Source organism: Balaenoptera acutorostrata, chromosome X (assembly GCF_949987535.1).
Source record: "Balaenoptera acutorostrata chromosome X, mBalAcu1.1, whole genome shotgun sequence".
Taxonomy (NCBI): domain Eukaryota; kingdom Metazoa; phylum Chordata; class Mammalia; order Artiodactyla; family Balaenopteridae; genus Balaenoptera; species Balaenoptera acutorostrata.
Window position 1 is genome coordinate 96,321,369 of NC_080085.1, and position 144,179 is coordinate 96,465,547.

Sequence of the window (144,179 nt, forward strand, 5' to 3'; positions counted from 1 at the left end):
AAATATAAACCCTATAATATAACCCTAAAATTTTCTATTGAAAAAGCTAACAACCTAAAAATTGTGGCAAATGTTGTGAAGAAGCAAAATCACAGAAGTAGAAATACAGATACCCAGCATGAGAAGTTTCCAACCTCATAGGTTGTCACGGATATAAAATATTATAAATGATGGGATAGCATTTTTTTTACCCTTCTGACTGACACCATTTTAAAATACTGATGGTGTTCAGTACTGGCAAGAAGATGGGCAAACAGCAACTCTCTTACACCTATCTTTAGTAGAAGAAGGTGTTGCTACAACCATTTTAGAAGGTAATCAGAGAGCAACTCTCAAAAATTGTAAATGTGCAAACCTTTGATCTGGTAATACCTCATACAGAAATGTAACTTAATATGTTATTTTTACAAGTGACCAGAGACCTATGCCCAAGGATGTTCACTACAGTTGGCAGTGGCAAAATAAAGGAAAACAATCTGAAGGTCCATCAAAAGCGTAATGGTTGAGTAAGTTATAGGAATATTGAAAAGCTGAAATCACGCATGAGTGCTAGCTTTGTATCTGTCGGCCAGGAGAGCTGTTCATTATACATTGTTATTGTTTTTTTTTAAACATGCAGAGTATGGAGCATAATAAGATGCAATTTTTATTTTACAATAGGTGGGGGAAGGGGCCATATATCCCTGGGCATTGAGCTGAACTCCTCTGAATTCGACCCAATGCAGTTCAAGCTACAACTGAACATTTGTATGGGAAACGTGCCCTTGTCTATCAAACCAAAATGCTTCATTTCTGCCACAAGATTGTGATATTGTGGGTATCTTGCTATATTTATTAAAGGAACACGTAATAAGCCAGAAGTTTTCAAATAACGGAGAACATCTGCAATTTTGGTAAAGTCTTCGAGTCTAAAGAAAGTCTGTGTCAAAACTTAAACTAAGGTGTGTGTGTGTGGGGGGGAAAGTGTTAAAGGACACACAACAAACTGTTAACACTGGTTGTACTCCAGAGATTGTATAGGAAGGGGAAGCTTTTTTCCCAATACATCTTTGAATTGTCTGAGAGCAAGCATGTAATCTAAAAAACACTTGGCAAAAAGAAATTCTGGAAGGGGAGAAAAAGAGAAAGCAAGACAGAAGCCAGCATGAAAGATGAAAGGAGAGAGAGAAAGGGAAAGAAAGAAAGAAAGGAAGAAAGGAAGAAAGAAAGAAAGAAAGAAAGGGAAAGAAAGAGAGAAAGGAAGGAAAGAAGGAAGGAAGGAAGAGGAAGGAAGATAGAAAGAAAGAAAGAAAAAGAAAGAAAGAAAGGAAGAAAGAAAGAAAGAAAGAAAGAAAGAAAGAAAAAGAAAGAAAGAGGGAGGGAGGAAGGAAGGAAGGAAGGAAGGAAGGAAGGAAGGAAAAGAAAAGTGGATGGAAGAAAGAAAAGAAAAGGGAAAGAAAGGAGGGAGGGAGGGAGGAAAGAAGGAAAGACGAGCGGGCAAGGCGCGCAGAGGCGGGCGTGCGGGAGGACCGGTGCGCGGAGCCGAGCGGCGCTGGAGGTTAGCCGCAGCCTGGGAGCTGCTAATCCCCGCGCGTCTGGGGCCGGCTGCCTGCAGCGGCCTGGACCGGCGGGCGCTCCAGTAATGTGGGAAGAAGCGGGACCTCATAGAGTCATTTTCTGAAGGGAAGGAGAGCAAGCCTCTGAATGCAGGCAGCTGCGAGCGGCTGCTGCCGAAAGCAGAGCGAAAAAGACAGGCAGGTGGAGTCCGGCCGCCGGTGCGCAGGAGCCGGGTCGCCGGAGACGCCCCCGTGGAAGCTCGGACTGCAGCACATCCTGCCACCCACCCCTTGAGCCATTAAGCACAGATACAGGAAGCACCTTTTGTCACAAGAGGGTGAGAATCTGGAGGAGGAGGTGAGGAAGCGCAGAGGATCACAGAGGACGGGAGCGGGACCGAGGCAGGCCGGCTATTCCCGCTCCGCTCCCCGCTGAGCCCTGCCCTTTGGAGGGGAGTCGTGGAAGTCTCCTCTCTCCGCGCCCCGGCCGCGGACAGGCCCTGGGGCCTGAGGATGGGAGGACGACTACTGGGAGACGACGACAGGGAGGCCTGACTCTGAGAAGCAAGAGCGTGGAGCCGGAGGCATCATTTAGGAACTGAGCCCCCTCATCCTGCCAACCCTGACCCTCCACGCTGAGGCCTTTCGCACAAGGCAAGAGGTTGAGCGCGCAGGCGCTGGATTCAAAGCCCAACTCTGCCACTTGCTAACTGTGACCTGGGGCGAGTTAGGTAACACCTCTGGGATTCAGTGTCTTATTTGTAAAACGAAGGCAATAATATTATTACCCATCCTCTGGGGTATTGAGGAAGGCGAGAAAGAGAGAGAGATTAAACATGATAACGCTTACGAAGTCTAGCTCCTGGGAAAATTTAAGTGCTCAATAAATCTTAGTTATTCTTAGAACATTAATTAATGTGTCATTTGTGGGCAGAGCCCTAGACCAGGTGCTGAGTCTTAATAGCCGCAGCGGCTCCTAGATTCCATCTCCTTCCACCATTTCCAACCCCTCCCCATCTCTTCTTCCTGCCCGCACCAGTGCCGGATCTAAAATTCTCTCTTGCCTTGGAGCGTCTCCAGCTCTTTGCTCATTTTCCACCAGCTCGCTGTGGGCCCCCCGCACACATTCCCTTGGGGCACACCTTCACTTGGAGGGTGAAACACACACATCCCCCCCAAGCCTCCTCTCTTCCAAATCCCTGTGGAACCGTGGGGAGCTGGACGGATTGGGGGGGCAGTCTTAAGCTGCCAACAGACACCCAGAGAAGATTGAGAAAGGATACCGAGCCCCTCTTGTGAAGCCTTCGGGGTGCTCAAGGCGGCCAGCAAAGAGCAAACGCTTAAGGTTGGTTTTTTTCATCAAGCATCTGCAGTTGCTGGATGTAACCCTAGCCTCCTTCCTCTGTGAAATGTGTGAATGTGCTCTCGTCAAGCATTCCGCGTATCGATTCTCTCACATTTCACTGACTTGATCCCTCTTGCCCCCATTAACCCCGCGTCATGGGCACTTGCTCTTTCAAATCCAACTCAACCCCACTGATGACCAAGTGCTATCATGGTTAACCAGCCATCCCGCGCTCCCCATCTCTGCTCAGAATATGCCATCCTGTAGACGAAAACGTGGGGTGTACGAAGGAAGCCAAGGATTATTTCTTTGAACCTTCGCCTGTTTTGTCAAAGTATAAATATGATGCTGCAGAATATGTCCAAATGTTCCCAAAATAGACCCAGTGCTGAGGCTGTGTTCATGCCTGGACATTCCCAGAACTGGTCTCGCTATCCAGCTTCAAGTCGCTATCTGCGCAGAAGGTGGTGAGGAATTCTCACTTGATGTGGTGCTGAATAGTCAATCCTTCGAGATTAGAAAAGCTTCTTGATTTAGGAGACATTTGTCATGGGAAGATCTCAGTCCCCTTTGGGGAATCTTCTTCCCTCAAGCCCCCACCCCCAGCCGCTTCTCAGGCAGGTTATAGGCAAGGCAAGGATGTCCCCGCGTTTGGTCAGCCTGGACCACTCTGGGCAACCGTAACTGTCCACATATTCCTTTCTTTTCTCCAAGTTGCACAAAGTAGACGTGCTCCTTTTTAGTTATTTATCGTCCGCTGCCTCACCCTCATCATCACCACCTGCCATCATGCCTTTAGAATATACATCTTTATTAAGTCGGATTATGAAAGTTAAACATGATTATTATAATCATGGAAAAATTACAACACCACAATCTAACCGTGAGAAACACATCAGACGAGCCTAAATTGAGGGACATGCTATAAAATAGTTGACCCCTGCTCCTCAAAACTATCAAGGTCATCAAAAACCAGGAAAGCCTGTGAAACTGTCAGAGCCCAGAGGAGCCAAAAAAAAAAAGAGATAGGATAGCTAAATATAATGTGGTATCCTGGATGGCATACTGGAACAGAAAAAGGGCATTAGGGGAAAACTAGTAAAATATGAATAAAGTGTGGGCTTTGGTTAATAATAATGTATCAGTATCGGTTCATTAGTTATCACAAATATACCATAGTGATGTAAGATGTTAACAGTAGGGGAAACTGGGTGTGGAGGTATACGAAAATTCTGTTCTACCTTTGCAATTTATCTGTAAATTTGTGAATATTCTAACGTTAACAGTTTATGTAAATATTTTCAATGTTACCAAAGGGGGTGGGTTGGAGATTGGGATGGGCATGAGGAAACTTCCTGGGGTGATGATAGCATTCTCTGTCTTGACAGACATTTGGGTTACACAGGCATATTCGTTTGTCACACATGTGGAATCATTTACTTAGATTTGTGCAATTCATTGCATATAAATTTTATCACAAAAGGAAAAACTGTAAATAAATATAAATCCAGTAAATAATATGCATGCTGAAGTATTTTGGGGGAAAATGTGCTCATGTCAGCAACTTACTTTAAACGTAAACTGAATTTAGAATATATGATGGATTGAAGGGATGGATAGAGGGATAGGTAGTTGGAGAGATACATGTGACAAGGCAAGTAAAGTAAAATGTATGGCAGAAACTAGGCGTGAGAGAACAGTGTTCACTGCACAAGTCTTTCTAATTTTCTGTACATTTAAATTTTTTCATGGTGCAATGCTGGGAAAAATTGCAGACAGACGTTAGGTAGAAAGTCATTATAATTCCCCTCCCAGGAGTAACCACTGTTAAGTTTGTTGTGTATTCCTCCACATATTTTCCTACTATATACATATATTTTTAAAGGAGATACAGTTATACATATACTGTTCTGCACTATTTTCATTTAATCATTTATCTTGAGGCATTCTTTTTAATATGGCTGCATAATACTCCATCATATGTTACATAATTAATTTTCTTTTGAAGGAAATTTTAGTTCTGTACAAGGGTTTTTGTCTGTTGGCTTGTTTTTTAGTGTTACAAACTTCGAAGCAGTGGATATCATTACACATATATCTTTGTGTATTTGTGTGAGTCTATCTGTAGAATAAATTGGTAGAAATGGAATTCCCGGCTTAGAGATATTGTGCCAGCCTGCACTCCCACCAACACTAACTATTAATGATTTGTTTTAATTTTTGTAAATCTGATAGGTAAAAGTACAAGAAATTGTTGTTTGTTTAAATCTTAATTTTTTATTAGTGAGGCTGAACATCATTTCTATGTTTATCGCTCTTTGTAGTTCTTCTTCCATTAATTGCCTACTCATTCTTTTTGCCCATTTTTCTACTCTTTTTTTGATTTGTAAGAGCCCTTTGTGTAGTAAACCCGTTGTAGTATGTGTTGCAAATGTTTTCTTTTTTTTAAATTTTCCCACAATTTATCTTTCAAGGTGTTCATGATGGAGCTGTTTTTCCTTTTCTTTGGTTTTATCAGTCTCCTTTCTTTCACATAACAACCCTTTGAGGTAGATAAGATAAAAGATAGAAAAAGGTCACGTTAGCTGTCGCACGGTCACACAGATGATGATGAAACGCTGCACTTGGACCCGGGCCTCTTCAGTCCTAGTCCAGGACCTTTTCCATGACCAAGAAAGAGCAGAAATAGTTACTTCCACTTGAGACAAGGGCAAACTTCTTTCTCCATGCTTGTTGCTAAGCGCTGCTGGAGAAATACACAACTGGGCAGCCTTTTACATACCATCCAGTCATGACTACCAGTCTCAACTGGGTCCTTCCTGCTGCCACATGATCTTTTTGGTTCCCTAATTAGCTTCTTCAAACCTCCTCCACAACGTTGCCGTCTGCAAGAGAGCACTTGTTCCCTGTATCTCTGTGAGGTGGGCACTGACGTTGGTTGACAGTCCCAGGAGATGAACTTCACAAGTGCCACTGTATGCCCTGAGCACTGGCAGAATTTTCCCTGGGGAAAGCGTGTCTCTGATAAACCCCTGTTGATCCTGAACTTGGAGATCTCAAATAACCATAAGTCTGTCTTTAGGTCATTATGCACTGAAGTTTGAGGAGAAGTTAACAGGAGAGACTTTTTTTTAATAAAAGCAAATTTCAGATAGTGACTTGAGGCTGATGCAGATTGTGGAAAATTTTCTGCAACTCATCGAACCTCTGATCTTCATCCCTCGCCTCCGCCTTCTCTCGTTTCATAGAGAGAATAGAAACTATGGGGTGGGAATGCTCAACTCCCTACCCCACCACTGCTAAATGGTCCAACCAGGTAGGTCCTCATTTAGTGCTCCCTCCCTCCTGTCACAGAGGGGAGAGGGGGTCCCACCCTTTGCCTTCCACCCCAGGTCCCGGCTCCAGGTATTACCCCCTTCATTCCTGTGTCTTCACCTTCTCCCTGTCTACTGACCCTCCTCACAACATTGAAACATGCTCAAGCCTCTCCCTTCTTAATAGAAGCAAACATGACATCCATTTTCAACCCTAGGTCCTCCTCCAACTTGTTCCTTATAACCATACAGCTGTAAAAGCCAAGACAGACCCAGCCTTGGAGTGGACGTGTCTGAGATGTTTGTGTGTGTGTTGCTATAAACCTGCTTTGAAGGTGAAGGACAAAATAATTGCTTCTGGTAGCAGAGGCGAGGCTGCTTTGGCGGGAGAAAATGGGTTTTTAGCTGGGCAGAGAGGAGGCTGACTTGGGAGAATGGTCGGGCTTCTGATCCCCTTCTGGCCCACTGAGCTGGCTTTAAGCCCCTCTGGTGAGAGGAGCGGCCAGAAACCAGCAGAGTCTTTGTAAGTGACTGTGTGAGCGCTGGGGCTCTGAGGCTGAGAGAACAATTCACTAGGGAATTGTTTATGAGACTTTAGGCAATAAGCAGGCCTGCCTTTGGGCACCACTAACCTAGTGTGGAAGAGAATTGGAGAAGGATGGTTTGTCCAACCCATAACTCAGCTCTCCAGTGGCTCACAGAGGAGCGTGGAATACCAGGCAGTTCCCTAGGTGTGGACACACACATGCCCCTGATGGCTACCCTCAGCCACAATAGCCAGTGTGGACAATGGGTTCTGGAGCAGAAGAAAAAGAGCAGGGTAGTGAGTACAGGTGACAGAACTGAGTACAGGCACATAGCAGGCATCTCTTTGGGGGATTCTCAGAAACAAGTGGGGGAGTTTCTGAGGGGGCCAACTTACTACCTGGAACAGCTGAGGGGTGGGGAAATATAAAAACTTGAGCATATCTGTAAATGTGACCCAGAGTCACAGGCTGGAGGTGCTGGGAAGCCCTTGAGTCACAGGGCCACGCTCAGCCACTCAGAGACTCTCCAAATGCAGAACTGACATTACATCCAGGGTCTAGGGCTCTACCTCTCCAAGACATCCTTTCTTCTTTCCCAAAAGGTGACTGGCACACGTTGAAGAGAGGACCCAGCAGCCTGTAGATGGACCTTTCTGCTCCCCAAAGGAGAGGTAGACTGCACATTGTATTTGGATTGGGCCTGGGCTTGGAGGAAAAACGCTGCTTTTCTCTAGCTAGATGAGAGCAGGCTTGTTTCACCAAAGCCTGGGACTCCCTTCTGATCAGCTGACAGGGCTCAGTGGCAGGGTTCCCTGAATCTGCTATAGAAAACTCTTGCCTCTACATCCCCGCCTTCCAGGCATCTTGCTTGAATTCCAGTTCTCTGCCAAAACAGAGTCCCACTTTAGGAAAGCTCTAGTCAGTGTCACCAGATCTGCACAAGCAGCAACTTCAGCCATGGGAAAGAGGTCTTTCCAACTGGAAACATCTCTGAGACTGACCTAGGTGAGAGGGCAGGAAGGGTTGTAATTGTGGGTGGTCACTCCAAAGACTCAAGGGAAAGGAGCAGAAGAACAACGACAAGGGAAGTAAAGGAACTGGGGTGGGGTTGAGAGGGAAAATGCCCAGAAGAAGCCTAACATCCCTGTCCATGTTAGTTGCTTTTAGATGGAAGCTTCTAGAAGCCACGGCCTACATGTTGCTCAAAGATCACTGGGTCAGCACTTGCTCTCTGTGTCTCTATGAGGTGGGCACTGATGTGAGTTGCCAGGCCCAGGAGATGAACTTCACAAGTGCCACTGTATGCCCTGAGCACTGGCAGAATTTTCCCTGGGGAAAGCGTGTCTCTGATAAACTCCTGTTGATCCTGAACTTGGAGATCTCAAATAACCACAAGTCTGTCTTTGGGTCATTATGCACTCAAGTCTGAGGAGAAGATAGCAGGAGAGATTTTTTTTAATAAAAGCAAGTTTCGAAGAATGACTTTAGGTTGATGCAGATTCTGGAAATTTTTCTACAGCGTATAGAGATACAGACCTGAACAATAGATGCTTCTGACCTCTGAGATCTTGCAAGATCCTTAAGTGCATTCGGAATCCTGAAAGAAAAACTCAGTAATGTTTAGGAGAGTTTTGGCGTTACATGTATCCCATTGTATTGTCATGTTTTTGAAAACATTTGCATGGAGTTCATGGAGATTTTCAAAGGAAAAAAAGAGAGACGGTGGGGAGAATTTCCCATGTTGCAAGTGGGCAAATCTCCTTAGATACCTAATGCCAAGAAGCTTTAGGTTTTATTTGCTTCCTCAGATGCTTAGAGAAACCAGGCCAGGAAACGGTCTGTGGTAAGTCACTTCCCCTTCAAAGCTCTGGTTCTCTACCTAGTCACTGTACAGAGAGGTAACGAGTTGAAGGGCCATCTGTCTTTAGCTGCTGTGGTTTGAGTTTAGCCTCTGTGACTTGACTTCAGTCTGAGGTGACCCCAAGAAGATGTTCCTATCGACAGCAATTGCTGACTCTAGTCTGGTCATCACTAATCTCAAAAACCTCGAGGAAGCTGGAGTCAGAAGTTTCCTGAATTCTCAAGATCACTGAACTAGATTCATTGACATTTATTGAGCGACAAATAACAATAGTTAATTATGTACTCACTCTCTCAGTATGCATTTTACATGCATTATCTCACTTTCTAACCCTATTATAACAGGTTGTTGTTATTATTATTATATTTATTTATATATATAATTCTCATTACTGTTATTATTATGAGGAAACTGAGGCTCCAAGAAGTTAAATCACTTACCCAAGGTCACCCAGCAAGTAAGTGGCAGAACGAGAAGTCTGATCTGTCTGCATGATCCAAGATGCTGTGCTGATTTCTTCCAAAACTTTATCAATCAGTTATCATTCCCTTTCACGTCATTTCCAACATCCCCAAAAGAATAGTCCATACCAGCTGCCTTCTGTTCCTACCACCATCTCACTCCTTAACCTTGTCCCTCTGACTTTCCCTGTCCCCCACTAACTAGCCTAGCCATCTGGAAGGTGACCAGTGACAATCACCAGCAGATCAAATGGCCTCTTCTCAGCCCTTCAGTTGCAACACATCTGCAGGATCAGACACTCCTTCCTTCTTGAAACTTTCCTCTCCTTTGGCCTCTACGATTTCCCCATTTTCCTATTACCTTCCTATGTCTTCTTCTCTGTCTTCTTCAGTGGATTCCTCTTATGCTTTTCTCTCCTCAGATGTAGATATTCCTTAAGGCTCTGCCCTCAGCCTTGCCTCTACCGTCTTGGATTCAAGTATTATCCCTCTGCAGACGAAATGACCCCTGCGAAAGGCAGCACAGTATAATGGCTGTGAGCACTGACCCTAAAATCAGTCTGCTTGAGTTCCAATCCCTTCTACCCCTGTCACATGCTAGTAACTTTGGCAAATTACTCTGTACCTTGGTTTGCTCATCTGTAACATGAGGATTAATTGAGATCATGTATATAGAGTACTTGGACCAGTGTCTGACAAGTAGTGAGCCTCATGTGTTTGCTGTTGTAGAGTCTGGACCCCCAGGCCCTAACTTTCACCTGTACTCCAGATTCACTCCAACTGGTTGCTTCATATCTGCCCCTGCAGGTCTCAAAGAAATTCAACATGTTCATAATTGGCCTTCATGTTTTCTTCATTTCTACCTGTGCAAGGTCTCACTTTTTATTTACTCACCTCTATTAGAGATCACCATTATCCTGATCAGCATGCCATCCAAACCTAATGAACTTGACCCATGCCTCTCACTCACCATCAATATTCCATCCATTACACAGCCCTGCCAGTTCTACCTTTTCGAATTCTCCAATCTGGGTGATGAAAATGTTTTGAAAGTGATAGTGTTGGTGGTTGCACACCACGTGGATGTACTAAATACTACTGAATTGTACACTTTAAAATGGTTCGAAGGGTGAATTTATGCTAAGTGTATTTTACCACAATTAAAAAAAAATCTGTCTACGGCTCTCCACCTCCATAGCCACCACCATAGTCCAGGCCACTGCCATCTCCTCTGGAATACTGCCATAGCCTCCTAACTGGTCTTTCATGCTTCCACTTTAGCCTACCCTCAGAGGTACTGATCTGGTAGGTCTGAGGGTAGAGCCTGGAATTCTGCCCTATTAACAAGCACCCCACAGACGGCTGACTAAAGTTTGGGAATCACTACCTACAGGATGAAGTTCAAACTCCTTAGTCTGGCAAGATCCTTCATGGCACTAATGTGTCTCTCTTCCCCTTTATTTTACTTTTTCCTATAGTTACTTTATATTTTGGCCAAAGATGATAATTGGCCATTAACTGAGGACTAGGGTTAGGAGAACCCTCTGAACTTCAAGAGAGGGAGAGCAAGAGGGAGAGGGAGAGGGAGAGGAAAGAAGGAAAGAGAGGGCTCTGGATTTAGATCTTAGCTTAAATCTTAGCGTCACCATTTACTAGCTCTATGACCCAGAGTAAGTTACTTAACCTTTCTGATCCCCAGTCTTCTTATTCGTTTTTTTAAAATGGTACTACGCTGCAAGCTGGCTGTGAAGATTAAGTTAGATAACACATGCCAGGTGCAATGCTTTTGTAAAATAAAATGTGTTTTTAAGCTTACAGGAAAAAAAAGAGAAATGAGACATGTTAAAAACATAGTTTTTCAACAAAAATCAGAGTTGTTCTATCAGTACTTATCCTAGTGTATGGTCCATATCCAGAGCTAAATCCTTTTTTTTTTTAAAGCTGGGGCTGGGATCAAGCACACCGGCAGAGAGCTTAACCTTGGCAAGGTGAGGGAGCACGTCTTCCTGAGAGCCGGAAGCGTCTGAGATGGCTATGTGGAGATGGCTCCAATGGAAGCCGAAGAAGCTCCTGTCAGTTGGCCTCAATCTTCTCAGTAATGAAGGAGGTGAAGTCATCTCCTGAGAATGAGGGGGAGGGCTGGGGCTGGGGGCTTGAGGAGAGGGCAGGAAGTTTGGAGCAGCTGCTGCAGGGAATGTGATAGGGAGCCAGCAAGCGAGGAATGAACGGATTGTTGAACAGCCAGAGGGGCCAGCTTAGGGTAGAGAGCATGCGCTGGCAGTGAACCCAATGAGCAGGGCTTCTCCAACAAGCCAAGAGTGGAAACACTCACCTTCCACTCAAGGGGTCACCCAGGGCTGCAGATTGGAAGGGCAAGAGGAGGATACGAGTTATGGTGGTGAAGGATTCTACAGTGGGCACAGGAACGGTGGAAACATCCACAAACCTGGGCTAAAAAGGAAGGCTCACTCATTCGTTCAACAGATATTTAACCACCACATGCTGTATAAATATTATACAGGTACCTGGGCATGGGAGATGTTGCAAAGAACCAGACACATAAAATCTCTGCCTTCAACATATATCTACATAAAGACTTGTAGACAAATGTTAATAGAAGCTTCGTCCAGCATTGTGAAAAACTGGAAAAAACCCAGATATCCTTCAACAGGTGAATGGATAAACAAACTGTGGTACATTTCTACAATTACTCAGTAATAAAGATAAACAAACTCTCGATACATGCAACAACATGGGTGAATCTCAAAATCAGTATGCTGAGTAAAAGAAGTGCATACTGCAGGATTACATTTATATAGAATTCTAGAAAATACAAATTAATCAATAGCGACAAAAAGCAGATCATTGATGGTCTGGACCAGTAGGAAGAAGGCACAAAGAAAGGATCACATGGAAACTTTTGGTGGTAATGGGTACGTTCATTAATGTGATTTTGATGATGATTTCATAGGTGTATACATATGTCAAAATCAACCATGTTATGTGTTTTAAATGTGTGCGCTTTTTAATGTTAATTATATCTCAAAAAGTTACAAAAATAAATTTTAAATGTTTTAATTGACCTAAAAAAGCCCTGCTTTCATGGAACCTACAGCCTACATGGGAAAGATGGACAATAAACTATGATATTTTTAGACAGTGCTTTGTGCTGTGAAGTTAAAATAAATAGGGTAATGGAATAGAGAATAGCGTGGGGCAGAGAAAAAGGAGCAACTGCTTATAGGATGGTCGAGGAAGGCTTCTGGGGAAGTGATGTTTGAGCTGAGACTGAATGATAAGGAGGAAACAGCCTTGAGAAGATGTGGAGGAAGAATATTCCAGGCAGAGGAAACAGAACATGCAAAGGCTCTGAGGCAGGAATGAGCTTGATGTATTCAAGGAACAAAGAGAAGACTAGTGTAACTTGAGTTTAGTGAGCAAGATGGAAGAGTATCAGAAGATGAGGTTTAGAGAGGTCAGCAAGGGTCAGATTGCATGGAGTCTTGTAGGCTAGGGGTCTCCAACCCCCGGGCCATGGACCGGTACCCGCCCCCCCCCCACGTCTGTGGAAAAATTGTCTTCCACGAAACTGGTCCCTGGTGCCAAAAAGGTTGGAGACCGTTGTTGTAGACCACGATAAGGAGTTGAGATTGTATTTTAATTGGATGGGTCATCCAATGGAGGGCCTTAAGGAGAGATGGAACATGATCTGCTTTATGCTTTAATATTGCTTTTGCTGTTGTGTAAAGAACTGACTGCAGGAGGACCAGTAAGAAAGTGTTATATTAGTCCAGGTAAGAAATGATGGGGGTGTAGACTAGGGTGGTAGAAGAGAAGATCACAAGAAGTGGTCATATTTAGATTCCTTTTTGGAAGTAGAGTTGAAAGGACTTGGCTCCTAAATTGAATGTGGAATAGTGAGGGAAAGAGCAGAATCAATATGACTCCTGTTTTGGCCTAAACATTTATAAAAACGGGGGGGGGAGGGAGATTAATGCATTAATGCCTTCCAGCTAACAACCACCAGGAACAAATCTGCAGTTGAACAAGTTAGCTTTACTACTCATGGCAGAAATGAAGAATTCACAGCATGGTGAACCATGGGTATCTAAGTAAGAAGTGTAAGAAATATTAGAAAAGACTTATTATTATTGGGTTGGAGCTTATGTTAGGTGTTTTTAGGGTGGGTCCAAGGAAGCAAGTGTTCACTCTAGGTTGGATGCGATTACGCAATGAGGCTAATTCTGTGATTGGGTATCTTAATAAATCTTATCCAAAATGAAGGAAAGCTAGAGCAAGACTAAAGCTGTGATGGGTAGAGAAGTAGCGGTCACTCAAATTGGCTGGGAGAAGAGGATGTTTGGTACTTTGTGAGTTTCACAGTAACCTTGTTTTTGTCTGTACTTAGATAACACTATTAAACATTCTTGTTTTGTCTCATTCCATCACAGTCACAGAAACATGTCTTGTCTTGTCTTGTCTGATGTGGGTGCTCTGTGAGATGATTACTGTCTGACAGGAGAATAACATGGCTTACGTGTGAACAGCTTCTAGCCAACAGTGAGGCCTAGATGCAAATGTCAGACCAGTTCCCAGATGGCAGGAAACTTTCTTTCTAAGGTGGAGGAGTAAATTTTGAGGGAAGGGACTCAAAAGCTCTGATTTGGGCATGTAAACTTTGAGACAGGTATAGATATCTAGGTAAAGATGTTAAGTAGGCAGTCAGATATGAAAGCCAGGAGCTCAGAGTAGTGGGTTTTAGGGATAAAAAAATATATATCATTGTAAAGATGGTATTTGTATATGAAGATGATATTTTGCATGTTGGGACTAGTCGACATCACCAAGGGAGAGAGAATAGATGAAAAAGAAAAGAAGTCCTAGAATAGAGCCTGGGGCAACTCAATATTGCGAGGTTGAGGAGATGACAAGAAACCAGCAAAGGAAAGACTGAAAAGAAAAAGGGCTGGTGAAGAAGGAGGCAAACCAGGAGACTAAGGTGTTTTGGAAGTCAAGAAAAAAGTTTCAAGGAAGGAGTGATCGATTGCATTAAATGCTGCCAAGTGTCATAGAAAATGAGGGCTGAGAATTGAGCATTTGATTCAGCAGCATGCAGGTCATTGGTGACCGTGACAAAGCAGTTTCATTGGTGTAGTATAGGTGACAACCCTGCTTGGGTTGGGGCAAGATTGGAAGCTACCACTACTGAACTTTTACCCTGAACCAGGCACTATGTTAAGTATTCAATCTTCACAACTCTGGGAGGTAGGTATTATTTCTTCCATCCATTTTACAGATGGAGAAAGGAAGCTTAGAGAAAGTCAAGTAATGTTCCTGACATTACATAGCTGATGAAAGGCAGACGATAGATGTGTACCTAAGCAGTCTGGCTCTAGAGCCCATACCCTATGCACTACACTATCTTACTTTACTGGATGAAGGAGAAAGTCAAAAGATGGGGGCTTTTGAACTGACCAGCCCCCTGGACTTGCTAGAAGGAAAGCCCAATACTTTGAAGGTTAGTGTCAGTTACTTGGGGCCGGGATGGGGACTAACCCAGCTGATTCTAGAGCAGCTTCCGCCAAGCAGGGCTTGTCATTTGGCTGCCGCCTTGGCTTGGTACAGATGTATAGGGAGATGGCAGAAAAATAATAGGAATTCCATCTTGACAGTTCTCCAGGGATCCATCCTAATATTTCTTTTCTCACTCACCTCAGCCATTCCTCTCTGGTGTCCTGTTTGTTAAGTTAGCCTTCCAGTGTAGAGAGACCTAACTGGGGAGCAGGCCAAGGGTTTCTCACCCATCTGCCTGTCCTAGTTACCCCTATCCTCACCCCCATCCCACCCTCCACCCCAGAAGGCTCACCTGGAAATGCAGGTGCCCTCCTAGATGGCTAAAGTTTACAGTCTTCTGAACACCCCCAGAAGGAGTGGGGATAAAGAAAGAGCCAAAGTTCTGTCCTTGAGCTTACCACAACGATGTGACTGTCAGAGACGCCTTACCCAAATCAGATTTGAGAGTCCTAGGGCAAGTCCCCGTTGACATCTCTCTCTTTCATCCAGTGTCTGAAAGCCACCATTAAAGATACACTCCTTGGATCATCGCTGGGATGAATAGCAGATTAGATTAAATGAATAAGATCATTAGACCCTGGCAGTAGGGAAGAAAGTTTTGGAGGACTGAGAATGTCAAGGGGAAGCTTGGAACAAGTAGGGGGAAAATGAGATGAATCCCAATTCCATAGTTTTGCCAAGGGCTGGTCCTGACCACAGTGGCCCCCAGAGGAGTGGCCCCACAAGAAGAGGAGCAAAATTAATGTGCCCCCTTGTCTCCATTCTTTCTCCTCCAGGCTTGCGGGAGCTGCAACCCCTGCTAGATCATATCTAGATCCTACAAAGAGCCAGGGGAAGGCCTCTTGTCCTTCCAGAGACCTGAAGTGTTTTCATGAACGGACATCTTGTGAGTCAGTTATGTGGGAATTCAGCGAATTCGTACTGAAATCCAGGCATCCATGGCCACCCTGGTCCTCCCCAGGGTTCTAAGAGCATCTGGCAGTAGGAGTAGGATGTGACTTGAGAAGTTGTGGGAAGTTCAGTACACCTCTCCCCCAAGGACCTTCCCCAGCGTGCATAGACATCTCCAGATAGCTCTCCTTCCAGATTCCACTGAAATTCACAACTCAAGAGTCTTTCCTTGGGTTTCACCTTTACATCGCCCTGAGTGGTCTATTATAAAGTGTGAATACCCTAGAGGGGGAGTCATCTGAGCATTGATTAAGCCCTGCTGCTTCCATATAATTTAGCTGCTTGCATTTTTCTCTGACTTCAAGGGCACTGTGACAGAAACAATATGAATGCACTTAATGCTACTGAACTATATACTTTTAAAAAAGGCTAAGATGGTGAATTTTATGTTATATGTAGTTTATCACAATTTTTTAAAATAAATAAATAAATTTATTTAAAAAAATGATTGACTAGGTGGGACATCATTAACTTTTTTTTTAACATCTTTATTGGAGTATAATTGCTTTACAATGGCGTGTTAGTTTCTGCTTTATAACAAAGTGAATCAGCTATACATATACATATATCCCCATATCTCCTCCCTCTTGTGTCTCCCTCCCACCCTCCCTATCCCACCCCTCTAGGTGGTCACAGAGCACCAAGCTGATCTCCCTGTTCTATGTGGCTGCTTCCCACTAGCTATCTATTTTACATCTGGTAGTGTATATATGTCCATATATACACTACCAGTCTCCCATTTCGTCCCAGCTTACCCTTCCCCCTCCCCGTGTCCTCAAGTCCATTCTCTACATCTGCGTCTTTATTCCTGTCCTGCCCCTAGGTTCTTCATAACCATTTTTTTTTAGATTCCATATATATGTGTTAGCATACGGTATTTGTTTTTCTCTTTCTGACTTACTTCACTCTGTATGACAGACTCTAGGTCCATCCACCTCACTACAAATAACTCAGTTTCGTTTCTTTTTATGGCTGAGTAATATTCCATTGTATATATGTGCCACATCTTCTTTAGCCATTCATCTGTCGATGGACACTTAGGTTGCTTCCATGTCCTGGCTATTGTAAATAGAGCTGCAGTGAACATTGTGGTACATGACTCTTTTTGAACTGTGGTTTTCTCAGGGTATATGCCCAGTAGTGGGATTGCTGGGTCGTATGGTAGTTCTATTTTTAGCTTTTTAAGGAACCTCCATACTGTTCTCCATAGTGGCTGTATCAATGTACATTCCCACCAACAGTGCAAGAGGGTTCCCTTTTCTTTACATCCTCACCAACTCTTGTTATTTCATGTCTTTTTGATAATAGCCATTCTACCAGGTGTGAGGTGATATCTCATTGTTATTTTGATTTGCATTTCTCTGATGAGACTGGCAGATATAGAGAACAAACTAGTGATTACCAGTGGGGAGAGGGAAGGGAGGAGGGACAGTATAGGGGTGGGGGAAAAAGGGGCTTATTATGGGATTATGTGAAATCATGTGTGTGAAACTTTTGAAAATTGTAAAGCACTATAGAGTTGAAAGAATCTTTCGTTCAATTAAAAAAAAACACATCTGATGAGGGACTGGTGGGGTCACCTGGTCCCATGCTCTGAGATCTAGCAGAGAAAAAAAGAGTTGCCTTAGTCACATCATTTGTCTTCCTGGATAGGCTGTAGTGTAGGTTAAGTAACAAAAGGGGCTGCGAAGTGACTTTCCAACCAACTTCTTCTCTCAAAGCCATTCTGATGGGTGGTTCAAGTTCACCTAGGCTTGGCTATTGACCGATCTAATCTATTCACCCTTGGGGGTCCTCGTTCATGCTCCTTCACAGAACATTCTAGACTGCCCTCCCTCCTACCTCTCTCATGAAGCCCACAGCCTGTGATTCTTTCCCTTCATTCTCTTCTCTTATGCCCTCTCTCAGTCCCTGGCCCGTGTCTTCAGTGTCTAGACATCAGTTCTGGTGGAGCCCTGAAAGTACAGTACGTATTGTCTTTTTTTTTTAAAGGGCACTTGCAAGCCTACAGGTAAAGGGGAGTAGAGTAGGATGGTGAGACAGTTATGCACAGATTCCTAGTCATCCAAGATTCCGAGAATCGGGGGGAAAGGCTCAGAAATCTGGGAGCTAGTGGCCAAGTCACTGCAATCTTCTTCTTTATAAAATAAGAGTAGACTATGCAGTAGAGAATTTTCTCTTCCCCACTTTCCCCGCACTGCCCAAGGGCACTCCCCCCAGGAAGGAAAAGGAAAATATAAACGTAACACCTTATACTTCTATAGCTGCTGTACTTCTCCTTTCCCATATGTTATCTTGCTTGATCCACAGATTCCCACAGCTGTGGAGACAGGCCCAGAGAGGTTAAGCAGCTCACCCTGAGAAACAAAGCTTGTTAAGTGGCAAAGCCAAGGCTGGACCCCAGTTCTCCTGATTCTCGTCTTACGCTCTCTCCACGACACCACAGTGCACTTGCTTTAGCCATCGGGCAAGACTGTTTGGAAAGCAGCCCGTTCCCTTTTCTCTTTGTTAATACAAATCATGTGCAGATCTTTGGTTTCTAAAGGATATGACAAATTGAAAAGGAGATGGTAGCTACAAACAAATGAAAGACCCCATTTATATCCCTCTAGGAAAGTGACTCGACAGCACAGAATTATGTCTGTAGTGGGAGAAAAGCTTCTGTTTATTTTTGCACCGTCGATGAGCACTTCCAGACATTGGAACTCAAAACATCTCCTAGCCCCACTTGGCTGAAAGCCTCAAGTTACAAGTAAGGAAGCGCGGGTCGTCTTCTTCGTTATTATTATGGAGCAAAGATCTGAACCTGAACTGAAACGGGACCTGCTTACACAGAAGAAATAGACTGCTGGGGGAGGGAGTTGGAAAAAATTCACTCTAATTGATTAGAATCACATTAAGGAGAAGGCTAAAAATTTCCCAGTTTGTACTGTCAGCTCGCGCTATTCAGGAACACATTATTAAAACTGCAGGCTGGCCAGGCCTCCAGTTTTTCTTTCTTCTATCTCTTGCTGACCACAGTGTGATCACTTCAATGCTGTTGACACCCACACTGGTTGGTAGAGAGTCAAGTGTCCAGACTTCTGGGAAACATCATTATCTGGGACACAGTTGCAACCCTGAAAGTGTTTGGGGAAAGTGGGCAGTCGAGCAAATCGCTCTCCCCAGACCAGCTCACTTTTCTCACTGGGAAAACTCTGTGGCTACTCTCACCACATGTGCTTAATGAGGAACGTCATCATCATAAAAAAGGTTAAAATGTGTTTAAAAGCAGGAATATTTTGGCAGTGGGATTTGTTTCCCACAGCTGGCACGTTCATGCTTATTATGGGCATTATCCCAACTGCTCGCAGCTGCCTTTTTTTTGGCAATATATATTTTTTAATGTCTATGAAAAATAGTACAGATGTTTACAAAATTTCAACAGCTAAAGCAGTGAGGATGCTTCATTATCAAACAACCTCGTGTCCCCAGTTATGCCAGATCAATGAGGGACATTGTTGTACCAGGAATACAAGGCTGAAGCCTGCCCTCCCCCACATGCCCCTGGCATGGCTGGGTATCTGTGCCCTCCCTCCGCATCCCACTCAGGCCTCCCTGCCTGGCCCTGAGATGGCTCTCACAGCATCACCTCTCTTCGTCTCGTTATCTTGGACCACTGCCCAATCCCTGGCCCACACCTGCAAGGAAAGGGGTCGACCTTAGGGCTGGAACTAGGACTGGAGAGGAGCCAATGGGGTAAGGCCAGTATATCTTCAAGGAGTGAATCCTGGGAATGAAAGTAAGTTCATTTAACTTATTAATAGCTCCAGTAAAATACCATATGGGCTGCAAGGTCAAAACCAATGCCTTGAATGAGGCTTGTGTATTATCAGTGCATTTTAAGTAACCCATAATATCTTTGTCCTGCTATTACTGAGAAACCAGTTGTCTTGAAGCAAGTTGGCTTAACGCTAAGAGGTGATTTTATGTGTGTTTGAGGAGGCCCAAACAGCCACCATCAGGTATAAGCATTTAAGCCCTAAACAGGCAAGCTTCTGATGACCTTCAAAGAAGGAGAATAAATCAATAAGCATACACCTCTAAATTTACCCATCATTGGTTAAGACAGCTTAGTTCAAGCATCTCCTCTCTGACTTAAGATTTACACTCTTTGGTGGCTTTTTCTCTTTTAATAAGCCGCTTCTTTGAGAGAGTTACGAAGGTGGCTTCTAAAAATTAACTTTGATAATAGCTAATAGTGATGGGTGTGAGAGGTTGTTTTTTTTTTTTTTTTTTTTTTAAATTTATTTATTTATTTATTTTGGCTGTGTTGGGTCTTCGTTTCTGTGCGAGGGCTTTCTCTAGTTGCGGCAAGCGGGGGCCACTCTTCATGGGCCACTCTTCATCGCGGTGCGCGGGCCTCTCTCACTATCGCGGCCTCTCTTGTTGGGAGCACAGGCTCCAGACGCGCAGGCTCAGTAGTTGTGGCTCGCGGGCCTAGTTGCTCCGCGGCATGTGGGATCTTCCCAGACCAGGGCTCGAACCCGTGTCCCCTGCACTGGCAGGCAGATTCTTAACCACTGCGCCACCAGGGAAGCCCGAGAGGTTGTTTTAATTTAAAGTGTACCCTGAAAAACTGCAAGAGGTAAGTGGGAAATCCTTATTTAGCATTGTGATATTTGAAAGTGCTTCAGAATTAAGGGGAAAGGAGCGGAGAAGTAAGAAAGTAGTTATAACTTGGAAACACTTGAAAAAACAACCCATTTAGCCATACATAAACCCTTTTCTTCACGCACAGTGATATCTGTTGCATTGGAACTGGATATATAGATATAGGTAACAAAACAACCCAACTCCCAATCTAAACATTATTTCCAAAAGCAAAAAGGGTTCCTTCTCTATATAGTACTGGGTCTCAAGGCTGGGATCTTTGAGAAAAGAGTCTCAGGTTATTGTTTAAACGACCTTTATTACCTGCCTCTGACATTCCCCAGGTTACAGAGCAGGAGACAACTGAGCCTCATGTTCCATGGATGAAGCAGACAGCTGCCATGACAACTGAATCGATATAGGAGAGGCATTGGGAAGTATTAGGGTGATACGCCCAGCAATGGTTCCCCATGGCAAAAGATGGCAGAGCTACTCAAAATTAGGCAAGTTACCTTCAGGACGACAACTGGATGCAAGAAAACCATACAGTTGGGGGTAATAGGTCTTCCCCACCCTCTGAGCCCTCCATCCCCCTCCAGTCCCATTAAGTCCATTCTATGCCACAGACTGGTCCTAGTGTCCTGCTAGCTCCCTGCTGAAGGAGGAGGGAGGGAAAAGATGTCTGAGTTCTCTTCATTTTCTTTGTCTCTGTCCCTAAGGCAACAGGAAGCTGGAGCTGCCCCAGCCAGCCTGGCAGTGATGGCAAGCCCGTTGGCTCTGCAGAGTGAGCAGTCCCTGGCAGCCCCCGGAACAGCTGCCAGTTAGACGGCCCAGAGTTCGGATAGACTTCATTGCTTCAGTTCAATGCCAAGTGTTGGACGTGTTGGATTCAGTTCCCAGAGGGCTGGAGCGTGCTGTCAGGGCCGTCTGAAGACAAGAGAGCAGAGGCAGTTTAGTGCCGTGGGTTGTGCGGGGTCTGGGGGAGGCGGGGGAGAAGAGGGAGAGGCTGGCCCGGAGGGGGTAGGGTGGTGCTTCTTCCAGGGCCTTCCAGACAAGGTCTCCTGGCCTCTCAACGTTGTCCGGGCCTCAGGTGAGGAGAGCCCTGGAAGGGGAGGAGAGGAAAAGGCGGCAAGGCAGGCGGGTGCCGCGCCCAGGGATGAGCGAGCTGAGGAGGGCGCGGGCGAGCCAGCGAGCTGGGGCGGCGGTTCTAGACCCCCTCGGCGCCCCGGGCGAGGGCCGGGGCGGGCAGCCCGGCGGGGGCGAGCTGGCGGCGGTCCTCGGCGGGCGATCCGGCGGCTGTCTCAGCGTCTGCGGCGGCCGGGGCACCGCCCGGGAGCCACTCGTGCTGGGCGCAAGCCTGGGACGGCTCGTCCTTGGCCTCGACGAGCTTGCGGGAGCGGGTGTAGGCCAGGATGAGGCCTCCGGCCAGGCAGGCGTAGAAGATCATGATGAGCAGAATGTAGAGATAGGCGTCGTTGCCCTTGGCGCTGGTCACCTCGCGGCCCACGAAGGGGTCGGGCACGACCCCCATGCCCATGCTCGGGCCGGGGCCGGCGCCCAGGCCGCTGGCGTTGCCCCGGTGGTGCAGCTCCAGCAGCAGGCGGCTCAGCAGGGTCCGCAGCCGCTGGCTCTCGCTGCAGTTCATAGCTGTCGGGGAGTGACACGGCGGCTCCAGATCGCTGCTGATCTTGCCCCCGGGCCGGGCCGAGGGGATGCGGGCGAGCGGCGGCGGCTGCACCCGGCTCCCGGGCGGGCGACGCAGTGGCTGGGGGACCCAGCCGCCCGGGCCTCCTTATCCCCTCACCCCGGCGCCTCCTCCCCTTCCCCACCACGCCCCCTCGGCCCGAGGCCGCCTCTTCCCAGGCTCCGGCTGTCTCGCCGCCCCGGGGAAAGGGGACAGCTGGTGGGGGGAGGAGAAGGGGACGCGGGAGGGGGCGAGGCCGGGAGAGGGGCGGAGGGGGCGGGGGCGCGCGGAATGCGCGGGGCCCCGGGCGGCAGACGCTGGCAGGGCGGCTCGCTGGGGCCAAGCGTGGACCCCGGGCTGCGGAAGAGAATTCCTTCCACGTTCTGGCCACCTGCCCTGCAGGCCCAGCTTTGGCCCAGATACAGCATCTGGCCCCCACGAAGCGGGCCCTGCACCGGGGTTCCATCAGCACTCACGAAACGTGGCAGCCGAGACCGCGGGTCCACATCTCAGGGCAGGTGATTACTCCCATAAACAAGAACACTGGCCTATCTTTCCAGCCCTCACTGCTTCCCCTGGACCGAGGTGAGCATCTTATTCAGAAGATGCTCAGGACAAATTTGGTGACTGAAGTGGAGTAGGACGCCCAGGGCTTCCAAAAAAGGTTTCTGATATTATACCAGCCTCCTGGGAAGCACCCCTGCTCTGATTTCCTATCACATTTTTAGAGGGGCCTCCACATCTTAGCGTGTGAGTGTACCATCCATGATATGACCCTGGTTTCCCGTGGGCGGCAAGCCATCTTCCCAGAAATGCAACCAAGTTCTTCCATTAAAAGGAGCAGGGACATTTAAATGGCCCTTTGGCTACACTCCCTAGACGTCTCGGGATCTGAAAAGTGCCAGTTCTAGAGAATATGCTTACCTCCACATCCAATTAGCCAGATACTCAGCTCTGTGCCTCTCTGGGGCTTGGGAACAGGTCTAGGCCCTGCTGGCTCATGAGGCAGCCATTTTTTTCTCAGAGGGTATCTTCCTTTAGGGGAAAACAAGTCACTAAGACAGAAATAAATCCATAGTATGTCAAACTGGAAACAGACTGGGATTCACAAAGGGAAAGTGCTCAAAGGATTGATTTCTAGACAGCGAGTAGGAAAAAAAAAAATGAAGTAGTGCTGGTCAGGTTGGGTTGTATATGATTGCCAAGTAAGAACAGAAGGAATGAAACAAAGCTATATGCCTTTATGTATCCCTTGCAAACCAAGGTGCCTGTTCAAGACCATTCGGTCCAGGGACCATTCAATCTTCAGGGACCATGGGTTAAAAAAAGAAGAAGGTTTTCTGATGCCTCTGCTTCAGTCACCCTTCAGCCCTCTGTCCACTCCGGGCTGTAGCCTTCTGTGTGTTGGAGTGAGGTTGGCACCAAACTATATTCAGGGTCTCAAACAGAGCCTTGCTTAACAGCCTCTGCATACATCTTAGAGACATTCCACGTGCCCCTGACCACTGGCTCCCTCCTAATCACCTTGCCTCAATGCCCTAGCCTCAGAGGGGCTCAGGGAAGAATTGTTCAAGTGAGTTGGCGTGACTAAAGACAGAGGACACAGCTAGGAAATTCTCAAAGCAGTACCAACCTAGTGACAGGACTGTTAAGCTAAAAGACTCCTCTGATCTGTTAAAACATGCCCAGAATCTCTAGGTTTTTTTTTGTTTGTTTGTTTGGGGCAGTGGGAGGAAGAAGCCCCTTCACTGTAGCATAAAAACAATCATTTAAACGTGTATTGTACTTTAAGCAGCCTTATGACCCAGTAGATTCAAATGGTGAAGCAGCAGAACTAGAATAATAAAGTTTGATCTTGTTCTATGTCATAACACGTGACTCTTGTCACATGGGCTGCCTCCATTTCCCCACCACTCCCTTCCCTGGAACCTTCTAGAGTCCAGCGCTTTCTGCCCAAACCACTCCCTGTAAGTAAGTTCACCAGCGGCCTCCCGGCCAAATTTAAGGGTCTCTGCTCAGTTTGCATCTTTGACCTCAAGGATGAATTTGATACCATCAACCACCCACACCTTCCTGTCCTACCCTTGGCTCTCATGGCATTGAGTTCTCAAGTTTCTCTTCTTATCTCTCTGACGCATCACTCTCTGTCTCTTTTGCTGGCTCCTCTTCTTTCCTCCTCCCATTAACTGTTGGAATTCCCGAAGACTCAATCCTCAGCTATTCTCTCTTAACATCCATTTCCTTGGAAAGTGTCTCCTTACAGGCTTTCACCTACCACCTGGCATATATTTAGCCAAATTTGAATCTCTAGCTCTGATTCTTTCTTGGTAACATCTCTCAAATCCATCCGCTCCTTCCTTTCTGGTTTTATTGCCACAAGCTTAATCCAAGCTCTCGTTACCTCAGGTCAAATATGCAAACTGAGAGTCTCCTGGCAGATCACCCTGCCTACAGCCCCGTCCACCCCGCTATGGCTGGAATAATCCTCTGCCAACACCACTTCCATCCACTCACCCCTGTGTTCAGAGACCCAGAGTTGCTCCCCACTGCTTCTTTAATGGAGCCCGATCTTCTTTGGTGGACCTGAAGTCCTCACCACCAGTAGACACCGCCTTCTTCCTTTGCACTTGAAAAACAGCATATTCCTCGAGTTCCTCTCCAATACTCTGTGCCTTTCACCTTCCTCAAAATACACTCACAAAAGGAAGTCTTGCTTGATTCCCCTTATTTGTGCTCTCAGAGCCCCTACAATGCACCCCTCCTGATAGCGCCCCAATTCAGACTGCAGCATTCATTGCAGAAAATTTGGAAAACACAGAAAAACACCAATAAGAAAAGTCAACAATAGCGCACATGGGTGGCATATGGACACACACACACACACACACAGGCACTATACATCATTGTTTTGTAGCCTATTTTTTCACTTAACAAGATACTGGGAATTTTTCCCCATGTCAATTACTATTTTTTACAACATCATTTTACTACCTATACAGTATTCCAGACTATGGATCTGCTATTATGTATTTAAATTAGCTCTTATTGTAAGATTTCTGATTAATTTCCAGGTTCTCGCTATTAAAGATAATGTTTTAATGAACACATACAAGGCCAATTCTAATTCCATTAAAAGAAATAATTACCAGAGAGAAAGCAAATTAGAAATTTACAGAAGACTGCCTTAGGGAGCAAGAGATGTATAGAAGGGGGTGGAAACAGGAATGGAGACTAGTCATAAAATTTAAAAAGGCCCAACCCTCAGAAAAAAACAACAGGTGTGTGTGTGGGAGACTCTGGCTTTCTTTTCACTCAAGGAGCTGCTGGACATCCCTTCAATCCCAGCCCTGAATGGCTGAGATGCCAACCCCCTTTTCCTCCCCACACTTGATGAAAGTCCGAATCCATCAGACAAGGACTGAGTCTCATTCCTCCCCAGACTTCCAGCCCCTCTACACCTGTCCCATACCTGTCCCATCATCATCTGTTGATCTCTTGTCCCGAACTCACTTATTTCCTGAACGGTAATCAAGTGTGTTGACAAAGGGAAGTAATTTATAATCATGTATTTTAGACTTTCAAAAAGTCTTGGAAAAGGTTCTGTTCCATGCCAAGGTTGTTTTAAAAGTACAATGGAGGCGCCATGGGCTAGGAAATGCTTTCACCATTCCTTGAGACTGTGAATGCTTCCTGCCAATAGTACAGCTCCATGGAAGTTGGTTGAATTGAACTGAGTTGAGTTTGGCTAGTTGCCAAAGGACGGGCACAGATGGTAAGCACTGTTGGAGTCCAGGAGGTTGGCAAAGCCACAATGGGCTCTGAGGGAGGGGAGGAAAAAAGTCTTCGTGAAGCACCAACTACAGACCCAGAAAGGATCACTCATTCATCCATTCATTTATTCCACAAATACTTGTTGCATGTTACACTGTGCAAGGCACTGTGCTGGGTCCTAGAGACACATCAGTGAACAAGTCACACTGGTGAACTGTCTGTGGCTTTGATGGCTTACAGCCACTTCTTTGTGAACTGGGGAAAAGCAGGGAGTGCCAGGATCTGGAGTGGGATGAGCAGTGGGCATGAAATCCAGCGAGAATTCTGATTTGGAGAGAATTTTGACTCTGGACCCAAGTACTAGAGTCCAAAGCCTTGTTCGAAAAAGGAAGATCCCTCTTTATTCAAAAGAGGGAGGAGAATAAATGGGACAGTTCCTCGGTCCAACTGGGGCTTCTCAGTTGCTTCATGGGAATATATGCTATATTTGGGGTGGGGGGACTGGGGTTTGATAAAGATCGATATTTATGGGTTGGAATGGACCCCAGGGGCTTCGAGTGCCTACCTTAAAGATTTCTTGGTGGTCTTGGTGGGCTTGTGCTGGGGTCACCCTATATCAGGCCACATACTGGAGCATTAAATATAGTCCCTGATCTCATTTATCAAATGCCTAGCATGTGCTATTAATTAACCTTACAGCAACCCTATGAGGTGGGTAGGGTTGATATTAAAACTATTTAACAGGGACTTCCCTGGTGGCACAGTGGTTAAGAATCTGCCTGCCAGGTCAGGGGACATGGGTTCGAGCCCTGGTCCAGGAAGATCTCACATGCTGTGGAGCAACTAAGCCCATGCGCCACAACTACTGAGCCTGGGCACCACAACTACTGAAGCCCATGTGCCACAACTACTGAGCCCGTGAGCCACAACTACTGAGCCCGTGTGCCACAACTACTGAAGCCCATGCGCCTAGAGCCCGTGCTCCCCAACAAGAGAAGCCACCACAGTGAGAAGCCCATGCACCACATCGAAGAGTAGCCCCCGCTCGCCGCAACTAGAGAAAGCCCGTGTGCTGCAACGAAGACCCAATGCAGCCAAAAATAAATAAATTAATTAATTAATTAATTTTAAAAAATCTACCTAACAGCCTTATGTCTTGGACACTGACCAATCAGAATGGACTAGCAAACAATCAGAATAGATGCTGGCTGTAAACAACCAGTATAGCCTTACAGAGGCACAACATCATGGGGCAAAGAGGTAGGAGAGGGGCACAGACCAAATAGCTTCCCGTTTCCCAGAAGATGAAACCAAGATCTCATCTCCTTGGACTTCAGAGCTGTCCCAGGTCTTTCTGAACCCCCTTCCTCCCTGTGGATGCCTCCACTTCTCCCTATGTTCATAGCAGGTACGTGAAAAGATCCCTCGCCTGCTGACTCCTCTAAAGCAATGATATCTACTGCAGCTGCCCCCTTCTCCCAGCAATTTTCTAAGGATGCCACTTGTTGGCTCAAAATTCTTGAATGTGCCCCATCGGATTGACAAATTATCACCTTAGTGTGGACTTCAAGACTCTCTGTGCTCTGGCTTGAAGACACCTTCCAATCATACTTGCAGCAATAACTACCCACATGTCTCCAATACCAGAAATCTTTTCTTTTTTTTTACAAATTATTTTTTATTCAGATATAATTGACATGTAACACTGTGGAAATTTGAGGTGTCAAATGTATTGATTTGGTACATGTGTATTGCAATATGATTACCACCGTAGCGTTAGCTAATGCCTATATCACTTCACATAATGATCATTTCTTTTTTGTGGGGAGAACTTTTAAGACACTCTTTCAACTAGATGAAATCTCACTGTCCTTAGCAACTCGACAGCATAGGATAACAGTGATATGTGTGCTTGTCAGATGGCCCCGACAATCCTTTTGAGGGCAAGGGCCGTATTCTTCCTCTTCGTATTCCTCACCTAGCCTGGAACAGTGCCTGGCATTATAGTAGGTGATCAGGAAATATTTACCTGGGTTTGAGGTCTGCCTTCCTCCAACGAAAGCTTTTTTTTTTTTTTTTTTTAATTTTTTTATAGCTACTTTATTTATTTATTTTATTTATTTATTTATTTGGCTCTGTTGGGTCTTCGGTTCGTGCGAGGGCTTTCTCTGGTTACGGCAAGTGGGGGCCACTCTTCATCGCGGTGCGGGGACCGCTCTTCATCGCGGTGCGCGGGCCTTTCACTATCGCGGCCCCTCCCGTTGCGGGGCACAGGCTCCAGACGCGCAGGCTCAGTAGTTGTGGCTCACGGGCCCAGCTGCTCCGTGGCATGTGGGATCTTCCCAGACCAGGGCTCGAACCCGTGTCCCCTGCATTAGCAGGCAGATTCTCAACCACTGCGCCACCAGGGAAGCCCCGAAAGCTTTTAAGTTTGAAAAAAAATTGGCTCCATTCAGGATATGGAACTTTGTGGATACATTTTTTTCCAAAAATTTATGCAAATTTCAAACATACAGCGGAGTTGAAAGAATTTTCCAGTGGTGCCTTGTTACTAGCCAGATTCTACCATTAATATTTTCCGATACTGGCTTTATCCATCCCCCACCTATCCATCTGTCTGTCTATCCAGTGTCTTTTCTTTTTGAAGTTGCAGACATCAGTACACTTCACCCCTAAGCACCTTCCACATACCCATCCTTAACTAGAGTTTAATATTTGTTTATTATTCTTTTGTTTTCCTTTTGAAGTAACATATATGTTCGATGAAATACACAAACATTAATTGTATATTTGCTGAGTTTTGACAAATGTAACTGCGTAACTTAGCCCCCTACTAAGATGTAGAACATTACCACCACTCAAGAAAGTTTCCTCTTGCCCCTTCCCAGGCGATCCCCTCCCTTCACCCCTAGAGGCAACCACTGCTTTGATTTTTTTCCATCATTGATTAGTTTTGCCTGTTACAGAACTTCATATATATGAAATCATATAGTATGAAGTCTTTTGTATAAGACTTCTTTTACTCAGCCTGAGGTTTTTGAGAATCATCCGCGTTGTCGCATGTACCTGTAGTTTGTTCCTTTTTACTGCTGAGTAGTACTCCATTGTATGACAATACCAGTTTGTTTATTGATTATCCATTTATCCATTATCCATTCTCCTACTGATGGACACTTGGGTTGTTTCCAGTTTCTGTCTATTAAAAGTAAAGTTGCTATGAATGTTCTCAAACAAATCTTTTTGTAAACATATGTTTTCCTTTTTCTTGGGTAAATATCTAGGAGGAGAAATGCTGGGTCACAGGGAAGATGTAGTTTAGTTTTATAAGAAACTGCCAGACCTTTTCCCAAAGTGGTTGTATTTTTCTATACTCCCACCAGTAATGTATGAGGATTCCATTTGTTTGTGGTTACTTTTGCAGCTCTTTGCTTCAATCGCACACTTAACTTTGTCTTGTACACATGACATGCGTTTACTCTTATGATAGGGCCAACCCTGATTGTTTGTGGTTTATTACTTAAAGCTCCCCCCCATTTTCCTGACTACTAAATGCATAGCCAAACTCTAGATGGAGTTGCTAAAATGTGAGTCAACTCTATGAGATAATAGCTTTTCCTGAAAGCTTATGTGTGCCGAGCATTGTGTTAAGCACTTTATATGTATTATCTCACTTAATCCTTACAGGAACCCCATTATACAGATGAGGAAACTGAGGCCCAGAGAGGTTAACTTGCTCAAAGTCACATAGCTTGTAGGTGGTCGAGGCTTGAACCAGAGTCCGTAATCTATTACCATCATGCTATAATGCTGCTGCCTAGGGTCCTTTGTCCAGAGCTAGCAGGAAAAAAAAAAAAGAGCTTCTGTGTTCCCTCATCTAACCCCCTTATTTTTCAGCTGAGGATACGAAGGTCCAGAGAGGAGAAAGGACTTGCCTGAAGTCCCCTATTAGTTAATGTCAGAGCCATCAGAATCCAAGTCTCCTGCCTCCCAGTCAGGAAATCTTTCCACTCCAGTGCACAGCCTCCTTCAATGCTTTGGGCAATTCGGATTTTATTTCTAGCTTTTTAGTGTATGACAAGAGTCTGAAAATCACTTTGAGATCTTTGAAAGAAGCCCGTGAATATAAGAGGGTGGAGTAAGGTCAACCTTCCCTTTGGGGCCAAAACATAAGGTCATAAATTAAATTGTCAAATTTGTGTCAATTCATACCTAAACGTTATCATGAAAAATGTTTCTCCCGCCCACTCAGTCTTCTCTGGAAAACAATGTGAAGACTTGGGGTATTCTGTGGGAAAGGAATGGGAAAGGAAGAAGCCGGAGGGCACTTTTCTCTTGGACTCCCACATCGCCATCTGGTGGAAGCCTTGCGTTTTTGTTTTTCTTCGTTTTTCTGCTCACACGTTTGTTGCCCTTTTCTGTGCCACGCCCTGCGTTAGGAGCCGGGGATCCAGATGAGACTTGCTTCCGGACGTAATGGAGCTAAAACTCTAGGGGGCAGGGGGGAGGCTACCCAAACCCTTACAACGCCATGTGGTAAAGGCCCTATTAGAGGCAAATAAGGCAAACGTGCATTTCCGTTCTGGCTTGGCTACCTAGCAGCTGTGTTACCTTGAGCAAAGTCACTTAACTTCTCTGTGCTCCTGTTTCCTCTTCTGTAAAATGGAAATAATAATAGGAAGCGCTCACTGTAGGATTTTGTGGCAAGGACTGAATAAGATAATGCTGGGAAAGCACTTATCAGAGTGCCTTGAACATACTAAATGTTCAAAAATGTCAGCAGTGGTTACTTCACTATTAACAATAAGCATACGGTGCTGTGAGGCCCAGAAGAGAGGCATTTAACTCAACCTCGGAGAGCTCAGAGAAGACTTCCCCGCGGATTTGACATCTGAGATGTTTTGAATAGGAAGTAGCCATTCGGACCCTTTCTCCACGTGGAAAGCAATATCCCCAACGTAGGAATAAGGAAAACAACAGCGTTCACCTCCCCTCACCCCTGCATCACGAGGGACGGCACAGCATCCTTGCCTCGGGGTTGCCAGGGGTTTCAGTGAGGGCCTCGGAGCTGGAAGATGATGTGGGAACATTTAGGAATTATTGGAATCGGGACCCAGACCAAGTGAGAAATTGGTTCCCACAGTGGGTAGGCAAAGCTTGACTTGAAATTAGATGCTAAGAGAAAAATCAAGACCAGTTGTGTCAACTACCACGTGTTTGTTTTAATTTTGACTTTGTTTGGGGGCAATAATGCTTCAGTGGCTCTTTATTCACCCAACATTATGTTCAATAGGCCTGATGGAGCCTGCTAATTTCCCACTGCCTCAAAACATGAATAATTCTGGGCCCCTCAGCTGCTCTCGAAATTTTGCCAGGCACACGCCATGACCACATCTGATTCTGTTCATACTGTTTTTCCCTGCCAACGCTTAACCCTTCCACACTGTCCAAGTTTTACTCATCCTTCAAGGTCTAGACTTTCTCATTTGTTCATTCATTCATGAAATATTTTTTTTTAAATTAAGGTATAATTGACCTATAACATTAATTAGTTATAAGCGTACAACATAATGCTTCAATATTTGTATATATTGTGAAATGATCACCACAATAAGGCCAGTTAACATCCGTCACCATACAGAGTTAAAAATTTTTTTCTTGTGATGAGAACTTTTAAGATCTACTCCCTTAGCAACTTACAAATATGCAGTACAGTGTTATTAACTATAGTCACCATGCTGTACATTACATGCCCAGGACTTATTTATTTTATAACTGGAAGTTTGGACTTTTGACCCCCTTCACCCTTTTCTCCCACACACCTCCCAGCAACTACCAATGTTTTCTGTATCTATGAGCTTGCTTTTTTTTTTTATGTTAGATTCCACATATAAGTGAGATCATGCGGTATTTGTCTTTCTCTGTCTGACTTATTTCACCTATTCCATTGTATATATACACCACGTTTTCTTTATTCATTCATCCATTAATGGACATTTAGGTTGTTTCCATATCTTGGTTATTGTAAATAATACTGCAGTGAACATGGGGGTGCATATATCTTTTCAAGTCAATGTTTTCATTTTCTTCAGATAAACACCCAGAAGTGAAATTGCTTGATCACATGGTAGTTCTATTTTTAATTTTTTGAGCAACCCCCATACTGTTTTCCACAGTGGCTGCACCAATTAACATTCCCACCCAACAGTGCACGCGGGTTCCCTTTTCTCCACACCCTCTCCAGCACTTGTTATTTCTTGTCTTCTTGATAAAAGCCATCCTAACAGGTGTGAGGTAGTAGCTCATTGTGGTTTTGACTTGCATGAAATATTTTCTGAGAATGTACTATGTGCCAGGCACAGTGGCAGGCGCTAGAGATATAGCAGTGAACAAGACAGACACAATCTGTCTACCTTCCCAGAGCTGACAGTCTGTCTGAGACTACAGACATGAAAACAAAGCATTGTGACCATGTGTTACCAGGGCTTTCTCAGACGAGGGATATATCTAGAATAGTGCTTTCCAATTGTTTTCACCACATAGCACACATAGATAACATATATGACCCCCTAGGATAAATGGATAAGAAAGCAGCCTGCCAGGGAGCTCTGGCCACTCCAAGGGCAGAGGGCATCAATACCTCAGGCACACCTAGCATCTCTGGGAGATCTCTGGTTGAGAATCTCAAGCTATGGCCCATGGCATTGCTGTTGCCCTCACCCCACTTTGTCCTTGCAGGCTGATGGGCACAGAAGGGAAGCTGCTGCAGATGAATACACACTCTTTGTTATTAGCTAGAAGTTGGTAAGAGTCACTCTTGCCTCTTCAGCACTAGGCTCGGACTGGAGGCTCCAAGGAAGCCTTCCCAGACAACTGAAGCCTAAAAGGATCTCTGTCTTTTCCAAATTCCTACATATTTAGAGTCTTCAGCTCACAGTTCAGCTTCTAATTCACTCCCATAGTCTGACATTGTATGCTGAGAGCATAAGACCATCTTTTGTCTCCTCTATAGCAATACTACATATGAGAGGGCTCAGAAGTACTTAAGTGTCATGTTTCAAGACAAAAGAAATCTTATTGGAACTTAAGAGGGCCTTCAAATGGAAATGGCTTTGCTATCTAAGAAAAGTTCAGTGCCCAAGCCATCTTTTAAAACTTCAGAGAGAAAATCCCAAAGCTGTAAGAGAATGAGGTCATCCAGCTCCAGGCCAGTTTGGAGTTTTTCTTCTCTGAGCGCAACCAAAGGCCAACCAAGATATCCCACAACCCCAGGAGATGGGGTCGAGAGAGCTATTGTTTACATCATGAGCAAAAGGGAAGAATTCACAAGCAAAGAGAGCCAAAGGGGCGTCTTGCAGAGAAAACAAAGACTCCTGCTGAAATGAAACAGAAGAGCCCACATCCTTTCCTTCACTGGGACTCCCTGAGAAAGGTTAATTCTCTCACCATCAAGAATCCTGATGGCTAATGAAATGCAGATCCAAAAGGTTAATTCTCTCACCATCAAGAATCCTGATGGCTAATGAAATGCAGATCCAGTTTAGAAATGATGCAACCTCCAGGAAGGCTGGGGGGCAAATCCGACAAATTTTAACTCTTCTCTGTGCATTGCTTGCTCAAATAGTTCGTGATTCAGTCACTAGGCAGGAAACCTTCCTGATTTCCCTTTCTGGCTCCGTCTCTCTCCCACTCTTGGGGAGCTACATTGCTACTTTCCTATACTGATGCGTACAATTCACCATCCCAAACGGAATGTGGGCATTGGAATGCCTTATCCTAAGGAATGTCAAAGATACAGCTAAGGTAGAGCTGTTGACCATAAAGAAGAAAATATGTGCGGACATGTCTGTAACATATACATATGTATACATATATATATATCTTGTTGAGTTTCTTATAACTCCATGAGCTAGAAAAAGCTGGGCACAAGAAGAAATACCTGACTTCAAAAGAATCATTTTCGTAATTCTGCTTCAAAAGTCACTCTAAAGACATACATGGGTGGGTCAACATATTCTCTCTTCTTTTCCCTTGTCCCTAGGAGTCTCTTGACTTTTTTTTATTATTGATTTCTCACAGCCCCAAGGCAAAAATATGAATTAGGTAAAGTTGATGTTTAGCACTGCCAAGCGGTCCCACCACTAGAGCCCATTTCTGATTCTTGATACCCTTAGGAGTGTCTTCCAAGAAAGTAAACTGGTTCTAGATCTCATTCTCTCAGAATCTCTCAGGTTTTCAAGTGTCAAAGGAAAGAGCTAATCTATCAACACAAAAGAAAAATCAATCCCCTATCAACAGGAGAGGGTTAGGGGAACCAGCAGTTAACCAGGAGCCGCCTTCCTTGGAAACCTGTGAAGACTGCCCTCTCTTCTGTGAATTATTTTGTAGTTTAATCCTAAGGACAGGTGTTAATAAAGGAATTTACAGATCTAGCAAACAGGTCACTGTTGGCCAGTGAGAGAGGACGAGGCACTGGTACTGTTTTTTGTTTGTTTGGGTTTTGGTCGTTGTTATTGCTGTTAACCTTCCCATGCGATTCCTAAGTGCAGCCAGGGTGAAGAACAACTTGGAGGGATGAGCTTGGCAGATTGGAGAACACAAAAGTGAAAGAGAATGGAGTTAAGGTAAGACAGGTAAAGAGAGATCTTCTGATTCAGGGACTTGAATACCAAGCTGACATTTTGATTTGAATAAGAACAGCATCAACAAGGTGGTATTTTAAGAAGGTAAGTTTGGCAGATCTCTATACAAGATGGAGTATACTGAGTATAATGGCAGTGATGGAAAGAAACTAGTTAGGAGGTCGGTATAGCTCTTCTAGGTGAAAAGGGGTGAAGGTCTGATCTAGGGTGGTAATAGCAGGAAGAGAGTAAGAAATGAACTTTAGGCACATGTCTCCTCTCAAAAACTAAGCCCAACTGAGACTGAAAGTGGGTGCAAACACTGAAATATACTGACCTACTTCAGGTATTTTAAGTTCACCCAAGTTGTCTGTGTCCCTTACTTCACAGCTGCCTAGGTCTACTTCCTCCCAATCAAGCCCACAAAGATGCTTCTCATCAGATGAACCTTTCAGGTTCTCCCACACCCTTAATTAAACACACTTGTTCCAAAGACTGAACAGCTTGATGATTAGTACATGCTGGGCAGAATATGATGTACCTGATTGGTTCATCCTCTTCTCCTCCAACACACCCAAATACACCCAACTTTCAACTTCTCCTCTATACTATCAATCTTACCTGCTCGTGCCAGACATGTCTGACCCTACCTACCCAGGATGCTCATGTAAACAAGATATGGGATATTTTCAACATGCCAGAAGATTCCCTCATGCCCCTTTCCAGGCAATACCACTCTCTTCAGAGAAAACCATTACCCTGGATTCTATCACCATAGGTCTGTTGTGCCTATTCTCGAACTTCATATAAATACAATCATAATGTACTGTGAATAGCTTCTTTCGTACATCATAATAACGTGAACATAATTTATCCATGTCTTTGCATGTAGCAGTTTACTCTTTTTACTTCTATGTAGCATTTCCTTGTATGGATATACCACAATTTCTTTGTCCATTCTCCTGTTGATGGACATTATAGTTGTTTCCAATTTGTGGGTCATTATGAATAGTGCTGACATGGGATCAACTTATAGCAAAGCTTTTTAAACAAGCCCCACCCACACTGTTCTGGGAAATTTTCTTCAATTCTTGTATTCCCTTTTTTTTTTTTTTTTGTTCTCTCTCTCTAGAACTTCTGTTATTCAAATGAGGAATCACTTGGGCTGATCCCTTAATATTCTTATCTTTTTGTTCCTATTTTTCATCTTTAAAAAAATACTGTTTGGAATTAGATAATGGTGATGATCGTACAAAATCGTGAATATAATTGTCACCTAACTGTACACTCAAAAATGGCTAAAATGGCAAACTTTATTATATACATTTTACCACAATAAAAAACATTTGGCCCCTCCAAAAGTTCTACTTCCTGAGAGATTTCCTCTACTGGCTATTTCAACCTTTCTCTTGAATTTTTCATTTCAGCCATCATGTTCATAATTTCTAAGAGATGTTTTGTTTGTTTGTTTGTTTTCTATATATTCCTTTTTTGCAGCCTTATGTTCTTGTTTAATGGTAGTTTTAAAAGTTTTTTTTTAAGCTTTCTTTATTTACCCTGCAGAACCAATTTACTCCAATTTGCTTTTTTCTCCTTGCTTTTATCTCTAGTCTTCCAAGGTTTGGTAATCCTTGCCTTCTCATTTAAGAAGAGAGTACTAGTATTGACTGGGAGGTCTAAGAGTGTGGTTGCCACTGAAGTAGAGGAGGTGGGAGTATGATGGCAGGGGATAGCTTTCTTTCATGGACATTGTAGGATAGCTTTCAACCTGTGCTTTCCAAACTGTGGCTTGCAGACTCTCTAAAGCCGTCCTGTCCAACATGGAAATGAAATTAAAAATTCAGTTCCTCAGTCACACTAACTACATCTCAAATGCTCAATGGCCACACGTGACTAGTGGTACTATAATGGATAGCACAGATATGAAACATTTCCAACCTCACAGGAGTTCCATCGGACGGCACTATCTTGCGGGGTCATGAAATCAGTTTAGAGGGTGACAACCAATATTTAAATAAATGAAATAGAAAGTCTCATTAGTATTGTTTTTTCACATAAACATTGTCATAAAATATTGTTTTATATACACATAAGCGTGTGTGCACAGCATCGTGGATCACAGTAAAAAAAAATGAAAGCACTGCTTTAAATTATATGTGCACAACTCTGATTTTTAAAGAGAGAGAACATGAGAGTAACAGAAACTCCTTGTACCTAGCAGAATCCTCACTTCTTGTGATGGCATCAGCCACAGCCTCATATCCCTATAGGAAACTTGGGACCTAGGGCATCATTAAAAAACAAACCAAAAATCACCTTGGGACAGCAAAATCACAATATGAAAGCTATAGGGACAATTACACTCCCTATTTCTTCTGTCATTCATCTTTCCCTTTTTACAAAGAGCATCTTTTTTTGAAGTCCAGTCTCTCTCTCTCTCTCTCTCTCTCTCTCTCTCCCTCTCATACAGGAAGAAGAAACTAAAGCTAAGGGGGGTATTTTGAGATTTGTCCATGGCTACAAACCTAGTAATAGAATGAGCCCAGGTCTCCTCACCTCTAAATCCAGAAGTTTTTCTTCAAACTCTTCAGGGGCAAGCAATCCTTTAAGGCCCTGAGGTGCGAACCAATATGTTAAATAACTTGACTCATGAATGTTACCTGGATACAATGATAATGATAACAGCTAACATATGTTTTCTATGTTTTAAACACTTTATATGGATTAACTCATTTTTACCCTCATAACCATCCTCTGAAGTAGATCCTATTTTATCAAGCAACCCCATTTTTCGGGAAGGAGAAACACAGTGGAGGGATGTTAATGAACTTGCCCAAAGTCACACAGCGAGTGAGTGGCAAAGCCAGGAAATAGATTGAGGCAATGGTTCCAGAGCTCTAATACCATTTTACATACACCGTTGTATAACTCAGATAAATTAATTTCTCCCTAAATTTTAATTAGCCTAAAGGTAACAGTTACCATTTATTAGCACGTACTAATAATCCACACAACATGACTATGTTTTGTGCCACAGTATCAGTGCTGCAAAGGGACTCTACTCTATTAACTGTACGAAAGTAACAGCTTTGGGTGCAAATCCTCCAAACTAATAGATATGATTTATACAACCCAGGTTATCTGCTTAATGCAATTCTATAAACCTAGAGATGAGTACTTCTGAAATATGTGTTTAAAAGTTTGGCTAATATTCTTCAAACTTGCAGATTTTATCTTGACGCATAATTAAGCACAAATTGGCTTGATAACGTGGGTGGATTTATTTCTTAAGATTTGAGTGCAAACTTAAAAACCAGAACAAACGAAGCTTTTCATCAAGGAAAACATGAAAACCTAAGTAACAATGCTGCAATCGTGCATTTTAACAGAAAGTAGAAATATGAATACATTCTAATTTGTAACTACATTTGAAAATTAAAATATTTCTCTCCAAATCCCAAATACCACACAATCTTTAATCTGTTCTCATCTTGTTACTCCAGAAACATCTGTCACATGCTGTCAGGAAAATATAGGCAAGGATTATTAATCAGTCTTTATGACCAAAGAAACATTATTCTCCTTAACTTCTGACTTTTTGAATCATTCATGTGTATCTCAGTTCCAAAAAGTGACACAATTATACCTCTACTCCAGAAAAAAAAAATCAATACGAATATCAAATATCAAGGAGGCAAGGTACTTTCATGTAATTAAAGCAAAAGTCACAAGTGTTCGACTTAGAAATGTACATAATTGTAGGAAAATTTTTAAGAACAACTTTATTTGATGGCTGACATGTAATAATAACAGTGAATAATTTAAACAGGTATAAAAATGTAGGATCAAAATCTTTACGCTCAAATACTTGAAAAGTCACTATGAATATGGAAAGATCTGTTTACATAAACACGTATATTTGTTGAGGAAAAATCAGGGGGTAGTGGCATCTCCCTGGTCCCTTAATAATATTTGGATTTTCGCAAAGAATTAGCAGCACCCAACCTTAAGTGTTAATTACGCGTTTCTAAAGGACCCATACAACAGATTAGTTGGCAGTGTTCTAGCTTTTGGGAGATGGGAGCGGGTGAGGGTTCAAATATCTGAGTACGCATGCACTCACACATTTAAAATCACCATTCCAAAAGGAGGGGACTCACCTACTGAAAAAGTCGAAGAACATCATCCTTAGAGGATCAACAGTGGGCCAGGAACAGTGGAAGCTGAATAGTAGTCTACTTGGTAAGAAGGATTTTTCACTCTTAGAAGGCAAGTTGGGAAGAATGAGAATACTCACATACACATAACTCAGGGAGACCTTGCTTCAAATTTTACACTGCAGAACACTGAACATTCTTTACAAAAACCTCCATTCGTGCTTATAATAACACCAAGTGATTTTTCCTTTTTACCACCATATACATAACATTTAAATATTTTCTTTATAAATATTCTAGAGCAAACAGAATGTGTTTTGTTGCAGTGGTGGCCCACATCTGTACAAAGCAATGTAAGCAACATATATATATAGGTATATATATATATATATATATATATATATATATATATATAAAATGATTAAGAAAAAAGTGCAAAGAATAACAGTATTAAGAATTTTTGTTTTTTTTTTACAGTAATTATGGTTCAAGTGTGAATACCTATCAGGGATATATAATCCCAGATTTTAATTAAAGATTCAAAAAGAAGCCCACATACCAAGTTACTGCACAAGTATCAGTCCCTTAGTAACTTCCCTTCTCCCAAATCCAGCATTTCCAGTTTCTAAACTCTTCTCAAACAGAAAAAAAGTGGTAACAGTGTGTTCTTCCCTTTAAGTTTCCAAAACTCATCCAAGTTAATTAATCATTCATAGATTAAAACAAGATAGTAGGGAAGTCATTCATCATAACCCGCTTTTGCTAAAATTAAAGCAAAATGAAAGGCTTTTGGTAATACAAACAATTGATCAAGAATCAAATCAGCAACAGCAAACAGATCTTAAATTACAAGTGTGATTTAATACACTTTAAAATTAATCCCTGTTATCAAAGATAAATTCAAAGTCTAAATCCTCTCCCAGGTTCAGTGCTGTGCAAGGGTTGGAATTCTAAATACTTATGATTTTATCACCTTTTCTAACAGAGAAAATGCTTCCTGTTAAAATTTGATTAACTTTCTATTATTTTAACTCTTGGTTTGTCTTATTTTGAACAAACAGAAACGCAATGTTCAGCATTTTTTAAGATGTACTTTTACTCTTAACTCATTCAAATAATTACAGTTACTGATTTTACATCTCCAAGTTTCAAAAAAGCAGTTGAATTTCCCTTTAAATATATTACTAGATATTTTTTGGTGCGTTTATATTGTTTTATTCTTACTTCAGGCACTGTAATTATTCACAATATTATAATGATTCTATGAGTAACCTACACAACAATTATGAATGCTAAAATGGTTTCCAAGGTATTATTTGATTCTGTATATTATATTATGATTCAATACAAATGATTGGAAGAGAATTTTAAAGCCCTGCAGCACTTCTGCTTTGAGTAGTGTTAATATATTTTTTGGTCATGCTTAATATTTGATGCATCTTCTGAACTAGGAAGACAATAGACCTAGGAAGTTGCAAATTTCCTCAAACTACATTCTACTCCAGCTCCAACTTATTTTGTTCAACATTAAATATTTTTTCTTTAATGAAACAAGTATATCTTAGGCTAATTTTTAAAAACAGAAATTTTGCTCTAAAATTAATAACACAGCTACAGGGAAATAACTTTTCAGTTTCAGCTTCACTAGAACTATGCAAAACTAAGTTAAAGTAGACTCGACAACTATTTTAATCACTTTGGGTTTTGTTTTTTTATTACCATGTTTTTAGAATGATACACTTTACATTCTAACAGACAGCTCAACAAGGCTGAAAACTCCAGAACTGAAAAACCACCAGGTCACCTCCTGCACAACTGTAAGTAAGAGAGCAGCATTTTATTTGCCCCCATACATTCGCTCAATGTCCTTGAGGTAATGGTTCTTCAGTTCCTTCCTTTTCAGTTTGAAAGCATCAGTGACCAAACCAGTTTCAGGGGTCCAGGGCTCTGGGCTTAAGCGAACCTTGATTGGAGTTTCAAATCGCTCCAATTTCACTGAAATGAGAAAGGGGGGGTAGGAAAGAGGGAAAGGGAGGGAGAGAGGGGAAAGGAGGGGGAAGAGTGACGAGGGTTGGGAAAATGGGGGCGAGTAGGAGAGAGAGAAACAATAAAACATGAATTTTGCAGGATTCACCTAGATGATGCAGGTGATGAGAAAAACTTAATGGTATGTTATAGTTAATTAATGATACCACCACCTTACAATTTCATTTTGTATTTCTCAAAGTACACATCAATTGTTTCAGTTGGATGGTTCTGGACTATGCAGTATTTTTTCCTAATATATATGTAGACACCCTCCTCTTCAGAGTCTTTCTATCTGTTGCGCCCTCTGCCTGGGATGGCCTTCCCCACTGTAGTTGCATGGCTCGCCTCCCTACCTCATCCAGGTGTCTGTTCAAATGCCACCGCCTCAGAGACGACTCCCTTGACCACTCCTAACAAAACAGAAGTCCCTTTGTCTCTCTGTATCCTCTTATGCTATGTCTTCTTCAAAATACTTATCACCACCCCATATATTATATATTTATGTCACCTACTAGAATGTAAGCTCCATGAAAGCAGGGGCTTTGTTCTGTTCACTGCCATCCATAGGCTACACTGAGCCCTCAAGAAACATACATATTTATTCATCCATTCTACAGAAAATTAGCCTCTAGACAACTGTTCTTCGTAAGCTTTATTGTAATTCAAATAAGAATCAAAAGGGGGGTTGTGGGTTTCATACTCTTAAATGATATAAGAATTGATGCAGCACATATTGGATTTGAGTTAGACAACACAACACATGTTGAAAGAAACGTAAGAAAATGGTGAAAATAAGGACATAGAAGCAATCCATACAGTACTCAATAATTTTAAATTCAATAAATTATATTTAGTGAAGTTACTTATTATTAATACAAGGTCATCCTTAAAATTCTGAAGGCCTACTAACAGTAATGTTAATCTACAGATGAGCTTTATTTTATATGCAATTATTTAAAATAGCAATTTCGAAGAAGCAAACATCTGCATGTTTTAAAACTACTGCTAAACAGCCTAGGTAACTTGAGAAACAACTTGGTTTCAGTGATAAGCACAAAGAACTCAAATTCAATGAAGTTTTTGTTCTAAGGCTAGTCTGAGTTTTACGAAAGCTTGAGTGAATTAGCGAGTTTCTCATTAAAATAAGACAAAAATATAAAGCTGAGTGTGAAAAGTAATCTTTCAAATTACTTAGAACCAACTTCCTAAAAGTAATGCCTAAAAAGGTAATAAAGGAATATAAAACTTGTTCAAATTAACCATATCTACTCTGATGATAGATTATAGCTCAGTTATACAGAGGTGCCTGAAATAAGGTCACATTTGGATCTCAAGGGAAAAGTTAAATTCTCAAATATTGATCTGGCTCCAAAACCTTTTATTTCATATTACTTTACCTACTTACATAGGTCGTATTCCAGAAACACTGACAACAATGGGACAAAGCAGGCACATTATTTCAATTGCACACAAGCAAATTAAGCATTTTTTTTTTAATGCTGCATTAGAGGTTTCATAGTTTTGGAAACTCCTAAACATTATCTAGAACCACAAGCTATAAAGAGCAACGGGCAATCACACAGTTTCCTATAAATTAAATAAATTTATAAATTGCAAACAAGTGAAAAAGATTAGGGGAAGAAAAAAACAAAAACAATTTTACACGTGGCATTTTATCAGAATTACCTAGGACATTATGAAATGTGACCTGCAGGTGACAGCAAATGTCAATTTTTCTAGCCACTGATAGTTGTCAAAACACCCCAAAACCATCATTTTGCATTCTTATGATACTACCTATACCTTGCACTTATATTTAAAACATGAAGAGGTCTGCTATGAACGATGTATGATTTCAGGCAGATTTAACTGAATACAATCAAAACTATTTTATACTTTTTGGCCTAAGTCTCTGAAATTATAATTTGAAGCAAAAGGTTAGCAAAATAAATCTTCTGTGACACAGACGAGCTTATGAGTTATTTAGATTTAGCTCATGATTAGTGTTCATTATCCAAATCATGAATTGTTCGATTTCACGCCTCAATCCAAGCACAGGAAAGTTATGTAGGCCTAGCAGGTCCTAGAATTTTATTCCATTTTCCAGCCTGAAAAACTTTCCCCACTGTTGCTTTTACACAGGTGAATATTCAATGACAAATTATTCAAGTCACATTCTGCTCCATTAGTACGTTCAGAGAGTGACTAAGAATAATAGCCTATTGGCTGAAATACTTTTTAAAATACTACATTTAAAGAAAAAATGAGGATTTGTATCAAAGAAAATTCTGGAAGCCTGGTGATATTAACATTAAAAAGTGTGATATGTCATTAATACTATAATTAACAAAACCAACTTTAAGAAAAAAATTAAGCTACTGTCTTTATGCTTATACAGTAACTTACTTTGCAGATTATATTAATAGGTAACTGCTATTTAAAACTTTACAGTGACCAGAGTTAACTAGAAGAATGTTCTTGGGGAAAATAGTTTTTCAACTTGAACTTGCTAACAAATGTTACAAACTATATTTTTTAACCAAAATGGAACCCAAGTAGTTAATTTAAAAAATAAATAATAGTAGCCTAGTTAGGGAAATAGGTGTGCTCATGTATCTCTGACAGGAGTATAAACTAGTCCAGTTTTTCTGGGGGAAGAGGGAGTTATTTGGCAACATAAGGGAAAAAAGCTTTTAAAATATACATTTTTCTTGACTCAGAAATTCCATTTCTAAGAATCCATATTAAGAAAATAATTACATAAGAAAATAAATTAGAATAAAAGATATATATTCTATTTGTTTACAGTGGAGGGAAAAAGTCTAACAATAAGGACAAGTGGACACTCCTGTACTGGAATACTATTTAGCTTAAAAAAATGGTAATTCAATTCTATATCTACTGACTTAGAAGAAAGTCGATGACGTTGGTAAGTTAAGTATATATAACAGAACGTAATGTCACCACCCAAAGGTAACTACTGTCAAGTGATTTTTACTTCCTCCTTTAAACTTTCTGTATTGTCCAGTACTTTATAATGAATATAGGTACCTGTAATCAGAAAAATGATATTTTCATTTCTTAGGAGGGAAAGCAATAGGTTAAAACTAGGTTAACAGCTTCCAATTAAACATGAAGAGTACACAGTTTATCTCTGCTCCCCTGGAAAATAAACAGTTTAAAAATAATTTTTTAGGGCTTCCCTGGTGGCGCAGTGGTTGAGAATCTGCCTGCCAATGTAGGGGACACGGGTTCGAGCCCTGGTTTGGGAGGATCCCACATGCCGCAGAGCAACTAAGCCCGTGAGCCACAACTGCTGAGCCTGCGCGTCTGGAGCCTGTGCTCCGCAACTAGAGAGGCCGCGATAGTGAGAGGCCCGCGTACCGCGATGAAGAGTGGCCCCCGCTTGCCGCAACTAGAGAAAGCCCTCGCACAGAAACGAAGACCCAACACAGCAAAAATAAATAAATAAATAAATTTATAAGAAGTTCCTACCAAAATTCTAAAAAAAAAATAATAATTTTTTAAATTAGAAAGGTATTAACCACAAAGAAAAAATAGAAATGAGAGAAAGAGGACACTGGGTGAGAAGGCCCAACAAAATCTTAGAAGACCAAAAGCAAACAGGCCAGCAGTAACTGACTGGGAGCCAAGAGAGCTAAAAGCTAACTGCCCAGATCAAAGAACGCTAACAAGAGGCAAACCAATCTCCCGAGCCCACAGACAGAAGCTGAGGGACAGAAGACAGAGATGAGGGGCATGCTGAAAACAGCAGGGCTGGCCCTCATCTGTTCAGAGGACAGTTCTCCCTCATCTTGCTCTTCCCCAACCAGGCTGGAGATAGATTTACCTTTTGGAAAAACTGAACTAGAGAGACTCTGGACTCAGGACACTTACAATAGAGGGAGGGAGTAAGGCTGAAAACCTAAGGGTTCAGTGAGGGGAAGACCTACCCACCCCAGCCCCAGCCCCCTTCCAATGCCCTTTTTTTTTGGCTACCAGAATATTGGCAGTCATGCCAATATCCCCCAGGTAAGAGACTGCAGAAGTCTCTGGAGAAGTGGAATGACTCAAGACACTAACATTTGAATAACTTTTCAGTGAAGCCTAGCAAGCTTTCCAAACAGCTTTTTAGAAACTCATTCTCAAATATGAATGGACAGACAAGGATCAGCAGATATATGCGAGGCTGACCAAAGCAAGCAGAAAGTGGAACTTGAAGGAAACAGAAACAATAACAGGAGAAGGAAACTTCATAAAAGGAATCCCTTCAACATCCTCAGAGGATGACTGCACCCATGAAAGAGCAACAGGATGCTATTAAAAGGACACTAAGAAAGCAGGAAAGAGCTCTTGAAAACTGAAATTCTGATATTGGAAGTTGGAAGTTCAATAGACAGAGGCAATGATAAAGTTGAGGGATCTGCCAGAATATAAAACAAAAAGGACAAGATATAAAGAAGATGTGGCACATATATACAATGGAATATTACTCAGCCATAAAAAGAAACGAAATTGAGTTATTTGTAGTGAGGGGGCTGGACCTAGAGTCTGTCATACAGAGTGAAGTAAGTCAGAAAGAGAAAACAAACACCGTATGCTAACGTATATATATGGAATTTTAAAAAGTGGTACAAATGAGCCTAGTGACAGGGCAGGAATAAAGTCGCAGATGTAGAGAACAGACTTGAGGGCACAGGGTGGCAAGGGGAAGCTGGGATGAAGTGAGAGAGTGGCATGGACATATATACACTACCAAATGTAAAATAGATAGCTAGTGGGAAGTAGCTGCATAGCATAGGGAGATCAGCTCGGTGCTCTGTGACCACCTAGAAGGGTGGGATAGGGAGGGTGGGAGAGAGACACAAGAGTGAGGAGATATGGGGATAAATGTATATGCACAGCTGATTCACTTTGTTATAAAGCAGAAACTAACACACCATTGTAAAGCAATTATACTCCAATAAAGATGTAAAATAAATAAATAAATAAATAAATAAATTGCAATCCTCCCACCCCCAGCAAAAAAAAAAAAGGACAAGATAGATTACAAAAGAAAAAAAAAGATAATAAAATTAGAGGATGAAAGTAGAAGGTCAACAACCATATAAAAGTAGTCCCAGATAAAAACATGAACACAAAACTTAGAGGGGAAAAGCAATGAAAGAAAAGCAAACAAACAACAAAAGGTAAATGGAGATTTCCCAGAACCAAAGGGCAGAGATCTCTAGATTGAAAGGGCCCACACCAAGTAAGTATACGCAATGGTAAATGATAAAACATTCACACCAGGGCACATTAGTATGAACTATCAGAACAAAGATGGACCATTCCAAACACAGACTAGATGACCACCTAGCAGGGATGCTGTGACATGCAATAAGAACTAGTTAGGTTATTCTACCATATAACATTTAAAGATCCTTCCAACATGGAAATTCATTATGTATATTTAAGAGGCAGGTTTTTTAAAACACAACATAGTAAATCGACTATACTCCAATAAAAATTTAAAACAAACAAAACCAAATAGACATCTTGAAGAATCTAATGCACAGGACCTCATTAAATAACTTTTAGGGACATCAACAGATAAGCCATTTCTTACTTACTGGTATTTGCAGCTTCTCTAATCTCTTTCAGTATTTCAGCTTCCATGGCAGGGTCATTGCAGATATCAACCCAAGTGCCTTCCACCCCTTTCTGTTGTGCCAAAAGCGTCAACCTTTGCTGATTAGGAACCACAAAACTTATCACATAGGACTGGTCACTAAAAAATTAGAAAATAAAACAAACTAGAAACTAAAACATTAAGAACAATTATTCATAAATTATTCAAAGAAATAGTACACATAATTCTGAATATATATTTCTCTTATTTGTTACAGCTTCATTAAGAAGTAATAAAGCCCATAGTACTGCCATAAAGACAGACACATAGATAGCCCAATGATATAGAGAGTCCAGAATAAACCCTTGCATATATGGTTAAATGATCTTCAACAAGGGTTCCACGACCGCTCAATGGGGAAAGGACAGTCTCTTCAACAAGTGGTATTAAAAGAACTGGATATCCATATACAAAGGAATGAAGTTGGACCCTTACCTTATAACACATACAAAAATTAACTCAGAATAGATCAGAGACCTAAATCTATAAGAGCTAAAATTATAAAATGCCTAGAAGAAAACATAGGGGAAAAGATTCATGACACTGGATTTGGCAATGCTTTCTTAGATATGACACCAAAAGCACAGGAAACAAAAGAAAAAATAGATGAAGAGTACAACAAAAATAAAAAATGTTCTGTGTATCAAAGGTCACAACAGAGTCTAAAAAGGCAATCTATGGAACTGGATAAAATATCTGCAAATCATATGTCTGATAAGGGGGTTATATCTAGAATGTATAAAGAATTCCTACAACTGAACAACAAAAACAATAACAAAATAACCCCATTAAAAATGGGCAGGGGGCTTCCCTGGTGGCGCAGTGGTTGAGAATCTGCCTGCCAGTGCAGGGGACACAGGTTCCAGCCTGGGTCTGGGAAGATCCCACATGCCGCGGAGCAACTAGGCCCGTGAGCCACAACTACTGAGCCTGCGCGTCTGGAGCCTGTGCTCCACAACAAGAGAGGCCGCAATAGTGAGAGGCCCGCGCATCGCCATGAAGAGTGGCCCCCACTTGCCGCAACTAGAGAAAGTCCTCGCACAGAAACGAAGACCCAACACAGCCAAAAAAAAAAATTAATAAATAATAAATAAATTTTTTAAAAAAACTGTAGGGAATTGGCTTTAAAAAAAAATGGGCAAAGACCTGAAACCATAAAACTCCTAGAAGGAAACATAGGGGGAAGAAGCTCTTTTGACATAGGTCGTGGCAATGACTTATTGAATTTGACACCAAAAGCAAAGGCAACAAAATCAAAACTAAACAAGTGGGAGTATATAAAACTAAAAAGCTTCTGCACAGCAAAGGAAACCATCAACAAAATGAAAAGGCAACCTACAAAATAGGAGAAAGTATTTGAAAATCATATATGATAAGGGGTTAATATCCAAAACACATAAAGAGCTCATACTACTCAATAGCAAAAAAAAAAAAAATCAGTTAAAATATGGACAGGGGAACTGAATAGACATTTCTCCAAAGAAGACATACAGATGGCCAGCGGGTACATGAAAAGGTGCTCAATATTACCAGTTATCAGGGAAATGCAAATCAAAACCACAACAAGATATCACCTCATACCTGTTAAAATGGCTATTATCAAAAAGCCAAGAAATAACAAGTTTTGGTGAGGATGTGAAGAAAAGGGAAGGGAACCCTTGTGCACTGTTGGTGGGAATGCAAAGTGGTGCAGGCACTATGGAAAACAGTATGGAGACTCCTCAAAAAATTAAAAATGGAACTACCATATGATCCAGCAATCCAACTTCTAGGTATAAATCCAAAGGAAATGAAAACAGGATATCAAGGAGGTATCTGGTCCATGTTCATTGCTGCATTAATCCATAATAGCCAAGATATAGAGACAACCAAGTGTCCATCAACAAATGAATGGATAAGGAAGATGTGGTGTATATGTTCAATGGAATAGTACTGAGCCATGAGAAAGAGATTCTGCCATTTGCGATAAAATTGATGAACCTGGAGGGCATCATGCTAAGTGTAACAAACCAGACACAGAAAGACAAGAACTGCATGGTATTGCTTAAATGTGGAATCTTAAAAAAAAAAAAAAAGTCAAACTCATAGAAACAGAGAGTAGAAAAGTGGTTGCTAGGGGCTGGGGGTGGAGGCTGATAAAAGGGTACAAACTTTTAGCTATAAGATGAATAGGGTCTGATGATCTAATGTGTAACATGGTGATTACAGCTGATAACACTGTATTGTATAATCAAAAATAAGAGGGAAAAAAATTTTAATGAGCAAAGGACTTGATTAGACATTTCTCCAGAGGTGATATACAAACGGCCAAACAAGCAGATGAAAAGATGCTCAAACATCACTAATCCTTAGGGGCAAGATATCCCCTCAAAGTCATTACCATGACTACTATAAAAAATTTTTTTTAAAGTAGAAACAAATGTTACTGAGGATGTGGAGAAAGTAAAACCCTTGTACACTGTTGATGGGAAGGAAAAAAAATAGTGCTGCCATAATGGAAAGAGTATGGCAGTTCCTCAAAAAATAAAAATAGAACTACCATATGATCCAGCAATCCCACATCTGGGTATATATCCAAAAGAATTGAAAGCAGGATCTTCAAGAGATATTTGAATATCCATGTTCATAGCAGTATCATTCACAATAGTCAAGAGGTAGAAGCAACCCAAGTTGTCCACTGATGGATGAATGACTAAACAAAATGTGGTCTATACATACAACGGAATATTATTCAGCCTTAAAAAGGAAGGAAATTCTGACACATGCTACAATGTAGATGAATCCTGAGGCGCATTCTGCTAAGTGAAATAGCCTGTCACAAAAAGACAAACACTGTATGATTCTATTTATTCAAGGTATCTAGAGGAGTCAAATTCACAGAAACAGAAAGTAGAATGGTGGTGGCCAGGGGCTGGGTGGGGGGAGGGGAAATGGGGAGTGGTTTAATGGATATTGAGTTTCATTTTTGCAAGTTGAAAAGTTCTGGAGATTGGTTGTACAACAGTGTGAATATACTTAACCCTAGTGAACTGTACACTTAGGATGGTTAAGATGGTAAATTTAGGTTTTGTGTTTCTTATAATTAAATTTTTTAAAGAGAGCAATAAAGCCCAGAAAAATAAACCACATTAACACATAAAGAAAGAAAACGGTTCAATCTCTCAGGTTTTTTTATTTAGAAAACTTGTACTAGCTGTGTTACCCTCTTGGGAAAATTACCTATGCTAAGTTTCAGTTGTTATGGATGTTAAATGAAATAACTGTTGTGGCATAGCTAAGTATTTAGCAAGACATAGTAGGTGGTCCAGTAAATAGTTAAAATGTCTGGATTATCTCAAATGACCTTTAAGCTGTTGAATTCAAGAACTTTCATAAATTTATAACATTCCCCAACTCTGAAAGTTTGATGTTTCCCTTATGATTGTATCAATTTTTCCCCATTATCCTTTTACTTTAAGTATATGAAACACAAATGCAACTTTAAAATTACCTTTTGGCAAAAGCACAGATGTTGTCAATAAGCGGACAGTTCTTCAGTGCAGCTTCTACTTTCCCAAGAGATACATATTCCCCTGCTTGTAACTTCACCAGATCTTTCTTACGATCTGTAAGTCATGAAGCATGTTATGTTATCCATAGTACATTTATTAAGGTATGTCCAATTCTGATTTTCTTTCAGTCTCATCACCTTAATCTTTATTTATAAAGATACTTCTTTTAAAATCTTGTTATATCTAATGTTTGCCCATACACATCAGTTAAAAAGAAAATGCCTAGTTAAAGAAGTATTGGCTAAAATGTTCTATCCTACACCAAAAGCTTTAATATCTTACTATAATGTTTAATATTATAATGAATTTAACAGAAGGAACAAAGACTTTGGGGCATTAGATTTGAATGGTAGCTCTGCCCGTTACTAGCTATGTGATCCTAGACATGTCATTTGACCGCTCCAACCCTCAAATTTTATCAGGGATAATGATGCCTACCTCATACTGGCATGTAGCACAATGTCTGACATACAGAACACAGTCAATAAATGTTAATTCCCCATTTTCCGGGTTTGTCATTATCTTGGTGCACTAATAACGCGCTGGCATAGGACGGCACATCGTCAGGTTGCCTTACATCCTTTGTGTGAGTGCTGACTTGCCGACCCATAGGCTGGGAACCCAGTCCACATGCCACCAGAGCCAGCCTTCGATTCCAGCACAATTAAGGATCAAGGGGAAAAAGGCGGTGGTGGTGTAGGTGGGGGAGTTACTGGTTCTAGACTGAGCCATGTTTCCTGGGAATTTCGCTGGCAGATCAAACTTCTAGGCGAAGAACCAATTTTCCCAGGAAATCTCTAACTATATTCAGGTCACATATGGGTCCAGAGACAGACTTAAATGGACCACTAGAGATAATGACTGAGGACATTTTATGGCTTGAAAAGGATCTGAATGGGACCCAACAGAGTGGTCCTTATTGGCTAGTCAAATTTTTAACTTTTGCCTGATTAAAATGAGTAGTGTAAGGGCTATTTTGGAGTAGCTCTGAACTTAGTCTATTTCAGTAGGCTCAATAAGGGCAGTGCCAAGCCAACTGACATTCTCAGAAGAACAGATTAATGTTGAGGACTGATATTATAATTTTCTAAGAGTCCAGGCTAGTTAGAGTCATATAAATGGCCACTAGGGAAAATAACATGTCCACAATGCTTCTTGGGTGGGGAGGTAAATGGTGAGGAAGGCCTAGAATAGGGTATGTTACAGTAGATGGTTATACGGAACCAAATGTATCAATAGTTGACCAAAAGAAAACAAAACAAAGAAACAAACAAAGAAAACCTCTTCTGAGCAATTTTTGTTTTCTCACTGCCAACTGCTATTTTCCTGCCCACCCTCCCTACCCCAATGCTGCTTCTGCTACCACTTAGTAAGGTGCAGGCACTGCCCTGCTCTAAACATTTTACATGTATCAACTCATTTAATCCTAACAAAACCCCTACCAGGTCAGTATTGCTGTCCCTATTTCACAGATGGAGAAGCGCAGACCGAAGTTAAATAACTTTTCTAAAGTTTAAACCAATGGAATCATCAACCCTATTAATGACTTGACCAATATTACCTTTCATATATGTGGAAGTTGCGAAAACTAAAGAAAAGCACAAAAAAGAGAATACACTGACCGATAATCTGTAAACACCCATCGGGATGGAATTCTCCAATATCACCAGTGCAAAACCACCTTTGGCCATTTTCGTCCACAGAATAATCCTCAGCTGTTTTCTCTTCATTTTTAAAATATCCCATGGAGATATTCTGTCCACCGATTACGATTTCACCTCTGGGGTTTGGCTTGTCGTGAACTGTATAACCACCTGGATGTCATAAAAACAAATTAGTTATTGTTCTAAAACAAATTTACTTGTATTAATTCTTAAAGATCCTTTGCTACTATTGTTCCCCTAATCAAATTTTACTTCACTTTACGGGAGCATATTAGTTAATATTTCCCAGGACCATAAAATTTCACACTTAGAACATCATTAAAGCTTAGGGTTCACAGAGTTCTGTTAAGATAAAATCACCCCCAAGAAGGGTAACACTTGAAGTTGTTAGAAGTAAATTATTAATATGTTGATATCAAATGTGTTTCAGATATATTCTAAGGAGGTTTTAATCAAAGAGCATAGGTAGTTATAAATTTAAAACTATTCAATATTTCAGCATGACAAAACCCACTGTACATAAAACATTAAACTCATTATTATATAAAGCAAAGGTTCTTTCATAGCAAGGAAAACTCCAAATATGGACCCACTCTCCAAAACTGACATTAAAGCCCAGTACCAGAAAAATCAGAAAAATAAAAATTAAAGGCAAAATTCTCCTTACCAAGTTTTACAATATACCTTGTTTCTCTGATTCCACTGCTTAATAAATAACCCATTTAGTAAAGCAATTTTGATGCTGATGCCCAATATACATAGACACACACTCCCTATATTTTTTAAGATTTTCATTCTAAAATTGGAAAGGCATTACCACGGGAGAAAGGAGGACTTATTCCCAAGATGTAAAACGCTTGGGAATAAAATTGGCCTTTCAGTGTGGTATTTAAAAAGGAACGGTTGTTTGCTCATAGAGCACCACAGTAATGCACATAATAAAAAGTCACATAGGAGAAACACTTTTCGAAACTTCGAATTTATGTCAGACAAAGCCCATTCATTTTCTTGGGTTCAAACAACCTAAGGGATGTGTCCTACAAGGTAACTGGTCCTTTAAAGGGTGAGTCTATGGCTCTTTACACACAACAATATTGTACTATATTCATCAGACTTGTTTAGAGACTAAAACTTAACTATCCCACCCACTAAAAAGGCAATTATGTAATGTAATAGAGATGCTAAATATCGCTATGGCAGCGATCACATTACAACATTTAAATGTATCAAATTAACATGCTGTACACCTTAAATGTACACAATGTTGTATGTCAAATATACTAAATTGAAAAATAAAAGAGGGACTTCCCTGGTGGCTCAGTGGCTAAGAATCTGCCTGCCAACGCAGGGGACACAGGTTTGATCCCTGGTCCGGGAAGATCCCACATGCCGCAGAGCAACTAAGCCCGTGCGCCACAGCTACTGAGCCTGCGAGCCACAACTACTGAGCCCACGTGCCACAACTACTGAAGCCCTCGCGCCTAGAGCCTGTGCTTCGCAACAAGAGAAGCCACCGCAATGAGACGCCCGCACACCGCAATGAAGGGTTGCCCCCTCTCGTTGCAACTAGAGAAAGCCCGCACGCAGCAACGAAGACCCAAAGCAGCCAAAAATGAATAAATAAATAAATAAATATTTAAAAAATAAAAGAAAACCTTAAGCTTTTTAATTACTCTTCCTTTATCTGGCATGGCTAGGCTATTAATTATTTTGCAGTTAATGAATATGTTTAATATTTCTCACAGTTTCATCATAGGAAGACTGCTTTACTTTTGCAGATTATCACCAGTGTCTGTAAAGCACAGGTTTCCTCTAAGTGGCTCGCCTCCTGCAGTTACTTATAAAAATTAAACTATACAAATAGCTGGATAATTGATTCTCAACTATAAAAATGTTTGCTGGGGGCGATTGGGATTGACATGTATACACTGATGTGTATAAAATTGATGACTAATAAGAACCTGCAGTATAAAAAAACAAACAAAAACAACAAATACTAAACTTTCTTTGGGTTATTTGCATGGAAATATGTTAATATAAATGTTTCAGACATTACATGAAATTTCTAAAAATCTTATATGTTCTGGTATAATGTTATAAGTCATAATTCTAGTTATTACTTTAAAATGTATATCTCAGAAATAACTAAATTTCCTTGTCAATTGCATTATTATGAACTTTCATCAAATCTTTAACCGTGGTCATTTTTAAGTCTTTTGGCATTTACAGACAGTTCTGGGTGTACTCTGATGCTTTTGCAAAAATGTTCCTATAAAAGGGTTTCATCTTCAAGGAATTCATGGAAAAGACTCTGACAAGTACTGGTTTCTAGTAACTGACTATACTGCTGAACTGAATGAATAAGCATTTTCAGAACTCTAATGAAAAACTGATGAACTCATAAAAGTGCTAACAAAAGATCAAGATGAAAAAAAATTAATTACATGGGACTGAGTGAACTGATGAGGATGAGTATAATTTTTGTGACTTTCTGTTTGAATTAAAAAAAAAGAAAAAATCCCACAACGACTCAGAGGCAAAGAATATACAAATCAATTTTCACTGCAAAGTAAAGGAGCTGTTACAGTGGAGGATTACTGGACTGAATGTCAATATTATGACATAGTATGAGTGTGTTTCATGTTTGGTAATTGCAATCATTGTTGCTTTTGTTGTGGTCATCCATGTACAATGCTTGGTGTCAGTTTATTTATCTCTTGTAAAAATAAAATACAGTGTGTGTGTGTGAAAAAAAAAAACAAAGCTGGAAAATTCCAAAATACTTGAAGGTTAAATGGTTCTATTCTAAGCAATACATGGATCTTGCTGTCTGTATGTGAACTGAATAACATGCACAGTGACCAAGCAAAAAAAAAAAAAAAAGAAAGAAATACAAATTATCAGGTCTCCTCAGATCTACTGAATGAGTCTTTCTGGAGGTAGGGTCCAGGAATTTGTATTTTATCAGCTTTCTAGATGATTCTCATGCATGCTAAAGAGTAGGAACCACTCTTCTATATGCCAGGTTCTGTGAAAATCTGTCCCCATTGCTACATTCTCTGTGAGGTTGTAAGGCCATATGGATAAGACAGGGAGTAAAGAAGGTAGTTTTTGAAAAGCCAGTAAAACACTACTTAATATTGTTTACATAATGCTGTTTGTTAACTTCCTCTTTTCACTTAGTTGTTTGGAATAGCAAATTTTCTAAGTGAGTTTAAGGTGCACTGGTGAATTAAATGCAAAACCTGGATTAAGGTTGAGATTTTCTTACTCCTTGTTCAGACCCAATCCATTCTTTTTATTTTCCTCCACAAGGTTCCCATTTGCCTCTTGAGTAATCCAGTGGAACTGATTTTTCCTTACTAAACTTCAAGATGTACCAGGAGTCAGGTCCAGGAAAATGTCTTCAAAATAATTCTCTCCTTGGTATCTTTTCTGATATAAGATCTTGCCAAGAGCTTGTTCTCCACTGCAAAATCATATGGTGATTCACTGTTTACCAAAAGTTTGATTGAGCCAAACCAGGGATGTGATTTAGGAGACAGCAAAGTATGGTAGAAAGTGCATCAGTTTTAGTGTCAAACAGTTCTAGGTGTGATTCATGGTCTGCCACTTACTAGCTGTACAATTAATGTCTCTGAATTTCAATTTCCTTGGCCATTGAATGTGCTGTGTGTTAAGTAATTCTTAATTCACTTGTTTGTCAGTCTATGGGTTTATTTGTATATGCCTATCTCACTACAAACAGCTGATGAAGTTAATGAAATAATTCACATCAAGTGTCTAGTCCTTTGCCTGGAACCTATAAGATATTTAATAAAAGTTAACTCTCTTTAAAAAAAAATGCTTGCTGGGGTCAAGCGCTAAGAAGTTGGGGTGTATGTGTGTGTGTGATTAGTCACTCTGTCCCCTGAAAATATGGAGTTCCATTTCCCAGCCCAAACCTACTCACTAGTAAAATCTAGCTTCAAAAGATAGGATATATATCCTTCTCTAAATCCAGGGAATGCCCTGCTAAGAATTTTTTCCTCTTTACCATCGAGTATTCCCAAGTTCAGAATCATCATGCCTAGATTCTAGAGATTTTCCTCTCCTCTTGGGAACCTAACAATGTTACTGAAGAAGAAGAAAGCACAGGGAACAAGCAACAGCAAAGACTCGCTTGCTACCGCAGACAACCTAATGCTTTTTAAAAATGGAAGTCTAGAGGCTCGTGGTAGTTTTTAGCATATCTAGAAACACTAGAGCTTGTCATAAAATGCTTACCTTCCTGCCAGTCTTTTAGCTTAATTTCACAGCAAATAAGAGGGGCTCCAACTCTGCCAGTAGTATAGTCAGTAACTATAAGGGAAAGAGCAACAAAGATATTAATTAGTGTAACACATTTCAGACTCCCCCTCATGTGATTACAGGAATATTAAAGTTGGAGCCAGATTCTGAAAGATGACAAAAGAAGAGGCCATGGTGAGAGGAATGCAAAGCGTGACCATTTTTCAATAATTCAGCTTCATTTTTTATTTATTTATTTATTTTTGGCCGCACCGCACAATGTGCGGGATCTTAGTTCCTCAACCAGGGATCGAACCCGTGCCCCCTGCAGTGGAAGCATGGAGTCTTAACCACTGGACCCCCCAGGGAAGTCCCTCCAGCTTCATTTTAACAGTGCAATTGATTTCAAGGTTGGTACATCATTTTGGCTTCTCATGGCTACATTTCGGATAATTAAGTATAAAAATCTGTTAAGGGAGGAGAGCTGGTTCCACCATTATCTACGTAGGATTCTGGTAAGACAGATTTTGATTGGAAGTCCTCCTCTACAACTCACTGACTGGATGTATAAATTGGACAAGTTACTTAACTTCTCTAAACCTCCATTTCCTCATCTATATAAAAGGGGGTAATAACAGAACCCATTTCATATAGGGATATGCTGTAAGGGTTAAATGAGATGATTCGTGGACAGTGCTTAACATTTCTTGGCAAAAAACAAAGTGTTCAATAAATGTTAGCAACTATTATCCAACATGAAGATGATGATGATATTATCCTTTTGTAGTTTGTGATTATTGCTCGCAATAATCAAGTATTTATGGACAACCTATTATGTACCTAGCATTATATTAAACATTGTGAGGAAAACACATGAAAGGTAAGGAGACACTGCCCTCAATGAGCTTACAAAGAAACTACCTGGAGAGAAAAGCACGTGAAATAATTTAGAGCACTTTTAAATACTAAACTGCATGGTACTGATGGTGAGAACAATAGCACCTTGGAGACTAGAAAGATCAATGTAAGATGAAATGTCTAGGAAACACTTAATTGAAGAGTTGCACATGAGAAGATGGCTGTGACCAGATAGCAAAAAGGGCATTGCAAGAGAAGGGAACAGAAAATACAAGAGAGAGTAAGAAGATTGGCTCATTTGGAAACAAGAATCCTGGTGTGTACACAGGTGGCAAATAATGATGAAGAGGTACAATGGTGCCAGGTTAGAGACATCTTGAAAGCTACGTTCACCAGGTATGAAGCAGTGTTTGAGGTGGATGTGTCTAACAGAAGAATAGAGGATGAATCAGAAGTAATATAATAGAGGCAGACACAGCAGCTGAAAGGCTGTTACCACAGGGCAGTGTGAAGTAATAAAAGGTTAGATGCCAAAGGTGGCAGGCAGTGGAGGGAGCAATCCAATGAAAAAGTGGGAAGATCTGGTGAAAGTTAAAGATATTAAAAATAAACAATCAAATGCCTTCAAAGCTAATGCCCTGAATGATTTTAAGGATGGTAATAACACTGTCAAACAATTTGGCAATGGAAAGATGGTTTTGGATAATGGCATTGACTTTGGACATAAGTTTAAAGTGAAAGTGAGATAGTAAAAAAATTACTATACCCCATTGTTTCACAACCTAGGGTGATTTGCCCCTTAAGGGATATTTGGTAACATCTAAAGATATAATTCATTGTCATATTATCTGGCAGCTATCTAGTGGCTAAACATCCTACAATGTGCAGGAGAGCTCCCAACAATAAAGAATTATCTGGTTCAAAATTTCAGCAGTGCTGAAGTTGAGAAACCCTGCTATATATAGGCTGTTGAAAACAACAGAAAGCAAACAAGAAGTCAGGGCAGGAATACAGATTCGAGAGGGAGCACAAAAGTGATACCTTATTCCAAGAGTGCAGTTCTCCAAGGAAGTGATCATTTAGAGAAAGAAGATTACAAGAGCAGGGTGACAGAACTTTCAGGACTGACAATGTGTCCTAAGTATTTACAAGGCTTAAAAATAAAGGGTACACATGACTCAACTACAAGTTTCTAAAACTAAAATATGTAGATTTTCATTGAATCTGATATTACTTAAGAGGTATAAAGTTACCATGGTTCCCAAAGGCAATGCAAATTGGCCTTACCAGTAGCAATTAACATAATTATTTGCCACATTAAAAATGCTTACCTTCAGTAACTGTGCCAGCACCACACGATTCTGTCAGTCCATAACCCTGACCAACCGGGCAGCAGAAGCAGACATTCATGAATCGCTGTGTCTGCGGAGACAGGGGTGCTCCACCAGACAGCATCATACGGACATTCCCCCCTAGCAGAGCCTTCACCTTTTTAAACAGTATCCTTGATAAAAGGGGTGATAAATGATTTTAATATATGCACAGATTATTCTTGGTGACACACTAATTTATAGGCTCTGGAAAAGATTTCTCAACGTTGGTTGAACACCTATATTTCAGGACCATTGTGATAATGAGAGGTGAACAAAGCAACAACTAGTAACACATTGAAAAAAATGCCAGAAAAACTCTTAAAAAGGCAAAAAGAAAAATGTATGGTGTCAGGAAACTACTTTGACACACAGTAAATGAAAGAAAAGGATGATGTCAAAGGAAAAAATGTAAAGTTACCTTTGGAACATTTAGTCATCTATCTTATTTCCCTTCCAATGAAAAATGCTTCCCCATCTCAACTCCCCAGCACCACATTTAAAATAACCGTTATATTCATACACTTAATATGCTATTTTATGAATACAATAAATCAGAAATCTTCACGCCAAATAAATCTTGAAAATCACTTTGTTGAGTTAGAAATGGCATTTTTTAAACTCAATTGTCTTGACACAAAAGTCTACTCTAGTTTTTCTTCATGAGACCAAATATTATAATTAAATCTTAAATATGTACTCAATTATTAACATTTGTTAATTTGCCAAGATCAGAGTTCAAGGTCCTCTGCTTGCTATACAAGCAATGAGGCTTAGAAGTGAATAAAAGAGAAATTCAACGTTATGATCATGGTTGTGATGCTCAAACTAAATTAACTTGTCAGTTACTTACTCATCTTCCAGATGTAAAAACACAAAAAGATTTAAAGGCTCAAACTACAGAGTCTATGAGATATACTTACAGATTGCAAAGCGGTGCATCATATCCCTTTTTGATCTGTTCCAATTTGTAATCATACCCTATCTTGAACAGAGTTTTCTGGATATAATTCATCTCTTGGACTTTGCTCATAACATTCTTATAAATTCTATCCATGATTTCCTAAAAGGCAAGCAACATATTAAATAATCTGAAAAGAACTACACCAACACTGAGACAGTCTTAGTCGAAAATACCTTATTTACAATATCTTAGGTAAAAGTCTTTAGTAGAATGGAAATATTTATTATATTGTAGGATTAATTTCACTAACTTGTTCACTATTTCAACAACACTAAGGACAAGTATAGGGGTTTCTTCAGTTCTACACACTAAGTTTATCTAAAATTTTTTAAACATTGACTGGAGAATAAATAGTTCATTCACCTATCACATAAAGATAATTTTTTTAAATTCTTTTCTTCAAATATATTCACTTATTCTCAAATAGCACTAAAACATCCAACTATGTTGAATCTAATCCTGATGTTTTTCTTACTACTACCTTGTGACTCTTACAGCCTGGCAGAGAGTTTTACAGTTTCTTAAAATTCTTATGTCCCTATAATTTAGGCATGTCTATTCCATTTTAATAGAAGCTAAGATAACAACAAAAAAAAATAGGATTCTTGTTCACAGCTCCTTGGAAAATTAGAAGTAGGACTAGGTTTGGGATATACTGACTCCCAAGCTAATACATGCAAAACAGAAAACAAAAAAAACCCCAAACAAACCAATAAAAGCCCCAACTATCACTAAATGATGTTTTCTTGGCATTACTTAGCACAAATTAACAAGAGTTATTGCATAAAGCACACCTATTTATAAACACCCAGTTTTAAATATTTAAAATAGCAATTAATGTAAATTCAGTTGTGCTATAATGAATAACTCTATGGATGGCTCTTTCAATATTAGAACAGAGTCATTCACAAATGAGGACAGCAGAACCAGCCCTTGCATTATGCTAAGTGAAATAAGTCAGACAGAAAAAGACAAATACTACGTGATCTCACTTACATGCGAAACCTAAAAAAGCTGAATTCATAGCAACAGAGAGTAAATTGGTGGTTGTCCAGGTCTAGGGGGCGGGGGAAATGGGGAGATGTTGGTCAAAGGGTACAAACTTCCAGGTGAATAAGTCTAGAGATCTAATGCACAGCATGGTGACTACAGTTAACAAGACTGTATTGTATACTTGAAAGTTGGTAAAACAATAGATCTTAAATGTTCTCATCATAAACACACAAATAGTAACTATGCGAGGTGATAAATGTGTTGATTAACATTACTGTGGTAATCATTCCACAATACATATGTATATCAAATCATCACACTGTACACCTTAAACTGACACAATGCTATGTATCAATTATATGTCAGTACAGCTGGTGGGGTGCATGGTACAATGTTGTTTTCTACATTTCCACAAAAGGTATCACTGTTGGATAACTGAAATCTTTGTTTATATCTGTGACTGAGAAATCCCAGAAGTTCCCTAAAATGACTTCAACATCCTATAACTATCCTGCTTTAAAAAGTGTATGGAAACCAGACAAAGATGTCACAAAGAAAGAAACCTACAGGCCAATATCACTGATGAACATAGATGCAAAACTCCTCAACAAAATACTAGCAAACAATCCAACAGCACATTAAAAGGATCATACACCATGATCAAGTGGGGTTTATCCCAGGAATGCAAGGATTCTTCACCATACAGAAATCAATCAACGTGATGCACCACATTAAGAAACTGAAGAAGAAAAACCATATGATCAACTCAATAGATGCAGAGAAAGCTTTCGACAAAATTCAACACCCATTTATGAAAAAAACCCTCCAGAAAGTAGGCACAGAGGGAACTTACCTCAACATAATAAAGGCCATATATCACAAACCCACAGCCAACATCCTTCTCAATGGTGAAAAACTGAAACCATTGCCTCTAAGATCAGGAACAAGACAAGGTTGTCCACTCTCACCACTATTATTCAACATAGTTTTGGAAGTTTTAGCCACAGCAATCAGAGAAGAAAAAGAAATAAAAGGAATCCAAATTGGAAAAGAAGAAGTAAAGCTGTCACTGTTTGCAGATGACATGATACTATACATAGAGAATCCTAAACATGCTACCAGAAAACTACTAGAGCTAATCAACGAATTTGGTAAAGTAGCAGGATACAAAATTAATGCACAGAAATCTCTTGCATTCCTATACACGAATGATGAAATATCTGAAAGAGAAATTAAGGAAACACTCCCATTTACCACTGCAACAAAAAGAATAAAATACCTAGGAATAAACCTACCTAAGGAGACAAAAGACCTGTATGCAGAAAACTATAAGACACTGATGAAAGAAATTAAAGATGATACAAACAGATGGAGAGATATACCGTGTTCTTGGATTGGAAGAATCAACATTGTGAAAATGACTATACTACCCAAAGCAATCTACAGATTCAGTGCAATCCCTATCAAACTACCAATGGCATTTTTCACAGAACTAGAACAAAAAATTTCACAATTTGTATGGAAACACAAAAGACCCCGAATAGCCAAAGCAATCTTGAGAAAGAAAAACGGAGCTGGAGGAATCAGGCTCCCAGACTTCAGACTATACTACAAGGCTACAGTAATCAAGAGAGTATGGTACTGGCACAAAAACAGAAATATAGATCAATGGAACAGGATAGAAAGCCCAGAAATAAACCCACGCACATATGGTCACCTTATTTTTGATAAAGGAGGCAAGACTATACAATGGAGAAAAGACAGCCTCTTCAATAAGTGGTGCTGGGAAAACTGGACAGCTACATGTAAATGAATGAAATTAGAAAATTCCCTAACACCATACACAAAAATAAACTCAAAATGGATTAAAGACCTAAATGTAAGGCCAGATGCTATAAAACTCTTAGAGGAAAACATAAGCAGAACACTCTATGACATAAATCACAGCAAGATCCTTTTTGACCCACCTCCTAGAGAAATGGAAATAAAAACAAAAATAAACAAATGGGACCTAATGAAACTTCAAAGCTTTTGCACAGCAAAGGAAACCATAAACAAGACCAAAAGACAGCCCTCAGAATGGGAGAAAATATTTGCAAATGAAGCAACTGACAAAGGATTAATCTCCAAAATTTACAAGCAGCTCATGCAGCTCAATAGCAAAGAAACAAACAACCCAATCCAAAAATGGGCAGAAGACCTAAATAGACATTTCTCCAAAGAAGATATACAGATTGCCAACAGACACATGAAAGAATGCTCAACATCACTAATCATTAGAGAAATGCAAATCAAAACTACAATGAGGTATCACCTCACATCAGTCAGAATGGCCATCATCAAAAAATCTACAAACAATCAATGCTAGAGAGGGTGTGGAGAAAGGGAACCCTCTTGCACTGTTGGTGGGAATGTAAATTGATACAGCCACTATGGAGAACAGTATGGAGGTTCCTTAAAAAACTAAAAATAGAACTACCATAGGACCCAGCAATCCCACTACTGGGCATATACCCTGAGAGAACCATAATTCAAAGAGTCATGTACCACAGTGTTCATTGCAGCTCTATTTACAATAGCCAGGACATGGAAGCAACCTAAGTGTCCATCGACAGATGAATGGATAAAGAAGATTTGGTACATATATACAATGGAATATTACTCAGCCATAAAAAGAAACAAAATTGAGTTATTTGTAGCAAGGTGGATGGACCTAGAGTCTGTCATACAGAGTGAAGCAAGTCAGAAAGAGAAAAACAAATACTGTATGCTAACACATATATATGGAATCTAAAAAAAAATGGTTATGAAGAACCTAGGGGCAGGACAGGAATCAAGACGCAGACATAGAGAATGGACTTGAGGACATGGGGAGGGGGAAGGGTAAGCTGGGACGAAATGAGAGAGTGGTATGGACTTATATACACTACCAAATGTAAAACAGATAGCTAGTGGGAAGCAGCCGCACAGCACAGGGAGATCAGCTTGGTGCTTTGTGACCACCTGGAGGGGTGGGATAGGGAGGGTGGGAGGGAGATGCAAGAGGGAGGGGATATGGAGATATATGTATACGTATAGCTGATTCACTTTGTTATACAGGAGAAACTAACACAACATTGTGAAGCAATTATACTCCAATGAGGATGTTAAAAAAAAAAAAAGAAGTGTATGGTATGCAAATGTCAAATCATGTAGTATACCTGAAACTAATATAATATTATACATCGACTATATTTCAATTTTAAAAATCACCCCCAAAGGAAAAAAATAAATGTACCATGTGTACCCTACCAATAAATCATGTGTATGTCATTTTTTTAAAAAAAGTGTGTTGGGTGGCAGAGAGCATATGGGAGTGAGACAGATGTGTGAGAACCACTTCCACCGCTCCTTCCAACGCTATATACCAATCACAGGCACAGAAAGGGCTTAATGAGTAAGGAACACAACACAGTGGCAACAAGTTGGCAGGGTTTATTGTTAGCACATTCAGTCACCCTTTACCTCAACCTAACATTACAGGACGTTCAGTGGAGTCACTGCTTATCAGCAGCGATTTACTCTGAATTCTCACACTGTGAACATGTGACCATTACAGTACTAAATGGATCTTTTATTCTGACTCAGGAAAGAAACAAACTCAGAAAATAGAATCTATCCAAAACAATTCTCAATAATAAGATTTTTGAAAGGCTTATTTACAGATGAGTGGGAGGAGCTAAGGGAGCCAATAAGGTTTGGTGAAGCATCAATGCACTAGCAACATAGGAGGCCATTGACTATCCCTAGGCCTGAAGAAATAAGAGGAGAGAAGTATTACTGGAACCTGGCAGAGGATGGTAACCATGGGAAAGACCTGGTTAGAGCCAACAGGAAAGAGACTGTCCAATGAGCACCTGGCAACAAGTGTCAAAATTCGCAGCCCAGCAGGGAGAGGCAAAGGCAGTAAGTATGCAGACCTCTCTCCTGGCCCTCTGAACTTTCATGAGTGCCAACAAATGGCTAAGCCCCACCAGAAATCAGAAGGCAAGCAAGTTCTCCCGGTAATTCATCCACAGAAATTAGCCTCCCAAGACACAAAGTCAAGAAGAATGAACAATGGGTAATTAAAGGATACATAGCATATCAGCTAACTCCTGTTTATCTTTCAGGCCTAAATTCAGACATCACTTCCTAGACTCCTCGGCCCTTCCCCCTCCCTAATTATGTTCTCTGATACTGTTTCCTAGGAACTCCTGGGTAATAAACCCAACACACTGTTTCCCAAAACAAAACAACAAAAACAATCCTAAATAGACAGCCATAGTGGTTGAGAAGTCTCTGCGATCAGACTGATAGAAGAGTTCAAGCTTTAATGACCACCTATGGGCTCTGTGACCTTTGGCAAGTTTTTTCTTCTCTTTATAAAATGGGGATAACAGGACCCACCTAGCAGAGTCTTAGGGGGGATTAAGTGAGATGATCCATCTAAAGCACTTTAGCACAGTGTCTAGAACATACTTAAGTACTATGCTACCTATTATTAGCATTTTATTATGCTTTTAATCAGAAGCCTCTCCTTTTAGTTTGTAAACTTGCTGAATTCTACAGCACCTCTAAATAAAAAAGCAAAGGCTACTCTGATCTGTTCTAATTCTTTGGTTATTTGGTAATTTTGTAATTAGAAGCTAAAAAAAAAATTTATCTTCCATCTGTAATTCTTAGAAAAAATTGGACCGAACACTTCATTGCGTAATCGCAGGCTTTCCGTGTGCAAAAACAATTCTTTGAAAGATACTGGGATAAGATGTAAAGTCTGATCATGATACAAGCAGTAGTGATACTCCCCCTGGAGTTTCTGAAGCCTAAAGCGCTAGAATATATTTGATTATACAAGTTAGAAACACTGTGTTAAATATCTCATAATTTATCATTATAAGGCTATAAAATGTAACAACTTATTTTTATAAAAGGCAATATTTCACATAAGGATTTTGAATATCTAGAATTCAACTTTTTTGTCTGGGAGTTCTCTCAAATGACAGTTTCCTTAGTCTTTCTTAGCCACCGTAAGGGTCAGGAGGCTTGGATTCTAGAATCAGCTCTGCCATGAACCAGCTCTGCAACCTTGGATACACTGCCCCAGTTCTCTAGGATGGCCTAGGTTGCCTCATTTTTGAATCAAGTGATTAAACAAAATGATCTTTAGAGTGTATTCTACCTTTAAAATATTATGACCAATTCTCAGACTAGGTAATTTGAGCTAGGTCAGTTTCATCACTTAATTTTCAAGAATTGGCAAACCCTAACAGGCATACACTTCAGAAGTTTGCCATTTCATCTTTCCCCAGTGCTTAGCTAAGATTTTAAGGGACACGTTTTGCCGTAATTTCCCCAAAGTAAAATTATTTTAAAATATAGAAAAATACCTAAGAGTGTTACTTTTTTAAAAGTCCAAGTGCAGGCAGTGAATGACATAGACATTCTGTACTCACCGGGACAGCTGCCATGAGCGAAGGCTTCAGTACAGTACAGTCTCCTTTGCTTCCTTTTTTAATTTTGCTGGACTAGAGTAAAGAAAAAGTAAATAGGATCAAGGAAAGAAACCTTCAGCAGAAAACGTTATAATTCAAGTATTAACAAGAGCAAAGACAGACATTTTTTTAACATCTTTATTGGAGTATAATTGCTTTACAATGGTGTATTAGTTTCTGCTTTATAACAAAGTGAATCAGTTATACATATACATATATCCCCATATCTCTTCCCTCTTGCTTCTCCCTCCCACCCTCCCTATCCCACCCCTCTAGGTGGTCACAAAGCACCAAGCTGATGTCCCTGTGCTATGTGGCTGCTTCCCACTAGCTATCTATTTTACATTTGGTAGTGTGTATATGTCCATGCCACTCTCTCACTTCGTCCCAGCTTACCCTTCCCCCTCCCCGTGTCCTCAAGTCCATTCTCTAGTAGGTCTGCGTCTTTATTCCCATCTTGCCCCTAGGTTCTTCATGGCCATTTTTTTTTTAGATTCCATGTATATGTGTTAGCATATGGTATTTGTTTTTCTCCTTCTGACTTCACTCTGTATGACAGACTCTAGGTCCATCCATCTCACTACAAATAACTCAATTTCGTTTCTTTTTATGGCTGAGTAATATTCCATTGTATATATGTGCCACATCTTCTTTAGCCATTCATCTGTCGATGGACACTTAGGTTGATTCCAGGACCTGGCTATTGTAAATAGAGCTGCAGCGAACATTGTGGTACATGACTCTTTTTGAATTATGGTTTTCTCAGGGTATATGCCCAGTAGTGGGATTGCTGGGTCGTATGGTAGTTCTATTTTTAGTTTTTTAAGGAACCTCCATACTGTTCTCCATAGTGGCTGTATCAATTTACATTCCCACCAACAGTGCAAGAGGGTTCCCTTTTCTCCACACCTTCTCCAGCATTTGTTGTTTGTAGATTTTTTGATGATGGCCATTCTGACTGGTGTGAGATGACATCTCATTGTAGTTTTGATTCGCATTTCTCTAATGATTAATGATGTTGAGCATTCTTTCACGTGTTTGTTAGCAATCTGTATATCTTCTTTGGAGAAATGTCTATTTAGGTCTTCTGCCCATTTTTGGATTGGGTTGTTTGTTTCTTTGCTATTGAGCTGTATGAGCTGCTTGTAAATTTTGGAGATTAATCCTTTGTCAGTTGCTTCATCTGCAAATACTTTCTCCCATTCTGAGGGTTGTCTTTTGGTCTTGTTTATGGTTTCCTTTGCTGTGCAAAAGCTTTGAAGTTTCATTAGGTCCCATTTGTTTATTTTTGTTTTTATTTCCATTTCTCTAGGAGGTGGGTCAAAAAGGATCTTGCTGTGATTTATGTCATAGAGTGTTCTGCCTATGTTTTCCTCTAAGAGTTTGATAGTGTCTGGCCCTACATTTAGGGCAAAGACAGACATTTACACATGGAATTTGATCTCTACTGCTCTGTGAGTTATCTGTGCCAACTAACATAACCTACAAGTCTGAGGTATGAGTGCATTAGTGCTTTATGATGTAGATTATTTCTTCTAGCACATTTCAGCCTTTCTTAGAGGAGAAACTCTGATCCAGGATAAAAGAAAATGGGATATTTTGGTAAACTGAGCATTTTTATTAATAACATATCACACATAGCACAGACCATCCATTTTCAAACAAAAACAAAAAGCAAAAAACTTCAACTAAGGTAGATAAAGCACTAAAACAAGCCTGAAGATAATTTTAACTTTCTTTGATTAGCCAAAAGGCAAAGCCACATCTCAAAGTCACCACTATGAACATCAACTAACATCATACAGAAATACTAATTTGATAACATTTTGGTTGATAGAATACTGAAGACAATGGAAGTAATTATTTGTCTCAAAATAACTTTAAAATATGTAGATAAAGCAATGTTAACAAATCCTCAAGGTTATTTACTACAGCTGCATACTTTTGAAGCCAAGGAGAAAGTTTTAGCTGAATTAAAATATCTCATGTTTTAGTAATCTATCCTCAGCCAAACACTGTAACTTAATATGATCATGCCAATATACTGAAAAGCTTGTCACCTGGTCAGAGAGAGTAAGTGGAGAAGAATATCCAATCCTACAACCATAGGTAAAACAAGATATCTCTGCTGTCAGTTCTAGTACATGAGCCAAAGGCAGGTAGCCAATATATGTGTCCTTTGGTCTAAAACAAAGTAAGAGAAACATTTTAGCCATTCTTACAAAGACACTGTAACTTAGAAACATCAATGACCTTAGCGTTTTAATACAGACTAGAGAATGCCAAACATGAGCTCTGATTTCTAAGAAGAAAGTTGAATAATTCTCTCTTACCCCAGTCCAGGAATTCTCTCACACTGGCCTGTCATTCCAGCTATCAGATTGCTATGATGCATCATCACTCCCTTAGGTCGGCCAGTAGAACCACTGGTATACATGACGATAGCCAAGTCCGAAGGAGTTGGTCTACTTGGAGGAACGCTTGCTAAATAAATGACAAAGCACCAAATTTTCTCTAGTTTACAAGTCAAATTGCTAAGCAAAGGTAAGATTTTTAGATTTTGGCGTAACGATAAACTATTTAAAACTAATACTCTCTACTGTTAATCACCACGAAAATGGTTATCAAATTCTGGTTACCTGCAATGAGAATTTCAAACTCAATCTGGCCCATCTTCTGGATGTTTAGCCTAATCCCTGTCTGTTCATGCCTCTGCACAGTGCTGTTTACAGGGCCTTGTTGTGGAAAGATAGCTAAGATTTGGAGAATCAGGAAGACAGAGTATTTTGTGTGAGCTCCTCAAGCCTCAGTTTTCTCATCTCTAAAATGAGACAGTTGGACTAGATTATGGTTCTTAACCAGTAGTGGGCATGAGAATCACCTGTGGAACTTAAATAAAATACTATCTCTGGACCCTAGTTCTGAAAATTCTGATTCTGTATGTGTGACATGGATCAAAGGCTCCACAGGTGACACTCATACACACTCCTGACTGAAAAACCACTGGACTTGAGTTTTTTCAAGTTTTTTGAAAAATAATTTTATTTTAAAATAATTGAACCATGGATATTGAATTAGAGAACCATTATACATTTAACATATTTTTATTAGATTCCAAGTAGCAAGTAAAATCCAAAGGATATCAAACCAAAACGATAATGCCTACTGTTTTGATTGTTGCTTCTTGAAATCTATACAGGAAATCATTGTTTAAAAGTATTGAAAGTGCAGTGAGATTAAAATTATAGCAGGAGATCCTTTCTCTCTGCTACACTACACACACACACACACACACACACACACACACACACACACACGCTCCCTCACTCCTGTAGTTAGAATACTTGGTATGTGTCTGGATTGGGAATTCTTTTGCGTCTTCCAGAATTAGTGCTTTTTCCCCTATCAGGGCATACCATACTTTGATTCTTTTTAATCAAAATCAGACAGGAATTTTTGGAAACTAAGAAAAAGAGATAGTTTAAAGGGGTTTACAAGCCCTTCATTTCCTACCAAAGGTAATATCTAATCAGTTTCTAAACTTCGTTTCTTCTTGCCCTCTGTCTGCAGGTAGGAACGTTTAATCATCTTAAGGGTCCTGAGCCCCAGTGCCATCTCTGCTTACTGAATGATTGGGGGAGGGAAATAGAGAGGTCTTCCCAACAGATTACAGTCAGCCGTCTTGAGCAGGGATCTGCAGGCTTTCTTTGCAAAGGACCAGACAGTAAATATTTTAGGCTTGGAGGGTCATGTGGTCTGTGCCAAAACTACCCAACTTTATTGCTGTAGGGTGAAAGGAAGCATAGGCAGTTGTTAAACAAATGGATGTGACTGTGTTCCAATCCAACTTCATTTAGAGAAACAGAGGCAGGCTGGAGCTTGTTAACCTGTCTGCTAGAGTTGTGCATCTCAAACTATCTGCTGTGAGGACCCTTTTTTCCCCTAATAATTTACGGATGGGTGCATTTGTAAAATACAATAAAAATGAATTACTGGAACAACGAAGTTAAGAAGACATAACATAGAAGCTTAACATTTTTAGATGAAACAGGCAACAAATCACATTTCAATAAATATAATTAGAACAGTCATACACAGGGAAAAAGAATTAGAGAAACTGTAAATGTTCCTTGAAAGTATCTTTCAGCCTACTAATAAAGAGAACTGCTATTACAAGACATAACGTTTTTTTGTCATTCCACAATACTAACTAAACAAAAAGTTGAGTGAAATTTCAATTCCCCGTTTATTAAGTGCCTACATGCACACTCTAAACAAACACTGTGTATGTATATATATATGTGTGTGTCAATATTTTAAATTTTAACGTGACATGAATTTGCTTCCAGCTCTTAATCTATCTAGCCTAGGTTGGATGCACAAGAGTGCTGCCCACAAGAGATAATGTATATCTAAACTGTTCATATAGCTTTTTAATAGCTTTACTGAGGTATAATTGATAATATAAAGAACTGAATATATTAATGTGCACAATTTGATGACTGAACGTAGACAAACACCCGTGATACAATCACCACAATCAGGGCAACAGGCGTGTCCATCACTTCCCTAAGTTTCCTTGTGTTCCTTTGTTGTTGCTGTTGTTGTTGTTTTTGATTTGATCTTTAAGGCGACATCAACTCTAAGATTCTAACATGCTAAGTTTTAAACAGCACACTGGGGCTTCCACTTTCAACACAGTGTATTATTGTGCTAACCTAGTAATCTCCTTTCCTTTCTAGAATACACCAAAATAACCAAGAATCCCCAGGCATATGATCGCAATTAAATAAATAAAAGTTTAATAAGGTTGTTGGATTCTAAAAAATGAGTTTATACTCTGTATGATACTATAATGATGAAACATGTCAGTATACATTTGTCCAAACCCGTAGGATGTGTAACACCAAGAGGAATCCCTAATGTAAACTATGGATTTGTGGTGATAACGATGTCAATGTAGGGTCATCAATTGTAACAAACATAGCACTCTGGGATGCTGATAATGGGGGACGCTGTGCACGTGTGCACCTTCCCCTCAGTTTTGCTGTGAACCTAAAACTGCTCTACAAAATAAACTTTTTTACAAATCAGTTTATAAAATGAATCACATTTCTATATACAAGTTAAAATAACCATTTTAAACGGTATGATTTAGTACTGAGATAACCAAAGATAAAGTTATACTTAAATGAGGTAATGTTAATGCTCCTTAAAGGTATCTACTGTCATAGTTTATAAATCAAGCAAACGGGGACTGCATCCTTCTTCTGATGACTGATGGAAGCGGCAGCAGTAGATATGTTAAGGTCTTCTCAGGCTAAGCACACCATGTGACACTTCACTTCCTGTCATCACCATAACAACTGTCTACTCAGGTGAAGTATCACCCCAAACATATGTGTCTTATTAACTGTAGAGATGAGTGGACTAGGTGGGACCTGTGGTCTATGATGCTCGGGCTCACACAAAATTATGAGGACCAATACCCCCCATAGTTTTGTGCCAACCAATCCCTATCAATCAGGACTTCCCAGTCAAGTTTACCGCGATCTTGCAGGGTCAACCTGGTGTTGAGAGATAATTCTCCATGGGTCTCTTGAGTTTCTGTACATCTTGCGAGCAGAGGCACTGACTGTTCCAGACTGTCTTTGCAAGGATGACTGCACAGTGAACAGCCTTGGAAGACAGAGAAAGTGCCTCCCTCCAGAGCAAAGAGCAGGCATGTGCACTGTCCAGTACGATAAAGATAATATCTTTCCCCAGAGCAAAGGGCAGGCATACTTATGCCTGTGATAAAAGACTCGGATTACTCATCTAGTAGAGTATTGTGATCTTCTCATTAAACATGAGAAAGAAAAATGTTTCAGTGGAGTATTTCATTTGCTCAACCCTCTGTCCTGATGACCAACTGGCATTTTGATATACGACACACTTAACTTGTTTCAAATGAAACACCAACTACCATATCAGTGGTAGAATAATCCAAGTATGGTTTTGGCAAACAGCTCTGTATCCTCTGAGACATGATGAAAATCAGTAGCATTAAGCATTTAAAAAAAAAAAGTTTACTGAATGGAAGGCCTGAGATCTTTGCCTTACGTGAGTCCAGATTGGAAGGTTATAGTAGGTTTCTTTGAAAAAAGAAAAGTTTGGCAGCAACTGCCATAAGCCTCAACCATTTAGTAATATTTCAAATAGTGGTTACCTTTTTGAGGAGAAAGGGAGAGAAAAATCTTAATCATATATGGTCTTGATAGTTTTTAAACATTTTTAAAGTTTTTTAAATCAGAGAACTTTGATTTTTTTTTTAAATCAGAGAACTTTTTTTTAAATCAGAGAACTGATTTAAATCAGAGAACTTTACAGCTTTCACTTGCATTACTGCTTTTCCTAACCTACTGGAATAACAAGCCTTGAAGAGATTAATCAATTTGTTTTAACTGCTTTACTTACAGTTTTCTGGCTTGGATCCCAACTCTTCTACTGATTGCATGCTGTGAATCTTAAATCCTTCAGGGTATTCTGCCTTATTGATCGTCTTATTATCCACATAAATGATATGTTTAACACAGTTAATATCCAACAATGCATTCTGTTGAGCAGAAAGAAAATCCAGTTATTAAATATAGGTATGCAATAAACTCAATTCTTGAACATTCTCCTATGCTGTCAAACACTACCATGAATTAAAAGAAAATTTCATACTTACCTTAAGTTTACTCTCCAGAAGTTCGACACTAGTAATCAGATAGGTAGCCTCAGATTCATTTAACCCGTGAACTACAGCTTCTCTGCCAAGTGTGGCATATAAAGTCACAACTACATAATAAAAAATGAACACAAAAGTTAAATGATAAACATTTCTTAGATATACTATTTAAGTCAACTTTTAATGACAGATATACTCACAGGTGCAAAGACATTTTATAATCTAATTGGATTTCATAGTCTCTGCTATTACCCTTCAACCTTGCCTCAAACTTCCTGGTGGTTACAAATCTTTCTCACAAATTTTCGGGATTCTAACTTTTTAAACCTAAAGAAACCCAGAAATACTGGAAGTGCCACAAACTGGGCAAAAATCATCAGTCAATTCAGTTTCTCAAGGCCAATAGGTTCTGGCTGAACACTTGCTTGGAAAACAAGAGGATCTCAGGACAATTTCACATGTAAGCAAAGCCCACTCTCTCTCCCCTCCAAAAACACCAGGCACTTACGAGGAAAGTTGTACTTAAAGCAGGTCTGTGCTGCGATCATCCATTCAGCCCTGGTCTCACAGAAAATGGCAATAGTGCTCTTTGGCTTCAGTCCCAAGGCAGCGAGTCCACTACCAAAGTTATTCACTCTGTGGTTCACTTCGAGATAGTTCATCCATTTATAATTCCCAAGAATTAACTGTTAAAGTGAGACATTCTGTAATATTAGCATAGGTACTCAAACAAGCAATTAACATACTATTCAAAGTGTAGAACTCTAAAAATACCCTCAAGTGAATATACACAGATGCTGTGAGCACCTTCTGAGAATTAGTTACGGGCACTATGATGGAATGCCAGCATGTTTTAAATGCACTTGATTTACAATAAAGTAAAGTGTACCGTCCCCTTTAAAAACAATAGGAAGCACAAAAATGCTTTACCTTCTTAAAAACCTTTCCATTTGGCTGCATTTCATTTTCTTCACTTAGGATTTCCCTGGTCCCCAGGCTGTCCTTCTTCCCAAACTTGGATACGGCATGATCGAATAATTTATCCAGGGTGTCTACTCCAGGGATGTGTATGACAGCTAGTGAGTCGAAGTGCGTGACAGAGCGATACGGACTTCCAGGTTTGTCTGAGGTGGGCTTAGCTTTTATTCTCTTTGCCATAGCGTTTTTCTTCTTGGCATTGGTAAGAAAATACCACGGAATAAATACAAGGGCACTGTATACTGTTATTAACAAGTGGATAGGCAGCAAAATAATGGTGAGCACATTTTGCTTAAGTTTCATAGTGGCAAGGCTTCTAAAATGGTGTTTATTTCTTGTTATTCTTTGGCTTCAGAAAGCCTGATTTTGCTGAAGAAGGCAATAATGGAAGCGGTAGTAAGAGTAGCAGAAGAGTCAAGGCAGTTCAATTTTAATGATACAGATAAGAGTTAGTAATCTTTGGAAGCCGACAATAAAGTACACCTGTAGGTGAAGACAGTGAACCAGGCAGAGAGCAGGGAAAACAAAACAAAACAAAAACAAAACAAAAGAGTATTAACAAGTTGATAGACCATTGATTTAAATACTCAGGTCTTTATTAGTTTCTATAATTGATTTGATACAAGAAAGCGGAAATAACTGGTCTGAAAGACTGGCATTTTCCAGTTTGAATCATTATGGCCATAAATTTTAAATTTAATTTTTATAGGTTTTTAGGTATACTACACACCACTCTAAGTCAGTCGTGTAACACTTATAGTGCCTATATGAGGGCAGGCATGTGGTATTTAAGCTTGGCTACACTTTGGGAGAGTAGTGAATGCCAATATTGAGGTTTCTCTTAAATATGTATATGTAAACTGGATAGCTCTAAATAGGATTCGGTTTTGTATCCAAAAGAGAGAAAAAATCCACCAATTTCGGTTTATTTCTCAAAGATCAACCCAGAAATATTATTCTGAGGTCTTCTTTAAGATAATTTCTTGGTAATGCTATTATTCACTACCTCCTATCCCCCAAATTGGAGCAATACAATCATAAAATCATTTCCTACCTGCCCACTTTGTGCTCAAAATTGCACCAGTTGCCTGGGAGTGGGAGTATTAAGTCCACAGTAGTGTAAGTCCTGGCCCTTGCCCATTACGAGTTAACACTTGTGAGGCCATCAGCACACAAGATAGATCCAGTGTTTTTCAAACTTTGTTTGCAGGAGAAGGTGGCAGCGAAACCATTTCTTCAAATAAACACTCATGCAGACTTCCCATATATAGACACTAAAGTGGAACTGCTCTGGCTGAAGCAGGGATTGGGGGTGCCCAGAGTCCCACCCTGGACTTCCTGGAACCCCACTCCCAAAGTGACCACTGGAGCCTTTCCGATGAAAAGCCTGTGGAAATACCTAAGTGCTACGGTGTGCAGTGCAAGCAATAAATGCGATAGCAGTTCAGAGCAAGTGCAAAATGGTCCACAGTTACTAGGGGAGGCTTTGTGGAGATTAGACTTAAGCTGGACCTTATGTCGGGGATCTGGAAACAAAGGAGAAAGAATGGAGGTCATTCTGGGCTGGGGAACCACATGATAAAAGATAAAGAGGTAGAAATGAAAGGACTTTGGGAGAGGAGAGACTGCCAAAAATAAGGACACTCAGCTGAGTGGGGCACAGAGTACTTGCTGGCTAAACAGGCCACAGTAGTATAGGGTCTGACAAATCAGGCAAAGTAGTTTTGATTTGATTTGACAGGAAACTGGAGGCCACTGCAGGTCAGAAAAAAACAGTGCCAAATGGAAAGGAACTGCAGAAACAGCCTCAGGGAGAATAATGTCTCTCCAAGAGCGTGCCTTCAGCTGAGAAAGCTGTTTTGGAGAGTGGCAGTGTATTTCAACTACAAAAATTAAAATATTAGTTCACTTTGAGGAGACAAATTGAAGTGCATCCTTCTGCAACTGTTGTGGAAATGGACTACTGACCCCAAGAGAGTTGTGCGTTTTTACACCAACTACTATAAAATGGTAGCTTAATCCTTAATCCTGCCTCTGCTTTTGTTCCTGTCCGTCAACTGAGTGTGGTGAAATGAGCAAGAAACTACAGGTGAAAAGACCCGGGTTTCAGACCCCATCTCTGTCACTGACTGGCTGTGTAACCTTGGGCAAAAAAATCTGTCTGAGCTTAGGCTCTGACTAGATCAGTAGCCCTTAACTTCCTAGAGGTGATGCGTCCCTTTCAGAATCCAATGAGAACTAAGAACCGAGTTCCCCTCAGAAAGATATGCAAAATGGTATACACAAATTCAGGGGATTCCTGAGTTCCCTGGAATCCATGCATGAACACCAAAGGGTGACACCACCCTTACACTAAAGATTTCTGGCCTAGATGATTTCCTGGGGCCCTTCCAACTTTAATTTTATGATTTATTATACCTAGAAATTGCTTTCTCAGTCTCTTTGACAAGTCTAACAATCCTCTCCTCCATCAGACATTCCATGACTACCCAAATCCTTGATAATCTTTCCTTTTTCTAATTTCCCACATCACTTGAAATGTCTACCACTCATTCTGATCCTGGATTATACCATCATTTTTAAACATCTAAGCACGTAAGTGTAGAGCACAGACCAGGAGTTCTCAACCCTATCAAACCCAACACCTCTTTGTTATAACAAATACTTTATAATATTCCTTTATACACCTTAAAGGACAGTCACAGATGATAGTCTCAGATGATAGTCTACCTACACACACAATTTTTTAAAATAATTCTTTACTGGTAACATAAAGAAGTACTGAAAGGAAATCAATTCAAAATAAATACTTATTTCAATATGTAAATTATCAGGGACAATACCAGAAGTACCACCTCAGGCTCACCCTTGGGGCTGAAGAAGTAGAAGACAGCTTTTGAAGGGCTTACAATCTAGCTAGATTTAAACTGTATTGTATGTGTTCAGTCATTCATGTTGTTATATACACTTAATCTTTTAAACAGATTTGCCTTAAGTCTTGGAGGTAGGGAAACATCTACTTAATCCTCATAGTACAGAGACACATACACATAAACACACACACACACACACACACACACACACACACACACAGAGCACACAAGGCTCAAAGAACATTCAGGTAAAGAGAAATCAGAGAGGTCATTTAGTCCAGAAGTTTTCTAATTCTTTCTGGTGGTACTGGGGGCAGGGGGCGAGGTATGGCTCATTCATTTGAATAAAATCTTATGTGGACGTGAAAACACAAGTACAAATAAAAGCAAAAGGCAGAGTTGATTTGGTGGGGGCACACTGGAACCTCCATTTCAGCTGACTATTTGAGCCACTGATATTGTCTGATCTTTCATCTCAAAGAGAAGCAAATGTGTGACAGTACAAACTGTAACCAAGGCCTGTCCCCAAGTCTGGTGCTCTTTTCAAGCTCCCCAGCCAGGCTCTGCCCAGTTCTGCCTATCATCTAAAAATCCTTCCTTATCAAAGGTTTTCCAGTGTTACATCCAGCCTATTGATAAATTCATTTAAAAAAAAAAGATTTGAACACCTACTATGTGTAAGTTTTGAGCACTTAAGCACACAAAGATGAGTAAAACATGCTCTCAATCCTTCATATGCACGTGTGCACGTACATATGTGTCCATATGTATGGTAGGGTGCAGGGAGATGAGTTCACAATTATATACAGTAGAATATGATAGATCCCATCAGAGAAGCAAGAACAAAATGCTAAAGGTATTCAAAAGAGGGATGAGATTACATCCAGTTTTGGGGGGACAAAAAGAGGGAGGAAGGAGAACCATCCAGAAAGGTTTCACAAAATAGCACAGTATTTGGAGTCAGTATGAAGGATGGATATGTTTTCAAAAGGAGAGGACAAAGATTGGGAAATGAGGACAGTCCTCACGGACTGGGGAATGGATGGGGGCAGAACTGCAGGATGTATCAGAAAACAGCAAGTAGAGTAGCAGACGCTCTCGAGCTTTCTGTGTAAAGTGCTGTTCCCCTTTTATGATCTAAGTCAATGGGAAAACTGAATTATTTCAGAGTCAACGTTACTAGAACGCCACTATACTATAAGAAACACGTGTATGATGATTTGGCAACTCAAGATTAAGCACCCTGCTATTATATTAGGGGAAAATGAATTGTTCTCTAAAGAAGAGAAAGTCTGATATCCTGGGTGGTAAATGGACTAAACAAAGTTAGGAGGTCTGGCTTCTAACCTCAGCGTCTGCTCTTATGTGTGACTTCGGGTGAGATATATGACCTCTCACCTAAAAGCTCTGTACCAGTGGCACTGTGTGTAAAACAGGAATACCGCTTGTGTCATCTACTTCATGGCACTGTTGGGAGAATCCTTCGTCAGATTTCAGCTTCGATTTCATGAGCGCTAATAATCAGTTCCTGGAATACACTTTTGACCCGCTTGCATCTCTCCCTCTTCACGGTACTCACTCGGCTAAACCACAACCTGGTTAAATCCTGTCCGCCACCTAATCTGCACTTGTCCCCATGCAGCTGAATTTGGCTGGAGAAACACCCAGCTGTGCTGAACGTCCGCCTTTAGATCCGTGATTGCTCCCGCAGATGGACCCTTGAAGCTGCACAGAAACTGTGCTGCCCTGCACTAGGCGGCCCGCAGGCTTGCTCTCCTGGGGTTACCCTTCGTTCTCTCTCTTCAGGCCACCGAGGCTCCTCCACCATCCTCATTCTCAGCTGCTGACCTGGCTTCCCACTTGGCTGAGAAAACTAAAACCGTCTGAAGAGAACCTCCACAGACTCCCATCTACTCGGATCTGTGGCCACGTGCTCTCTTCTCTCCCGTGACTAGAGATGGACTAGTGATGCCCCTAGCTAAGGCCGACCCCTTCACCTGTGTGTGACACCCCTGTCTAGACCACAAAGACCTGGCGGCGCCACTCTACCGATTCTTCCCTCTCTCTCCTGCCTCATTAATTTTTCCGGCTCCACTGAATCGGTCCCATCGGCATCCTAACAGGCTATTATTTCTTTCATCTTAGAAACCACTCCCTCTCTTGTACCTTCTTCTCTGGCTACGGCCCCATTTCTTCTCCTTCTCTGTAGGAGAAGGAGAAGAGCTGTCTCTGTGCTCTGTCACCCACTTCCCTCCTCCTATTTCCTCTTGAACCCACTACGCTCGGGCTTTCCCCTCTACCACTCCACAAAATTGCTCTGATCAGGGTCACCGATGACTTCCATGTTGTCAGATCCCAAGGTCAATTAAAGCTCAGTCCTCATCCCCTTTGACTCACCACCAGACTTTAGCCCCGTTGACCCCTCTTTTCCTGCTGGAAACTTCTTCACTTGGCTTCCAGGAGACCCCATTCTTCAGGTTTTCTTCCGACTTCCCTGGTCATTCCTTCTCCATCTTCTTTGCTGCTTCTTCCTCATCTCCCTGACCTCTAAATGCTATAGTGCTCAGTCCTTGAACCTTTTCTTTATCTATGCTCACTCCCATGGTGATCTCATTTAGTCTCACAGCTTTAAATAGCATATATATGGTGATGACTCTCAAAATGTTCCCCCCTTAGCCTGGAGGTTTCCCTTAGGCACCTAGATTTGTATATCCAACTGTTTCCTAAACAGATCCATTTAGATATCAGTTACATATTCAAATTTAATACATATGTTGAAAATTGAGCCACTGATCGTCCTCCCACAAACGTAGAACACCCAGTCTTGCCCGTTTCTGTAGTTCAAGTTGCTTTGACCAAAAGTCTTCGATGACCAGGTTCACTTTCACTCCCCTCTCTTTCTCACACACTCCACCCCCAATTCAACAGCAAATCCTACCAGCTCTACTTACAAAACAGATATCAAATTCAACTACTTCTCACCACCTCTACTGCTACCATCCTGGCTCAAGCCACTATCCTCTCTCACCTGGATAAATGCAATAGCCAATCTGATCTCCCTGCTTCCACCTTTATACTAAATTCTAAACTCAGCAGCCAGAGTGCTCTAGTTCAAGTGCAAGTTAGATCATACCATTCCTCTGCCCAAAATCTTTCAAAGAATCCCCATATGACTCATTCAGAAATACAGTCCTTACTCTGACCTAGGAGATGGGATCTGTCCTCCACCTCAAGTTTCCATCTTCATCTCCAGCACTTTTCCCTGTCTCATTCTGCTACCGTCCCACTTGTTCCTTGCTGTTTCTGGGACACACCAAGCATGACCCTGCCTCAGGGCCCTTGTACATGCTATGCTCTCTGACTGGAATGTTCTTCTAAGATACCTGCACAGCTTATTCTCTCACCTTCTTTTTGTCTTTACTCAAATATCACCTTCTCAGTGAGGCCTTCTCTAGCCACTCCAAAATCAAACCCCAAGACCTCCTATCCCTTTCTCGCTTTATTATTCTCCTTAGTACTTGTAACTACTATGTCATATGCTGTATTTTTCATGTTTATTATGAATGCCCCCATTAGAACATAAAAGCTCCAAGAGGCAGAGAGTTTATTGTTTGCTGCTGAATCCTCCTACAACAGTACCTCTGTGTGTTAACTGTTCAATAAACTTGTTGACTGAAATAAGAATGGACATGGAGGGACTTTCCTGGTGGTCCAGAGGTTAAGAATCCGCCTGCCAATGCAGGGGACACGGGTTAGATCCCTGGTCCGGGAAGATCCGATATGCCGCGGGGCAACTAAGCCCGTGTGCCACAACTACTGAGCCCACGTGCCACAACTACTGAAGCCCGAGCGCCTAGACCCTGTGCTCCGCAACAAGAGAAGCCACCGCAATGAGAAGCGTGCGCACTGCAATGAAGAGTAGCCCCCGCTCGCCGCAACTAGAGAAAGCCCGTGTGCAGCAATGAAGACCCAGCGCAGCCAAAAGAAAAAAAAAAAGAATGGACATGGATTGCTCTGAAACTATAAAGTAAAAATGGACGTAAGTGCAATAGCCGGAAGACAACCAACCTTAGTCATCTTTTTAAAAAATCACTTGTCCATGCCAACACTCTAGGAAATGGTATACTCTTAAAGTCCCTGGTAATTAATTTGAACATGTGTTTAGTTGCTTGAGAGAAAATATGAAACTGGAAAAACTGCCTGTTACATGGAGGGAAAAGACAGTTGTTATAAAAGCAAGAGGGTTATAGAATTTTTACTATGTGCTTTTTCACGGATGCCTTTCAGAGAGGAATGCTGTCCTGCCATGTATGAAGAGAAATACTGCTGTCCCACCAGGAGGACATAAACTCTGAGTTGCGCTTCCTTGAAATCAAGTGATGCATTTGTATTTCAGCTGTAAAAGGGCAGGGCATCAGCTTCAGTCAGGGGATAGCTAATCATTCCTGCTGATGTTCGGCATTCTATATGAGAATCAGATTAATAACCACTTATTGAACCTGTACTAGGAGCTAGGCACTGTGCTCAGTCCTTTAGATACATTATTTCATTTAGTCCATCAGAAAACCCTTTTGAAGTAATACCCTGATGACATAGCTGATGATATAACAGTCTCAGACAGATCATTTGCCCAAGTTAACACAGCTAAGTAGGGATTTGGACCCAGGTCTATCTGATTTTAAAGTCCATACTTTTAGCTGTACTGTCTGTGACCTTGGTCATACTGGTATAATCTAAATGAGTGAGAGTGACAAACTTTGTATATGAAAAAAATCCTGATGACAACTTTAAGCACTGATCTGTCCTACAGCCTAAGGCATTTTTATAGGGGAAAAAGGCCCTTTAGGTGTCTAGTAAGTCCTAGAAGTGTAAGTGAAAATCAGATGCAATTTTTTTTTATTTTGAGGTCAAGTTTAATGTTAAGTATTTCATTCCAGTTACTTCAAACGCTCTGAGATAGTTAGGTTAAACACAAAAAGCATTAGTAATACATTAAGCTCTAGTACACAAAGTAAACAAATACTACATACTGATTAAAGTCTGAATTTAAAAGAAATCATCTTTCCCAGCAGCATGTGACACAACACCCATTTAAGAATTAAAGAGAAAAACTAATAAACTGAAGTCAATGCCAAAACACTTTTTTTCAAAAGTTTTATAAAATAGACTAAACCAAGCAAGGATGCACACATCTACCAAGCTGAAACACGTGGTAGGGCAAACTAACTTCATCTGTCCTTGATATAATACCTTATGAAAACACAAAAAATATAAACTTGATAATCAGTGATTAACTATGTCAGTGCTACTTTAAGAAATCACATTTTCAAATCACACATCACTTAAGGGTAATTTAAACACCAAATAAAGAGATAATTTGCCTTCTGAAAAGGATAAGCTGTATTCACTAAACTTTAAATCAGAAAATTATAAAAAATCCAAGAGATTAAACAGGTAAGCATACCGGTTGCACTTTAAAAGATCATACTTCTACATAGATATTACATCACCAAGACTTCTGTAAAGGGCTGGGGTGCTTTTTTTAAAAATCCTATTTTCTTTCACACACTATTGAAAAGCTCCAAATGATTTTAAAACATATAGGAGAAAGCTCATATACATGTTAAAGAAATTGGTTGCCTTTGGTTCATGAAATCAAACTTTACAGGAGCTACATTACAATATAATTAACTTTATATTTTAATATTAAAACTTTTAACATTAAAACACTTGTAGACAAATGACTTATTTAGCCATTTTCCTACAAAATGGCTAAATAAGTCACTACAACTCAGCTACCTGGCCACCGTGATGTGAAACTGTATCATGGTAGAAAACAAACAAAACAACTTCACTCTCCTCTTCAGTAGTAAATATACCTTATAAGTGAGATTAATAAAAAAACTCAAAGACTGATAAATCTGTTGAAGACTGAAATCTTACAGCCATTCAGTCAACTCTTGACACTAAACCTAAAACATTAAAATTAACATTTTAACATTAAAACTTTTTAAGTGTTAATATTTTAAGAAAATAAAAGTCATTAAGAGTAGCTAGCAGGATCTTTTGCTAGCAGGCAGTCTACAAGACTGAATAATCATGTGAAATATACATCCGTCTGTCCCTTGTAGGTCTCATCTGACTCAAAGTTAGTAAGCCAATATAATAAATATGAAATAGCTTATACAAGCAAACTTTTAACCCGGTATACAGTAATTATAATAAATACATTTGAAAACTGAAAAAAGCAAAACAAAAACACCTAGGGTGAATATATAGATGCTCTCTAACACCACATTGCACCTGTGCTTAGCTAGTTTGACTAGGAGTGTCTCACAACTATGACTGATCTTTGGGTGTGTCTCTAACAAGATTAACCAAACCCATTTACTTCATCACCTGGACAGGTATTAACTCCTGAAGTCGCCATCCTGCTAGTCTCTTCCCACCTTTCCCCAGCAAAGAAAGCACCTCAGCTGCCATGTTGAAGATGCTCTTTCTTGTTCTAGCACGTGTTCCCTCCCATAACGCCTTAAGAACATCCTCAGCATTCATTCATCAGATAATGCTTTTTCTAGGTCATCGGATAGTATATAATTGGGACCCTACTCACGTGTTAAAATGAGATCTAGTATGTTGAAATGAGATCTAGGAGCCCACGTTGTGCTTCTGCACTTCACACACAGTGTGTATAATTACATATCTCTTCCTCATTTTAAGTGATAGCAACACACGATTTCTTTTTAACATCTTTATTGGAGTATAATTGCTTCACAATGTTTTGTTAGTTTCTGCTGTATGACAAAGTGAATCAGCTATATGTATACATATATCCCCATATCCCCTCCCTCTTGCGTCTCCCTCCCACCCTCCCTATCCCACCCCTCTAGGTGGTCACACAGCACGGAGCTAATCTCCCTGTGTGATGCAGCTGCTTCCCACTAGCTATCTATTTTACATTTGGTACTGTATATATGTCAATGCTACTCTCTCACTTCGTCCCAGCTAGCTTTCCAAAGTTGAGAGTGGGCTGGATATAATTTAATCCAAAGTTTACATGTAAGGAATTTTGAGGATATATCATGCTAGAAGTGGCACCTACTGACAAAGCATGTTACAATCCAACTTTACCAGACATCATGAAAAAGGGGAGACAAACTAAGTTCTAGGAGTTATGTGTTTAGAGAGAAATATAAGGGTTCAGTGCTGTAGAAGGGAAGCAGCCAGCACAATGACAATTCCAGTGTTCTACAGCTGCTGCTAAAGAGGATCTGCTACAGGTCCCTGTAGACAAAACCCTGCTGCTACATTAGACGGCCCATCACGCATGGTGTAGACTTGAATTTTGTCTGTAAAGTCTTCCATTTACTGGATATTTTTTCTTTATGATCTTAACACTAGTTAATCAAAAACAACTGGGCTACAGATCTGACCTTTCAAATTAGCTCACAGTTACGAATGTGTTTCATCTGAGTGAGAAATATGCAGACTCTACTGTCATCTTACCTATTTGTTACTCATCTGTCTTCTATCATCTTATCTACTAATTATAATAAAGTAATACAACTGTGGGCTGCCAACCATGAACTCAGGTTCAAATAAAAATCTGTAACCAGCAGTGATACTTCCCACGGGAGTACCTTTGTGTTATAGGGAGAATTTTGCAACTTACATCTTTTTTGGCCACATGCCCTATCTTCCACCTTTGCTAGAGGAGGGACCAGTTTAATAGGTTGGTTCTCTGCAAATGTTGTTTCCCAGTACTTCACACTGTTAAAAGTTATGCAGCAATGCAGTCTTAAACCATTTCTTACAAAATGGCTAAATAAGTCACTACGACTCAGCTACCTGGCCACCATGACGTGAAACTGTATCATGGTAGAAAACAAAACAAAACAAAAAAGCTTCACTCTGCGCTTCAGTAGTAAATATTCCTTATAAATGAGGTTAATAAAAGAACTCAAAGAGTGATAAATCTGTTGAAGACTGAAATCTTATAGCCATTCAGTCAACTCTTAAATATTAGTGTTGGTAAGAAAAGGGCACAGGTATTCCAAAGACAATGAAAAATTCAATACGTATTTTTAAATTAACATTATTATTAATTCAATATGTATTTAAATTATTAACATTATTATTAATTCAATATGTATTTAAATTATTGACATTGCATTAGTGTGTGCCTGACATTTGAGAAATTAAAGAATTCTTAACTAAAGAAGGAAGCCACATGAAGTCAAACACAAGAAGCCATGGAAAAGTACTCCTAGAGGTAATGTCTCCATGTTAGGGATGGGTAATACTTTCCATTCTGTTCTCTCTTCACGTTCATTTGTTTACCTGGCCCATGTGAGCTTCACAAACGTGAGTGAGGCAAGGGAGATGAGGGAATTAGGTACTTCTGTTTTGAAGTGTATTTGGGGATAGCCAAGGCAGAGCTATGCCAATTGAAGAGGAGTCTCCAAAGTGTCTGTTGACTCCTGAACACAACTGGCCAGATGGTCTCGCTAAGGCTCCTGGCAAGTCCAGCTCTTCACCTTGGTAGTTTTTTCTGTTACACATCTAGATGGGCTGCAGGCCAACTACTATAAGTATTTATCTATGTGTGTAGGATATATGTGTGTCTGTGTGTGTGTGTGTGTGTAGGGGTGGGGGGAGGGGGGGAGAGCGAGAGAGAGAGAGAGAGAAAGAGAAAACAGACTCTCTGGATAAATAACTATAGAAGCCTGAATACTACAGCCCTCACAATTGCACTATGGTCTATTTCCCAAAGGAAACACTAAACTTATTGGTATCTTCTTTGTCAATCATGGGATAGCATGCTGCCTATGTAGCTGAATTCAGGGACAACTAATTCTGGCCTGTTGATGAAAATCTTTGGTCATATTCAAGATTTTTCTAATGCAGGCTGATCAGTAGACTTTAAGCCTTAGCTTTACAAGAACACTGAGTGTTTTGAATTAGCACATAAGAACTACTAGATCTTCTGTTTCAATTTCATAATCTATTATAATGAAAGCAATTCTCAGAAGACCAGAAATGCAAGAGAGGCAGCACTGTATACAGGGCTTTGGTCCTAGCTCAGAAGCTTGCTGAGCTGCACTACCTGGAACAAATTAAATAACCTCCTGTCTCTTTCCTCATCTGTACAATAAGAAAGTTGGATTCAGATTTTAAGATATCATGGACCGGGCTTCCCTGGTGGCGCAGCGGTTGAGAATCTGCCTGCCAATGCAGGGGACACGGGTTCGAGCCCTGGTCTGGGAAGATCCCACATGCCGCAGAGCAACTAGGCCCGTGAGCCACAATTACTGAGCCTGCGCGTCTGGAGCTTGTGCTCCACAACAAGAGAGGCCACGACAGTGAGAGGCCCGCGCACCGCGATGAAGAGTGGCCCCCGCTTGCCGCAACTAGAGAAAGCCCTCGCACAGAAACGAAGACCCAACACAGCCAAAAATAAATATAAATAAATAAAAATTTAAAAAAAAAAAAAAAAGCTTTAATAAAAAAAAAAAAAAGATATCATGGACCAATAAAAGTTTTAAAAACAAAGAAGGCAGCAATGACACAGCTGCCAATTTTTTTTTTTGGCCAGGTATGGACATAAAAACAAAAAACATAAACCTATCATTTACTATCACCATCATTTCATAAAATACAGAATGCATCTAACTCCTCAAAATTAGGAGGATATATCTTATAATAAGAAGCAATCCTTTAAATGGAAAAAGTTTAGCTTTAAAAATCTCATGGCCTGGGGCTTCCCTGGTGGCGCAGTGGTTGAGAATCTGCCTGCCAATGCAGGGGACACGGGTTCGAGCCCTGGTCCGGGAAGATCCCACATGCCGCGGAGCAACTGGGCCCGTGAGCCACAACTACTAAGCCTGTGCGTCTGGAGCCTGTGCTCCGCAACAAGAGAGGCCGCGACAGTGAGAGGCCCGCGCACCGCGATGAAGAGTGGTCCCCACTTGCCGCAACTAGAGAAAGCCCTCGCACAGAAACGAAGACCCAACACAGCCAAAAATAAATAAATTAATTAATTAATTAAAAAAAAATCTCATGGCCTGTTGTCTTATTTTCCTCACTTCACCATGGACCAGTAAAAACTCTTCACTGGTGAGGGCACGGCCTAAAGGTCAATGTTTGGGAACCCCTGGACTAGGTAATTTTCAAGGTCCAAGGCTCAAACACTAAAATTCTAACTTTAGGTGCTCTGTTGTATTTCTTTCATTCTATATTATAGTCTAGAGTAGGTGCCTCAGTGAAGGACAGTATAGATGCTTAGATTTTTGAAGATCAGAAATATATGTAAATCAGTTTGAGAAACAGTAACTAGAATAAGCTTCAATTTATTGGAGAAAATATACACTACTACAGATTCAACTTCATCAATATTAATGAACCATTCACTGGACACTTACACTTATTAAGCTCATTTTACAGATGAGGAAATTGAGGCAAAGGGAAGCTAAATAGCTTGTCAAAGACACACCACCTCAGCAGCCAGAATTGGAACTCCAATCTGTGACTCCATTTTCTGGTAATACTCAAAAGAAAAAGATTGTATTTGGATTTTAAGTATCACTTCCCCTTTCATAAGTGAGTGACAGATAGTTTAAATTTTAGAAGTTGCCCAGAGTAAAAAGCTTTCCTATTTTACTTTCCCAAATATTGCCTTTTTAACACAAACATAAATACTGGCAGGGCTTTTCTAATATAAAGAGAGGAAAAATGCCTGTTAGTTTGGTCACTTAGTTTTCTCCAAAAGCCGACAAGATTGCAAATATAGAATTTTTAAAGGACAAATACTTACAGATTTCCTCTTTTTCTCTTAAGATGAACCCGTATATCTTTCGTGATTCCAATCTGCAATAAGAGACAACATTTATGTGTATAGTGACATGAGAAAAGATCCCCTTTAAAAAGAAACCTCGGACTTCCCTGGTGGCACAGTGGTTAAGAATCCACCTGCCAACCCAGGGGACATGGGTTCAAGCCCTGGTCCGGGAAGATCCCTCATGCTGCAGAGCAACTAAGCCCGTGCACCACAACTACTGAGCCTGCGCTCTAGAGCCCACAAGCCACAACTACTGAGCCCGCATGCCACAACTACTGTAGCCCGTGCGCCCAGAGCCCATGTTCCGCAGCAAGAAAAGCCACCGCAATGAGAAGCCCATGCACCGCAACAAAGAGTAGCCCCCACTCGCCACAACTAGAGAAAGCCGGCACACAGCAACGAAGACCCAATGCAGCCAAAAATAAAAATAAAAATAAATAAATAAATTTTTTTAAATAAATAACTAAATAAAAAGAAACCTCACGTGCTGTTTCACATTACCTGTGCATGATAAGCCAGGTACCAAAGGAAAAACAAGAAATGACTAAAAGTCATGCTATTGGGATCTCACAAAAGTAACTGAGCCTGGCTCTAAGAAACAGTAATCAAAACTCTACAAGTGGGGTTTACCCCAGGAATGCAAGGATTCTTCAGTATACGCAAATCAATCAATGGGATACACCATATTAACAAACTGAAGGAGAAAAACCATATGATCATCTCAATAGATGCAGAAAAAGCTTCTGACAAAATTCAACACCAATTTATGATAAAAACCCTCCAGAAAGCAGGCATAGAGGGAACTTACCTCAACATAATAAAGGCCATATATCACAAACCCACAGCCAACATTGTCCTCAATGGTGAAAAACTGAAACCATTGCCTCTAAGATCAGGAACAAGACAAGGATGTCCACTCTCACCACTATTATTCAACATAGTTCTGGAAGTTTTAGCCACAGCAATCAGAAGAAAAAGAAATAAAAGGAATCCAAATCGGAAAAGAAGAAGTAAAGCTGTCACTGTCTGCAGATGACATGATACTATACATAGAGAATCCTAAACATGCTACCAGAAAACTGCTAGAGCTAATCAACGAATTTGGTAAAGTAGCAGGATACAAAATTAATGCACAGAAATCTCTTGCATTCCTATACACGAATGATGAAATATCTGAAAGAGAAATTAAGGAAACACTCCCATTTACCACTGCAACAAAAAGAATAAAATACCTAGGAATAAACCTACCTAAGGAGACAAAAGACCTGTATGCAGAAAACTATAAGACACTGATGAAAGAAATTAAAGATGATACAAACAGATGGAGAGATATACCGTGTTCTTGGATTGGAAGAATCAACATTGTGAAAATGACTATACTACCCAAAGCAATCTACAGATTCAGTGCAATCCCTATCAAACTACCAATGGCATTTTTCACAGAACTAGAACAAAAAATTTCACAATTTGTATGGAAACACAAAAGACCCCAAATAGCCAAAGCAATCTTGAGAAAGAAAAACGGAGCTGGAGAAATCAGGCTCCTGGACTTCAGACTATACTACAAAGCTACAGCAATCAAGACAGTATGGTACTGGCACAAAAACAGAAATATAGATCAATGGAACAGATAGAAAGCCCAGAGATAAACCCACACACATATGGTCACCTTATTTTTGATAAAGGAGGCAAGAATATACAATGGAGAAAAGACAGCCTCTTCAATAAGTGGTACTGGGAAAACTGGACAGCTACAAGTACCATTATATTTTAGAATGATGATAATCAATTTTAGCCAAACAGAAAATCCTTCATTTTACTCCTAAGTCAAAAATTATTCTTTTCAATGCTAGAAGAACATATAAATTGTATATCCATGACAACAATGAATATTTCTTTATGTAGTTAAATCTGCAGTATCCAGGGGTAAGTTCTTTGTTTCACTTTCTAAGTTTTGAAGCAATGTTTATTTATACTATACCCACTGTCTTTACCCTAGCTCAAAGACAGAGTCTAGTTTGAATGTGAGGAGAAATACTTCAACTCTAGCTAAGAATTCTATTATCACCCATTCTGTTACTTAACTTCTCCCCTTATAATTAGTATGGTAAATTATGTATATAAATTATATATATGTACACACACATAGTTTTATCATTAGTATGGTTTTATATATATATGCACACATACACACACACAATTTCCATACCACACATATGTAAATTGTGTGTGTATAAAAATGACAAGTACCTAACCTACAATATAAGTACCAGACTTCACCTGGGACGGGAAGATAAACTACATGCATAGAAATTCCACTCCTTACTTCCCAAGTTGCACACTTTCAGAACTGAAATAGGCTTTAAAATGAGAGTAATGAACTAGTCTCTAAAATCAAACTCTCCTCCCTCGCCCCTCCAAATGGACTAAAATAGGGTCTACTTTCTAGAACATTAGGAAAGCAACTTATATGCTTCCCTACACAGCAAAATTAAGAATTTCTTTCTAATCAGTATTGATTAGTTTTACTCTTAAGATGAATGTAAGAATAGTAGAAAACAAAAATAAGTGCACTATCCCTATCCTTTTGATTACCTTGGATGAAACTAACAACAGTATCAAGAGGGAAAGGCACATTCTTTTTAAAAGCTCTCAATAGAAAAACTGCATTTAAATAAGAATTTTTTAAAGCAACAAATATCAAAAATCTACTTGTAAGATCCACCTAAGATATAGCTTGACTATTAGGAAACAACCACTGGTGAAGAAAAGTTTTAATAGATGAAAATTGCTGTCACATTGAAAATTCTTGACTCAGGACCAGCAATCTTTTTTTTTTTTTTTTGCTTTTTTGTTTTTTTTTTTTAATTTTTAAATTTTATTCTATTTTTTTATACAGCATGTACTTGTTAGTCATCAATTTTATACACATCAGTGTACACATGTCAATCCCAATCATCCAATTCAGCACACCACCATCCCCATCCCCCACGGCTTTCCCCCCTTGGTGTCCATACGTTTGTTCTCTACATCTGTGTCTCAATTTCTGCCCTGCAAACCAGTTCACCTCTACCATTTTTCTAGGTTCCACATACATGTGTTAATATACGATATTTGTTTTTCTCTTTCTAACTTACTTCACTCTGTATTACAGTCTTTATATCCATCCACGTCTCAACAAATGACCCAATTTCATTCATTTTTATGGCTGAGTAATATTCCATTGTATACATGTACCACATCTTCTTTATCCATTCATCTGTCAATGGGCATTTAGGTTGCTTCCATGACCTGTCTATTGTAAATAGTGCTGCAATGAACATTGGGGTACATGTGTCTTTTTGAATTATGGTTTTCTCTGGGTATATGCCCAGTAGTGGGATTACTGGATCATATGGTAATTCTATTTTTAGTTTAAACTAAGGAACCTCCATACTGTTCTCCATAGTGGCTGTATCAATTTACATTCCCACCAACAGTACAAGAGGGTTCCCTTTTCTCCACACCCTCTCCAGCATTTGTTGTTTGTAGATTTTCTGATGATGCCCATTCTAACTGGTGTGAGGTGATACCTCATTGTAGTTTTGATTTGCATTTCTCTAATAATTAGTGATGTTGAGCAGTTTTTCATGTGCTTCTTGGGCATCTGTATGTCTTCTTTGGAGAAATGTCTATTTAGGTCTTCTGCCCATTTTTGCATTGCGTTGTTTGTTTAATATTGAGCTGCAAGAGCTGTTTATATATTTTGGAGATTAATCCTTTGTCCGTTGATTCGTTTGCAAATATTTTCTCCCATTCTGAGGGTTGTCTTTTGGTCTTGTCTATGGTTTCCTTTGCTGTGCAAAAGCTTTTAAGTTTGATTAGGTCACATTTGTTTATTTTTGCTTTTATTACCATTACTCTAGGAGGTGGATCAAAAAAGATCTTGCTATGATTTATGTCAAAGAGTGTTCTTCCTATGTTTTCCTCTAAGAGTTTTATAGTGTCCAGTCTTACATTTAGGTCTCGAATCCATTTTGAGTTTATTTTTGTGTATGGTGTTAGGGAGTGTTCTAATTTCATTCTTTTACATGTAGCTGTCCAGTTTTCCCAGCACCACTTATTGAAGAGGCTGTCTTTTCTCCATTGTATATCCTTGCCTCCTTTGTCACAGATTAGTTGACCATAGGTGCGTGGGTTTATCTCTGGGCTTTCTATCTTGTTCCATTGATCTATGTTTCTGTTTTTGTGCCAGTACCATTTTGTCTTGATTACTGTAGCTTTGTAGTATAGTCTGAAGTCGGGGAGGCAGATTCCGCCAGCTAGGTTTTCTTCCCTCAAGACTGCTTTGGCTATTTGGGGTCTTTGTGTCTCCGTACAAATTTTAAGATTTTTTGCTCTAGTTCCGTAAAACATGCCATTGGTAATTTGATAGGGATTGCATTGAATCTGTAGATTGCTTTGGGTACTATAGTCATTTTCACAATATCGATTCTTCCAATGCAAGAACTTGGTATATCTCTCCATCTGTTGGTATCATCTTTAATTTCTTTCATCAGTGTCTTATTGTTTTCTGCATACAGATCGTTTGCCTCCCTGGGTAGATTTATTCCTAGGTATTTTATTCTTTTTGTTGCAGTGGTAAATGGGAGTGTTTCCTTAATTCCTCTTTCAGATTTTTCATCATTCGTGTATAGGAATGCAAGAGATTTCTGTGCATTAATTTTGTATCCTGCTACTTTACCAAGTTCATTGATTAGCTCTAGCAGTTTTCTGGTAGCATGTTTAGGATTCTCTATGTATAGTATCATGTCATCTGCAGACAGTGACAGTTTTACTTCTTCTTTTCCAATTTGGATTCCTTTTATTTCTTTTTCTTCTCTGATTGCCATGGCTAGGACTTCCAAAACTATGTTGAATAATAGTGGTGAGAGTGGACATCCTTGTCTTGTTCCTGATCTTAGAGGAAATGCTTTCACTTTTTCACCATTGAGAATGATGTTTGCTGTGCGTTTGTCGTATATGGCCTTTATTATGTTGAGGGAGGTTCCCTCTATGCCCAATTTCTGGAGAGTTTTTATCATAGATGGGTGTTGAATTTTGTCAAAAGCTTTTTATGTATCTACTGAGATGATCATATGGTTTTTATTCTTCAATTTGTTAATATGGTGTATCACATTGATTGATTTTTGTATATTGAAGAATCCTTGCATCCCTGGGATAAATCCCACTTGATCATGGTGTATGATGCTTCTAATGTGTTGTTGGATTCTGTTTGCTAGTAGTTTGTTGAGCATTTTTGCACCTATATTCATCAGTGATATTGGTCTGTAATTTTCTTTTTCTGTAGTATCGTTGTCTGCTTTTGGTATCAGGGTGATGGTGGCCTCATAGAATGAGTTTGGGAGTGTTCCTTCCTCTGCAATTTTTTGGAAGAGTTTGAGAAGGATGGGTGTTAGCTCTTCTCTAAATGTTTGATAGAATTCACCTGTGAAGCCATCTGGTCCTGGACTTTTGTTTGTTGGAAGATTTTTAATCACAGTTTCAATTTCATTACTTGTGATTGGTCTGTTCATATTTTCTATTTCTTCCTGGTTCAGTCTTGGAAGGTTATCCGTTTCTAAGAATTTGTCCATTTCTTCCAGGTTGTCCATTTTATTGGCATAGAGTTGCTTGTAGTAGTCTCTTAGGATGCTTTGTATTTCTGCCGTGTCTGTTTTAACTTCTCCTTTTCCATTTCTAATTTTATTGCTTTGAGTCCTCTCCCTCTGTCTCTTGATGAGTCTGGCTAATGGTTTATCAATTTTGTTTATCTTCTTAAGAACCAGCTTTTAGTTTTATTGATCTTTGCTATTGTTTTCTTTGTTTCTATTTCATTTATTTCTGCTTTGATCTTTATGATTTCTTTCCTTCTGCTAACTTTGGGTTTTGTTTGTTCTTCTTTCTCTGCTTCCTTTAGGTGTAAGGTTAGATTGTTTATTTGAGATTTTTCTTGTTTCTTGAGGTAGGCTTGTATAGCTATAAACTTCCCTCTTAGAACTGCTTTTGCTGCATCCCATAGGTTTTGGATCGTCGTGTTTTCATTGTCATTTGTCTCTAGGTATTTTTTGATTTCCTCTCTGATTTCTTCAGTGATCTCTTGGTTATTTAGTAACGTTTTGTTTAGCCTCCATGTGTTTGTGTTTTTTACATTTTTTTCCCTGTAATTCATTTCTAATCTCACAGCATTGTGGTCAGAAAAGATGCTTGATATGATTTCAATTTTCTTAAATTTACTGAGGCTTGATTTGTGACCCAAGATGTGATCTATCCTGGAGAATGCTCCCTGTGCACTTGAGAAGAAAGTGTAATCTGCTGTTTTTGGATGGAATGTCCTATAAATATCAATTCAATCTATCTGGTCTATTGTGTCATTTAAAGCTTCTGTTTCCTTATTTATTTTCATTTTGGATGATCTGTCCATTGGTGTAAGTGAGGTGTAAAAGTCCCCCACTATTATTGTGTTGCTGTCGATTTCCTCTTTTATAGCTGTTAGCAGTTGCCTTATGTATTGAGGTGCTCCTATGTTGGGTGCATATATATTTATAATTGTTATATCTTCTTCTTGGATTGATCCCTTGATCATTATGTAGTGTCCTTCCTTGTCCCTTGTAACATTCTTTATTGTAAAGTCTATTTTATCTGATATGAGTATTGCTACTCCAGCTTTCTTATGATTTCCATTTGCATGGAATATCTTTTTCCATCCCCTCACTTTCAGTCTGTATGTGTCCCTAGGTCTGAAGTGGGTCTTGTAAACAGCATATAGATGGGTCTTGTTTTTGTATCCATTCAGCAAGCCTGTGTCTTTTAGTTGGAGCTTTTAATCCATTCACATTTAAGGTAATTATCGATATATATGTTCCTATGACCATTTTCTTAATTGTTTTGGGTTTGTTTTTGTAGGTCCTCTTCTCTTCTGTTTCCCACTTAGAGAAGTTCCTTTAGCATTTGTTGTAGAGCTGGTTTGGTGGTGCTGAATTCTCTTAGCATTTGCTTGTCTGTAAAGCTTTTGATTTCTCCATCAAATCTGAATGAGATCCTTGCCGGGTAGAGTAATCTTGGTTGTAGGTTCTTCCCTTTCATCACTTTAAGTATATCATGCCACTCCCTTCTGGCTTGTAGAGTTTCTGCTGAGAAATCAGCTCTTAACCTTATGGGAGTTTCCCTTGTATTTGTCGTTTTTCCCTTGCTGTTTTCAATAATTTTTCTTTGTCTTTAATTTTTGCCAATTTGATTACTATGTGTCTCGGCGTGTTTCTCCTTGGGTTTATCCTGTATGGGACTCGCTGCGCTTCCTGGACTTGGGTGGCTATTTCCTTTCCCATGTTAGGGAAGTTTTCCACTATAATCTCTTCCAATATTTTCTCTGGTCCTTTCTCTCTCTCTTCTCCTTCTGGGACCCCTATAATGCGAATGTTGTTGCGTTTAATGTTGTCCCAGAGGTCTCTTAGTTTGTTTTCATTTCTTTTCATTCTTTTTTCTTTATTCTGTTCCGCAGCAGTGACTTCCTCCCTTCTGTCTTCCAGGTCACTTATCCGTTCTTCTGCCTCAATTATTATGCTATTGATTCCTTCTAGTGTAGTTTTCATTTCAGTTATTGTATTGTTCATCTGTTTGTTTGTTCCTTAATTCTTCTAGGTCATTGTTAAACATTTCTTGCATCTTCTCGATCTTTGCCTCCGTTCTTTTTCTGAGGTCCTGAATCATCTTCACTACCATTATTCTGAATTCTTTTTCTGGAAGGTTGCCTATCTCCACTTCATTTAGATGTTTTTCTGGGGTTTTATCTTGTTCCTTCATCTGGTACATAGCCCTCTGCCTTTTCATCTTGTCTGTCTTTCTGTGAATGTGGTTTTTGTTCCACAGGCTGCAGGATTGTAGTTCTTCTTGCTTCTGCTGTCTGCCCTCTAGGACCAGCAACCTTATGATACTGATTTTAGAAAATGTTTTGGACAAATCGATTGCATAATATCAAACATTGGACCTACCAAATCTCTTCCTTCCAAGTTTACTCAAGTAGTATGGTGATACATGGGTGATTCTGAATTCACAAGGCCTTTACTAAAATACTAAAGAACTGAATAATAGTTGAAAGAAGTATGTGTTACTTTAAGAGACCTTGACCAGGAATTACTGCTGTGTAATAAACCAAATGTTCCAAAATCCTGGACAACTTTTGCCAGAAGTTACATTTTGTTTTCAAAGGCATGACTCAATAAATATACGTACAGAAAGCACTAACATAATGAACAATAAGCACTCATGAAGCAATATTTTTTTATTAATTTTTATTGGAGTATAGTTGCTTTACAATGTTGTGTTAATTTCTGCTGTACAGTTCGTGAAGCAATAATTTTAGAAGAAAAGTATTAGCATTTTCCTCTACATTAAAGATGAGATTGATAAACTACTTGAAAAGGAAAAATATATTTTTAGAAACACAGACTCTTAGAGCTAAAATATGGCCTGTTTCAACAATTCTCAAAGTATCTCGGGCTGCCAGTTCGTTGTAGTACTACTGTTTTTAATATTACATCCCCCACTTTCATTTCTGCCAGGAATAATTTTTATTTGCTGAAACAGACAGCAATGCACTGGGGATCCATCAAAAGTAGTTCCAATTAAGAATAAAGAAATTATTCATTGTTGCCAAATGTATACAGAAAGGCACTTTTTATCCTGTTGACAGAAGTGTAAATTGGTACAAGCTTTATAGAAAGCAATTTGGCAATAGGCATCCAGACGCTTGAAGTCACATATAACTCATGACTGAATAATTTCACTCTCTACTTCTACGAATATCCTAAGGAAATAGTCCGAGATGCACACACACAAAAAAAATGTAGACAATAGTCACCATTGTGATATAAATAACAGAAAAACTAGAAATAACATCAAATGCCCAAAAGGAGATTGGTAAAATAATGATCTATCCTTATGATTGAATACTACACAGTCATCAAGTGCAGTGTTGTCAAAGATATTTAAGGATATGAGAAAACGGTCAAGATATATGAAGTGAAATTGGTTTAAGATGCAACTTAACCAAATACATGCAGGCTACAAGCTGAAATGTTAATCTCTGGGTTGTAGAATTATAGGTGATTTTTAGTTTTGTCCTTCTATTTTTCCCTACATTTTCTAAAACTTCTACAGTGAACATATTACTTTTATCATTCAATACATAAGTAGAAAATGTAGCACCAGTCTCAACTAATTCTAGCGTGTGCCTGTGTATATATGTGTGTGTTGATAAGTGACAATGAGTATGGCCCTTAAGGCATTTGGCCCCACTCACGTGGTGAAGAGATGCTACAAAAGGAGCCAAAAGTTGACTTCAACCCCACTACGGAAAGAAGATTTGACACTTCTGTTTTTAAACTAGACTCAAAGTAAAATAAACTTCTTTCGCTCATGTAATATGATCTATGAAGCAAGATAAAATGAGTGGGTTTTTTTTCTTGCTATAACTACAATGTTAAATGTTTCCTAAAGCTAAGCATCCCCGTGGTACCCTCTGTCAAAATGTGGCTAACAAAAATTGACTACTACTGGCAAGTGAATAGACAATATCAAAGAGCCAGATAATCATGAGGGGTTCCATACAGATGAAAATACTGTATCAATAGTTTCCTTAAAGCCCAGAGTTCCACTCACTTATCCTATTAAAACAAACAGGAACGCAAATGCCGGATGATACCAGCATAAGATTTAATAGGTATGAGAAGAGTCATACTGGCACTCCTCTGCCCCATAAGGAAACCAGATGAAGGTGTCATGGGCAAAAGGCAACAACTGGGTATCCCTTCTTTGCTTACCACACAGGTGATGAGAGGGACGGTGAAGGGAGGGGATTTCAGAAGTCAGCTCTCCATCAGTACCCACTTGTTTACAACCTGAACTCTGGGACCAACTGCTCAGAACTTTAGAGGCTATCATCTTACCCTAAGAATGTCTTGCTTCAGACGTTCCAATCAACTGTGGTATCAGCTTACTAATGTGTGTACTAGCTGACTTCAAAAAGCAGTAGGAGGCAGAAAAGGCTGAATCATTTCTTTCCCTCAAAGTTTTCATTTCAAAATGTTTCAGGCAACAGTAAAGTATCATTACGTAATCTCACTTCCTGTAAGGCCCACACAGCTCTGTGTCCTGCAGTAACCTCGACAGGGCCTAGCAGCACTGAGTTCAAAATGCCCCAAAATTCTAAAAGGAACACAGCTGCTACACATACAATTCCACTGCAATATACAATAATACATTTACTGGAAAATTAATGGTTTTACTCCAAAGTAAAGGGAAAGCTACCTGTGGCTGCTGGTTACCTCAATCGGGTTGAGCCAGTGCTTCTGAAGCTAAGCTCACAAATTTGAGCTCTACGTGAATTGGTTAAAACAAGGGTAATCACATTTCCCAGCTTGCCTAGGTCTGTCCCCTGGTTTACACATGTTGTCCCAGAGTAATTCTTATCAGAGTGTCCCCCCGCCTTTTGGCAAAGACATCCCTAATGATGACCCTAGTAATAACCCTAACTCTGGTCGCACGGAGAACAAGGCAAGAATGTATAGCTACATCAGCAGAAGCCTACCTTCACTACTGGAAAGACACTTCCAAGTACTAAGTCCTGACTGAATCCACAGTCACATATAAATGGGAAAATAAATGAAACAACCAGCTTTGTGCCATTTAACACACACACACACACACACACACACACAACTTTTTATTCCAAGTGTTTCAACGATAACAAATTAGAATCTTAAATAGTTTACATACAACTATTTATAACCCAACTTCTAAAATCTAGAATTAAATTTTAATTAATAATTTCAAACCGAAGTCAGTTCCTCATCTTACAAAACACACACTTGTATATTAAGTACATAAAGGACAAATCAGATCTGTTGTAAGAAAATATCTCCACAAATAGGCTTTTAATTCATATGACTTTTAAAGACTATAGTCCTATTTAAGAAGTTGTGTTTACCCTTTCACTAACTTAACCTAAATCAGAGAAAAGGATATTGCCAAATCAACTTTAGCAAGCAAACAAAAATTCTAGCCTTGCGGGGAATACATACCTTACACTCATTGTTTAAAAATACGACCAATTACAACTTCCCATCTATGATTTTCTGGAAAATATGGGTTAGCAACCATAGAGTTGCATATCAAATGAGGTATTTGATTCCCAATCAATGATAAAAGACTAAAGCAAACCCGAGACTTTCTGGGCTAACCCAGATGCTGTGAGCTTAAGGAATTTTTCACATTATTTATAAGCTCTAGTTCTTGGAAGAGGCTGTACCCAGTACAGCCTAACGTTCAGTTTTACTAAGAAAGATTTTATTTAACTTGGCCCTTAAAAAGACCACAGATGGGGGGCTTCCCTGGTGGCGCAGTGGTTGGGAATCCGCCTGCCAATGCAGGGGACACGGGTTCGTGCCCCGGTCCGGGAGGATCCCACATGCCGCGGAGCGGCTGGGCCCGTGAGCCACAGCTGCTGAGCCTGCGCGTCTGGAGCCTGTGCTCCGCAACAGGAGAGGCCACGACAGTGAGAGGCCTGCGCACCGCGATGAAGAGTGGCCCCCGCTTGCTGCAACTGGAGAAAGCCCTTGCACAGAAACGAAGACCCAACACAGCAAAAATAAATAAATAAATAAAATATTAAAAAAAAAAAAAAAAAAAAGACCACAGATGAACAGGATAAGGCGCTATGCTTCATCAAAGGGTAAAAGGGGGGGGGGGGAGCCGGGGGGGGCAGGACAATGAAGCGCCAGTATCTATAACGCAGCGTCCTGCTGAGGTAGTTGTGAGCCAACGTGCTGGAGCCAGACGGCCTGGGTCCAGTTCCTGGCGCTACCACTTACTAGAATGGGGTGACCTCGGGCAAGTTCTGTGCCCTCTGTGCCTCATTAGCTACAACTCTCAAATGGAGGGAATACTACTCCTACCTCCCGGGACTGGTGTGAAACTTATAAATGAGTTGATCTCACAGCTCGAGCCATCACAAACTTCTTTTAGGTTCTCAAAAGCACGAAGCTTAATGTCTCACCTCTGCGTCTAGCACATCCTTTTCTCTCTGCCAAGAACATTCTCTTCTCCCTTTTCCTGGCTTCCTTTAGGTCTCAGTTTGAATGACGCTTCTAAAAAGCCTTCCCTGACCTCCCCGCTTTACGTCAGGTGCCTCTGCTGTTTCCTCTCCCAGCACAGCACCTAAAAGCGTTCAAGTCTCTGTTCCCCGGCTGGGCTGTAAGCTCTTTAAAGACAGAAGTCATCTCTGTCCCCATCGCTGCTATAATCCCCAGAACCTAGCACAGTCCAGGTACACAGTAGGTGCTTACTAAATAGTTCTTGACTGAAATAACAAGTCATACTAAAGAGGAAGGAAACCAAAGACTGATTTCCCAGTTAAATCTTTCACTCTATGTGTGTATGCCTCCTCACATCTGAGATTCATTGGCGTGCTTCCTCTCACACACTGACAAGCTTGAAGTTAAACACAAGAGGGGCCACATTCTGGCAGAGTACAGATTTTACTCCCATTCTGGGTAGGAATCATGACTTCATAAGCAGAGCAAATAAGTCTGCTCAGTATGTTTACACGTATGATTTTATGTCTCATATTCCAAGGCCTTTACTTAAATAAGGATATCACAGCAAAATTATATGGCTAGTGTAGCGCTCTGATTCTTACCAGCTGGGCTAAATGAAACCCGTTACTGCAACTGGCACAGATGGAGAAAAGCAAAGGAAGATGAGACCATAAACATGGGAGAACAGGAAAGAAAGAAAAAAGTGAAAGTAGAGGTGAGAGCAACATCAGCTGCTCGTCTACAAGGTACCACTGGGTGGCGCCAGTGCCCCTGGCTAGCCAATACAGATACAGAACCAGGAGGCAGAGCCGTCAGTCAGCCTGTATTTTCCAGAGCTTCGGCTGGATGCTCAGAAGTCTATTTTCAACACGCTGATGGACAGATGCAATTCACCGGAGTTCAAGTTCTCTGCATATGTCATCAACATAGGCATAAGTCTTAAGGATGTTGTGTTTATCAGAGACACCTGGAAGGTGATTTGTCAACATTTTTGCCTGGTGAAATGTTTCAGAGTCAGCTCACCATTCTAAATGCAGAGATTCTCAGTAGAGTGAGAGGCCAGGGGTTCTCCGTGGAGTGAGAACGGAGGAAAGGGATCAGAATGACCTAGAAAGCTTTTTTAAACTATTAGGTTGAACCATATAAAATTGCCAAGAGTCGAAAAGCTGTTACATACAAAAATATAGCAATTTCAAATGGTTCAACCTAATACACACATATTTAGAATCACTGGGTTAATGAGCCATTGTTACTGATAAGAGTGTCCTATTTCTCAGGTTTGTTGGGGGGGAAAACGTTGAGAACACAGGCATAATTTGGCCTTAAATCATGAAGAATTAAGTGAACAAAGAAATGGAAACAAAATAACTAAGGACAGGGAATTCCCCGGCAGTCCAGTGGGTAGGACTTGGCGCTTTCACTGCCGGGGGCCTGGGTTCAATCCCTGGTCAGGGAACTAAGATCCCTCAAGCCACTGGCATGGCCAAATAAATAAATAAATAAATAAGGATAGGGAATAGATTAAACTATATTAAAAATAGCAGACATGGGAAGATGTTCACACAAAAAAATTAAATGCTATATTAAGTGTAAAAAAGCAAATTACAAAACGGTATATAAAACACATTTTGTTTTTTAGGGGAATCCAAAAAGGTTTGGGGGATATGGAAGGATATATACTAAAAAATCTCAATAGTTGTCTCTGCGTAGGGGGACGACCGGTACTTTGTTTTGTTTTTTTATCCATACATGTTTTCTAAAATAAACATGTATAACAATTTTGGATCCTGGAACAGGAAAAAAATTAAACACTTTGGTAGTAAAACTAGGGAAATCCAAATAAATTCTATAGTTTAGAGTATTGCACCAGTGTCTGTTATGTAAAATGTTAACATTAGGGGGAGCTGGGGAAAAATATCCAGGACCTCTGAACTATCTTTACAAATTCAATGTAAATCTAAAATTATTCCAAAATGAAACATTTATTTAAAAAAATAAGCCATGTATTAAGATCACATTTTTTAAATCCAGAAGAAAAAATCCATTTGGTTAAGAGATTCCTACATTTAAACAAGAATACGGTGGAATAAAACTTCTTCGGTAGAAATAAGTCTTGGAAGAAGCTATGCCTTCTAGCATGACAACCGAAAGTTGTAAAGACTTAATGACATATGCAGTGGCTTTCATAATATGAAAGTGATGTTATCCTATTGGGCATAGGCTCACTGAAGCAGGAAACAAACGGTTGAGTCTCTATTTTCTTTGGTTTTGTAATCATCACTGCTGAAGACTAACCACCATAAGGACATTTGAGGGAAATAATTAAAAATAAGTATAGCCAGTAACCACCCTTTTCATCTGTAATATTTTTAAAAATTTAGTTTCCCAAATCCTGGGCAGCTACAGGTACATGCACATGCATTCATGCAAGAAAAATTCAATGAGCATTTACCAAGCCCACTCCTTCTGGAGCTTACTGTTCAACAGACAATATTTTAAGAGGACATGAGACTAACATAGAGAGCAGACATATACGTAGAATAGGAAAGGAGGCATACCCATGAGCCAACCCTCAACCCTATAATAATAGCCCAACCAGACTTTTTTAAAAAGTTAATAATAATAGCTACCCTCTGGGATTATCCAGTTATACCTGTTAATGCTTAGGTACCAGCTGGCTTGCTCAAAATGGATTTTTTAAAATTTCCTTTAAATATTGGGGCAAGGAAAATTATGCAAAGCCTGAAAGTGAGGTTCTGAAAAGGACTAAAGGAAAGGACAATGCAGAGCTAAGAACACAAACAGAAAACTAAAAGGTCTGGATCAATTTCATCTGCAGACTACTATCCACCTGTTACAAACGGGTTATAACCTTCTGGTTCTAATCCTCCAGCAAGTGTAAAATTTGGAATAGGTTAGTTCCGCTGCAGAACACACCCAAGGGAGGTTTCCTTACTTGTAGGTTTCCTTACTTGTAGGTTTCCTTACTTGTAGGTTTCCTTACTTGTAGGTTTCCTTACTTGAGTATTGACAGTGTGTCAATATAAGGCACTTTTGCAGAAGATGAGATCCAAAACAAGAATTTCAAAAACAGATTTAAAGAGAAGCACCAGTGTACTAAAAACTCCCCAGCAGAGCAGAAGTCTTTTTCCCATCTCAATGAGACACTGTTTAAGGAAGGGGAGTTATGTGTCCCCATAAAAAGGTCAGCCAAGAAACTTGCTATAACTTCCAACAGTGTTGATATTTCCGACCAGCAGATATCACCCATTTATCCCTAAAGCATTTAACTTCCGCTGTATCTACGATGGGTAATTTGCCTTTAAAACATCGCTTTGCAGTTATTTCTGTGAATAGTTAAGCGAAAATACATCATCTTTAAATTAGGTTATAATTCAATCCTCCTGGAAGCATCTGCAAACAATGTGAGCAGCAGTAAAAGGTAAAGGCGGTTCGCTTCCTCATGTACTATACAGGGCAACCTGCTGCTTACTCTTCTTCAAAAGCAAAACTAAGGTCAACACAGAGGACGTTCTGAAAACAAACGTTCTCTGTTAAGCATACATCTTGAGGCCTGATGGTTGTGTGACAGCAACAGGCCAGATTTTTAAAGAATAAGAAAAGGGATTATCAGAATGCTTCCAGCACCTCGATCTTATGGTTTCCAGGGTTGCTATGCCTGAAAGTAGAAGAGAAAGGCATTGAGGTTCGGCGCCCGGTGCCAAGTCCAGGCAACATCCTGATCTTTCATCAGCAATGGGGTATTGCCGGTAAAAGCAAGAAAAAAAAAAATTTTTTTTTTAAACAAGGTCTAGCAATCGCAGGACATGGCCCCAGATCTGGCCAAGTACCAAACTCAAATTCTAAAAGTTTAGCTCATTCCACAGAACAATTTTATGCAACCCAAATATGTAACTGTATGACTTTGAAACATCATTGATTTTCTTTCACACAGGAGGCAGAGGTCAGCAGCAGAGGCAACAAATCTAAGAATTGATTTTCCATCCTAAACAGACTCCTAATCACTCCTCTCAAAGCAGAAGAAACATTTTCTCATGATCTCATGACAAAATGTTATGACATCTAGAAAAAAACAGACAAATAAAATGACCTTACTAGTCACATTAGCTAGGAAAGATGCAAAATTAAAGAAATCAACTCTTGGTTGAAAAGCAATTCTTTCAGCCAAAGTTAGCTGCTTCAAAATGAGTTGCTTGCATCTCATCAAAGTCATTAAAGTAACATATATGTGTTTCATAACAACAATCCTGTCTTTGGAAAAACAGAGTTTTGACTCACTTTTGCAGATTTCCACCGGAGACTGTGATAGCAGATTAAACACTGCAAGGCTTCTCAACACACTCTTAGCTTAGGGACCCAATAGGCTACAGCTGTTTTTTTAAATATGTCTCTAAAGAACAAACTGGAGTTGAGATTCCTAGTTTTCAAAACTCAAGGTACGCTCTGGCTAGAGACCATATGTTCATGGCCAACTCTCACTCCTTTGATCATGCCCTAGTATAGCACTGACCTCCTATTTCCTGTGGGCAGTGCCCTAAGCAACATGACCCTTCAATCAAAGGCAGGGAGGGAGGTGGTCAACAGTCTTCCTCAGTTGAGGACAGTTAGAAGCTAGATTGTATGGAAGCACTTTCTCCCTAAGAGGTTAAAAACAAACCCTACAATCTTTAGGGTTAGGGGCTTTTTGAGAAAAAGATCAGCTGTCTGAAAGTTAAGTTAGGAACGACTCTCCCATTGCACCACATGTACTATATCACTGCAATCATAGGCCAATCACTCCACACAAACATTTCATATAACCAAATAACGGCTCAAATGCAGGGTACCACTGAGACAAGACAGAGATTGGGAAGCTATCTGAGCACTGGAATATTCTTCCCCCAGGAGCCAAGTAGAATATTCTTCTACCTTTGCAGAGCCCTTATGCTTACAGTGACTCCAGAATGACCCTACTGAGCTAGGATTCAAGTCAGCCGGCAGGGCAAGTACAAGTATCTTTTTAACCCTAATGAACACTTTGTACTTAATGGGGTTGAGGATCACCCCTCATTCAATTCTACTCAGTCCTAAAAGAAAGGCGTAAAAGTGAGGTTGGGGGGCTTCCCTGGTGGCACAGTGGTTGGGAGTCCGCCTGCCAATGCAGGGGAAATGGGTTCGAGCCCTGGTGCAGGAAGGTCCCACATGCCGTGGGGCAACTAAGCCCCTGCACCGCAACTACTGAAACCCACGTGCCTAGAGCCCGTGCTCCTCAGCAAGAGAAGCCACCGCAATGAGAGGCCGGCGCACCGCAATGAAGAGTAGCCCCTGCTCGCCGAAACTAGAGAAAGCCCGCGTGCAGCAACAAAGACCCAATGCAGCCAAAAATAAATAAATAAATAATAATTTTTTTTTTAAAAAGTGAGGTTGGGGAACTCCATTTCAAAACATGGATTAAAAAAGGAGGTGGGAGATTCACCAGGGAAGTTTCCATTTTGCAGTTGTCTTTTCTAAAATTACTTGTAAAGAAGTAAATTCTTTGGGGGATACTTCCTAAAGAAAGCTACTCCCTTACTAACAGTTTAATATTCAACAATCTCTTGGTGATCAAGAGAATATTAAAATTAATGTAAATATGTGCATAAATTAAAAACCTGCTTCCACATAAAAACCCGGGCCTTTATACTTGACACTAAAAACAAAATCTAAGCAAAGGAATCCAAAAATTTCTGGTGGAAAATCTGTGTTACATAATGTCCTTACGAGTTCATTCTGCTTAAAAATGTATAATGTGTAACTATATTTGAATGAATATGCTAATACTGACATTTCTTTCTATTGGGGGAAATAAACACTACACAGCTTCCCATCTGCAGGTTGCTATAATTCACCAAACAGTGAGCCTGAACCATGACTCTTCTAGTTTCCAGAGTATGGAAACCACCTACTTCACAGAAATTCTAACCTACTCCTGTAAGGAAGTGCCTGGGCACAAACGGAATCCCAAATATTTCACCAGAGGCTTTAAACCATCCTAAACTAACCTTGCACCAAATCCTGAAGGTCTCTGTGGTTCCAAGTACAAGAATACCATGATCCTAGGCTGCTTTTCTCTTTTCTGCTCTATTTGTCTGAAACACATTCATCTGACAGTTGTTTATGGCTAGTTCTGCCCAGTTCTACCCCTCAGTCAAGTGATGATTTTTCAATTACTCTTTTAAGCTATGTCTCAACTTAGTATCTTCAGTGGTCATGGGGAACATAGCATCTTTTACTTGGATGCATTCCATGAGATACTAGTGCTAGTTCTGTCTTCTCTTCTGTTTCCAAAGCCATAACTGAACTTTAAGCTCATTCAACCAAGTTCCTGTTTCCTGTCTGCGGGAAATGTTCAGCTTTCAGTTCATTTGAGAAGCAGAAATGACTAACGTATTCTGAGAATAACGAATGATCACCATCTCAGCGGGAGCAGCTCTGCCCATTTCTGCAGGCTTTCCCTGATGACTCATCACTCGGGTACCCCCAGGGGAGTGGTCCTTCAAAACCCTATAATTACTTTTTTTTGTAGTATTAAAATGCTTTAGGCACATATTGAAGGTAATAAACAGGATACCTAAGAGAAAACAGGTATTTCACCATGCCTTCCACTGCCTTAACTTCTTAACAACCACTAGAAGCCACCATAAATATTTCCAATACCTCTGTTAAAAGCCTCATCTCACATGTCCCTGTCATTAATCAAGCGAGAAATGGGAAACCTCTATTCTGACTCCCACATAAAATCTGCTAACTTCACAGCGCCTATGAAAGAAAAATCCTCTTGCTGTGAAATCAATTCCAGAAAGGCCAGAATGCACAAGATGCACAGCCTTGGAGAGCGGCGATGCTATTTCAATCGTCATAACAAAAATATGAGTAGCTATGCTGGGCCATCACATTAACACCATTGTCTACAAGGTAGAATCTTCTTTTATTAAATACTCTATTGAATTCATCATAAACTAAGGTCTTTTCACCTCTAAGTCCCACAGCATAAACCCAGAGAAGGTTATAATGAGCCTACGGCGGATGTGCTTAATAAATGCTTCTAGAGGACATGTGAGCAGAATACGTACATACTTGCCGAAATCAAACACAGTTCTCCTAATGTTCAATTTTATATACTATAGACTGAGTTACCATAGACAAAGATTCATGTTGCCACAGAGATCTAGATTTTCTTTACTTTTATAAGTTGTGAAAGAAAACAACTAAGCCCACACATTTACCAAAAATTAGAGCCGTTGGTTTTTCTTTGAACCAAAGTAACTGTTCAAGCTCAGTTTTAAAATCTTCATTAAAACCAAACTCCACCCAAAAGATTCCTAATGACATTTTAATACATTGCACTTATACATCATTACTAGTAACTACAATTTAAACAACATGTGCATAAATTCCAAACAGAACTGAACTGGTTTAACATTGAGGATTTTTTAATTCCTTGGTTATTTACTTTTAGTGGCCATGACTTTAAGATTACAGTTTGTCCTAGAAACCAGTTATTTTAAGTAGAACACTACATTTACATGGCACGGTGTTGCTCTTTTTCCCACTAAGATGTCTTTTTCACTTATTCAGAGTTACCGAACGTGAAAGATGCTCACAGTATACAGTCAAGTTAAAGGAAGCAAATTACAAATCGGTATGCACAGTAAGAACACATTTTTGTAGAAAGAAGATACATATGTTTGCACACATGCATGTATGTGTGCACACGTGTGCATGCAAGCATCCATACATGTGTATACACAAACATGTCCCCAAAAGTTGACAATAGATATCCCTGGGTATGGGATTATGGTGCTCTTATTCTTCTTTATACTCATATTTTCAGTGCAGAAAATTTAGACAATACAAATAGTACTTTAACAAAGGGAGAAAATTATTTTTAAAAACTACCTGAGTGCTCTCCAAATACAAGGCACTCACTCCATTTCAGAATTGCATTGTAATTATCCTCCAGTGTGTAATGTTGCATATGAGGAATCTGTATAATTACTATCAAAATAGTAATCATAAATTAAAATGCATTGTAGAATTGTATACGGTAAAATGTATAAGTATCTCTATACTGCCTTCCTCTAACACCACTCCCTTTTGCCCTAGAGATAACCATTTGTGGTGCATATCAATCACACTTTTTTGTATTATCCATACGCATGGTAAGGTTTTGTTCTTTTAGATAAGTGGAATCATGGTATATGGACTGTTCTATAACTCCCTCCTCTGCCCCCCCCCCACCTTTAACAACATATTTTGGAACTCCTATATCAGTTTATATAGGTCTGAAGGGTTTCTTTCCTTTAATAGCCCCATGTTATTCCATAGAACAGCATGTCATTATTTAAATCATTCCCCTTCTGATGGACATTTAGGTTGCTGCCAAGTTTTCAAAGTTATGACCAGTTTCACTGCATTGAAATCTTGTATGCCTCTTTATACAAATGTGCAGATATTTCCTTAGAATAGCTTCCTACAGAATTGCTGGGTCAAAATATATGCATATTTAAAAAATGAGAGGATTTTGGTACTCTCTATCAAAAAGCTACACAATTTGCACTCTCATTAACAGTGTATGAGAGTGCCCATTTCTTTCAAAAAGTGGATATTATAGTTTTTGCCAATGTATTTGGTAAAAAAAAAAAAAAAGGTTTTCATTTCCCTAATTACTAGAATGAATTTGAGTATCTTTTCTTTTTTAATCATCATTTCAATCTCTTCTTATGTGAAAGGCCAATTCATAACCCTGTGCCACTTTTTCTAACAGGTGCCTTTTTCTTATTGATCTGTAGGAGCTCTTTACATATCATAGATATTACACAGTAGAAACCTTTTTATCTAATGTTATTTGGAACACTTGATTAGCTAACTGAAAAGGTCAACTAAGGTGAACAGTCATAAGAAAATATGCACATGACAAACATTTCATTTTATCTTCACTTTATCAGTGGTAAATGTACACTCGTTCATCAAACTTTTGATAAAGGGCCAAGAAGCCAAGACCTTTCTTTAACTCCAGGCCCACGGACTGTAAGGAAATTTAATTTGAATTCTTAGATAATGTAGAACTTAAAAGAACTTAAAAGACACTTGCAAGGAACTATGAGTAGAGAACCCTTCAGATTTTTATATTTATTTTATGCAAATCTTTTATCGTTGTCTTACCCACACCTAATTATACAGTAATAACTTGCTTTCATCAACTCTTTCCAAAGCATACCATATGTTTTGTTATAATAAACCTATCCCCCAGCTTCAACAATTATCTACACATGCTGAATTTTATTTCTTTCACATCTCTATGCACTCCGTACCTCAATCCCCATATAATCTGAAGTAAATACCAGACATCATATCATTTCATATGTAAATTTTCAGCAAGAACTTCAATTCCCCACTACTCAGACTGTATCACATTATAAAACATGAAAATAAATTACATATTTACAAAAACAAGAACAACGAGCATATATAGGTTCAGTAATAAAAGCATCTGTTGCACTGGTGGGTCCACAAGCCTGGCTTACCTGAGACCAACCGACTAATAGCAAGTGTTCAGTGAACAGTGTATTTTACAAAAGAAATGAGTATCATTTAATATGGTGAGTCAGTTAAGTAGAAGTCAACAAAAGCTTCCACTGCATATGTAGAAGTTATTTTCCCCCAGTCTGTCATATGCCTTTTTAACTTTCTTATGGTGTCTTGTGCTTTCCAGAAATTTTAAAAATATATACTTAGATGTTTAAAATACATCTTAATGTATCTTTGTGTATGATGTGAGGCTGAGATCCATTTCTTTCCAAATATACAGCCCACGGTGCTAACTCAATTTCCATTTTCAACATTACTTGTAGGTAGGACATTTAAAAGAACTAAAGTATGAACTTCTAACTTACGAAAGGAAGCTGTGCAAACAAAATAATAAACCAACAGTCTTAAGGTCAGCTTGATAGGCTCGAACTACTATGTATTTAAAGATCACAGAAGTTTGGGGAGCAGGAGCAACAGTACTGCCATACCTGGCTCCGTCATTACCACTCTGGCTCACAGCAGGCTCTCCAAAGGACATCGCAACTGGATAGGCCTGCTTCTGAATCTCACTATTTGCCATACTTGTAAATTGACATTCACACTGAAATACCCCACACTTGACGACAACAACAACAAAATCAACCTTCCCAACTCTCTATCCATTCCTTAATGCTGCTCCTAGACCACAGTGCCTTCAGACTTAAAGAAAATGAATACACTGTTCTGAACCACAATTTCCCATGGAAATACACCTAAAAGATACTAAAAGTCAAGGTAAAGTTTGTCAAATTTCCTTTATAACATAGAGACTCAATAATTTTTAAGGTTGCTTTATCTCTGGGCAAACTTTTTGGGTAAAATTTACCAGAGAGTAAATTGGCTTTTAGGGCCATAAGTTCTCTGTTTCAACTCTGACATTGTATTTTGAATGCAGCCAGACAATACATAAATGAGTGGATGTGCCTGTATGCCAACAGAAATTTATTCATAAAAACAGGTGGTGGGCAGGATTTGGCCACCAGCAGTATTTTACCAGCCCTTGTCTTATACCAATGATTGATCTTTTTCAAATCCACTACCCTGGCTATACACTTATTTGAGCAAATATGGTGACGCTGAAGGGACAAGTAATAATTTCAGTACCACCTTACAGAAATGAATACTCTAAAAATCGATCACTAAGCTCTTCCTGTAAGTTCTCATAATATGAGCACATATATTTTTCAAAATATAACACTGCAAGTCACCTTAAAACTAATGCTTATTTTAAAAGATAATTAAAATGAACATTAAGTAGCTACTATAAAAGAAAAACATGCAGTCTAGACAGACAAATTCAACAGTCTTCTATTCACTATTCTGAGTAGCAAAAGCCTACTAAATCTATCATCATATTCGCAACTTCACTACTTAAAATGCAGAAGCACACTTTCAAAGTACATTTAAATGAAAACACGATTTTTTTCTTTGGACTACTTACCACAAATGTTGATTATAAACTATACAGTTTTGCCAAAATATTTTAAAATTAGAAAGTGAAACCAAAAATCTCCTTGGCATATGACGTGTCTACTTAATTTTAAAATATTAATTTTAATGTTTCATTTGACTGCCTGGTAAGGCAGAAATTATATTTTAAGGCACAAAAGGATGGCAGCCATTTTAATATAGTGAGAGCACGTATATGAGTATGTACACACACTGTAAGCCATCAAGACCACTAGTTCGAAGAATACATCTGAGCTCCAGGATTGCTCAAAGAAAAAAATATTCACACTGCTTACAGAAGTACTGGATGTTATACAGAACAGCAAGGAATAAAATTAAATAACAAAGGTACATAAGACCCCTTGACACCAAAGGCATGATCCATAAAAGGAAAAATTGATAAACTGGACCTCATCAAAATTGAAGATTTTTGTTCTGCGAAACCTCCCTGTGAAGACGACGAAAAGGCAAGCTGCAGGATGGGAGAAGATATTTGCAAACCATCTAGCCAACAAAGCACTAGTATTAAGAATATATAAAGAACTCTCAGAACTCAACAGTAAAAAAAAAAAAAAATCCAACTAGAAAATGGACAAAAGACATGAGCACACATTTCACTGATGAAAATACAGAGATGGCAGATAAGCACATGAAAAGATGTTCGACATCATTAGCCACCAGGGAAATGCAAATTAAAACTATGCAAGATATCACTATATACATATCTATCAGAATGGCTAAAATATAAAATAGTGACAACACCAAGTGTTAGCAAGGAGGAGCACCATTCACGCACTGCTGGGGCACGGGCGGGGGTATGTAAGACGGCACAGTCACTCTGGAAAGCAGTTCGGCAGTTCCTTATAAAACTAAACGTGCAACTACCATACGAACAGCAATTGCACTCTTGGGCAACTATCCTAGAGAAATGGAAATTTATGTTCATACAAAAACCAGTACACAATTGTTCATAGGAGCTTTATTCATAATAGGTTACAAAATACGGGAAATAGCCAGATGTCCTTCAATGGGTGAACGATTAAACTATAATACATCCACAGCATGGAATACAGCTCAGGAATGAAAAGGAACTAACTATTGATACAGGACACATTCCCTGCATGAATCTCCAGGGAATTACACTGAGTGAAAAATAGTCAATCTCAAAAGATTGCATATCACATGATTTCATGTGTATACCATTCTTGAAATGACAAAATTATAGGCAAGGGAAACAGATCAGTGGTTGCCAGGGATCGGGGAGGGAGGGAGGTGGCTGTGGCTATAAAAGGGCAACATTAGAGACCTTTGGGGTGATGGAATTGTTCTGTATCTTGACTGTGGTGGTAGTCACACAAATTTACACATATGGTAACACTGCATAGAACTAAATACACACACGCAAGTGAGTGGATGTAAAACTGGAGATCTCTGAATCAGGTGGATGGCCTGTATCTGTCTCAATTTCCTTGTGACATTATGCTACAGTTATGCCAGATGTAACCACTGGGGAAAATTAAAGGGGATTATTTTTATGATTGTATGAGAAGGTACAACTATCTTAAAATAAACAGTTAAAAGAGAAAGGAAGAAAAAGAATATATAAGACCAGTCAATAGCAGGAGTGGAAAAAATAAAGCTTTCATTTTTGCTAAAGTCTCAATAACTGAAAGTCAAGGAAAGAAAAAAAAAAAAGGAATGCCAAGAAGAGAGTCTACAGGCTACAATTAATACAATCATCTCCTCCTTCCCTTGGGGAGCCTTAACTTCCCCAGGATTTTGCTTCTGTTCCTGATTTGACTGTTGTTAATAAAAATAAACTGACATAAAAACTGTCTCTCCAAAACTCCCACCATCATCACCTCCATCCTGGACTATAAAACTAAACCTTGCAGGGTAAGGATTGTCTTCTTAACCATCATATCCTAGTGGCCTGGCACAAAATACGTGACAGATGGAGGAACAAGATAAGTTGAATGAACGAACAAATGAATGAACGACTGAGATGCCTGCATAGTCTTTTCAAGTGCCTAGCCAATTACAGTTACAAGGCAGTATGTATACATTCCCGTACAAATTTCTTAAAAGCCCTGAATGTTTAAAAAAAAGTGTGGTATGCACACCCTTCACTTGCAAGCCTAAGTTAGCAATACCTGACTTTTGTAAAATGCTTCCCAATTTATAGACTTCCACATATAGTCATTCATTTGATAAGGATGAATTAAGAATTATGCATATATAGATTGGAACTAGTGTAAGCAGATCTTTCAGAAAAACGTTCTAAATAACTAAGGATTTACCTTAGCTTATTTTAACTAAGGATTTACGGCACAGCCTTAACGCAAATTGTGATATATATATATATATATATTTTTTTTTTTTCAAATTGGGGGACTTATACGGATTATTCTGCCAACATCAAGACCCTTTGACAGATGCAAAAATGAAGAGAGGTAAAGCGACTTATTCAAGGTTATACCATCGGGAGCACTGGAACTGGCACCTGAGCCTCTCCGGAGTCCCAATTCATTTCTCTTCTCACTGAATTGGGCAAGCCTCTCCTTTCTCCACCCATCCCACCCCTACCCCAAACACTCAAACAAAAATCTTAATCTGAATCGCTTATTTTTAAAATAGGAGTTTTAGGGGGGAAATTGAATTTATTCAAGATGTTAATTGTTGCATTACACCTTCTGTGGATTTTTAGGTGTCAAATTACTTCTCCTATCAGAACAATAAGGTACTTTATTCCGTGGTGCGAGCAGACTAACAGTTTAATGTTTCATCCTCCACCTAAATGGCAGAGAGGGTGTTAATTATTACAGGAGTCTTACAAGTCTCACACTTCTTTTCAATCGTAAAGATGAGCTATATTACAATCCAAGGAAGAGGCCTCACACTATTAAAATCTTGACTGATATGCTCATTGACAGAACAGTCATTGGATCTCTGCTTACAGCCTTATGTATCAAGAGCAGTTAAAACTATTTGTTACAGGCGATATAAAAGAAAAAGTAACGTGGCAAGCAACTACCGGGAAATGAGGATTTCATCAGGTTAAATCTCCGTTATGCTGCAACATGTTACTAAGCATGAGTTTAGAGGTCCTAGAATCAAAACACTAGAAGGAACCTTCGTTCAACATCCTCATTTTTGTAAATGAGGAAACTGAGGCGTTGATTAAACCATTAACCAATAAAGCAGACTGCTTACTTTTTCAAAGGGATTCATTTAAATGCCATTTCGCCCTTATTCTCCATCTCGCCGTTTCTTAGAGGGATGATTTTTTTTTAAGGTGAAAAGAACGATTAGAGCAAAGTCATTTCAAGAGGGTGAAAAAAAAATGCCTTTGAAGGAGGAGATGGCTGGAGTGAAGAGAAGAAATGACGTCTTATTTAAAATATGTAACCCCTTAATGGGGGTTAGGCAGTGAATCATATTCTCCTCGATTCTTCTCTGTGCTATTGACATCGACCACAGTTCTTTTCTGTAGGGCAATCGAATGAGAGGAAGAGGAAGTGAATACAGCTGATGCTAAATATACAGCACCCATGGAGGACAGGGATGTAGATAGGTAGAACAGGAAAAAATAAGAGCATGTTTCTGCTAGAAACCAGCCGTTTTTCTAACCTACCGAAAGATACGGAAGCTAAGAGGATATCGGAAGCTAGGGCATCCCACAAATTCGAAGGGCGGATGCTTCTAGGGCCAGAGAGATCCCCTAGCTCTCAGATATAGAGAGACTCGAAGGGGACAAAATGGAGTTGAGGTCCAGGAGCGCCCTAAAGGTCGTTTGGAGGTCTGGCGAGCCCCTGATGTGCTCATTTGGAAAGGGTCATGGCAAAGCCTAGTACCCCGATCGGGAAGATGCTTTTGGCTCTCGGAGGGCGGTGAGCGGCAGGAAGAGGCAGGCCAGGGTCTCGAGGACCCCAGACCTCAGCAAAGGAGATGATACCGGGACCTCGGGAATCTTCCCGGCCCCGGAGGAGGCGGGAGGGAAGAACGCCCGGACTCCAGAAGAAAGCGAGCGGATTCCGGTAATGGAAACGTCCCCTCTACCTCCTCCGGGCTCTGGTGTGGGACGACAGCTTGGCCGGAGCGGGGGCTCCGGCACAGCGACAGGGCAGGGGTTGCCGGGGCAGGAGCCACGCCGGCTGGGGTTACTCACCGGAGGCGCTGCCTGCGGCGTCTCCGCAGCCGGCCAAAGCTCGACACGCGCGAGGCTGATGGAAAGGAGCCGCGTGCCCGCTAGCGCTGGGGCGAGGAGGGGCGCGCCACGGAGGCCGGAGAAAAAGCCGCAGCGGCGCGCGCACACACGGAGGGCCGGCGGAGGAGAAGGCGGAGCGAGGCGCAGCGCGGCGCGGGCCCGGAAAAGACGCGCCCGGAGGGGCGGGCGGAGCGGGGGCGCGCGGTGGTGTGGCACAGCCGGCCGAATCGCCGGCGAAGGCGCGCTCGGCCCACCCACGCTCCCGCCTCCGCTCACCCCGACGTCAGCCGAAAAGGAGGGCCCGAGCGGGCCGCTAGCGGCGGGGGGGTGTTCGGTGTGCTCCGGGGGAGCTGAGCCCGCTAACGGCTCCCCGCGGGCTCACCGCAGGGTCCAGCTCCAGTCCCCGGGGCCGGGTGATTGAGCGTGTTTTCGGGAGGTCCGGGCGCCTGATTTCAGCGAGGTGCACAATGGACCCACTCCCGCACCTGCGCTCGCTTCCCAGGACTCCACCCCAGAATGAAAGTTCCCCTCGGGTTGTCTTCCAGCTGCCCTTTCAAGATATTCATCTTGGGACTTCACTGCTCTTCCTATAGAGATAGATCTTAACGTTCTTTGCCTAAGACATCCTGCTTCTCCAAGCCCCAGCTAACGCCTCTCTTCCCTTTATCTCGCCTCTCACTGCGTTAAGACCCCATCCAGCCATCCCCACTTATGAAATATCACAAGAATGCAGGGTTTTCACTTAATGCCTTGCATTTCCACGGTGGTATAATGGCAAAAGAGCTCATAACTGATAAGGAAATGTCACCGCAGCACTATGACATCTTACTGGCCCCGACTGTTGCTTCTGAGCCAGTCCTACAAATACTGTTCCTAAGAGATTCAAGAAATTGTTGTTAAAAATAAAATGCTGGCGAACTGTCTCGGGGTTTCAAAAGAGACAGACCATAATTGCAAATGAGCCACGACAAACTGCCAAGAATATATCACCAAAAGAAAGAAAATGCCAGTATGCTTCCAGTTGTCTGATGCATGATGGAGGACTAGCTTCCTCTTCTTGCTAGGAATGGACATGTCATTTCACTTGCTGTTTTGTATTTTCCCATAGAATTACTGGAGGTAACAACGTGTGTGTTTGTGTGCGTGTGTGTGTCTGTGTGTGTGTGTGACCACCTCAGATTACAGGCTAGAGTTGTTCTTAGAATTTAGTATGCATCTGAATCATCTGGGGTGATTGTTAAAATATGGATACCTGGATCTGAGCAGGGCTGAGAAATATGAATCTTTAATAAGCATCTCAGGTGACACTGTACGTGGTTGGAGGCCCACAGTTGGAGAGCATAGAGCTACAGCCTTTGTATGTTACTTCTTTGAAGTGGGATTACTCATCCAATTTACAACAGGCCCACCCACTTATATATAATATGCCTATGAATTTTGCTATGGCAGTCACATAACTTCCTTTTTCGAGATTGACCTAGAAAGTTCAGGACTTCAAACAACAAGTTTAATTGTCATGTTTATTTACAAGATCTTGTTGTAATGCCAGAAATAACTAATCATTTCTCAGCTATATAATTCACTGGGTACCTATAGTGACAGAGCACTGTCATGTACAGTAGGGTTAACACAAACGAAATCAAAGAAATGATCATCCCTGTCCTCAACAAACTTAGTGTCTAGTGGTGGAATTAAAACACAGACACAGAACAGACCCAGTGTAGCACATATATCAGACCAAAATGAAAAAGAACACGTAATGAAAGAGTACTCTTGTCAATTTCCTTTACTAGCAGTCACTGAGCCCAGACCTTTTCAATTAGGTAACTTCCTCTGAACACTGAGTCAGTCCTAGGTTACTGAAGTTCCTCCAACTTTACGAGGTATAAAGGGAAGAGCCTGAAGCTATCAGTTTTTGTTTGTATGTATGAATATGTCTACATATATACCTATGTATAAGGATGTCTGTAAATATAGATATAGAGGTACTTATCAGACAAGAAACTAGTTGAATTTTCAAGATCGTTATCACTTACACTATTCATTAATGCTGACGGTTCTGGCTACCTTTATCACCTACTGTACCCCACCTTTTCCTCTCCAGTTAACCACATCCCGGGTGAAGAGGATAAAAGAGCTACATCTCCAAAAAGGAAACCAAGTGTATCCACACTATTTCTAGCTGCTCTTTTTTCACTTTTTCAGGGTCAAAATAAACCTTGCTTAATTTCTTATCATCAGAAACCCTCCAGAACAACTACCCAGGAACAAAACATTCCCCCAGCCAACTGTCTGACATTTTAGAGAGAACATTTGCACCATTGTTTACTAGTTTGGAAGACAGGGGATTATTATCCCTAGTTTACAAATAGAGAAACAGATGCAGGTTAAATGACTTGTCTAGTCATACAACTAACTAGTAGCAGAGCCTGGATTTCCTACCACAGTTCCCAAGACTCCTAGACCAGGGTGCCTGCCACTACATCAGGCTTCCTAGGTAATAAGTTTTGCCCAGAACTACTAGTCCAGTTAGAAACAGAAGAGATAAACATATGAAAATGGAGAAGAGTTAGGAAAATGTACAGTGCAATTGACAGATTCAAAATACAACATAAAAGGCACCGAAAGCATGGAAATTAAACTGAAGGCAAACAGAATTTACCAAGACAGCTCTGTTAGCAGGTACTGATATATATAGGCCTTGCCCATTTTACTCTCCTGTAACAAGAAGCTGAAACAGATAGCCAGGCCGCTCTTGGCATTAGTTATTTATGGAAGGGCAGAAAACAACTGTTCTTCATTGACTGTGTAACAAGCCTTTGCATGTTAAACATACTTCACATGTTTGTAAAATAGTAATTTCCTTTTTGGTCCCACGATAAGCAGCAGGACTTTATAATAATATTTGCATAGACAAATGATGTTATGCTTTGTCATTCATGAGACCTTTTTTTTTTCTCAGACCCAATAACCAAGCCAAATATTGTCTTCAATGGCATGTCTGAAACAACTGGTGAAATCAGAAACCTAGGCAGAAGATGCTCTCACTGTGAACATAAATAATAGCCTAGGCTACTCCTTTCAAAAATGGCCAAAGCCACTGCAGCTAGATTTAATGTCATTTTTTGAGAAATGACTTTATCTTTTCAAACAACCATTTCTTGTCATTCCAGTACATTTCACTGGCTTTTAAATTAATTGAAAAGCCAAAACAAATGGAAAGACATTGAACGCATCTGGATGGGAAAACACGGTATAGTAAAAACTCAGTTCTTCCCAAATTCATCTGTAAAGTCCAAATCAAAATCCCAGCAGGGTTTTAATGAAACTTGAAATTACTGTCTCTCATTAACTCATTCTTTCTCTTTTGAAAAACGAATTCCTATCCCCTTTAAATAAAATCCTCCACAATATCCTTGCAAATTGCTTTAGCAACCTTCCCAAAAAGAAAAAAAAAAAGAACAAAATATTCATATTATCCATAAGACCAGAGGCAAATTCATGGGCAGTGGTAGTCATCAAATATGCAAAAAGTTACCTTTTGTACATTTTGCCCATTTTCTGTAGTGATTCTAGCCCAGTAATGTTAGGGGAAAAGGTCATCAATATCATAACTCACCTTAAATCTCTATTTTCCTTTCCTTTTCACATACAAGAATATTTGATTTCATCACCCATTCTTAAAAGACAAGGCAAAGGGCTTCCCTGGTGGCGCGGTGGTTGAGAGTCTGCCTGCCAATGCAGGGGACACGGGTTCGAGCCCCGGTCTGGGAAGATCCCACATGCCGCGGAGCAGCTGGGCCCGTGAGCCACAATTGCTGAGCCTGCGCGTCTGGAGCCTGTGCTCCGCAACGAGAGAGGCCGCGACAGTGAGAGGCCCGCGCACCGCGGTGAGGAGTGGTCCCCGCTCTCCGCAGCTGGAGAAGGCCCTCGCACGGAGACGAGGACTCAACACAGTCATAAATAAATAAATAAAAGAACGTGAATTTCTTTAAAAAAAAAAAAAAAAGACAAGGCAAATTTTTAAATTTTTAAATGTGCCTTACTCAGAATCATTGACTACTAGAGTCAGGAGGCCACATAGAGTCAGAGTAGCAGGAGGAAAACTATTTGGGCTTTGGACTTGGACCACCCTAGACCGAGTTATATAACCTCTTCTGAGCCTCAGCCTCCTCATCTGTAAGTTGAGGATAATAATGGTACCTCATGGGGCTTCCCTGGTGGCGCAGTGGTTGGGAATCCGCCTGCCAATGCAGGGGACACGGGTTCGAGCCCTGGTCTGGGAGGATCCCACATGCCGCGGAGCGGCTGGGCCCGTGAGCCACAATTACTGAGCCTGCGCGTCTGGAGCCTGTGCTCCGCAACAAGAGAGGCCGCGACAGTGAGAGGCCCGCGCACCGCGATGAAGAGTGGCCCCCACTTGCCGAAACTAGAGAAAGTCCTCGCACAGAAACGAAGACCCAACCCAGCCAAAAATAAATAAATAAATAAATATTTTTAAAAAATAATAATAATGGTACCTCATTCATAAGGCTTTTCTGAGGGAGGGTTCAATGAAATCATGCTCCTAAGATGCCTGGCTTATGGCAAGCATGTAGAAAATGGTGCCTATTAATTACTAACTTTGACCTCCTCATTTCACAGGTGAGAAAAAAGGAAACTAGAACCAAAACTCGTATCCTTCCATTACACCACAGCAATCTTTCTCCAGATTCTCCTATTTATTGAGTGACTTCTTTAAAGCCAAGGGCTAAATTCCTTTCGAAGTGGTCTACAACCACCACCTTCACTTTCATTCACTAAATCACTCTCTGACCTCCAAGCCAACCCCCATTCTTTTCAATCCTCTAAATGTACCCTTTCTAATGCCTTCTGTGAAATCCACAAGCCCCATCATTATACCTAGGTATTCACTCTGCTTAAACCTTCGAACACTCATTCAAAGCAATCTTTTTTCAAACTAAAATACTGTAAGAAATCTGTCTCCTTCACTTGGACCATATGTGGCACCTGGTACAGGCCAAGTTATTGTTATTCAAATGGAAAATCTTTAGCAAGTGATTGGATAATGATGGCCACCAGTTATTGAATACCTAGTATGTGCCGGGCACCGCCCCAAACACATTACATGTATTATTTCGTTTTACCCTCGCAATGAGCCCATGAGGTGGATGCTATTATTATTCCAGAGGAAATGTACATAGGACTGAATAAGTAATGTTTCCCATGTCCATCTCATTATCACATAAACCCATCTAAGAGAGAAGCAAAGTCTCATTTTGGAATATCCTACTTCTATATTAGACCCAGGGAAAACCCTTCCTATAAAAAGACATTTAAAGCAAATACCTTGAAGGCGAATTCACAGATTTTGAAAGTCACTTTTAGCTATGATATGTATCTAATCCATCCATACAGGCAACTTGCAGAATCGGTGGCTAACCTCAACTTTCTGCAAGCTCATTTCAATGGTATTTATGAAAGAGTTCAACAAATCTGATTTTATTGCCCCTGGGCAAAATTTAAGTATAGCAGTCTAGATCAGTTTATGAATCAGTTCCTGCCTGAGACTATGCTCTCTCTTTATTGAGCCATGGTGCAGATTAGGTCCTACATGAAGGTGGGCAAACTCTTAGTAGCTGTACACCACTGTACATGGAATAATACATTTCTGAAAAGCTATTTACAAAGCAAATTTTCACACAGCAAGCCCCGCTTTCCACTGATTGTCTCTTTATTATATATATATATTCTTTTATTACAAACAAAGTGCGTGTTTACTTCTTTTGTTCAAATAGAAGTATATGAAGTAAAAGAATCTCTGACCCCTCTCCACAGACATAACTGTGAACAATCTGGTATAAATCATTCTAAATGTTTGCTGTGCACATATACAGGCACATATACTTATTTTTTCAAAATGAGATTATGCATATTGCTCTACAAATTGCTCTTATGCACTTAATAATATATCACAAACATTATTCCATGTCATTATGTTTGTATGTAGATAGATATCTAAAGAATTATACCTCATCCTTTTTTCACTGTTACACAGTATTCCATAGTATGGATATACCATAATGTATTAGTCATATACCTATTCGTGTACATTCAGGATTTTCCTCGAGTTTTTCACAATACTCCAATTAATATCCCTATGCATATATCTCTGTGTATTTGTTCAAGCATTGCTATAGTGGAGCCCTATAAGTGGAAATGATGCTGGGTCAAAGAGTATGTGTGTTTTAAATTTTAAAAGATACTGTCAAATTGTCTCTTAAAAGGGTCAAACAGTCCTACTTAGAGTGCACAACAGTACCATTTTCCTTATATTCTTGAAAACATTGAATACTATCAGTCTTTAAAAATCTTGCCAATCTGCTAGGAAAACAATGCCATCTCATTGTTGTTTAATTGGCTTTCATTAAAATGTTTGATAACTTTATATTTTTCTATAGAAGTAATAACTATTCATTATAGAAAATATGGAAAACACCAAAAATGCATAAAGAATGCTTTTTAAATCCACAATTCTGCAGCCTAGGGAGAACCACTGTTAATATTTTGATATATTTTTTATTAGTTTTTTCTTATGGATTTTTTATCCAAAATTGGATATTGTGTGCTTTTTTCACTTGACATTTAATATGAGCTCTCCCCCATGTTACTAAAAATTGTTTTAAAACAATGTTTAGGATTGTGTAATATTTTAGCATATTGAAGTCATAATTTACTTAACTAGTCACCTATTCTTTGCCCGACATTTAGTTCGGGTCATAAATTTTTCCAGTACTATAAATGATGTTCTGAGCATTCGTGAGCATAAATTTGTGTCTCCCTAATTATTTTGTTAGAATAACTCCTATATAGACTTACTGAATCAAATGATACACTTCAAGATAATTGAATCATATCACCAAAACAGTTTTTCTCTGATTTCCAAAAGAAATTGAAAACAATAATTTGTAGTGATAGTCCCATTTACCAATAGACCCCAATAAGAAAACAAATGCAAGTACTTATTTGCTGTAAAATCACAAAGGTAATTTTATTTTATTTTTTAATAAATTTATTTATTTTTGGCTGTGTTGGGTCTTCGTTGCTGCACGCGGGCTTTCTCTAGTTGCGTCGAACGGGGGCTGCTCTTCGTTGCGGTGTGCAAGCTTCTCACTGCAGTGGCTTCTCTAGTTGCAGAGCACGGGCTCTAGGTGAGCAGGCTTCAGTAGTTGTGGCACGTGCGCTCAGTAGTTGTGGCTCGCGGGCTCTAGAGGGCAGGCTCAGTAGTTGTGGCGCACAGGCTTAGTTGCTCCGCGGCATGTGGGATCTTCCCGGACCAGAGCTCAAACCCGTGTCCCCTGCATTGGCAGGCAGATTCTTAACCACTGCGCCGCCAGGGAAGCCCACACAAAGGTAATTTTAAATTAAATTAAATATAATGATTCCTGAAATAAGTCACCAACAAAATAAATAGTGTTTGGTTCAGCTAAGAGAGGTTGTTTGTTTTTTATAAATTTATTTATTTTATTTATTTATTTTTGGCTGCATTGGGTCTTTGTTGCTGCGCACGGGCTTTCTTTAGTTGTGGCGACAGGGGGTTACTCTTCATTGCGGTGCGTGTGCTTCTCATTGCAGTGGCTTCTCTTGTTGCAGAGCACGGGCTCTAGGTGTGCGGACTTCAGTAGTTGTGGTGCGCAGGCTCAGTATTTGTGGCTTGTGGGCTCTAGAGCACAGGCTCAGTAGTTGTGGCACACGGGCTTAAGTTGCTCCGCGGCATGTGGGATCTTCCCGGAACAGGGAACAAACCCATGTCCCCTGCATTGGCAGGCGGATTCTTAACCATTGCGCCACCAGGGAAGTCCGAGAGAGGTTGTTTCTTTTGTGTAGAATTTGAGTTTGGGAAATTTTTTGGCAGGAGTACAATATTTTAACATTCTACTGCAGAAGAAAAGTCAAGAAAGAGATAGCTTAATTGAACAGAACACACTAACCTTAAAAGTCCCTTTCAGCTTCAATCACACCTCCTTCTCCCACACCCCATATTCTACCCTGTTTCCCGGCATTTTGCAGAAGCTGCTGCTTTCTGGGAAATAAACAAGCTGACCTAGGGCTAAGAGAAAGACTAAATACAGAAACACAAGGAAAGCACTGATGCAAAGTACACCTGTGAATTAACAAAAAAGAAATAGCCAAGAAGTAATAAATATATGAAAAACAGGTCTTAAGATAGTGCAGAACAGACCACTTTTCTGATAAAGTTCTGTGATCATAAATTTTGATGGAGCCTTTATCTTATCTAGTACAGTTTTTTTTAACATCTTTATTGGAGTGTAATTGCTTTACAATGTTGTGTTAGTTTCCGCTGTATAAAAATGTGAATCAACTATATGTATACATATATCTCGATATCCACTCCCTCTTGCATCTCCCTCCCACCCTCCCTATCCCACCCCTCTAGGTGGTCACAAAGCACTGAGCTGATCTCCCTGTGCTATGCAGCTGCTTCCTACTAGCTATCTATTTTACATTTGGTAGTGTATATATGTCAATGCTACTCTTTCACTTTGTCCCAGCTTACCCTTCCCCCTCCCCGTGTCCTCAAGTCCATTCCCTACATCTGCATCTTTATTCCTGTCCAGCCCCTAGGTTCAGCAGAACCTTTTTTTTTTTTTTAGATTCCATATATATATGTGTTAGCATATGGTATTTTTCTCTTTCTGACTTACTTAACTCTGTATGACAGATTCTAGGTCCATCCACCTCACTACAAATAACTCAATTTCATTCCTTTTTATGGCTGAGTAATATTCCATTGTATATATGTGCCACATCTTCTTTACCCAGTCATCTGTTGATGGACACTTAGGTTGCTTCCATGTCCTGGCTATTGTAAATAGTGCTGCAATGAACACTGTAGTACATGTCTCCTTTTGAATTATGGTTTTCTAAGGGTATATGCCCAGTAGTGGGATTGCTGGGTCATATGGTAGTTCTATTTTTAGTTTTTTAAGGAATCTCCATACTGTTCTCCATAGTGACTGTATCAATTTACATTCCCACCAACAGTGCAAGAGGGTTCCCTTTTCTCCACACCCTCTCCAGCATTTATTGTTTGTAGATTTTTTGATGATGGCCATTCTGACCGGTGTGAGGTAATACCTCATTGTAGTTTTGATTTGCGTTTCTCTAATGATTAGTGATGTTGAGCATCTTTTCATGTGTTTGTTGGCAATCTGTATATCTTCTTTGGAGAAATGTCTATTTAGGTCTTCTGCCCATTTTTGGATTGGGTTTTTTGTTTTTTTGATATTGAGCTACATGAGCTGCTTGTATATTTTGGAGATTAATCCTTTGTCAGTTGCTTCATTTGCAAATATTTTCTCCCATCCTGAGGGTTGTCTTTTCGTCTTATTTATGGTTTCCTTTGCTGTGCAAGAGCTTTTAAGTTTCATTAGGTCCCATTTGTTGATTTTTGTTTTTATTTCCATTTCTTGAGGAGGTGGGTCAAAAAGGATCTTGCTGTGATTTATGCCATAGAGGGTTCTGGCTATATTTTCCTCTAAGAGTTTTATAGTGTCTGGCCTTACATTTAAGTCTTTAATCCATTTTGAGTTTGTTTTTGTGTACAGTGTTAGGAAGTGTTCTAATTTCATTCTTTACATGTAGCTGTCCAGTTTTCCCAGCACCACTTATTGAAGAGACTGTCTTTTCTCCATTGTATATCCTTGCCTCCTTTGTCAAAGATAAGGTGACCATATGTGCATGGGTTTATCTCTGGGCTTTCTATCCTGTTCCATTGATCTATATTTCTGATTTTGTGCTGGTACCATACTATCTTGATTACTGTAGCTTTGTAGTATAGTCTGAAGTCAGGAAACCTGATACCTCCAGCTCCATTTTTCTTTCTCAAAATTGCTTTGGCTATTCACGGTCTTTTGTGTTTCCATACAAACTGTAAAATGGTTTGTTCTCGTTCTGTGAAAAATGCCCTTGGCAGCTTGATAGGGATTGCATTGAATCTGTACATGGCTTTGGGTAGTATAGTCATTTTCACAATATTGATTCTTCCAATCCAAGAACATGGTATATATCTCCATCTGTTTGTGTCATCTTTGATTTCTTTCATCAGTGTCTTATAGTTTTCTGCATACAGGTCTTTTGTCTCCTTAGGGAGGTTTATTCCTAGGTATTTTATTCTTTTTGTTGCAATGGTGAATAGGATAGTTTCCTTAATTTCTCTTTAAGATTTTTCATCGTTGGTGTATAGGAATGCAAGAGATTTCTGTGCATTAATTTTGAATCCTGCTACTTTACCAAATTCATTGATTAGCTCTAGTAGTTTTCTGGTAGCATCTTAATGTGAGGAAACCTCTAAAATTGGAAATAAATACTAATGCAAAGACCACGTCAGCTTCTCTCATCTGAGATGACCAGCTTCACCCTTTCCATTGGCTTTGTATATTAATCCCAAGATTATGAACATGCTGTACCTACATGTAACATAACCCTTCCCAGATAGATCGTAAGCTCTTGACTCTTCATCAGGAACTAAAGTTGTCAGTTTTACTCCCCTGGCAACGGCAATGAAATGACCCAGAGCTCCCCAGGTCTTGTGCCACAAGGCCTGGAAGGAGGCTGTATGGGTGGCAGGGCAGAATCACCTTATCATTTAGTATAACCTTTTCCACAAGTGAAGGGGGTGGGATCGTTTCAAAACCCAGTATCTTCCTGCAAAAAATAAAATGCATCATCAGATTAAGTGAAAGTCAAGGTATCTTCACTTGAGGTCACAGAACTTATGGAATTTAAGACTGGTGAAGTTCAGGAGGTGAGAAATGTTTTAGCCACTGACTAGGAAATAGTGTTATGTCCTGTCTGAGCCAGTTGCATTATGTTTGATAAACAAATATCTACGACACACATTGCAAAACGTAGATTAAGAAACCTCAGGGCAGAGGACAGATCATCACATGTAGAAAATACCGAGGCACTTAGCCAGTACACAAAGAGGAGCATGGCTTCAGAACTTGAAAGCCTGTGTCCCTAGGCCTTATTTTTTTCTCCTTTTTAACTTATTCTGTTGATACATGTTTGAACTGAGGCAACAGTTTTAATTTTTATATATGCAAACATAGAAAAAGTATGCATTGCCTCTGAAATTTAACATAACACATGAACTTCTCAAATAGAATTTTAGAGTTGTAATGGACTTTAAGGATAATCTAGAGTCCAATCATTCATTTATTTACAAATGAGGAAACTGGGGCTTCAAGAGGTTAAGTAATTTATCCAAGTTTACAGAACTAGTTATTTCAGAACTGGGGACCGGAACACAGATCTCCTGACTGGGCTCAAAGCTCAACCTATTTTGCTACATTGCCTACCTCATGTCAATTTGCCAGACGTTTGATAATCTAACCATAAGCTAATTACCATAACCACATTGATTAAAGTGCCCTGTATTGCTCAGATTAAAAGAATAATCAGGAATATCATTTTAAAAAAACAGGAAAATATGGTTTGTTCTATTTATGTGGAACGTGTCTGAGAAAGTAAATGGAAATTTTGAGGGGAAAGGTGATTTCTTCTCCATTACCTAATTTGTTAAAGAAAAAAAGTAAACTCTTCCAATACATTTGTCGATTTTCTGCATGTGGTCAATCTACTCTACAAAGGTCCACTCCTTTGTAGAGGAGGTTGCAACCTCCTCTTTACCCAATGGATACATGGAGTTGGTGGTCAACTTGCCCCATCTATATGCCTTCCATATTTCCTGTCTGCCACTTTTATGACATTCCTGCTATGATACAGTTAAATGTAACTGTATCAGCAAATATTCAAGGCCAGTAAGACCTGATATCAGAAAGGAACTTTCCAGTGTTATGGAAAATGTGATATTCTCAGGAGTTGAGGCCAGAAAGACATTTGGGGTATCTGCCAAATATAATTTTATAACACTAGCTCTCTCATTCCTGTTTGCTTCTGATCTTTCTATCTTCTGCACAGGATAAAAGAAACTGTAAAAGTTCAGAAATATTCTAAAGTCAGAAATAATCTGAAGATGGTGGAATAGAAGGACGTAAGCTCACTCCCTCTTGTGAGAGCACCAGAATCACAAATAACTGCTGAACAATCATCGACAGAAAGACACTGGGACCCACCAAAAAAGATACCCCACATCCAAAGACAAAGGAGAAGCCACAGTGAGATGGTAGGCGGGGTGCAATCACAATAAAATCAAATCCCATAACCACTGGGTGGGTGACTCATGAACTGGAGAAAAATTATACCACAGAAGTCCACCTACTGGAGTGAAGGTTCTGAGCCCCACATCAGGCTTCCTCCCTGGGGGTCCAGCAATGGGAGGAGGAATTCCCAAAGAATCAGACTTAGAAGGCCAGTGGGATTTGATTGCAGGACTTCGACATGTCTGGGGGAAACAGAGACTCCACTCTTGGAAGGCACACACAAAGTAATGTGTGCATTAGGATGCAGGGGGAAGGAGCAGTGACCACATAGGAGACTGAACCAGGCCTACCTGCTAGTGTTGGAGGGTCTCCTGCAGAGGCAGGGGGTGGCTGTGGCCCACCATGGGGACAAGGACATTGGCAGCAGAAGTTCTGGGAAGTACTCCTTGCTGTTAGCCCTCCCGGAGTCCACCATTAGCCCTACCAAAGAGCCTGTAAGCTCCACTGCTGGGTCGCCTCAGGCCAAACAACCAAGAGGGAGGGAACTCTGCCCCACCCATCAGCAGACACGTGGATCAAAGTTTTACTGAGCTCTGCCCACCAGAGCAACACCCAGCTCTACCCACCACCAATCCCTCCCATCAGGAAGCTTGCACAAGCCTCTCAGACAGCCTCATCCACCAGAGGGCCGACAGCAGAAGCAAGAAGAACTACAGTCCTGAAGCCTGAGGAACAAAAACCGCATTCAGAGAAAGACAGACAAAATGAAAAGGCAGAGGACTATGTACTAGATGAAAGAACAAGATAAGACCCCAGAAAAACAACTAAGTGAAGTGGAGATAGGCAACCTTCCAGAAAAATAATTCAGAATAATGATAGTGAAGATGATCCAGGACCTCAGAAAAAGAATGGAGGCAAATATCTAGAAGATGCAAGAAATATTTAACAAAGACCTAGAAGAATTAAAGAACAAACAAACAGAGGTGAACAATACAATAACTGAAATGAAAACTACACTAGAAGGAATCAATAGCAGAATAACTGAGGCAGAAGAACGGATAAGTGACCTGGAAGAGAGAATGGTGGAATTCACCGCTGTGGAACAGACTAAAGAAGAAAGAATGAAAATAAATGAAGACAGCCTAAGGGACCTTTACGACAACATTAAACACACCAACATTCACATTATAGAGGTCCCAGAAGGAGAATAGAGAGAGAAAGACCCGAGAAAATATTTGAAGAGATTATAGTTGAAAATTTCCCTAACATGGGAAACGAAATAGCCACCCAAGTCCAGGAATCACAGGGAGTCCCAGGCAGGATAAACCCAAGGAGAAACACACCGAGACACATAGTAATCAAATTGACAAAAGATAAAGACAAAGAAAAATTATTAAAAGCAACAAGGGAAAAATGACAAATAACATACAATGGAACTCCCATAAGGTCAATAGCGGATTTCTCAGCAGAAACTCTACAAGTCAGAAGGGAGTGGCACAATATACTTAAAGTGATGAAAGGGAAGAACCTACAACCAAGATTACTCTACCCAGCAAGGATCTCATTCAGATTTGATGGAGAAATCAAAAGCTTTACAGACAAGCAAAAGCTAAGAGAATTCAGCACCACCAAACCAGCTCTACAACAAAGGCTAAAGGAACTTCTCTAAGTGGGAAACACAAGAGAACAAGAGGACCTACAAAAACAAACCCAAAACAATTAAGAAAATGGTCATAGGAACATGCATATCGATAAATACCTTAAATGTGAATGGATTAAATGTTCCAACCAAAAGACATAGGCTCGCTGAATGGCTACAAAAACAAGACCCATGTATATGCTGTCTACAAGAGACCCACTTCAGACCTTGGGACACATACAGACTGAAAGTGAAGGGATGGAAAAAGATTCCATGCAAATGGAAATCAAAAGTAAGCTGGAGTCGTAATACTCATATCAGATAAAATAGACTTTAAAATAAAGAATGTTACAAGAGACAAGGAAGGACACTACATAGTGATCAAGGGTTCAATCCAAGAAGAAGATATAACAATTATAAATATATATGCACCCAACATAGGAGCATCTCAATACATAAGTCAAATGCTAACAGCTATAAAAGAGGAAATTGACAGCAACACAATAACAGTGGAGAACTTTAACACCTCATTTACACCAATGGACAGATCATCCAGACAGAAAATTAATACGAAAACACAAGCTTTAAATGACACAATAGACTAGATAGATTTAATTGATGATATTCATAGGACAGTCCATCCAAAAACAGAAGATTACACTTTCTTCACAAGTGTGCATAGAACATCCTCCAGGATAGATCACATCTTGGGTCACAAATCAAGCTGTGGTAAATTTAAGAAAATTGAAATGATATCAAGCACCTTTTCTGACCACAACGCTATGAGATTAGAAATAAATTACAGGGGAAAAACATAAAAATCACAAACACATGGAGGCTAAACAATACGTTACTAAGTAACCAAGAGATCACTGAAGAAATCAAAGAGGAAACCAAAAAATACTGAGAGACAAATGACAACGAAAACACAACGATCCAAAACCTATGGGTTGTAGCAAAAGCAGTTTTAAGAGGGAAGTTTATAGCAATACAATCCTACCTCAAGAAACAAGAAAAATCTCAAATAAACAATTTAACATTACACCTAAAGGAACTAGAGAAAGAAGAACAAACAAAACCCAAAGTTAGTAGAAGGAAAGAAATCATAAAGCTCAGAGCAGAAATAAATGAAATAGAAACAAAGAAAACAATAGCAAAGTTAAATAAAACTAAAAGCTGGTTCTTTGAGAAGATAAACAAAACTGATAAACCTTTAGCCAGACACATCAAGAAAAAGAGGGAGAGAATTCAAATCAATAACATTAGAAATGAAAAAGGAGAAGTTACAATGGACACCACAGAAATACAAAGCATCGTAAGAGACGACTACAACCAACTCTATGCGAATAAAGTGGACAACCTGGAAGAAATGGACAAAATCTCAGAAAGGGATAACCTTCCAAGACTGAACCAGGAAGAAATAGAAAATATGAACAGACCAATCACAAGTAATGAGATTGAAACTGTGATTTAAAATCTTCCAACAAACAAAAGTCCAGGACCAGATGGCTTCACAGGTGAACTACATCAAACATTTAGAGAAGAGCTAACACCCATCCTTCTCAAACTCTTCCAAAAAGTTGCAGAGGAAGGAAAACATCCAAACTCATTCTATGAGGCCACCATCACCCTGATACCAAAAGCAGACAAAGATACTACAGAAAAAGAAAATTACAGACCAATATCACTGATGAATATAGGTGCAAAAATGCTCAACAAAATACTAGCAAACAGAATCCAACAACACATTAAAAGGATCATACACCATGATCAAGTGGGATTTAACCCAGGGATGCAAGGAATCTTCAATATATGCAAATCAATCAATGTGATACACCATATCAACAAACTGAAGAATAAAAACCATATGATCATCTCAATAGATGTAGAAAAAGCTTTCGACAAAATTGAACACCCATTTATGATAAAAACTCTCCAGAAAGTGGGCATAGAGGGAACCTACCTCAACATAATAAAGGCCATATATGACAAACCCACAGCAAACATCATTCTCAATGGTGAAACACTGAAAGCATTTCCTCTAAGATCAGGAACAAGACAAGGATGTCCACTCTCACCACTATTATTCAACATAGTTTTGGAAGTCCTAGCCACGGCAACCAGAGAAGAAAAAGAAATAAAAGGAATCCAAATTGGAAAAGAAGAAGTAAAACTGTCACTGTTTGCAGATGATATGATACTATACATAGATAACCCTAAAGATGCCACCAGAAAACAACTAGAGCTAATCAATTAATTTGGTAAAGTAGCAGGATACAAAATTAATGCACAGTAATCTCTTGTATTCCTATACACTAACGATGAAAGATCAGAAAGAGAGATTAAGGAGACAATCCCATTCACCATTGCAACAAAAAGAATAAAATACCTAGGAATAAACCTCCCTAAGGAGACAAAAGACCTGTATGCAGAAAACTATAAGACAGTGATGAAAGAAATCAAAGATGACACAAACAGATGGAGATATATACCATGTTCTTGGATTGGAAGAATCAATATTGTGAAAATAACTATTCTACCCAAAGCAATCTACAGATTCAATGCAATCCCTATCAAATTAACAATGGCATTTTTTACAGAACTAGGACAAAAAAATCTTAAAATTTGTATGGAGACACCAAAGACCCTGAGTAGCCAAAGCATCCCTGAGGAAAAAAAGAAAACAGAGCTGGAGGAATCAGACTCCCTGACTTCAGACTATACTACAAAGGCTACAGTAATCAAGACTATATGGTACTGGCACAGAAACAGAAATATAGATCAATGGAAGAAGATAGAAAGCCCAGAGATAAACCCACGCATCTATGGTCAACTAATCTATGACAAAGGAGGCAAGGATATACAATGGAGAAAAGACAGTCTCTTCAATAAGTGGTGCTGGGAAAACTGGACAGCTATATGTAAAAGAATGAAATTAGAACACTCCCTAACACCATACACAAAAATCAACTCAAAATGGATTAATGACCTAAATGTAAGACCGGACACTATAAAACTCTTAGAGGAAAACATAGGAAGAGCACTCTTTGACATAAATCACAGCAAGATCTTTTTTGACCCACCTCCTAGAGTAATGGAAATAAAAACAAAAATAAACAAATGGGACCTAATGAAACTTAAAAGCTTTTGCACAGCAAAGGACACTATAAATAAGACAAAAAGACAACCCTCAGTGTTATGTATCACTCAGAGATGGTCCCTTACTGTCCTAGCTCATCAATGATACTCTCTTGAGTCTGGGGCAGGAAGACGCAGTGGAATAATGTTTTAGAAACTAAAGCAGGAACTCAGGAAACAGCTTTAATAGCACTCCTTCCAGGAGCTCTGATAAAGCTAAGAGAGGACCCATTACTGTAGGTGCCAGGTGCTGGTAAAATAATGGTATGAGTTAATGCATCAGGCAAGGCCACAGCCTAATGAGATCTTCTTTCACTCACCCATTGACAGATTGAGGCAGAGATCTGCTAGTTTATTCATTCATTCATTTACCTGTTATATGTATCACACCCTAATAAGTGCTAAGAAAGATGCAACAGAAATTAACCCATATTCAGTATACAGATGGTGCCTAATAAACATTCTTTCACTTCCAGAAGGTTAAAATATTTTACAGAGATAAGATACTGGAAAGAGCTAAGTAAATATAAAAAGTACCATATCAAGGCAGTGTTGCACAATAGAAAGAACATAGGTTTCTACCAATATCAAAATGTATTATTTAAAGTTATTTCTTTATTACTTAAAGTTATAGGAATTAAAATTGTGTTATTCATGTAAGACTAGACCGGTCAACGGTATAGAACAGAGAACAGTACCACAAATAACCATGTAAATGTAGATGAAAACAACAAAAAGATACCACTTTCAGCAACCATATTAAATGTTTGACAACACCACCTGCTGGTAAGAGTGGTGAGAAAAGGGAAATCTTATATAGAAAGTAGGACAAATTAGAATAGCTACTCTAGCAAAGCGATTTGGCAATATTATATAAACCCAAAAATACTCAAACCCTCTAAGCCAACAGTTCAACTTCTAAGTATTTTTTCTACAGCAACTTTTACACAGTTTCTTACACAGAAACTCCGCCCAAAGAGACACATAAAAATATGCACAATGCATCACTGGGGAAAATGTAATGTCAATTAATCAAAGAATGGTGCTATGAAAAGAGAACCATAGATGTAGAATTTTAAACAAAACTTGGTCATTTACGGAGAATGGCATTGCAGGAAGGAAGGAGGGAATGCTTAATATCCAGAGGCTAGGCAAACACCATGCCTCAGTTCCTTAACACGTCAAAACTCACAAACTTTCTTTCGTATATGGCACTTCCTAAAAAAGCCCTTCAAGAATTTTCTTGGGTTTTCAGAAGCCTTCTGACATACAGGTGGATCTCATGACACTCAGCAGGGAGGGGAGAGCAGACCTCATTATCACATGTCAGCAATCCTCAAAAGGTTATTAAAAAGATATGCATGGGCTTCCCTGGTGGCGCAGTGGTTGAGAATCTGCCTGCCAATGCAGGGGACGCGGGTTCGAGCCCTGGTCTGGGAAGATCCCACGTGCCGCGGAGCAACTGGGCCCGTGAGCCACAACTACTGAGCCTGCGTGTCTGGAGCCTGTGCCCCGCAACGGGAGGGGCCGCGATAGTGAAAGGCCCGCGCACCGCGATGAAGAGCGGTCCTTGCACCGCGATGAAGAGTGGCCCCCACTTGCCGTAACCAGAGAAAGCCCTCGCACGAACCGAAGACCCAACACAGCCAAAAATAAAGAAATAAATAAATAAAGTAGCTATAAAAAAAAAAAAAAAGAATCCTTAAAAAAATAAAAAAAAATAAAAAAAAAAAAAGATATGCTTGTAATACATGTTTGAAAGGGGATTAGAGTGTCTTTCCAAAAAAACACAAGTACTTATCATTCTGTTAATGGGTAAGATTTATTTAATGACGAAGATGTTTTTTCATCAGTGGATGAATAAAATATGGTATATTTATTTGACGTATTTATGTGAATGAAATTGATCTATATGTACCAGCATGCGGTCAGATCTAAGTAAAATAAATGGCTGCAAAAAAAAAAGACAACCCTCAGAATGGGAGAAAATATTTGCAAACAAACCAACAAAGGATTAATCTCCAAAATATATAAACAGCTGATGAAGATCAATATTAAAAAAACAAACAACCCTAAACAGACATTTCTCCAAAGAAGACATACAGATGGCCAAGAGGCACATGGAAAGCCGATCAACATCACTAATTATTAGAGAAATGCAAATCCAAACTACAGTGAGGCATCATCTCACACAGGTTAGGATGGGCATCACCAGGAAATCTACAAACAACAAATGCTGGAGAGGGTGTGGAGAAAAGGGAACCCTCTTGCACCGTTGATGGGAATGTAAATTGATAAAGCCACTCTGGACAACATTATGGAGGTTCCTTAAAAAAACTAAAAAGAGAATTACCATATGACCCAGCAATCTCACTACTGGGCATATACCCAGAGAAAACCATAATTCAAAAAGACACATGCACCCCAATGTTCACTGCAGCACTATTTACAATAGCCAGGTCATGGAAGCAACCTAAATGCCCATCAACAGGCGAATGGATAAAGAAGATGTGGTACATATATACAATGGAAAATTACTCAACCATAAAAAGGAATGAAACTGGGTCATTTGTAGAGACGTGGATGCACCTGGGGACTGTCATACAGAGTGAAGTAAGTCAGAAAGAGAAAAACGAATATCGTATATTAACGCATATATGTGGAATCTAGAAAAATGGTGCAGATGAACCGGTTTGCAAGGCAGAAATAGAGACACAGATGTAGAGAACAAACGTATGGACACCAAGGGGGGAAAGAGGGGGGTGGGAGTGGTGGTGGTGGTATGAATTGGGAGTTTGGGATTGACATATATACACTAATATGTATAAAATAGATAACTAACAAGAACCTGCTGTATAAAAAAACTAAATAAATAAAATTAAATTTAAAAAAAAGAAATGATCTACACTGAAAATGTACAATAAACACAGGACAAGATGCTCAGCCTCATTAGTCGTTAGGGAAATGTAAATTGAAACCACAGTGAGACACCACATTCACTGAGAAGGCTATAAAAAAAGAAGAAGGAAAATAACAAGTATTGACAAGAATATGGAGAAATTGGAACCCTCCCACCTTGTTAGTGGGAATGCAAAATGGTACAGCTGCAGAAAACAGTTCAGCAGTTCCTCAAAAATGTAAACACAGAATTACCATATAATCCAGTAATTCCACCCCTGGCATATACCCCAAATAACTGAAAACAGGTAATCAAACAAATACATGTACAACCCAATTTCCTAGTAACTTTATTCATGATAGCCAAAAAAAAAAATGGAAACACCCCAAAGATCCATCATTTTGTGAATGGATAAACAAAATGTGGTAGAACCATAGAACCAAATATTATTTGGCCATAAAAACGAATGAAATACTGATATGTGTTACTACATGGATGAACCTTAAAGACAGCATGCCAAGTGAAAAAGGCCTGGCACAAAAGGTCACATAATGTATAATTCCTTTTTTTTTTTTTTTTGGCCGTGCCATGTGGCTTGCGGGATCTTAGTTCCCCGACCAGGGATCAAACCCTGGCCCACGGCAGTGGAAGTGCTGAGTCCTAATCACTGCACCGCCAGGGAAGTCCCTATAATTCCATTTATATGAAATATCCAGAATAGATAAATCCGTAGAGACAGAACGTGGAAAAGTGAATGTCAGAGGCTGAGGGTAGAGGAGACACTGCTTAATGGGGGCAGGGCTTTACTTTGAAGTTCTGGAAATGTTTTGGAACTAGATAGAGGTGGCGGTTGTACCACATTGTGAATGGGCTAAATGTCACTGAATTGTATAGTTTAAAATAGCTAATTTTATGCTGTGTGAATTTTACCTCAATAAGTTATTTATTAATAATCTGCATTGAAAGAACAAAGCAAAAGATGATAAACTTTCTATTTTCAAAAGATCATGAACTGGAGCATCAAAGAAGACAGTAATATCTCAGTAGTACCTCAACGCTGATAGTAATACTTCAGAAAATAAAACTGAGTAGACAACGTTCCCTGGGGGTAAAATCTATGTTCAGTGAGTTGTGAGGTATTTTTCTTGCTCACTTCTCTTGGCTTGTTTTCTAAGAGTGAATGTTTTCAATCTCTGCTTGGGATCCTAAGCCCTAAAACCTAACAGCTTCAGCATTGATGTTTTCACCTGTCCTCAAGGGTTTTTCCACTTCTCTTAAATGGGAAATAATCTAGGAATGAAATTTTAATTATTTTTAATTCAATTCTGAATTTGTAATTACTTGAATAAATTCTTCACTTATATGCAATACAACAAGCATAACTATTTTCTGATCTAATGAAATTTATATACCATGTAGTGTGCTCCTAAATGATGAAGACTTCAAACTACAAATAGTTCTTTTTAAATATTCTGAACTTGAAATTTTACTCCCCAATTTTCATTTTTTTCTTAAGAGCCTACTGAAGCAAAAAAAAAAAAAAAAATTCTTAGAAATTCGAATTTCCAGAAATTTAAAATCTTTACTCCAAACTCATTTATCTATCCATTTTGTCATTAAAAAAATATTCATTTAACTCCAACTCTGTGCCAGACTGGGTGTGGGGCACACAGATACAAGCTAAACTAAAGAGACATGGTTCTTGCTCCTAGAGAGCTTGTATGTTAATGTAGAAGACAAACGAATAAGATAACTTCAGAAAGTGGTAAGTGCTATGGACAATATAAAACTGTGGGATCAAGAGTTTTGTGTGGCGGTATACTTTAGACAGGGTGATTAGGGAAAGCTTTACTGAGAAGGTGATGCCTGAGCTGAGATGGGGTTGATGAAAGGAAGCCAGCCATGCTTAAATCTTGGGGAAGCGTGGTCCAGGCAGAAGGATCATCAAATGCAAAGGTGGTACAGGCAGTCTGGGCTCGCACCTTTCACAGTTGGATGGATCAAGAGAACCAAGGGCAGAAAAGCATGGAAAGAAGACAGAAAGGTGGGGAGGGCCTGGTTTTTCAGAGTTTTATAGGCTAGCGTGAGAAGTTTGATTTTACTCAGATGCACCTGTGCTCTGAAAATGTCTTTCAGCACCAGAAGTCATCTGGACAAAGAAGTAGCAGAAAGAGTTTGGTGAAACACACACACACAATTTTAAAAGGGCTCTACCAAGATAACTACACCTTTCTCTGGTTGTGAGAAATTAATTTGATCAAGTTGAAAGATTGTTTTCTTCCCCTCTAGTCCAGGGTTTCTCACCCTTGGCACTATTGGCATTTGGGGCTGGATAATTCTTTATTTGGGGAGCTGTCCTGTGCATTATACCATGTTTAACAGCATCCCTGGTCTCACTAGATGCCAGCACCACCCCTCCCCTGAGGTTGTGACTTCCCCCAAAACATCTGCAGATGTTTCCAAATGTTTTGCGGGATGCAAAATTGACCTTGGTTGAGTACCACCATTCTAGTACAAGGCAAGGAAGTGAAAAGGAGCACGTACAGAGGTAGACTTTGAAGGAAATGGCATTTTCTTTTTCATTTCACCTTCCCACCTCCAGGGTCATTCCAAAGCCTCTCTTGATTCCCAGAACTCATACACTGGTGCTAAGTAAATATTCAGTAAATTCACTCAGTGCACACTACCACTCCGTACTATTCAAAATTTTTCAATAGCAGGGTGATAGGTGGAGGATACCACTGGATTTGAATAGTCTGGGTAGCTGCCTCAACTTTCCGGCTCATTTTGAACAGTCTTAGAGAGATTAAATCTCCTACTTTATGTCTATATAACACCAAAAGAATTATTCATTTTATGTATTCCAACAAAGTTCTCTGAGAATACAACTTTTATTCACTGACTTCAATTATGAAATTAGACCTGTATTTCCATATGCAATATCTAGCATAGTAGAACATCCAAGACTCTAAAGCAGGGTTTCTCAACCTTGGTGCTATTGACATTTGGGGTCAAACAACTCTTTGTTGTGGAGATCTGTCCTGTGCATTATAAGACCAGCAACCACTGTCTCTGCCCACTAGATGCCATAAGCACCCTACCCAGACTGTTATAAAAATCTAAATGTCTGTAATAAATATCCAGGATTCCATACAAATGTAAGCGAACAATGAATAAATAAATATGGGAGAAGAGACAGATCTCCTGTACAGAATTCCAAATAATTTATGTAGATACTCCCCCTTTGACAAGATGGAGCATACCTCATGCTGCAAGGGAGGGCTACACAAGCATGTGACTTGCTTCCAAAGAATAGAGTATGGGATGGGCGGGGCGGGAGGTGGATGGGAATAACTTTACAGTGGAGAAACCTCACAAATACTATCTTCAACAGGTGGTCAAGATTAACACCATTAGTGATGTCATGTTGATAGCCTTACATATGATGTGATGAGAATGGCACTTCTATTGTCCTTCCCCTTAAAAACCCACAACCCCAGTCTAATCATGAGAATAACATCAGACAAATAGCAATTGAGGAACACTCTACAAAATACCTGACCTGTACTCCTCAAAACTGTCAAGATCATCAAAAGCGAAGAAAATCTGAGAAACTGTCACTTAGAGAAAGCTAAGGAGATATGACAATTAATACAATGTGGTTTCCTGGATGGGATCCTGAAACAGAAAAAAGATACTAGGTAACAACTAAGGACTGAATAAGCCATGAACTTTAGTTAATAATAATGTTGCCCATATTGTTTCTTTGGTCATAACAAGTATCATACTAGTGTGAGATGTTAACAATAGGAGAAACTAACTAGAGGTATTCAGGAAATCTCTGTACTGTGTTTGCAACTTTTTTGTAACTCTAAAGCTATACTAAAGTTTAAAAGGCTTCTTTTTAAATGTCTGCAGACATTGCCAAACATCGCCTAGGGGGCAAAACCTCCCCTGATTGAGAAACAGAGCTCTAGGTCAATCTAACCATTTGCTTTTTCGTTATAGCACTTTCCATCCCTTGTAATATTTTACCAAGTCGAGATTCTTCTCTATGTTGTCAGCAACTCTTGATGTTCAAGAATTTTTCTTATAACTTTAAAATCTCCTGAGTCATGACCCATAGCTTCCAGAACTTTCCTCCTCTCCACTTTTGTCTGGCAATTCACAACATACCTATTGAAGTGGGGTTTACTGTCATTTCCCTCATGGGTAACAATATCTAACAAATCAAGTCTGTAAATTCTTCCATTTCAAGACATGAGGTAATTGTTCAACTATTTCTTTTTTATGGTTTGAAAATCTTCATAGTGAGATAACTAATTTAAAAGGGCTACTTGTGGAGTTTGGGTCTTTTGAACACGAGCCACTGGTTCTCCCTGCTTGGCCCTGCAATAAACCTTTCTCTGCTCAAAAAAAAAAAAAAAAAAGTGTGGGGGGAGTACTTGCATGTTTTCACTGTTGCAGTAACTGTAGTTCGAGAGTGATATTATCTTCATAATAAGGCTGGTTTTCCTGAAAAGATACCCCACTGAATTATGGAACAGAAGTCTTCTGCTTTAGATATAAAGTAGAATTAATTCAAGGCAAAGAGGTCTACCAAACTCAACGTCACCCACCACTTTCCATAGCGTTTCATGATGAAAACCCATCTTAACTCATGGTTGTTCAGCCACAAATACTAATTAATCTCTGCACTCTTCTGGATCTAAAGAGGAAGGAACAAAAGAGTTTGACTCAATATTGAAACTAAACCTGAAAAAATGAAAGAGAGCAGTAAGAAAGAATGACAAAGACAGTCAAAACCTCTTTCAAGGTTGAATTCTCTTTCTGAAGTGGTGGTTCCTTTTATACCACTGTTTCCTTCCTCTGATATGCTCTTCCTATTTCCACCCAGGCCCTAATAGAAACATAGCCTATGTTTTTAATATATGTGTAAGAGACTATCTTGACTAGGCTGAAGCTAGTGCTAGAACTTTGTCTGAAAAAAATCAGCTGACACTTTCCCCTATTCCTTCCTTCACCTATTAGCATAATTCTGTATACATGGAGACCTTGTGGTTTGGCCTGAAGAAGGAATGATAAGTTGGGTTTTTGTTTGTTGGGTTTTTTTTGTTTGTTTTTTTTTGCTGGGACACACAAAAGAAGAAAGAGAGAGCTTGAAAGAATAGAGGGAAAGGTAGAGTGTTGGTGCTCTGGCTAGCCCTTTGGATTCAAGGCTCAGTGTGGAAGACAGAGCCAAAAGCTGAAGAAACCATTTTCATGAAGGATCTCCTGTGATTCTAGGCTCAAATATTGCTGTTTAGGGCCAAATTGATAAAATTAATTGATAAAATTAATATGAAGTTGGGTGAGGGTCCCAGATATCAATACCTCAAGGACTGAAAGCTCAGTGCTATTTGCATGAAGGGTATCAGCAGCAGAGGTAGTGATGAGGTGCCTTGTCTAGTAGGCTGGGCTATAAGAATATGAATGATACTGTTATAAACACACGCGGTAAACCCTCTTGCTGAGGATGGCTAGAAATAACTGGAGAGTCTTTGGAAGGGGGTTACATTCCTCTGCGAGCCTGCAGGGCCCTGCAGCTGATGAAATTTGGATAGCAGTGTTCATGTGATCTCATTTCACCCTCTGGAAAAGTCTGGCATATTTGTGTTAAATAATTCTTGTCTTCTAGGCCACGCTTCTAATAAAAACTGGGACTTCTTAAGCCTACCTCCATCATAGAAGACTGCTACTCCTCCAGGCCTAAGCCATCACTCCCCTCCCAGAGCTAAAGGAATTCTACTGCAGTTTCCACCGAGAGTCCTTCAAGCTATCTTATCTAATGTCATTAACTGGCTACAGTTCTTATCCTCTGTAAATTCCCAGGAGTTAGTCTTCCTCAGATAGTCTCTTAAGTCAACAAGGATTCTTCTTCTCCTTCAGAGGAATCATCTAGCTTTATCCCCCGTGGTAAGCTCTAAATATCCTTTTATAAACACTTTACACAGGGAGCCACTTGCTTCTTTCAGTGACCAATGTTTCTTTTTATGAAAGTAGATAGCTTCAAACCATTACTTTGCTGAAAATCCAGACTTTTACAACTCTTGGATAAACATAACACTATTTTGTTCCTTGTCTCATTTTCTTTGAACCGTTTACTTAATGTGGAATAACAGGCATTCATGCTCTTTGCATTGTGACAGATACAAAAAAAATTTCCATCAACACTAAGATTTCTAGAACATATTATCAACTGACAAAAGATTTAGCACAGATTTCTTGAACCCTAGTCACTTGTCTTATTGCTAAGATTCAGATGATGTCCATAAGATCCCATAATAATATGGTCAGTTATATTGTAGATATTGGTATCCTGACCATTCCCCTCAGTCACCAAGGATGTAAAAAAAAAATTGTGTAGTAGGTCCATTTTTATCTTTGGTAGCCAAGACTAATAACCCAGCAAGGAATTTAGAAACTCATCTTTGGAGTAAGCTTCCAATCTTCTTCTCAATAAGCATGTAATTCATACAAGATCCAAGTGCTCCTGTAGTCTGAGTGTGTGCCGTGGAAGATATTCACAAGATGACGTGCAAATAATCAAGGAAATAAATGCAAATACTACTGAGGTCATTTACCGGCTATATCAATGGAAACATTACATAACATCCTAAGATAATCATGGAGATAGACAACTAAAAACTAGTGACAAATCTTGCTATCTAGACGAAGCAGAAAATCAAAATTATAAAATCGATGTCTCAGGAGATTAAGGAGGCAAGAATAGTGTTAAAGCAATATCAATCTTTAGATCAATCCAAAGATCTTCAGAGTTGGGTCTAGGGTTTCTTTAATAACTATATCATCATTGTCTCTAAAATCAAATGAAAAACGAGGATCACCAAAAAAAGAGGTCTTAGAATGAAGGTAAGTGGAATTATACTAGGCCTGTTGCACATTCTAACAGTTTCCACATAGCAGGTACAAGTTGGGTAACTATAGACAGGTAGTCCCTCTCCCCAGGAAAATGCCATAAAGTCGAAGTAAAGCAGAACTCTCAGGATTTTCCCATTACTGTAGAATTTCAGACATCCTCGGCAGATAATAATCAAGCAAGTCATCCACAAGCAGAAACTATGATAACGTGCCTTCCACTGTACTAGGTGCTATGGGAGATATGAAAGAGACATAAGATATAATCTCTTATTGTGGAGACAAGACTTGAATACATAAACCAGAGGAAGCTATAAAACAAAACAAATGGGCTAAATGCCCTGGTACTGACTAGAAGTGTCAGAACAAGTGCAAAAAGGCCAAGGTAGTGGAAAGTTTTACCGAGAAGTTTGGATTTGCGGCAGACGGATCCTGAAGGAGGGCAAGAGAGGATAACAGAATACTTCCTTGGAAGAAGAAACAATATGAGTGATGGTGGAAGCTGGGAATGAACATGGCATGTCAAGGAGAGTCTGAAGACTGGCCTGATTGGAGCAGAAGATTCATGTTGGGAAGAGTTGAAAGGAAGTTTGGGAGAGACAGACTCTGAACGGGAATAGACTTTTAGAGCTGTGAACTGTGAAAGGCCACAGAAACGGCACCTAGATCTCCTTACACACATGAGTGTAGAGGAAACCGCCTCACTTTTGAGACTCTTCAATCACTCTTCCACACATGGAAGACTCCACCAACAGTGGCATCTTTTAATAGTACAAGAGGCAGTGATCATGATGCAGAGATGGAGGCAAGTAATCATAAATAAGAATGGCTTAGGGTGTAGTCCCTGTCTTCTGAGAGTTAACCATTATTGCTCCACCCATTGAGGTTGAAGCCCTTTTCTTACAAAAAAAAAAAAAAAAAAAACTTAACCCTTGCCTGGGGAGAATAATAGCTATTTGATCAGTTGTACAGTTAATATACAATGAAGTGCCTGTCATTCTAGCCTGCCAATATTTCAGTAAGCAACTCACTCTTTAACACAGATCAGATTACCTTTTTGTTTTTAAGGTTTTTATCTAAGCGTTGCAGAGATAACATCTACATTGAAAGGTGGCATTAAAAACATAACAGGAACTTCTGGTTTCCTGTCCAGCATGTAATGAGCTTGGAAGTCGGCACTCCATCCTGACAAAAAGTAAAAAGCTGAACAAACTGAAAAATCAACAGCTCTTCTTAGATCCACAGAAGAAGTGAGGTCACAGGGTAAAATGTTCCCTTAAAATTGGAGAGACAGACAGGCAGACACAGAGAATCACAGCTTATCTAAGCAGAAACCTCCAAAGGAACCAGTCTGGGTAGGAAAACCTGAATTGTAATTGATGAATTACTGGAGGCTTAGTGTGGACAAGTCTATGAGTTAAAAACTCAAGGGGAGACCCCACACTTTTGTGAGTTTTATCTCCTGGAGCTCTACCAGGTTCTTTTTTTTTTTTTTTACTATTTTTTTTACTATTTTTTTAACATTTTTATTGGAGTATAATTACTTTACAATTGTGTGTTAGTTTCTGCTGTATAACAAAGTGAATCAGCTATATGTATACATATATCCCCATATTCCCTCCCTCTTGCATCTCCCTCCCACCCTCCCTATCCCACCCCTCTAGGTGGTCACAAAGCACCGAGCTGATCTCCCTGTGCTGTGCGAGCTGATCTCCCTGTGCTGTGTGGCTGCTTCCCACTAGCTATCTATTTTACATTTGTCTACCAGGTTCTTATAGTGAGGAAAAGAGGGGAATTCCCTCAGGCTTCTGGCAGGAGGAAGGGAAAAGTATCCATTTTCAAATAGGCCAGAGCATTCTGTTCTTCTTAACAAGACTTATCCTCAAGAGAATCTATTTTACCAGAGCCTAACCTATTAGGGTTGTAGTGGAGCCTGACTTACTTGGAGGAAATGAAATACTCAATTTTAGCTTACTCTAGCCTTCCACATGAGGAAAGAGAAATACCCACTCCAACTCCCTCCAGCCATTCTGTCCTACCTAAGGTGAGAAGGGAGGACTGAGAAACACTGATGAATTTTATAGCCCAGGGGTACAGGCTCATTAAAAGACTGAGACCTAATCATAGGACTATAGAAAACTTTCTCTCCCCTCTACACATTACCAGCATATCACTAAAGGCCTATATACCGAAGATCTTTTCATTCAGTACAACATGACTTGCTTTCAACAAAAAATTATAAGGTATACTAAATGGCAAAAAAAAAAAAAAAAAATACAGCTTGAAGGGACAAAGCAAGCATCAGAACCAGACTCAGTATGGCAGGAATATTGGAATTATGATCATGAATTTAAAACAACTATGATTAATATGCTAAGGGCTCTAAAGAAAAAAGTAAGCGATATGCAATATAAGCAGAGAGATGGAAATTCTAAAAAAAAAAGAATACAAAAGAAACACTAGACATCAAACATACTGTTACAGAAATGAAGAATGCCTTTGATGGCCTCATTAGTAGACTGGACACAGGTGAGGAAAGAATCTCTCAGCTTGAGGATATATCAAAAAACCTCCAAAGCTAAAAAGCAAAATAAACCCAAAGCAAGCACAGGGAAGAAAACAATAAAAATTAGAGAGGAAATCAATGAAATTGAAAACAGGAAATCAATGGAGAAAATCAACAAAACCAAAATTTGGTTCTTTGAAAAGATCAATAAAATCAATAAGCCTCTTGCTAGGCTAATTAAGAAAAAAGAGAGATGACACAAATTGCTAATATTAGAAATGAAATAGGTAACATCATTAAAGATCCTATAGACATTAAAAGGATAATAAAGGAATACTATGAACAATGCCACGCCCACATATTTCTTAACCTGGAATGGACCCATTCCTCGAAAGACACAATCTGCCAAAACTCACACAAAAAGAAATAGACAATCTGAATACGCCCATATCTATTAAAGAAATTGAATCAATAATTAATAACCTTCTAAAACAGAAAGCACTAAGGCCAGATAGGTTCACTGGTGGGTTCTATCAAACATTTAAGGAAGAAATTATGCCAATTCTCTGCAATCTCTTTCAGAAGATAGAAAGAGAGGGAATATTTCCTAACACATTCTATGAAGCCAGCATTACCCTAATACCAAAACCAGACAAAGACATGACAAGAAAAGGAAACTACAGATCAATATCTCTCAGGAATATATAAGCAAAAATCATCAACAAAATATTAGCAAATCAAATCCAACAATGTATAAAAGGAATTCTATACCATGACCAAGTGGGATTAGTGAAAGAATAGA

General features: G+C 39.9%; 2 protein-coding genes across 5 annotated transcripts; both read right to left on the bottom strand.

The window, feature by feature from the left end:
* Window positions 1-20,517: 20,517 nt before the first annotated feature.
* Window positions 20,518-21,944, bottom strand: KCNE5 (potassium voltage-gated channel subfamily E regulatory subunit 5). The gene has a single exon (XM_057538477.1). It carries the CDS (start codon window positions 21,843-21,845, stop codon window positions 21,408-21,410), a length of 438 nt encoding a protein of 145 aa, XP_057394460.1. The 5' UTR covers window positions 21,846-21,944; the 3' UTR covers window positions 20,518-21,407.
* Window positions 21,945-37,535: 15,591 nt separating this feature from the next.
* ACSL4 (acyl-CoA synthetase long chain family member 4) lies at window positions 37,536-114,190 on the bottom strand. 4 transcript variants are annotated; one of them, XM_057537943.1, is made up of 16 exons: window positions 114,051-114,190; window positions 86,688-86,740; window positions 72,954-73,190; window positions 72,532-72,709; window positions 72,024-72,133; window positions 71,768-71,906; window positions 67,645-67,795; window positions 67,372-67,495; window positions 65,273-65,344; window positions 58,765-58,904; window positions 57,803-57,975; window positions 55,611-55,685; window positions 51,303-51,494; window positions 49,620-49,734; window positions 46,071-46,228; window positions 37,536-40,425 (listed from the first exon to the last, which is right to left on the bottom strand). In XM_057537943.1, exons 3-16 carry the CDS (start codon window positions 73,179-73,181, stop codon window positions 40,268-40,270), a joined length of 2,013 nt encoding a protein of 670 aa, XP_057393926.1. In that variant the 5' UTR covers window positions 73,182-73,190; window positions 86,688-86,740; window positions 114,051-114,190; the 3' UTR covers window positions 37,536-40,267. The 4 variants fall into 4 exon arrangements, with proteins under 4 accessions (XP_057393926.1, XP_057393925.1, XP_057393924.1 ...); XM_057537942.1 differs by having other exon boundaries at window positions 72,954-73,193; XM_057537941.1 differs by lacking the exons at window positions 86,688-86,740; window positions 114,051-114,190 and having other exon boundaries at window positions 72,954-73,370.
* Window positions 114,191-144,179: the final 29,989 nt, after the last annotated feature.

Bases quoted from the DNA above. Each gene is read 5' to 3' on its own strand.
- KCNE5 (XM_057538477.1), bottom strand. From the start codon at position 21,845: ATGAACTGCAGCGAGAGCCAGCGGCTGCGGACCCTGCTGAGCCGCCTG.
- ACSL4 (XM_057537941.1), bottom strand. From the start codon at position 73,304: ATGAAACTTAAGCAAAATGTGCTCACCATTATTTTGCTGCCTATCCAC. The intron at 57,976-58,764 runs GTAAGTATATCT...CCTTTTATCAAG, and splicing joins GATGCACCGCTTTGCAATCT to GATACTGTTTAAAAAGGTGA. The intron at 55,686-57,802 runs GTAAGCATTTTT...TTTCCCTTATAG, and splicing joins TGCTGGCACAGTTACTGAAG to TTACTGACTATACTACTGGC.